This window comes from Saimiri boliviensis, chromosome X (assembly GCF_048565385.1).
Source record: "Saimiri boliviensis isolate mSaiBol1 chromosome X, mSaiBol1.pri, whole genome shotgun sequence".
Taxonomy (NCBI): Eukaryota; Metazoa; Chordata; class Mammalia; order Primates; family Cebidae; genus Saimiri; species Saimiri boliviensis.
In genome coordinates, this window is record NC_133470.1 from 43,833,634 (window position 1) to 43,945,903 (window position 112,270).

A 112,270-nucleotide genomic window follows, 5' to 3' on the forward strand; every position below is an offset into this window, starting at 1 on the left:
CCAGCTAATTTTTGTATTTCTTAGTAGAGATGGGGTTTCACCATGTTAGCCAGGCTGGTCTCGAACTCCTGACCTCAGATGATTAGCCCGCCTTGGCCTACCAAAGTGCTGGGATTACAGGCGTGAGCCACTATGCCTGGCCTATAGTTTGTCATTTTTAACATACTAACCCTGTATATGTTTTGTTAGCTGTATCCTTAAGTATTTTATCTTCTTTGGAGCAATTGTGTACGGTATTGTGTTTCAAATTTTGGTGATAGTATATAGAAATGCTAATGATTTTTTTTTTTGTTCCAATAAAACTTTATTTACAAAAACAGTGGTCCACTGAGCTCAGGAGTTCGAGACCAGCCTGGCCAACATGGTGAAACCTGGTCTCTACTAAAAATAGAAAAATTAGCTGGGCATTGTGGTGGGCACCAGTAATCCCAGCCACTCTGGAGGCTGAGGCAGGAGAATTGCTTGAACCCAGTAGGTGGAGGTTGCAGTGAACCACGATCCCACCATTGCACTCCAGCCTGGGTGACAAGAGCGAAACTTCATCTCAAAACAAAAACAAAAACAGTGGCCCATATTTGGTCATAGGCCATGGCTTGCTGGGCCCTACTCTAAGAGAACATAGAAAAAACTTGGCTGGGCATGGTGACTCACGCCTGTAATCCCAGCCCTTTGGGAGGCCAAGGTGGGTGGATCACCTGAGGTCTGGAGTTTGAGACCAGCCTGGCCAACATGGCAAAACCCCGTCTCTACTAAAAATACAAAAATTAGTCAGGCGTGGTGACACATGCCTGTAATCCCAGCTACTTGGGAGGCTGAGGCAGGAGAATCACTTGAACCCGGGAGGCGGAGGTTGCAGTGAGCCAAGATCAAGCCACTACACTCAAGCCTGGGTGACAAGAGTGAAACTCCTTCTCAAGAAAAAAAAAGATTGGCATGGTGGCTCATGCCTGTAATTCCAGCACTTTGGGAGGCTGAGGTGGGCGGATCACTTGAGGTCAGGAGTTTGAGACCAGTCTGGCCAACATGGCAAAACCCCGTCTCTACCAAAAATACAAATATTAGCCGGGCGTGGTGTTGCATGCCTGTAATCCTAGATACTCTGGAGGCTAAGGCAGGAGAATTGCTTGAACGCAGGAGGCGGAGGTTGCAGTGAGCTGAGATTATGCCACTGCACTCCAGCCTGGGTGAGCAAGATTCCGTCTCAAAAAAGAAAAAAAAAAAAGAAAGAAAGAAAAAAGAAGAAGAAAGGAAAGAAACAGTATGGTTAATTTTAGGCCAGAGTCACATAGGCTGGCACATATCTCCACGACTAAACCATATAAATTCTGAGCCCCCCCGACTCTTTTTTTTTTTTTGAGACCGAGTTGCCCAGGCTGCCTCCCGGGTTCAAGTGATTCTTCAGCCTCAGCCTCCTGAGTAGCTGGGATTACAGGCATGTGCCACCATGCCTGGCTAATTTTGTATTTTTGGTAGAGACGAGGTTTTTCCATGTTGGTCAGGTTGGTCTCAAACTCCTGACCTCAGGTGATCTGCCTGCCTCAGCCTCCCAAAGTGCTGGGATTACAGGTGTGAGCCACCTCGCCCAGCCTGAATCCCTTTTATGTATCTCTTCATCAGATGAAAACAATCTCTTTGATTCTTTTTCCCCTGGATGAAAACTTTAGCTAGCTGGAAGATCACTCATGGCCAGAAATTCAAGTGTGGGGACCATAGGCTGTTGCCCGCCTAAAGGTTCTTTGAAAATCACTGACACGTGGTACGTGGATTAACAGGAGAAAAAACATCCAGATGTATTTAACTTATGTACATGGGAGCCTCCTTAAATATCACTTTGAGGTTACAGAAAGAACGGGGGTTTAGATTCTGGTCACCCAGATTATGGGAGGGGGAGAAGCGGTTTAACTGGCAAAGGTGGCCTTGTTATGCAGATGAAGCCTCCCTCAGACATAATTGGTAGTGAAGACTTTTTTTTTTTTTTTTAAACAATCTCTGTCACACAGGCTGGAGTGCAGTGGCGCGATCTCTGCTCATTGCAACCTCTGCCTTCCGGGTTCAAGAAATTCTCCTGCCTCAGCCTCCCAAGTAGCTGGGATTACAGGTACGTGCCACCATGCTCGCCTAATTTTTGTATTTTTAGTAGAGATGGGGTTTCTTCATGTTGGACTGGCTGTTTTCAAACTCCTGACCTCAGGTGATCCGCCCTTCTTGGCCTTCCAAAGTGCTGGGATTACAGGCGTGAGCCATCTCGCTCTGCCTGATGGTAAAGACTTTTAAAGATGCTGGACTCTCAGGATCCAGGGAAAGGCAGAGAAAAAGAGGGGGCATGGGGCATTCATGAGGATTCTCTACAGATGCACATTCTCTCCACTTTAGACAGCTTTGCAAGGCCACTTCTATCAGGATGGCCAAAAGGTAGCCATTTCAAAATGTGTCAAAGAAATGTATTCTGGGATAAAATATTTTCATTTCCTTCGTAAGCAACCTGTTGGTCTTTGTTATATAAATAGCAAGTTTGTTGGCAAGCCCTTTTGTATACTCGTATGTATCAATTCTTTGTTTTTGAGATGGAGATTCACTCTTGTTGTCCAGGCTGGAGTGCAGTGGCGAGATCTCAGCTCACTGCAACCAATGCCTCCCGGGTTCAAGTGATCCTCCTTGCCTCAGCCTCAAGAGTAGCTGGGATTACAGGTGCCCGCCACGACGCCCAGCTAATTACGTATTTTTAACAGAGATGGAGTTTCGCCATGTTGGCCAGACTGGTCTCTAGCTGCTGACCTCAGGTCATCCGCCCACCTCGGCCTCCCAAAGTGCTGTTGATTACAAGCGTGAGTCACAGCTGCCGGCCCATATGTATCGATTTTGACATTTACCTTTCTTCCTTTTGAAAAGGAAAGGAAAAAGGCACGACCCCAGTTCACTCTGCCAAAAGGAAACAAGCTGAAAGCTTAGTCTTGCAACTAGCTGTCTTTTGTTCCTAAGCCTGTAGCTACAGACAAAAGGTTAATTATCTCTAGGGGTAGCTACCTCTGTGCTCTCTTATCTTAGGTCAAGTGATTTACTGAGTGCATGATGAATACCTAACAGAGTATTCCCCTACCGGCTCCTTTTCTCTTGCAACATATGGATGACCATACCCTTCCTCTTTCCCCTCCAGCTCACTTTCCCCTTTAATATTGAAGCCCTCAGGCCAGGCGCGGTGGCTCAAGCCTGTAATCCCAGCACTTTGGGAGGCCGAGGTGGGTGGATCACGAGGTCAAGAGATGGTCAACAAGGTGAAACCCCGCCTCTACTAAAAAAAAAAAAAAAACGCAAAAAATTAGCTGGGCGTGGTGGCGCGTGCCTGTAATCCCAGCTACTCAGGAGGCTGAGACAGGAGAATTGCCTGAACTCAGGAGGCAGAGGGTGCGGTGAGCCGAGATGGCGCCATTGCACTCCAGCCTGGGCAACAAGAGCGAAACTCCGTCTCAAAAAAAAAAAAAATAAATACTGAAGCCCTCAAAATTATCTTTGGAGAAAGGCACAGATGTATCTCCCGGGCATTATCCTTAACCTTGGCAAGTAAACATTTTTTTTTCTTTTTTTCTTTTTTTTCGAGACTGAGCCTCCCTCTGTTGCCCAGGCCAGAGTGCAGTGGCGCGATCTTGGCTCACTGCAACTTCCACCTCCCGGGTTCAAGTGATTCTCGTGACAGGAGATGGCTAGGGAGTAAGACTTGTGAAATGACATGGCCCTGTGGGTTTTCTTACATATCCAAGACCAGGTGCTGAAGAAACCAGCTACCTGGAACACCAAATGGTGCAGACAGAAAAGACCCAGGAAAGCCTGGCGGATCCAGTGGTGCGTGCTTGCAGTCCAGCTATCCAGGAGGCTGGGTTGGGAGGATTGCTTGAGCCCGGGAGTTCAAATCCTACCAGGGCAACATAGTAAGACCCCCATCTCTAAAGAAACAAACAAACAAAAGACCCAGAGACCCAGGGAAGCCTTTGTCCCTTAGCCAAAGGACCAGGTAAGGCGCAGCCTCGTAAGAAGGTGTAAACCAAAAAGTATCCCAGACAGGTCTATCAATTTTGAAGTTTACTTTGCCAAGTTTGGCTGGGCACGGTAGCTCATGCCTGTAATCTCAGCACTTTTGGAGGCCAAGGCGAGCAGATTACCTGAGGTCAGGAGCTCGAGACCAGCCTGGTCAACATGGTGAAATCCCCTCCGTACTAAAAATACAAAATTAGCGAGGTGAGGGAGTGTGCAAATGTAATCCCAGCGACTCTGAAGGCTGAGGCAGGAGAATCCCATGAACCTGGGAGGCGAATGTTGCAGTCAGCTGAGATTGCGTCACTTCACTCAAGCCTGGGTTGAAGAGCGAGACTCCATCTCAAAAAAAAAAAAAAAAAAAAAAAAAGGAAATTTTAAAGTAGTTAATAATATGTTTAGACTTGTGTCTGCTATTTATTTTTATTATAAATTGGCAAATTACGATTGTATACGTCTATGGGGTACAAAGTGATGTTACGATATAGGTATACAACGTGGAATGATTAAATCAATCTAATTAACATATTCATCACTTCAAATACTTGTCTTTTTTTGTGATGAGAAATTTGAAATTTACTCGATTAGCAATTTTAAAATATACTATATGCTCTCATTAATTATAGTCATCATAGTATGCAATAGCTGTCAAAAAACTTTCACCTGTCTAACTGAAACTTTGTACCCTTTGACTGACATCTCCCCATTCTCCTCACCCTCAGTCGCTGGTAACTACAATTCTATTTTCTTTTTTTTTGAGAGGGAGTCTCGCTGTGTCACCCATGCAGGAGTGCAGTGGCATGATCTTGGCTCACTGCAATCTCTGCCTCATGGGTTCAAGCAATTCTTCTGCCTCAGCCTCCGGAGTAGCTGGGACCATAGGCATGAGACACCACACTCAGCACTCAGCTAATTTTTAAATATATTTTTAGTAGAGACAGGGTTTTGCCCTGTTGGCGAGGCTGGTCTCCAACTCCTAACCTTAGGGGATCCACCCACCTTGGCCTCCCAAAGTGCTAGGATTATAGGCGTGAGCCACTGCCCTCAGCCCTAAGATTCTATTTTCTGTTTCTATGAATTTGATTGTTTTAGATTTCATACATAAGCGTGAAAATGTGATATTTGTCTTTCTGTGTCTGGCTTATTTTACTTAGCATGATATCCTACAAGTTCATTCATGTTAGTGAAAATGACGAATGTCCTTCCTTTTAAAGGCTGAATGTGTTCCATTGTGTCTATTTACCACATGTTCTTTATCCATTCATGCGGTGATGGACACAGGTTGATTCCCTATCTTGGCTATTGTGAATAATGATATCATGAACATAAAGCTGCAGATATCATTTTAACGTATTGATTTCAAACCCTTTGGATGTATACCCAGAAGTGGGATTGCTGGATCATATGGTAGTTCCGTTTTAAATATTTTTTTTTTTTTTTTTGAGACGGAGTTTCGCTCTTGTTGCCCAGGCTAGAGTGCAATGGCGCGATCTCGGCTCACCACAACCTCCGCCTCCCGGGTTCAGGCAATTCTCCTGCCTCAGCCTCCTGAGTAGCTGGGACTACAGGCACGCGCCACCATGCCCAGCTAATTTTTCGTATTTTTAGTAGAGACGAGGTTTCACCATGTTGACCAGGATGGTCTCGATCTCTTGACCTCGTGATCCACCTGCCTCAGCCTCCCAAAGTGCTGGGATTACAGGCATGAGCCACCTCGCCCGGCCCGTTTTAAATTTTTAATGAACCTCCATACAGTTTTCCATGATGGTTGTACTAGTTTACATTCTCCCCAACAGTGTGTAAGGGTTCCCTGTTCTCCATATTCTCCAGCATTTATCTTTCATCTTTTAAAAAATTGTATTTTATTTTTATTTTAGAGTTGGGGATCTGACTATGTTGCCCAGGCTGGCCTAAAACTCTTGGGCTCAAGTGATCCTCCCATCTCAGCCTCCCTACTAGCTGATACAAAAGGCACCCACTGCTGTGTCCAGCTTCATCTTTTTGATAATAACTGTTCCAACAGGTGTGAGGTGATACCTCATTGTGGTTTAAATTTGTGTATTTTATTATTTTTTCTGTTTGTTCCCTCTGATTCTCATTCCTTTGTTTCTCTCCCTTTGCCTTCCTTGGAGTACATGACCCTTGTTTTTAGAATTCCATTTTGAGGCCGGGCGTGGTGGCTCAAGCTTGTAATCCCAGCACTTTGGGAGGCCGAGGCGGGTGGATCACGAGGTCGAGAGATCGAGACCATCCCGGTCAACATGGTGAAACCCCGTCTCTACTAAAAACACGAAAAATTAGCTGGGCATGGTGGCATGTACCTGTAATCCCAGCTACTCAGGAGGCTGAGGCAGGAGAATTGCCTGAACCCAGGAGGCGGAGGTTGCGGTGAGCCGAGATCGTGCCATTGCTCTCCAGCCTGGGTAACAAGAGTGAAACTCCATCTCAAAAAAAAAAAAAAAAAAAAAAAAAGAATTCCATTTTGAGTTATTTACATAATTTTTTAGCATGTCACTGCTATGATTTGAATGTTTTTGTCCCGTCCAAAAATTCTCATCTAAACTTGATCCCCAGTGCAGCAGTGTTGGCTGGTGGGGTGTTCTGGGAGGTGTTTAGGTCATAAGGACTCTGCCCTTCTCACCAGATTAATGCTGTTAGAAAAGAGCTTCATGGGCCAGGCATGGTGGCTTATGCCTGTAATGAGGTCGGGAGTTCGAGACCAGCCTGGCCAACATGGAGAAACTCCATCTCTACTAAAAATACAAAATTAGCCGGTCATGGGAGCTGAGGCAGGAGAATCACTTGAACCTGGGAGGCGGAGGTTGTGGCAAGCCGAGATCATGCCACTGCATTCCAGCCTGGGCAACAAGACTGAAACTCTGTCTCAAAAAACAGGAAAAAAAAAAAAAAAAGAAAGAAAGAAAGAAAAGAAAAAAGAGAAAAAAGAAAGGGGTTTGATGGAGGGAATGCCTCCCTTTTGGCCCTTACCCCTTTTTTACCATGTGAGGACACAAGTGTTATCCTGCTCCAGAGGATGCAGCGTTCAAGGCACCATCTTAGAAGCAGAGAGCAGCCCTTACCAGACGCCAAACCTGCTTTGCCTAGATCTTGGACTTCCCAGCCTCCAGAACTGTGAGAAATGAATTCTTGTTGTTCAAGCCACCCAGTCTGTATTTCGTCATGGCAGCCTGAACCGATTAACACAGAATTGTTTTAGTTTTCCATGGCCTGAGATTGTCTTTATTTCCCTTGTATTCCTGAAAAATACTTTTGCCCAGTGTAGGACTCTCAGTTGACAGTTATTTCAGTACTTGAAAACTGTCATGCCACTTCCTTTTAGTTTTCTTAGTTTCAGATGACAACACCACTGTCATTGTAATCAGTGTCCCCTATGCCTCATGTGTTGTTTCTCTCTAGTTGCTTTCAAGGGTTTTCCTTTGTTTTTAGTGTTCAGAGGTTTAATGATGATGTATGGGCATGGGTTTTGTTTGATTTATTCTACTGGGGTTTGCTCAGCTTTTAAAATCTGTAGCTTCATACCCTTTGCCAAATTTGGGAAACTTGGGCCGGGCGCAGTGTCTCATACCTGTAATTCCAGCACTTGGGGAGGCCGAGACAAGTGGATCACCTGAGGTCCAGAGTTTGAGACCAGCCTGGTCAACATGGTGAAACCACATCTCTACTAAAAAAAAAAAAAAAAAAAAAAAAAAAAAAAAAAAAAAAATTAGCGGGGCATGGTGGAACACGCCTGAGGTCTCAGCTACTCAGGAGGCTGAGGCAGAAGAATGGCTTGAACCCGGGAGGCAGAGGTTACAGTGAGCTGAGATCGCACCACTACATTCCAGCCTGTGTGACAGAGGGAGACTCTGCCTCAGAAAAAAATTTAAAAATGTATATATATATAGCTTTCAGCTATTATTGTTTCAAATATTTTTTCATCTCTACTCTATTTCTTGTCTACTTGTATAAGTGCAGTCCAGTGAATATAAATCTTAGATCTTTGTTACTGCTCTGTAGTCTCTGAGACTCTGTCCATCTTTTTTTCAGTGTATTTTCTCTGTTGTTCAGATCGGACAATTTCTACTGTTCTGTCTGCAAGATCTCTTCTCTGTCATAGTCATCCTGCATATTGAACCTTTTGCATCAGTTTTAATTTTCATTTATAATTTTTAGTTCTGTCATTTCTAGTTTTTTTTTCTATATCATCTATATGATGAAATTTTTTTTTTTTTTTTTTGAAACAGGGTCTCACTCTGTCGCCCAGGCTGGAGTACAGTGGTGCAATCACAGCTCACTGCAGCTTCAACTTCTTGGGCTCAATCAATCCTCCTAGCTCAGCCTCCTAAGTATCTGGGACCACAGGTGCACACCACCATACCCTGCTACTTTTTGTAGACATGGGGCTTCACCATGTTGCCCAGGTTGGTCTCGAACTCCTGGACTCAAATGATCCAACTACCTTGGCCTCCCAAAGTACTGGGATTACAGGTGTGAGCTACCACACCTGGCACAAGAATTTCTGTTTCTTCTTCTGTTTCCAGTTTACTTGTTAATTCCTTAGTGAATCATTTTTATGGTGGCTACTCTAAAATCCTCATCAGATAGTTCCAGCATCTGATTCATCTTGCTGTTGGCTTCTGTTTTTTAATTTTATTTATTTATTTTTTTTACTTAGGTTTTTTTTTTTTTTTTTTTTTTTTTTTTTTTTTTTTTTTTTGAGAGTGAGTCTCTCGTTCTGTCACCCAGGCTAGAGTGCAGTGGCACAATCTCGGCTCACTGCAACCTCCACCTCCTGGGTTCAAGCAATTGTCCTGCCTCAGCCTCCCAAGTAGATGGGATTACAGGTGCCTGCCACTATGCCTGGCTCATTTTCGTATTTTTAGTAGAGACTGGGTTTCACCATGTTGACCAGGCTGGTCTCGAACTCCTGATGTCAAGTGATCTACTGGCCTCAGCCTCCCAAAGTGCTGGGATTACAGGCCTGAGCCAATGCACCCAGCCTGTTTTTTGTTTTTTTTGGAGACAGAGTCTTTACCCTGTCACCCAGACTGGAATGCAGTGGCACAGTCATGGCTCATTGCAGCTTCAACTTACCTGGACTCAGGTGATCCTTCCAGCTCAGCCTCCTGAGTAGCTGGGACTACAGGCACATGCCACCACGCCTGGCTAATTTTTCTTTTTTTTCGTAGAGATGAGGTTTCACCATGTTGTCCAGGCTGGTCTTGAACTCCTGGGCTGAAGTGATCTGCCCACCTCGGCCTCCCAAAGTGCTGGGATTATAGGTATGAGCCACTATTGACTTCTGCTGATGGTTTTCTTTTATTTACATTGCGACTTTTCTGGGTTTTGGTACGACATCTGATTTTTTATTGTATCCTGGACATTCTGTCTATATGCTAGGACATTCAGGATCCTATTTAAATCTTCTATTTTAGTAGGCAGTCCTTCTGCTTAGGTTTAGCTTGTAGGTCTTGACTTTTTGGGGCTGTGGTTCCAATGACAATTTTTTTTTTTTTTTTTTTTTTTTTGAGATGGAGTTTCGCTCTTGTTACCCAGGTTGGAGTGCAATGGCGCGATCTCGGCTCACCGCAACCTCCGCCTCCTGGGTTCAGGCAATTCTCCTGCCTCAGCCTCCTGAGTAGCTGGGATTACAGGCACGCGCCACCGTGCCCAGCTAATTTTTGTATTTTTAGTCGAGACGGGGTTTCACCATGTTGACCAGAATGGTCTTGATCTCGTGACCTAGTGATCCACCCGCCTCGGCCTCCCAAAGTGCTGGGATTACAGGCCTGAGCCACCGCACCTGGCCCTGTGGGGAACATTCCCGTGTGAGACCCCCAAAAGGTGTGAGTCTCACTATATGGTGAGTTTGATCCCAAACACAGTTTCCTACTGGAGGCAGTCGAGCTATCCGGAAAAATAGGAACTTAAGGATGAATGATCAGTTTCTAATATTAACCACAATATCGTTTGGGCCTAAAACTATGCGGTGCTGCTAGACCGAGTGACCCCCTGCCAGTAACCGGTTCCTGCTTTTAACATTTTTATGACTCTCTCTTTAAGAATAAGCCTTAAACCTTTTCTTTACTTGCCTAACTGCCTTGTACCCTAGATAATGGTTTAACTGTCGATATTTGCAAAGCAAATGCCACCATAAGGGATGGCTTTGATTTCTGACTCAGAGACTCCTGAATGGGGAAGTTGAGATAAGTTGAGTCAGGAGTAGACAAAGGAGAATCCAGTTAAAAGATATTCTGATGAGCAAAACCAAAAAACCTTTTCACATCTCAGTTCTAAAACAAGATCAAACCAGAGATACCTGCAGCCAGGAGGAATAATGTCTGGATGTAAACAAGCTTTGTGATCACAGGAAATTCTGTTACTTTTTACAACCACTGATTGTGCATCTGACTTTTCAATTGTATAGGCCATGTAAGGTATACATTTGCATTTCCTCTTGCAACCATTGTGTATCTGATTTCTCTATTGTATAGGCCATGTGAGGCATACATTTGCATTTCCTCTTGCTATGACGTAAACCAGAGCCAAGAAAGTGTATTTATTCCTGGCCTTTGAAAAATAAAATTTGCTGTTTAGGCACAGCCTATCAGCCCTCCAGACGCCTCGCTTTCTCTCCCTGTCTTTTCCAAGCGCACCTCCTCTTCCAGGTATTGGGACCCGCTTGCATGTCAAGAGACCCCCGGCAGACGTGCCTACCCGTCCTGGACGGTCCCCGACATGGCCCAATGACAATTTTAAAAAGTTTCTTGCTGGATGTGGTGACTCACGTCTGTAATCCCAGCACTTTGGGAGACGAAAGCGGGCAGATCACGAGGTCAGGAGTTTGAGACAAGTCTGACCAACATGGTGAAACCCTGTCTCTACTAAAAATACAAAAATGAGCCAGGCATGGTGGTGGGCACCTATAATCCCATCTACTCGGAAGAATCACTTGAACCCAGGAGGCGGACGTTGCAGTGAGTCGAGATCACACCACTGCACTCCAGTCTGGACGACAGAGCGAGACTCCATCTCAAACAAAACAAAACAAAACAAACCACAAAAACAAAAAAACAAAAAAATTTCTTAGAGACAAAATCTTGCTCTGTTGCCCAGGCTGGAGTGCAGTGGTATGATCATAGCTCACTGCAGCATTGACTTCCTGTGTTCAAGGGACCCTCCTGCTTCAGCCTCCTGAGTTGCTGGGACTACCGGCACGTCCCACCATGCCTGGTTAATATTTTAATTTTTAGTAGAGATGAGCTCTTGCTGTGTTGCCCGCGCCGGTCTGAAACTCCTGGGCTCAAGTGATCCTCCCACCTCACACTCCCAAAGTGCTGGGAGTACAGGTGTGAGCCACCACGCCCAGCCTCCAATGACAATGTAGATTTCAGGGACCTTGCAGCGTCCTTCTTGTCTGTTTCATTTGCCTGCTTCCATTAGGGCATTATCTCAGTCTCTGTTGCTGCCAGAGGTAAATGTTGCTTCCCTGGTTCCAACTGGTGCTGCTGGGTAGGGGATGAGACATGTGGAGTTGGGAGGTGGGAGGACCTTTTTCAGCTTCAGGTGTTGGCAGGGCTTCTGCTCTATTTGCCTTGGTGCTGCCGTTAGGAGTAGAAGATCTTCTCCCCTTCTCCTGGGTTTGCATGACGCAAAGTTTTGTTTTGTTTTGAGACAGGGTCTCACTCTATTACCCAAGCTGAGTGCAGGGCACAATCACAGCTCACTGCAGCCTCAACCTCCTGGGCTCAAGCGATCCTCCCACCTCAGCCTCCAAGTAGCTGGAAACACAGGCACACACCACTACGCCTAGCTAAATTTTTATTTTTTGTAGAGATGGGGTCTCACTGTTTTGCCCAGGGTGCAAAGTTTTAAACAGAGTTTGTGTGTGTGTGTGTGTGTGTTTGTGTGTGTGTGTGTGTTTGTGTGTGTGTGTGTGTGTGTGGTTACATGGCTGCAAATGGCCCAGGGCATCTCATCAGACTTTCACTTAGCTGATCTGTCTGTGAATCAGATCCTGTTAGCCTCAGGAATCTCCATGTATCAAGGCAAGTGCCATGTGCAAAATCCCAGGGGCCAGCGTGGCATAGTGGCAACTTCTTTTTGCCACAGACTCCAGTCTACATAATTGTCAGTCTCTGGCATTCAAAAGGCACATCAGACCTGACTGGCTAAAGTGGATGGCACTCTGTATAGGCTGTTGGATTTTTTTATTCAGAGCACTACCATCTCTATTAGGTTTTTTTGTTTCATACAATGATCGTTCTCCCCACCCCTCCCGTATCTTGTGTTATTTTACTGATACCACATGGCTGGGCGGAGGAAGCCAGGTGGTCTCCTGCTTGTGTCCTAGCCCACAGCTGCGGTTTTATTTGTGGCATTTCTCCACTGAGAACATCGAATGTAATCGAGAGAAGGCCGAGCATGATGGCTCACACCTATAATCTCAACACTTTGGGAAGCACGGGTGCAAGAATTGCTTGAATCCAAGAGTTTGACACCAGCCTGAGCAACAGAGCAAGACTATGTTTGTACAACAAATACAAAAATTAACTGGGCGTGATGGCAGGTGCCTGTAATGCCAGCTACTCCGCGGAGGCTGAGAAAGGAGAATTGCTTCAACCCAGGAGTTTGAGGCTGCAGTGAGCTGAGGTCGTGCCACTGCACTCCAGCCTGGGCAACAGAGTGAGACTCTCTCTCAAAATAAATAAATAAATAAAGAGAGTCAAGTGCATGGTTTGACCTTTGACTTGGGGTTTTATACTTTGGCATGCTTCTGGGGTCTTGTGTCCCTTCTCCCTCGATTATTCCCTTGGGGTGGGCTGTCCCTATGCACAGTGGCCTGCCAGCACCTGGGAGGGGTCACATGCACACTGTGTTTACTGGAGTTGTATGCATGCTCACTTGAGGCATTCTTCCCTTACCAGCCAGATGGTCAGATACCAGCTACACTCCGCCTCTTAGTGGGCATGCTTGAGCCCATTCTCCCAACTCCTGAGATCTTATCGGAAAGCTGTTGATCACCAGCTTCAGGTGTTTTCTATTTATTGGGAGCCCACCTTTCCCTGGTGCCAGCCGCAACCAATGATCATTTTAGAAAAACAGTTTAACAACCGCCTGACCGTCACTTGATGGTCACCTGACATTCCTGGGGGTGGGGGATGGGGGCTCTCCTGCCCTGCTTGTTTTTGCCCGACCACCTACTGTAACAGTATCAACCGTGGTGAGGCACCACTGAACCTGAGAGGGTGTCACAGGTTCGATGTGGTCAATCTATTAGGAGCGGGTGGGGGCCAATGCCCAGTGTAATGGGGACTCCGGAACCACAAGACTAATGGACTGATGGTCTGGCATGCAGCGGTAGTTTTCAAGTCAGAAACAGAGTTCTCTACTTTGTAACAAACAGCAGTTTTTCCCCCTCTTGGCTTCCAGAGAGCTGAGTTTTGAATCCACCCCTGCAGATTCAGTATAAGAAACTACTTGGCAAACAGGACTCTGAATTTTGTTGAGGCTGGCCAGCTACCCCTGCTGGTGGAGGCGAGACCACACCTCAGTTGGGGCTGTTGAGACTAAGACTTTTTTTTTTTTTTTTGAGAGGGAGTCTTGCTCTGTCGCCCAGGCTGGAGTGCAGGGGCGCAATCTCTGCTTACTGCAAGCTCCGCCTCCCGGGTTCCAGCGATTCTCCTGCCTCAGCCTCCCGAGTAGCTGTGATCAGAGGTACCTACCATCAAGCCCAGCTAATTATTTTTGTATTTTTAGTAGAAACGGGGTTTTGCCATGTTGGCCAGGCTGGTCTTGAACTCCTGACCTCAAGTGGTCCACCCGTCTCGGCCTCCCAAAGTGCTGGGATTACAGGCATGAGCCACCTTGCCTGGTCAAGACTAACACTTTTGAATCGCCACCCAACAGAATATCAGCTATGTAGTGAAAGCTCCAGACATCAGAGGGTAGAGGCACTTGCACTGAGAACTCACCCACTGGTGACAAATGGTAGTAGAATTTTCCCTATGAGTGCTTTTTACATGTGGCAGTGCCCTGAAAAGAGAACATGTGTGATCAGACCTGGGTGGGCAGTCTGAGGTGTCTCCTCACTGCCCTTAACTTGGCTTGGGGAGCTCCTCTGTCTTCTCTCCGAAAAGACAGTGTGACCTTACTTGGTTTATGTTGGCCAATTTGTCAAGCAGCTGAGCAGTTGTTAAGAACTGCACAGTTAAGTTAGCTTGTCACATTTCTATAGATTAGGCTGGTAAAGAGACAACAAACTCATTTTCATTTATTATTTTTTTCAGACACTGTCTGGTTCTGTCACCCAAGCATGAGTTCAGTAGCACAATCACGGCTCACTGCAGGCTCACGGCTCACTTGACCTCCCAGGCTCAAGCGATCCTCCCACCTCAGCCTTCCGAGTAGCTGGGACTACAGATACGTGCCACCATGTCTGACAATTCTATTTTTTTTAATTTTTATTTATTTATTTATTTATTTTGCAGAGATGGGGTCTTGCTCTGCTGGTTCAGCTGGTCTTGAATTCCTGGGCTGCTGGGAAAAAGTCTTGACGTGTGTGCGATGGATTGTATGTTGTTTACTAAGAAACGATGACAAGGAACACCGAGCCGTCCCAGGCAGAAAACTGCTGGAATAGTAAGCAATATGTACCGGTCATGCGCTAGTGAGACCAGTTCCCAAAACACAGGATACATGACCTTGTCACCATTGCTGACTCACGAAGAGTGCTTTCCAGCTTATTTCTATTTTAACAGTGAACAGTCACTATCTGCCTGTTTAGTTTATCTTTATTATGTGAAAAAACACTGAACACTTGCTATTAAAAATAATCACTTGTTCACAAAGAATAAATACATGCATCAGAGTCTGCTCTGGGCTTTCAGCTGGGAAATACTGTCAGTCCTGATGTCCCTCTCTGATTTCCACTTTTGCACTCTATTTTTGTGTCTGTTTCTTAACTCCTTCAGTGCTGCCTGGGTTGGGGTCTCCATGACCGCGAGCTGGTCTGGGTACTGGACTTAAGCATTCCTCCTGCCTCAGCCTCCCAAAGTGTTAAGGATTACAAGTGTGAGCCACCGCGCCCAGCCACATAAGAATTTATTATGGGCCGGGTGCGGTGGCTCAAGCCTGTAATCCCAGTACTTTGGGAGGCCGAGGCGGGTGGATCACGAGGTCAAGAGATCGAGACCATCCTGGTCAACATGGTGAAACCCCGTCTTTACTAAAAATACAAAAATTAGCTGGGTGTGGTGGCTTGTGCCTGTAATCCCAGCTCGGGAGGCTGAGGCAGGAGAATTGCTTGAACCCAGGAGGCGGAGGTTGCGGTGAGCCGAGATCGCGCCATAGCACTCCAGCCTGGGTAACAAAAAGCGAAACTCCGTCTCAAAAAAAAAAAAAAAAAGAATTTATTATGTACACACAGTGAAAGCAAGGTCAATAGTGTGTCATCCCAGAGGATGACACTGAACCAAAAGACACAAAACATGCATGGTGGCTCGCTTTGTTATGGATGACAGTCCTCTAAACTACAGCTAAGCCGTTTTATAAAATTACAGTGAAGTCAGCTGGTGCGGTGGCTCACGCCTGTAGTCTCGGCACTTTCGGAGGCCGAGGTGAGTGGATTACTTGAGGCCAGGAGTTCGAGACCAGCCTGGCCAACATGGTGAAACCCTGTCTCTACTAAAAATGCAAAAAATTAGCTGAGCATGGTGGTTCGAGCCTGTAGTCCCAGCTGCTTGGGAGGTGGAGACACGAGAATTGCTTGAACCTGGGAGGTGGAGGTTACAGTGAGCTGAGATTGTGCCACTGCACTCCAGTTTGGGCGACAAAGCAATACTCTGTCTTAAAAAAAAAAAAAAAAAAAAGAGAGAGAGAGAGAGAGAGAGATAATTTTTCTCATCTGGGAGGCAGATAAGAAACAGCTTTGTGATAGCTCTTCACAAGACTGCTGTGTTCCAGGAGAGAATGCCAAGGCATGCCACCAGGATTCAGGTGACTGCTCTCAAGCTTTGACTCTTTAGCCTATGTGGACAAATGCTAGGTTGCCAGGGCACCTGGCTACAGCCCTCTAAGTACAATTTTTTTTTTTTTTTTTTTGAGAGAGAGTCTTGCTCTGTTGCCCAGGCTGGAGTGCAATGGTGTGACCTCGGCTCACTGCAATCTCCGCCTCCAGGTTCAAGCAGTTCTCTCCTGCCTCAGCCTCCTGAGTAGTTGGGATTACAGGCACGCGCCACCACATCCAGCTAATTTTTGTATTTTTAGTAGAGACAGGGTTTCACCATGTTGGCCAGGCTGGTTTTGTACTCCTAAGCTCAGGTGATCCACCTGCCTTGGCCTTCCGAAGTGCTGGGATTACAGGTGTGAGCCACTGCTCCTGGCCTTTATCAGTATTATCTAGGGAATGTTAGTCTAGGCATCAAGGGTTAGTGAATAGAGAATTTTAAGTGGTACAATTAGCTGTAAGATTGTCTTATTGAAACCTGCTTAATGTGGTTCAAATAAAAAATATCTTATTAAAAATATTAGAAGAGGCCAGGCGCGGTGGCTCACGCCTGTAATCCTAGCACTTTGGGAGGCTGAGGCGGGTGGATCACCTGAGGTCAGGAGTTCAAGACCAGCCTGACCAATATGGTGAAACCCTGTCTTAAAAATATATATATATTAGAAGAGGAAAATAAATGTTTTATTATTCATGTGCCATTATTATAACTGTGGAATTCCCCTAATAAAAATGTAGGAGCAAATAGGTAAAGCAACAATTAGATGAACAAATCTTTTTTATTTTTTATTTTTATTATTTTATTTTTTTAAAAAAGACGGGGTTTCACCATGTGGTCAGGCTGGTCTTGAACTCCCAACCTCAGGTGATCCGCCCACTGTGGCCTCCAAAGTGCTTGGATTACAGGCGTGAGCCACCACGCCCCGCCGATGGACAAATCTTAAATTCAGATGATTAAAAGAAAAAAAAAGTGAGACTAGGTGCAGTGGTCATGCCTGCAGTTTCAAAGACTTTGGGAGGCTGAGGCGGGAGGATCGTTTGAGTCCAGAAGTTCAAGGCTGCAGTGAGCTATGATCGCGCCACTGCACGCCAGCCTGTGGGACAGAGAGAGACCCTGTCTCAAAAAAAAAAAAAAAAAAAAAAAAAAAAGGAAAGAAAAGTAAACTAAAGGTCCTTTGCATTCTGACATTTATCCTTTGTACAGTTACTGTGTATTCATAGTGACTTTTTGTAAACCCTCAAGGGTAAATAAAACAACTTTCCATTGCCAGAGAATTATATTTAAATCAACATTACTATATAAACGTTTAACTTTTAACACATTTTTGCTTGTTTATTTCTTCTCTATACTTACATGCATGATAAATTCAGACACTTGTCCTCAGGAGTCTGGATTAAAAATATACTTTGTGTTGCTGGTTATACTGTCATAAAATGAAATTTTCTTACAAGGATACATGAAAAAGCACAGAGAGTGCTGCATGCAGTGGCTCACGCCTGTAATCCCAGCACTCTGCGAGGCCAAGTTGGGCAGATCACTTGAGGCCAGGAGGCAGAGATTTCAGTAAGCTGAGATCACACCACTGCACTCCAGCCTGGGTGAAAGGGTGAGACCCCATGTCAAAAAAAAAAAAAGAACAGACAAGGTGGGTGAGGTGGTTCATGCCTGTAATCCTAGCACTCTGGGAGGCCAAGGCGAGTGGATCACTTGAGGTCAGGAGTTCGAGACCAGCCTGGCCAACATGGTGAAACCCCATCTCTACTAAAAATACAAAAATTAGCCAGACATGGTGAAGGGTGCCCATAATCCCAGCTACTTGGAAAGTTGAGGCAGGAGAATTGCTTGAACCCGGGAGGCGGAGGTTGTAGTGAGCCGAGACCGTGCCATTTTGCTCCAGCCTGGGTGACAGAGCAAGACTTTGTTTCCCACCCCACCCCCAGAAAAAACCAAACAGGCAAAATGTATCTACAGTACAAGTGAGGAAAGTGTTTACTTTAAGGAGGTAGGAGGCTAATGCTTCGGAAGGACACAAAGTCAAGTTGCGGGGGTGCTGGTAATGTTCTGTTTCTTGACCCTGGCATTGTCACTGTGGGGAGTGTGTGTTCACTTTGGAGTAATTCGGTCAGTTGGACCCATGGGTTGTGTATATATGTTTTCCTGGTAGGTGAGTTGTGGACACTCCACTCCTCGGTGGATTTTGGCTTCCATGGCTACCGTCCTGTTGCTTTGTACATTTTTCTGATAAAAGCTTCAGTGAGAGCTTTTACAAATCAACCGAAACAATAAACTACAAAGAGGAAAATGGCCTGGAAAAATATGATTTCATACAGATAAGCTTTCCAGACACTCTTGTCTCCTGGCTCCTGTCCAAGCGCGGTGGCCAGCCATCTAGGCAGCCTTCCGCCTTTGTCTGCAGCCCTCCCCTCTTCTCACTCCAGAGGCTCTTTATTGATCTCCTCCCCGCCCGGCCTTCCGTTGCCATGGTAACGCAGCCCCCCCCGCCCCCCCCGCCCCCCCCCCCCCCCCCCCGCCTCGCACCGCGCTGTTCTGCACTTTTCTCTCCGAGGCTCAAAACAAGCATTGCACAAACCGTTCTTTGGAACGTGGCGAGTTCCCCCTAGATACTCTGTGGAAAGAAAAACCGGTTCATGGTCAAAATAATTTTCAGGGGCCAGATGTGCTGGCTCACGCCTGTAATCCCAACACTTTGGAAATCGAGGTGGGAGGATCACTTGAGGCTAGCAGTTGGAAGGCAGCCTGGGCCGCAAAGCGAGATACCCCCCCACCACAATTTCCAAAAACAAGCAAACAACTAAATAATGAATGCCCCTGTTCTTGGAATTTCCTAGTAGTTATTAGCATCTTAAGGCTCAGCACCTGTTGAACCAAAAGTTTCCCTAACTTCTTTGACCCTGGAAAGCTCTCCACAGCTTTCCTTTAACAGCTGCAGGTGCCCTGGGGGGGGCTACCTTTGGCGGCAACCTTTTTGGGAAACGCTGCCCTTAGCCCTTTTATATAACTGTTTGATGGATAGCTCTATCTGGATGTCACAAAGATACATCCAACTCATCTTGTTCAAAATCGATCTGATAGTGTCCCTAAAACCTTCAGTTCCTACTCTAATCAGTCCCTCAACCCTAGGATTTCCTTCCTTCCTTGCTTCCCCTTCTTTCTTTTTCTTTCTTCCTTTTTCTTTCTTTCTTCTTTTTCTTTCTTCTTTCCTCTTTCTTTCTTTTTCTTTCCTTCCTTTTTTTCTTTGAGACAGAGTTTTACTCTTGTTGCACAGGCTGGAGTGCAAGATGACGCCATCTCGGTTCACTGCAACCTCCACCTCCCAGGTTTAAGCGATTCTCCTGCCTCAGCCTCCCGAGTAGCTAGGATTATAGGTGCCTGCCACCATGCCCAGCTAATTTTTGTATTTTTAGTAAAGACAGGATTTCACTATGTTGGCCGGGCTGGTCTTGAACTCCTGACCTCATGATCCATGGGACTCGGGCTCCCAAAGTGCTGGGATTACAGGCATGAGCCACTGCACCTGGCCTATTTTCTTCAAATGTCTCTCAACCCCCTGACCCACCTCATGCTCACTGCTTTTTAAAAATATTAACTTATTTTAATTTTTGTAGAGACAGGGGTCTCACTGTGTTGCCTAGGCTGGTCTCGAACTCCTGACTTCAAGCAACCCTCCTGGCTCAGCCTCCCAAAGTGCTGGGATTACAGCCGAGCACCACCATGCCCGGCTAATTTTTGTGTTTTTAGTAGAGACGGATTTTCACCATATTGCCCAGGCTGGTCTCAAACTCCCAGGCTCAAGTGATCCACCCACCTCGACCTGCCACAGTGCTGGGATTACAGGCATAAGCCACCATGCCCTGCCTGTATTCCAATTTAACAAGTTCTGACTTCACAAAAGAACACCAAGATCTTGGTTCCAGTTCTCAAGAAAAGGTTTCCCTGGGGTCAGGGTGTATGGGCCAGGAGGTGCACATGCAATGGGCCTCGTGGTACAGGGAAACTGGCCAAGAGTGCTCCCTATTTTTGTTTTAGGCCTTGATTACATTTTGCACCTGGACTACTTCAGTAGTATCCTAAATCTCTCTCTAATCCCCCCTTCTCTCCCGCTCCTTAAATGTACAGTTTGCACTGCCACCCGACTGCTGGAAATACACCGTGATTGTTATTCCCACTGGTTAAAACTTCCCATTGGGCCAGGCACGGTGGCTCACATCTGTAATCCCAACACAGGGAGGCTGAGGCAGGCGGATCACTTGAGTTTAGGAGTTGGACACCAGCCTGGCCAACATGGCAAAACCCCACCTCTACAAAAAATACAAAAATTAGCCAGATGTGGTGGTGCGTGCCTGTAATCCCGGCAACTCGGGAAGCTGAGGCAGGAGAATTGTTTGAACCTGGGAGGCGGAGGTTGCAGTGAGCTGAGATCGACGTGTTACACTCCAGCCTGGGCCACAAGAGTGAAACTCTGTCTCAAAAAAATAAAAAATAGGGGTAGGGCCGGGCGCGGTGGCTCAAACCTGTAATCCCAGCGCTTTGGGAGGCCAAGGCGGGTGGATCACGAAGTCAAGAGATCGAGACCATCCCGGTCAACATGGTGAACCCCGTCTCTACTAAAAATACAAAAAATCAGCTGGGCATGGTGGCGCGTGCCTGTAATCCCAGCTACTCAGGAGGCTGAGGCAGGAGAATTGCCTGAACCCAGGAGGCAGAGGTTGCGGTGAGCCGAGATCGCACCATTGCACTCCAGCCTGGGTAACAAGAGCGAAACTCCATCTCAAAAAAAAATAAATAAATAAAAAATAGGGGTAGGGGAAGCTGAGCACTGAGACCAAGGGCTAAAGCTGGGAGACTGAAAAAATGCAGACCACCAGGGCATTACTTATTTCTCCGGCTCTGATCCGATGTTGTATCAGGGGTCTAATCAGGCCTGTGTCTGCCTCCTTGAATAACCCAGAGAATTCATCTCAACAGCCTTCCTACAGCAGCTCCCCACTCCAGGTGGCCCGACAGGAGTTCCAGACCAGTGTTGCCTCCTGGGACATTGACACAGCAGCCAAGTTTATTGGTGCTGGGGCAGCCACAGTTGGTGTGGCTGGTTCAGGGGCTGGCATTGGAACGGTGTTTGGCAGCTTGATCATTGCTATGCCAGGAACCCATCTCTCAAGCAGCAGCTCTTCTCCTACGCCATTCTGGGCTTTGCCCTGTCTGAGGCCATGGGGCTCTTCTGTTTGATGGTTGCCTTCCTTGTCCTCTTCATCATGTGAGGCTCTGTGGGGTCACCTGCCTGTCCCTGCTGCCGCAACTCCATGCCATTCCTGGTGCTGGGGTGTGCTAAGCTTTACCATTAAACGCAATGTTTCTCTAAAAAATTAATTAATTAATAAATAAAAATAAGTCGGGCGCGGTGGCTCAAGCCTGTAATCCCAGCACTTTGGGAGGCTGAGGCGGGTGGATCACGAGGTCCAGAGATCGAGACCATCCTGGTCAACATGGTGAAACCCCGTCTCTACTAAAGATACAAAAAAATTAGCTGGGCATGGTGGTGTGTGCCTGTAACCCCAGCTACTCAGGAGGCTGAGGCAGGAGAATTGCTTGAACCCAGGAGGCGGAGGTTGCGGTGAACCGAGATCGCGCCATTGCACTCCAGCCTGGGTAACAAGAGCGAAACTCCGTCTCAAAAATAAATAAATAAATAAATAAAAATAAATGAAGAACAAGTAAACAATACCCCCCCCCAAAAAAACACCTATGTTTTATACATTAAAAAAATAGGGCCAGGCACGGTGACTCATGCCTGTAATTCCAGCACTTTGGGAGGCCAAAATGGACAGATCACGAGGTCAGGAGTTCGAGACCAGCCTGGCCAACATGGTGAAACCCCATCTCTACTAAAAATACAAAAATTAGCCAGGTGTGGTGACAGGCACCTGTAATCCCAGCAACTTGGGAGGCTGAGGCAGGAGAATAGCTTGAACCTGGGAGGAGGAGGCTGCAGTGAGCTGAGATCCTGCCACTGCTCTGCAGCCTGGGTGACAAGAGCAAGACTCCGTCTCGAAAACAAAAACAACAACAAAAAAACCAAACCACAACAAAACAAAAAAACATAAAGCTGTGGCCGGGCACAGTGGCTCATGTCTGTAATCTTAGCACTTTAGGAGGCCGAGGTGAGAGGATTGCTTGAGCCCAGGACTTAGAGACCAGCCTGGGCAATATAGCAAGACTCTGTCTCTACAAAAAAATACAAAAATTGGCTGGGTGTGGTGGTGTGTGCCTGTAGTCCCAGTTATTCAGGAGGCTGAGGTGGGAGGATCACCTGAGCCCAGGGAGGTGGAGGCTGCAGTAAGCTGTGATCGAGCCACTGCACTCCAGCCTGGGCCATAAGTGAGATGGGAGTCTCACATGTTGGCCAGGCTGGTCTTGAACTCCTGACCTCAGGTGATCCACCTGCGTCGTCCTCCCAAAGTGCTGGGATTACAGGCGTGAGCCATGGCGCCCGGCCGAAAGCTCTTCTCTTTAAAAGTATGGTCTGACGTTGAGATTTTATTAAATTAACCATGTTCTTAAACCTGGCACAATCTCCGTAGGCTCCATGTAGGAAGCTGACAATCTCCTTCGGGCAAGCTCACTGGGGATTTGCGGTTGTAGACGGGGGAGCCCAACCAGCATAGCCCTCCCTACAGCGATGCTAGTCATCCTTCAGCATCCTTCAGCCCAACCTCAAACAAAATGGCGGCGCCCACACTGCAGCCTTCCTCGGGCGCCGCCATGTTGGATTACGTTTAGCTCCCCGCCTCCGCAGCTCTGTTAGCCACGCCCACCTCTAATCCAGTGGGATTCCCGCTACCCCAGATGCACCAGGCGTGAATCCCATCCCCCTCACAGCACCTGGCCAGACCGGGGTACGATCCAGTCTTTAGCACAGGTGTACTCCGCCGAGTATTCTGTCTCTGATCGTGACCTCCAGGCCTCAGCATGACCTGTCGAACGTTCCCAGGGGAGGTCCCAGGCGTGCATTGCTAGTGCCCCCACTGTAACTAAGGGGCTGACTGGTTGCTAGGAGTTTCCCTGTAGCTGAATTCCAGTTTAGGAACTTGAGCTGCTTGATTGCAGGACAAGACCCGAAATCCCAGGCCTAAGCGTAGTGTTCATGTCAGTCCCCGGATGGATCACCAAGCCCAAGCTTGCGACCCTCAACCGATTAGATGTTCGCACCGCAAGGGGAATGCCTCTCCTGAGTCCACTGTTAGCACCCCCACCATCACCCCACTCCCACCAGCGTGGCCCTCGTGACCCTGAGCCTCCGTGTGGCCACCTGGTCCCATTCAGAGGTGGAGATCAGGTAGTGAGACGCACAAGAGTTTATTATGGGCCTCTTGCATTGGCCCCTTGCACGCCGCTCAGTAGCTTTGTCTTGAGGCTTTCTGGGGCTCCAAGCCTCCTTTGTCCCCCAGAGCAAGAGTCGGCTTCTGTGAGAGGAGAGACATGGTACCTGGAGGAAGAGCAGCTGGGGGCCCCCAAAGGAGAAAGGGTAAACAATACAAGACACAATGAGAGTCAGGACACAAACATCCCTGCACTCTCTCCCCCTTAGGACACTGTCCTTCCCTCCTCCTCCCTCCCACGCTGCCTCCCAGGCATCCCTCCCTGCTCCTGGGGACAAGCAGGTCCCTGATGTCATTGGCCCTGCAGGCGCATGTACAAGTGCCAACCTGTTCTGGCTGCAGTTCCCAGGCCAGCCCCGGGAAATGCCAGCTTTAGCTCTTATACAGGAGCACACACCTCTCATGCCCATCCAGGAAAGAATGGGTGAGCCTCTGCCTGAATGGCCAGCATTCACCACCACTGCCACCCAGGACCTTCAGAAACGTATTGAGGCAGGAACTGGCCTCTTGCGAGGTGATGATCATGATCTTAGAGTTCCTGAGGCCTGCTCACTGATATTTGTCATCCATGAGACTGTTAATACCCACTGAAGGCACAGTGGGGGAGGAATTGCGATTGTCATCAGAAGCACGAGGTTACCTCTAGAGTAATGACCCATTCGGAACGCAGTGGCTCTTGCCTGTAATCCCAGCACTTTTGGAAGCTGAGGAGGGCGGATCAGTTGAGGCCAGGAGATCGAGATTAGCCTGGGCAACATGGTAGAATCCCTTCTCTACAAAAACTAGCCAGGCAGCTGGGCACAGTGGCTCATGCCCGTAATCCTAGCACTTTGGGAGGCCGAGGCGGGTGGATCACGAGGTCAGGAATTCAAGACCAGCTTGACCAACATGACGAAACTCTGTCTCTACTAAAAATACAAAAAATTAGTCAGGTGTGGTGGTACGTGTCTGTAATCCCAGCAACTTATGAGGCTGAGGCAGGAGAATCCCTTGAACCCGGGAGGCAGAGGTTGCAGTGAGCTGAGATTGCACCATTGCACTCCAGCCTGGCCAACAGAGCAAGACTCCATCTCAAAACAAAAACAAAAACAAAAACAAAAACAAAACAAAAACCCACCAAAAAAAGCTAGCCGGGTGTGGTGGTGGGTGCCTATAGTCTCAGCTACTCAGGAGGCTGAGGTAGGAGGATCGCTTGAACCCAGGAGGCAGAGGAGGCGGAGGTTGCAGTGAGCCGAGATCGCCCCACTGCTCTCCAGCCTGGGCAACAGGCTAGAGAGTGCCAGCCTCCAGCCTGTTTGCCAAAGGAAATAAACCTCCTAAAGGAAGTGCCTAAAGGAAGTGCCTCCTTAAGGAAGTGTGCCTGTGACATGTGCCTAAGTGGTCAGAACACAGCTTGGTTTTATATATTTTAGGGAGACATGAGACATCAATCAATATATGTAAGAAGTACACTGGTTTCATGCAGAAAGGCAGGAATAACTCTTGAAGACAGGAAGGGGCTTCCAGGTCACAGGCAGGTGAGAGAGAAATGGTTGCGTTCTTTTGGTTCCTGATAAGTCTTTCTAAAGGAGGGAACAATCCCAATACGCATCCATCTCAGTGAGCAGAGGGATGACTTTGAACAGAATGAGGTAGATTTTCTCTGAGTGGTTCCCAGCTTGAAGAGGCCTGAGATATTTTCCTTTCAGAACATAAACCAGGATGCAGAACCCGGTTACCAAGTGGAAGGAGGAAAGAAAACAAAATAACAGTAAAATAGATAGCTGTGAAAAATCATTATAATAGCATAAATATTATGATCCAGCTTGATACAATTGTGTGTGTGTGTGTGTGTGTGTGTAGTGCTAACTGTACAGTGGTAGGATTTCAAGTCATTAATATTTTTTTCTTTCTTTCTTTCTTTTTTATTTATTTATTTATTTATTTTTTTTTGAGACTGAGTTTCGCTCTTGTTACCCAGGCTGGAGTGCAATGGCGCGATCTCGGCTCACCGCAACCTCCGCCTCCTGGGTTCAGGCAATTCTCCTGCCTCAGCCTCCTGAGTAGCTGGGATTACAGGCACGCGCCACCATGCCCAGCTAAGTTTTTGTATTGTTAGTAGAGACGGGGTTTCACCATGTTGACCAGGATGGTCTCGATCTCTTGACCTCGTGATCCACCTGCCTCAGCCTCCCAAAGTGCTGGGATTACAGGCTTGAGCCACCGCTCCCGGCCATTTCTTTCTTTTTTTGAGATGGAGGCCCTCTCGCCACCCAGGCTGGAGTGCAGTGGCACGATCTCGGCTCACCGCAACCTCCGCCTCCCAGGTGCAAGCGATTCTCCTGCCTCAGCCTCCCAACTAGCTGGGACTACAGGTGCGTGCTACCATGCCCAGCTAATTTTTGTATTTGTAGTAGACATGGGGTTTCATCATGTTGGCCGGGCTGGTCTTGATTCTTGACCTCGTGATCCACCCGCCTCAGCCTCCCAAAGTGCTGGGATGACAGCTGTCAGTCACTGCACCTGGCCACAGCTCCTTCTTATAGTGTGTGTACATTTTCACAGCTCACAGGGCAGGTGTGGGTGAAGCTGGCTCCTTCCCCAAGGAGCATTAATGCATTTCTAATAGCAGGATGAAAACCAGTGCCAGGCCATGGAGAGAAGCAACTTCTCAAATGCTGGTGGCTTACAGATGTTGTGGCTTGAATATAATTTTTTTTTAAGAGGCATGATCTGGCTATGTTGCCCAGGCTGAAGTGCAGTGGTGTGACCTTGGCTCACTGCAGCCTCAACCTCCTGGGCTCAGGCAATAATTCTTCCACCTCAGCCTCTCGACTAGCTGGGACTACAGGCACACGTCACCATGCCTGGCTAATTTTTTAATTTTTTTGTAGAGACAGGGTCTCACTATGTTGCCCAGGCTGGTCTTGAACTCCTGGCCTCAAGTGATCCTCCCAGGTAGATCTCTCAAATCATTAGGATTACAGTTCTGAGCCACGACAACCAGTCATAGTCTGAATCCAGAACTTATCATCCTAGTTGTAACCCCAGGAAGCATCAGATTTGCGACATTAGAGTTTCCGTGGCCATCTGGTTTAATGGGCTGATGAAGATACTTCTCAGCAGTTCTTAAATTCCCATTGTCAGGCCTCCAAGTCCAAGCCTGGCCATTTTACCCTTGGTGACCCACATGTACACCTCTGGATGGTCCCCAGGAGCCAGAAAGTCTGAAGTAACCACAGGTAACCAGGTGACCACAGAAAGAAGTGAAACAACTTTGTTCCTGCCTCAACTAATTGCTCTCCTGCTGCAACCTGCAACCTGCAACCTGCAACCTGCAACCTGCAACCTGCAACCTGCAACCATTGTTCCTGCTCAGCCTTGTGGGATTTCCCCTCTGGACATTGGATTTCCAAAGATCCCCACCCCTGTAACTATGTAATTTACCTCACCCTCCCCTCTGCTTGCAACCGATAACCCCCACACTTGTGATCACGCCTGTTTATAATAGATGACCCCTACCCTTGTGACCATGCATCCCATGACGCCCTTCCCCATCCTAAAATAGATTGCCACCTTTAACTGACCACTTGCTCCAACCTATAAACCAACTCCTATCCCACCTCCCTCCACTGACTTTCTTTTCAGACCCAGCCCACCCTCACACTGGTGAATAAACAGCCATGTTGCTCACACAAAGCCTGCCTGGTGGTCTCTTTATGTGAGCGATGTATCCTAACACCCATGATGAGATGTTAGCAATTGAAGCCCTCAAAGAGTTGTTCCCAACAAGCAATAGACAACCCAGTGTCTCACCAAAAAATTTCCCCTAGACTTACTTAAATACAGAAGGTGGCTGGGTATAATGGCTCATGCCTGTAATCCTAGCACTTTGGGAGGTCGAGGTGCGAGGATCCCCTGTTCGAGATCAGACTGGGCAACAAAGCAAGACCCCATCTCTACAATAAATTAAATAACAACAACAACAATAATAATAATTAGCCTGGGCTGCAGTGAGCCGTGAAGTGGGAGAATTACTTGAGGTTGGGATGTTGAGGCTGCAATGGGCCATGATCATGCCACTGCACTCCAGGCTGGGTGACAGCGTGACACCCTGTCTCAAAAAATAAATAATCTGTACATAATCTGTACGTTGTGCCACTGCACTTACTCCAACCTGAGCGACAGAGCAAGACCCTATCGCCAAAAACAAGCAAACAAAAAGAATCACTGAAAGTTTTTTGTTAGAACCTTTATGACCTACTTTTTCGCATACCAAGAAAGGATTCAAGTCTGGCAGGTACCGTGGCTCACGCCTGTAATCCCAGCACTTTGGGAGGCAAAGATGGGAGGACTGTTTGAGCCAAGGGGTTCAAGATCAGCCTGGGCAACAGAGTGAGATCTGTCTCCACAGAAAAGTAAAAAAGTTACTCAGGTGTGGTGGCATTTGCCTGCAGTCCCAGCTACTTAAGAGGCTGAGGCAGGAGGATCGTTTGAGCCCAGGAGCTCTAGAGGCTGCAGTGAGCTATGAGTGACAGCCTGAGTGACAGAGCAAGACTGTGTCTCAAAGGAAAAAACAAAGAAAAAAATACATATTTTACTTACACAAAATAGGTACGGATTTAGTTTTTCTTGAGATGGAGTCTTGCTCTGTCACCCAAGCTGGAGTGCAATGGCACGATCTTGGCTCACTGCAACCTCCACCTCCTGGATTCAAGCAATTCTCCGGCCTCAGCCTCCCGAGTAGCTCAGATTACAGGCGCGTGCCACCACGCCTGGCTAATTTTTTGTATTTTTAGTAGAAATGGGGTTGTTGGCCAGGCTGGTCTCGAACTCCTTACCTTATGATCTGCCCACCTTGGCCTCCTAAATTGCTGTTATTACAGGTGTGAACTATGGCACTGGGCCATATGTACAGATTTTGACAAAATCTGTACAGATTTTATTTTTTTGGAGACAGGGTATTACTTGGTCACCTGGGCTGTTGAGTGGCACAATCATGACTCATTGCAGCCTTGACCTCCCAGCCTCAAGTAATTTCCCCTACCTCAGTCTCCTGAGTGTCTGAAAGTACAGGCATCTATCATCGCACTCTGCTAATTTTTTTTTTTTTTTTTTTTTTTTGGTAGAAACAGAGTTTTGCCATGACACCCCAGTTGGTCTCGAACTCCTGGGCTCAAGCGATCCTCCCATTCTTGGCCTCTGAAAGTGCTGAGATTACAGGTGTGGCTAATATATATATTTTTTACTTTTTTGTAGAGATGGGGTCTTGCTATGTTGGCCAGGATGGTTTTGAACTCAAGTGATCCTCCCACCTCGGCCTCCCAAAGTGCTGAGATTACAGGCATGAGCTACTGTGCCCAGCCTATGTACAGACTTTTTAAAAAATGTATTGTTTATTATTATTTTTTGTTTGTACAGAATTTTTAGGATAAAAATGACAAAATGCCAGTGCAAGAAATCCAAGGACAAAATCAATGTAGAGACAGACCATGTCCAGGACTTAGTGAAGTCAATACAGCAAAGATGCCAGTCCTCCCAAAGCGATCTACAGGTTTAATGCGATTCCTGGCAAAATCTCAGCTAGGTGTTTTTGTAGGCACAGGCAAGCTTACTGTAAAATTAATATGGAAAGGACGGCCGGGCGCAGTGGTTCAAGCCTGTGATCCCAGCACTTTGGGAGGCCGAGGCGGGTGGATCACGAGGTCAAGAGATCGAGACCACCCTGGTCAACATGGTGAAACCCCCTTCTCTACTAAAAATACAAAAAATTAGCTGGGCATGGTGGCGCACGCCTGTAATCCCGGCTACTCAGGAGGCTGAGGCAGGAGAATTGCCTGAACCCAGGAGGCGGAGGTTGTGGTGAGCCGAGATCGCGCCATTGCACTCCAGCCTGGGTAACAAGAGCGAAACTCCGTCTCAAAAAAAAAAAAAAAAAAAAATAATAATAATAATAATAATAATAATTGCCTCAAAAACTTACCTTAACAAGAAAAAAATGATTATGAATGGACTATCCAACTCAAGAAGGTAGAGGGGGCTGAGCACAGTGGCTCACACCTGTACTCCCAGCACTTTGGCAGGCTCAGGTGGGCAGATCACCTGAAGTCAGGAGTTCAAGACCAGCCTGGCCAACTTGGCAAAACCAGGTCTCTATTAAAAATACAAAAAATTAGCAGGGCGTGGTAGTGCATGAATGTAATCCCAGCTACTTGGGCGGCTGAGGCAGGAGAATCGCTTCAAACCTGGGAGGCGGAGGTTGTGGTCAGCCAAGATCGAGCCACTGCACGTCAGCCTGAGCAACAGAGTGAGACTCCGTGTTAAAAAAAAAAACAAAAAAACAGAAGAAATAAATACATGAAAGCAGAGATTAAATTATAAAAGCGAAAAATCAGTAGACCAAATATATAATTTCAAATAATTTTATTTTGGATAATAAATATGGATAAGTCATTAGTGAATGAATTTTCACAACTACAAATCATAAGAAGTACAAGAGAAGGGCCAGGTGCGGTGGCTCATGGCTGTACTTTGGGAGGCTGAAGCAGGTAGATCATCTGAGGTCAGGAGTTCAAGACCAGCCTGGGTAATGTGGTGAAACCCCATCTCTACTAAAAATAGAAAACTTAGCCAGGCATGGTGGCGCTCACTTGTAATCCTAGGTACTTGGGAGGTTGAGGCAGGAGAATTGCTTGAACCTGGGGGGCGGAGGTTGCAGTGAGCCAAGATCGTGCCACTGCACTCCAGCCTGGGTGACAGAGTGAGAATCTGTCTAAAAAAAAAAAAAAAAAAGATTAATAGAGTAGGAATAGCTGAATTTTAATTTTTAATGTTTTTTTTGAGACAGTGTCTAGCTCTGTCTCCCAGGCTGAAGAGCAGTGGCCCAGTGATGGCTCACTCCGCTCTCAATCTCCTGGGTTCAAGCGATCCGTGGAGGTTGAGCCTGGTGAGCAGCTGGGACTTCAGGTGCTTGCCACCATGCCCAGCTAATTATTAAAATTTTTTTCTAGAGGCTGGGTGCTGTGACTCACACCTGTAATCTCAGCCCTTCGGGAGGCAAAGGTGGGTGGATCACTTGAGGCCAGGAGTTCGAGACCAGCCTTGCCAACATGGCAAAAACCCGTCTCCTCTGCTAAAAGTAAAAAAAAAAAAAAAAAAAAAAAAAAAAAAATTAGTTGGATGTGGTGGTGCGCCTGTGCTTCCAGCTACATGGGAGGCTGAAGCAGGAGAATCGCTTGAACCCAGGAGGGGGAGGTTGCAGTGAGCCGAGATAGTGCTACTGCACTCCAGCCTGGGGGACAAAGCGAGACTCTGTTTCAATAAACAAATAAATACATAAGTAGAAAAACTTTTTCAAATTTTTTTGAATTTGAGCAGGAGACTCACTTGGACCTGGGAGGCAGAGGTTGCAGTGAGCTGAGATCACAACACTGCAGGGCAGCCTGTGTGACAGAGAAGATTGTCTCATCTAAATTAAGGGTAAAAAAAGAAAGCCATATCTCAACATATCATTTGTGATATAACAAAGGAAAATAATTAAGGAAAAATAAAGCTTTATCAAAACACGGAACTGATATACACCCACTCACCCCAGTCACCCCTCATTCCTCACCCCGAAGACTCTCTATTAGTGACCCCACAGATAGCCACAACTTGGCTTTCCCTTGCCCATCCCTAAGCGAAGTCACCATTCCCGACACAGGCCAGCATCTAGGTGAGTCGCTGTCACAAAGACCCCTTCTGCCTTGCACCTGGCCCCATCTCTCATTCCTGGCTTATATAATTGCTGTCTTTCACATCCTCCTTAGCAGCTGTGATGTCTCAGTTTGCCCACAGCCAATATGGCGTTGGTGGCTGCGGGGGTCTTGCTCCTTCGGATGCTTGGGGGCTGTCTATCTGCCCACGGTGATGCCTTCCAAGGCGCAGCTTCTCCAGCAAGTGGGGTGCAGGTGCGGGAGCGTCAAGGGAGGCAGTCGGGTGGGGTGGGGTTGGGCGTGGGGTTGGGGAGACAGAGGTTGGAGTGTTGGAACTGTGTCTCACAGTGTGACATTTGGAGAACTCAAAGACATAAAACTGTAAAGATACATAAAGTCAGCCGGGCGCGGTGGCTCAAGCCTGTAATCCCAGCACTTTGGGAGGCTGAGGCGGGTGGATCACGAGGTCAAGAGATCGAGACCATCCTGGTCAACATGGTGAAACCCCGTCTCTACTAAAGATACAAAAAAATTAGCTGGGCGTGGTGGCACGTGCCTGTAATCCCAGCTATTCAGGAGGCTGAGGCAGGAGAATTGCTTGAACCCAGGAGGTGGAGGTTGCGGTGAGCCAAGATCACGCCATTGCACTCCAGCCTGGGTAACAAGAGCGAAACTCCGTCTCAAAAAAAAAAAAGATACATAAAGTCAGTTACGGAGACATAAGAACCATATACACATAAGTGTGATGTATGTTGGATTTTAAGATCATTCTCATGCAAATTGTTGAAACTTGTGATAGTGAAAGTTATTATACTTTTTATTTATTTTTATTTTTATTTATTTATTTTATTTTATTTTTTTTTTTTGAGACGGAGTTTCGCTCTTGTTGCCCAGGCTGGAGTGCAATGGCATGATCTCGGCTCACCGCAACCTCCGCCTCCTGGGTTCAGGCAATTCTCCTGCCTCAGCCTCCTGAGTAGCTGGGATTACAGGCACACGCCACCATGCCCAGCTAATTTTTAGTATTTTTAGTAGAGACGGGGTTTCACCATGTTGACCAGGATGGTCTCGATCTCTTGACCTCGTGATCCACCCACCTCGGCCTCCCAAAGTGCTGGGATTACAGGCTTGAGCCACCGCGCCCGGCCTATACTTTTTATTACCTTTGGTTCATGTGTCCTGGGCTCAAATGATCCTCCCACCTCAGCCACCTGAGTAGCTGGGACCACAGGTATGCACCACCACATCTGGCTAATTTTTAGATTTTTTTTGTAGAGATGAGGTCTGGCTAGGTTATCTGAGCTGGTCTTGAACTCCTGGACACAAGCAATCCTCTTGCCTCAGCCTCCCAAAATGTTGGGATTACAGGTGTGAGCCACCCAGCCCGGCTAAATGTCTGCCTTTTAATTGGCATATTTAGACCATTTACATATAAGGCAGTTATTGCAATGTTAACACTTGCGTTTTTCATTTTATTGTTTGTTTTCTGTTTGTTTTCTTTGGTCCTAGGTCCTTTGTTTTTCTAGTCTTACTGTGGGTTACTTGGATACTTTTTAGAATTCTTTGATTTATGTAACGTTTTTTGAGTCTATCTCCTTCCTTGTACAGTTTTCATAGTGATTGTTCTGGGTATTAAAATACGCATGTCTCTTTTAGTCTCTTATCACAGTCTACTGTGACTTAATGATTTTTTTTTTTTTTTTTTTTTTTTAGGCAGAGTTTCACTCTTGTTTCCCAGGCTGGAGTGCAGTGGCGAGATCTTGGCTCACCACAACCACTGCCTCCCAGGTTCAAGCAATTCTCCTGCCTCAGCCTCCAGAGTAGCTGGGATTACAGGCATGCACCACCACGCCCGGCTAATTTTGTGTTTTTAGTAGAGATGGAGTTTCTCCATGTTGGTCAGGCTGGTCTCGAAGTCCTGATCTCAGGTGATTCGCCTGCCTCGGCCTCCCAAAGTGCTGGAGTTACAGGCATGAGCCACCGTGCCCTTCCTTTTTTTTTTTTTTTTTTTAAATTGTGGTAACCTTCCTGCTATTAACTGCATCTTTTACTTTCTGTTTTCTGCTTTACCATCTGGAGCCTTGCTGACTATGGAGGGGCTGTCCCTTCCAGGCTTCGCCAGTTACTAGAGATAGTAAGCAACTTGTCCCTGAATATTGTTTTTTTTCTCGAGACAGAGTCTTGCTCTGTCTCCCAGGCTGGAGTGCAATGGCACAACCTTGGCTCACTGCAACCTCTGCCTCCTGGGTTCAAGTGATTCTCCTGCCTCAGCCTCCTGAGTAGCTGGGATTACACGTGCGTGCCACCATGCCCAGCTAATTTCAAATGCAAACCAGTCAATCCAGAGTCCATAACCACAACCATCTCTTCTACCGGGCTGTCACATTCCAGGCCACTATCCTCCTGTTCTAACCATGCCAGGACCAGGCGACTAGAGACTATCTCTATGCCCCATACGCTGAAATTATTCAAACAAGCTAATCCTAAACCTTCTTACCCTGCCTTGCCAGAGACCCAGAGAGAGAGAGATGGAGATGCATGCTCTGGTGTCTTTTTGTTTTGTTTTGTTTTGTTTTGTTTTTTGAGACAGGGTCTCACCCTGTCACTCAAGCTGGAGTGCAGTGACACGATCTTGGCTCACTGCAACTTCTCTACCTCCCGGGTTCAAGCGATTCTTCTGCCTCAGCCTCTCTAGTAGCTGAGATTACAGGCGTGCACCACCGCGCCCAGCTAATTTTTTGTATTTTTTAGTAGAGAGGGGGTTTTACCATGTTGGCCAGTCTGGTCTTGAACTCCTGACCTTGGGTGATCTGCCTGCCTTGGCTTTCCAAAGCGCTGGGATTGCAGGCGTGAGCCGCTTCACCTGGCCCAAACTATCTTTTCAATGGCAGTTATCTACTGATCTGTTGGCCTTATGGCACCTGAATAAGAAAAACATATTGTCTTCCTTTGTTTAGGCTGCTCTCTCAAAATATCATAGACTGCGTAATTTGTAAACAGCAGAAATGGGCTGCTTACAATTCTGGAGTCTGGGAAATCCAAGATCAAGGTGGCAGCAGATTCATGTCTGATGAGGACCCATTCCTCATGGATGGTGCCTTCTATGTCTCCTCACATAGCAGAAGGGGACAACAGGCTCCTTCAGGCCTCTTTTATAAGGTCACATCACTAAATCCTACTTATGAGCAAGGAGCCTTTATAATCTATTCACCTCCTATAGGCCCACCTCTTAATACTATTGCTCTGGAGGTTAGGATTTAATGTATGAGTTTTGTATGAATTCAGACTACATATATATAAATGTGTGTGTGTGGTTTGTTTTGCTTTGTTTTGTTTTGTTTTGTTTTGTTTTTTGAGGTGGAGTCTCGTTCTGTCTCCCAGGCTGGAGTGCAGTGGTGTGATCTTGGCTCACTGCAACCTCTGCCTCCTGGGTTCAAGTGATTCTCCTACCTCAGCCTCCCAAGTAGCTGGGATTACAGGCATGCACCACCATGCCTGACTAATTTTTGTATTTTTAGTAGACATGGGGTTTCACCATCTTGGTCAAGGTGGTCTTGAACTCCTGAGCTCAAGTGATCTGCCCACCTTGGCCTCCCAAAGTGCTGGGATAACAGGCATGAGTCACCGCACCCGGCCTCATATTTTAAACCTACAATTACTAACAATTTTTCACTTTATGTGGAGTTTGGAAACCTCGCTTTTGTCTGGGTCCTTTGCCCAATCCACTTTTAAATATCATTGCCTTAGTATCGAATGGTATTACAATTTTTTTTTTTTTTTTCTTGAGACGGAATTTCGCTCGTTACCCAGGCTGGAGTGCAATGGCTCGATCTCGACTCACCGCAACCTCTGCCTCCTGGGTTCAGGCAATTCTTCTGCCTCAGCCTCCTGATTAGCTGGGATTACAGGCACGCGCCACCATGCCCAGCTGATTTTTTGTATTTTTAGTAGAGATGGGGTTTCACCATGTTGACCAGGATGGTCTCAATCTCTTGACCTTGTGATCCACCCGCCTTGGCCTCCCAAAGTGCTGGGATTACAGGTGTGAGCCACCGCGCCCGGCCCACAATTTTGGTTTTAATCATCAAATATGGCATATAAAACTCATGAGGAGCCGGGGGTGGTGGCTCAAGCCTGTAATCCCAGCACTTTGGGAGGCGGAGGCGGGTGGATTACGAGGTCGAGAGATTGAGACCATCCTGATCAACATGGTGAAACCCCATCTCTACTGAAAATACAAAAAATTAGCTGGGCATGGTGGCACGTGCCTGTAATCCCAGCTACTCAGGAGGCTGAGGCAGGAGAATTGCTTGAACCCAGGAGGCGGAGGTTGTGGTGAGCCGAGATCGCGCCATTGCACTCCAGCCTGGGTAACAAGAGTGAAACTCCATCTCAAAAAAAAAAAAAAAAAAAAAAAAAAAAAAAAAAACTCATGAGGAAAAGGAGAGTCTATTTTATGTACTTATATTTCTGCTCTTTTCTCTGAGTGTTTTTCCTTCCTGATGTGCCAAGAATCTTTCTTTCTTTCTTTCTTTCTTTTTTTAGAGATAGGGTCTCACTCTGTTGGCCAGGCTGGAATGCAGTGGAGCCATCATAACTCCCTGCAGCGTTGAACTCCTGGGCCCAGGTGATCCTCCTGCCTCAGCCTCTGGAGTTACTGAGACTACAAGAGTGCACCACCATGCCTAGCTAATTTTGAATTTTTTTGTAGAGATGGGGGTCTTGCTATGTTGCCCAGGCTAGTCTCAAACTCCTATCCTCAAGCAATCCTTCAGCCTCAGCCTCCCAAAGTTCTGGGATTACAGGTGTGAGCCACTGCACCTGGCTGAATCTTTCTTTTCTAATTTTCTTTCTCTTTTTCTTTCTTCTTCTTTTTTTTTTTTTGAGACTGAGTTTCGCTCTTGTTACCCAGGCTGGAGTGCAATGGCACGATCTTGGCTCACCACAACCTCCGCCTCCTGGGTTCAGGCAATTCTCCTGCCTCAGCCTCCTGAGTAGCTCGGATTACAGGCATGTGCCACCATGCTCAGCTACTTTTTTGTATTTTTAGTAGAGACAGGGTTTCACCGTGTTGACCAGGATGGTCTCGATCTCTTGACCCTGTGATCCACCCGCCTCAGCCTCCCAAAGTGCTGGGATTACAGGCTTGAGCCACCGCGCCTGGCCTCTTTCTTTTTTTTAAAAAGAACTTCCTGGCTGGCTGTGGTGACTCACAGCTGTAATTCCAGCACTTTGAGAGGCCGAGGCAGGTGGATCACGAGGTCAGGAGTTCAAGATCAGACTGCCCAGCATGGTGAAACCCTGTCTCTTTAAAAATAAATAAACAAATAAATAAAATTTTAAAAAAGGACTTCCTTAGCCAATTGTTATGGGTAGGCCTGCTACCAACAGATTATTTAGTTTTCCTGTCTGACTTTGTCTTAATTTCCTTTCTTACCTGACAGTTTCACCAGACATACAATTTGTAGTTGATAGCTCTTTTCTTTCCAGCACTTTGAAAAATGTTCTGCTGCTGGGCGCAGTGGCTCATGCCTGTAATCCTAGCACTATGGGAAGCTGAGGTGGGCAGACCACCTGAGGTCAGGAGTTCAAGACCAGCCTGACCAATATGGTGAAACCCCTTCTTAAAAAAAAAAAAAAAAAGAAAAATGTTCTGTTATTTCCTTCTGACCTCCAGTTGAGAAACCTCCTGTCTTTTTTTTTTTTTTTTTTCCTGCTCAGGAAAGGAAGAATGCTGGCATTTTAAATGATGTTCTGCTATGAGTAATGCTTGTTTCTCTGTGGCTGCTTTCATGTTATTTTCATTTTCTTCAGCTTTCAAAAGTTTTATAATACATCTGGACATGGACTTTGAGTTTATCCTCTTCGAGGTTCCCTCTGCTTCTTGGATTTGTAGGTTTGTGTCCTTTGCCAAATTTAGGACATTTCATTCATTTTTTTCTTCAAATACTCTTTTGGCCATATTGCCTTTCTCTTGTCCTGGGACTTCCATGGTATGACTATTGGGTGATATGGTTTGGCTCTGTGTCCCCACTCAAATTTCATGTCTAATTGTAATCCCCACATTTCAGGGGAAGGACCAAGTGGGAGGTGATTGGATCACAGGGGCAGATTTTCCCCATGCTCTTCTCTTGATAATGAGTGAGCTCTCACAAGATCTGATGGTTAAAAAGTGTGGCATTTTGCCGGGCGCGGTGGCTCAAGCCTGTAATCCCAGCACTTTGGGAGGCCGAGGCGGGTGGATCATGAGGTCGAGAGATTGAGACCATCCTGGTCAACATGGTGAAACCCTGTCTCTACTAAAAATACAAAAAATTAGCTGGGCATGGTGGCACGTGTCTGTAATCCCAGCTACTCAGGAGGCTGAGGCAGGAGAATTGCCTGAACCCAGGAGGCAGAGGTTGTGGTGAGCCGAGATCGCGCCATTGCACTCCAGCTTGGGTAACAAGAGCGAAACTCCGTCTCAAAAAAAAAAAAAAAAAAAAAAGTGTGGCATTTGCCCCTTTGAGCACGCTCTCTCTCTCTCCTGCCACCATGTAAGATGTGCTTTGCTTCTCCCTCCTCTTCCACTGTGATTTTAAGTTTCCTGAGGCTTTCCCAGGCACGTGGAACTGTGAGTCAATTAAACCTCTTTTCTTTATAAATTACCTAGCCTCAGGTATTTCCTTATAGCAGTGTGAAAACAAATGAATACATTGGGTTTTTTGTTGTTGTCTCACAGGTTTGCAAAGCTCTGTTCAGTATTTTCTTCAGTTTTCACTCCTTTATTCATATTGGGTGAATTTTACTGATCTGTCTTTGAAAGTTTACTGATTCTATCTTCTGTCAACTCTATTCTACTATTGAGCCCATCCAGTGAGTTTTTTTTTTTTTTTTTTTTTGAGACAGAGTTTCACTCTTGCTGCCCAGGCTGGAGTGCAGTGGTGTGATCTCAGCTCACCACAACCTCTGCCTCCCAGGTTCAAGTGATTCTCCAGCCTCAGCCTCCCAAGTAGCTAGGATTACAGGCATGCTCCCCGACACCTGGCTAGTTTTTGTATTTTTAGTAGAGATAGGATTTTGCCATGTTGCCCAGGCTGGTCTCGAACTCCTGACTTCAGGTTATCTGCCCATCTTGGCCTCCCAAAATGCTTGGATTACAGGCGTGAGCCACCACACCTGACCCCAGTGAGATTAAAAAAAAATTTTTTTTTGTTGTTATTTTGTTGTTCTTGTTAATAGAAATGGGGTCTCACCATTTTTCCTAGGTTAGTCTCTGATACCTGGGATCAAGTGATCCTCCTGCCTCATTCTCCCAATGTGCTGGGATTACAGGCGTGAGCTACTGCACCCCGTTTTTTATTTCTGTTATTGCACTCTTCAGTTCTTTGTTTCCATTTTTTGGTGTTAATAATTTCTATTTCTTTGCAGAATTTTTTCTTTCCTTATTTGTTCCAAGAGAATTTGTAGAATCTGTACTTGATTGCTGAAACACTTTATGATGGCTGCTTTAAAATCCTTGTCAGATAATTTCATCATCTGAATCATTAAAAAAAATTTTTTTTTTAATTTGCTTGTCATCTTTGCACAGGGACCATGCTAATCTTCCTGTATCATTCCAATTTTAGTGTATGTGCTGCCAAAGCAATCACATCTGAGTCATCTTGATGTTGGCACGAGTTGGTTATCTTTTCATATTCGAGTTGTGATTTTCTTGGTTCTTAGTACAATTTCTATTGTATTCTGATAATTTGTTTTTAATTAAAAATTTTAAATGGCCAGCTGGGCGAGGTGGTTCTCACCTGTAATCCCAGCACTTTGAGAGGCCAAGGCAGGTGGATCACCTGAGGTCGGGAGTTCAAGACCAGCCTGACCAACATGGAGAAACCCCATCTCTACTAAAAATACACACACAAAAAAACCAGCCAGGTGTAGTGGCGCATACCTGTAATCCCAGCTACTTGAGAGGCTGAGGCAGGAGAATCACTTGAACCTGGGAGGCAGAGGTTGCAGTGAGCCAAGGTCACATCATTGCACTCCAGCCTGGGTAAAAAGAGCGACACTCTGTCTATTAAAACAAAAACAAAAACAAAAACAAAAAGCCGGGCTGGGCACAGTGGCTCACGACTGTAATCCTAGCACTTTGGGAGGCCAAGGTGGGTGGATCACCTGAGGTCAGGAGTTCAAGACCAGCTTGGCCATCATGGTGACACCCCATGTTAAAAAAAAAAAAAGAAAAAAAAGCCAAAAATTGCATATATACATATTATGTACAACATGATGTTTTGAAATATATATACACTGTGGAATGGCTAAATGGAGCTAATTAACATGTATTACTTCACATTCACATACTTACCATGTTTTTGTGAGAATACTTGAAATCTATTCCCTTAGCAATTTTCTTTATTTTTTTGAGAGAGGGTCTCACTCTGTTGTGCAGTCTGGTGTGCAGTGGTGCAATCTGGGCTCATTGCAGCCTTGACCTTCTGGGCTCAGGTGATCCTCCCACTTCAGCCTCCTGAGTAGCTGGGACTATAGGCACCTGCCATCATGCCTGGCTCATTTTTATTTATTTATTTTTTTGTGGAGACAGGGTTTCTCCATGTTGTTCAGGCTGGTCTTGGAACTCCTGGGCTCAAGTGATCCTTCTGCCTCGGCCTCCCACAGTGGTAGGATTACAGGTGTGAGCCACCACACCTGGCCAGCAATTTTCAAGAATATAATACAACCAGGCACATGGTGGCTCATGACTGTAATCCCAGAACATTGGGAGGCAAAAGCAGAAAGATCACTTGAGCCCAGGCGCTTGAGACCAGGCTTGGCAACATAGCAAGAACTCCTCTCTACAAATAAAGAATTAGCCGGGCGTGGTGGCTCACACTTGTGGCCCCAGCTACTCAGGATGCTGAGGCAGGAGGATCACTTGAGTCCAGGAGGTTGAGGCTGCAGTGAGCTGTGATTGTGCTACTGCACTCCAAAGACACAGGGAGACCTTGTCACTGTTTTTAAAATTATTTACTTATTTATTTTTGAGATGGAGTCTTGCTCTGTTACCAGGGTGGAGTGCAGTGGCACAATCTCAGCGCCCTGCAATTTCTGCCTTCTGGGTTCAAGAGATTCTCTTGCATCAGCCTCCGAAGTAGCTGGGACTACAGGTGCGTACCACCACACCCAGCTAATTTTTGTATTTTTAGTAGAGACAGGGTTTCACCATGTTGGCCAGGCTACTCTCGAACTCCTGACCTTGGGATCTGCCCGCCTCTGCCTCCCAAACTGCTGGGATTACAGGCATGAACGGAGGTGGCTCTATTTTTTTAAAGAATACAGCACATTACTGGTCTCTATTTTTTTAAAGAATACAGTACATTACTGGTCTCTACTTTTTTAAAAGAATACAGTACATTACTCTTGACTATAGTCACCATGTTGTACAATAGACCTCACTTATTCCTGCTATTTAACTGAAATATTCTATCCTTCACCAACGTTTCCCAAACATCTCCCCAACCCGCTTCACCCCCAGCCCCTGGTAACCACCATTCTACTCTCTGCTTCTATGAGTCCAACTTTTGTAGATTCCATACATAAGTGAGACAGTGTAGTATTTGTCCTTCTGTGCCCAGCTTATTTCCTTATCATAATATCCTCCAGGTTCATGACAGAATTTGCTCTGGTTGTGTATCTAGTAGCGAGATTGGTGCATCATATGGTAATTCTATTTTTAATTTTTTTTTTTTTTAGATAGGATCTCACCCTCTCCCTCAGGCTGGGGTGCAGCGGCATGATCAATCATAGCTTACTGCAGCCTCCACTTCCTGAGGTCTAGCGATCCTCTTGCCTCAGTCTCCCAAGTAACTGGGATTACAGGTGTGTGCCACCACACCTGGCTAATTTTTGCATTTTTTGTAGAGACAGAGTTTTGCTATGTTGCCCAGGCTGGTCTTTAACTCGTAGGCTCAATTGATACTTCCTCCTTGGCCTCCCAAAGTCCTGGGATTACAGGTGTGAGCTACTGTGCCTGGCCTATTTTTAATTTTTTGAGGTGCATCCTCAGCTATTATGTTAGGAGACTCTGAGTCCTATTTAGGTCTTTTATTTTAGCAGGGAGTCACTGTATTTAGGTTTAGCATGTAGGTTTTGGCCTAGTTTTTCTGCTGTGTTTCCAATGGTGGTTTAGTCTTCAGAGCCTTTGCGGTGCTATTTTTGTCTGTTTGGTCTATCTGGTACCTCTGAGGCTCCTGCTTGCCTCTGCTGGTGCTGCCTGAGGGAGCAGGGGAGTTTTCTACAGGCCAGGTCTCTACGTGTTTCTTTCTTTTTTTTTTTTTTTTTGAGACAGACTCGCTCTGTCACCTAAGATGAAGGATAGTGGTGCCATCATGGCTCATTGCAGCCTCGACCTCCTGGGCTCAAGTGATCCTCCTGCTTCAGCCTCTTGAGTAGCTGGGATCACAGGCGCATGGCATCACGCCTGGCTAATTTCTTATTTTTGGTAGAAATGAGGTCTCCTCATGTTGCCCAGGCTGGTCTCAAACTCCTGGGCTCAAGCAATGCTTGTCCCTCAGCCTCCCAAAGTGCTAGGATTACAGGAGTGAGCCACCACGCCTGGCCTCTAGGTGTTTCTTGATAGTGGGGCAATGTAATGAGATCCTCCTACCAGTGCCTTCTGGCTGCCCACGTGTCTCTGCAGAGAAGCGGAATCCCAGGCCTGCAAGGCTAGTGGGGCTTCCTGGGCCAGGATGCTTGTTGTAGCTGGGTCCCCTTTGCTGGTTCTGCCTGTCTGCCCCAGTGCCTCTGAGCAGGAGAGGGGTTTTCTGAGTCTGATCACCTGCTGTGGTTATGTCATTTCTGCCAGTTTCACCTGCTAGTCCCAAGACTCCTGTTGGAAGAAAGGCGTCTCGGGTCTTCAAGGCACTTAAGGTAAGAGATTGTCCAGGCCTGGCCTCTTGCTGTGTCTGTGTCTTCTTGATGCAATACAGGTTCTCTCTGTTGGGCTAGGGCGGTTGGCAGGGCGGGGTGGGGGTGGGGGTTCCTCGTGGGGGAGGGGTGTCCCTGGAGATGGACAGCATTTCTCATGACCACTTATTGTTAGTGGGTTCCCAATCCATCCCTCACTGTTGGTGTTGGGTTTGCCTCGTGTTATCAGAGGGACTTCCCTTTCATCCAGGGAGGAACTAGCCTATTCAGGCTGCCTTCCACGGCTTGCATCAGGGTCAGGAAATGCTGGGTTTGACTTGCTTTCTTTCGGTGGGTGGGGGGTCATAAGATGCTGCATAGTCGTGCTCTTTCTCGAGTCTTGGGATCCTAAATGAGTTCACTTTCTTTTTTTGTTTTTAGATGGAGTTGCGCTCTTATTGCTCAGGCTGGAGTGCAATGACACGACCTTGGCTCACTGTGACTTCCACCTCCTGGGTTCCAGTGATTCTCCTGCCTCAGCCTCTCAAGTAGCTGGGATTACAGACATGTGCCACCATGCCTGGCTAATTTTGTATTTTTAGTACAGACAAGGTTTATCCATGTTGGTCAGGCTGGTTTCAAACTCCTGACATCAGGTGATCCATCCACCTCGGCCTCCCAAAGTGCTGAGATCACAGGTGTGAGCCATCGCGCCCTGCCCAGGAGTTCACTTTCTTCTTCCCGCCATTCAGTTTCCCTTTGGTTGTCTCTTGTACTATTTCCAGGGTTGATAGTTGTACTCAGCAGGAAGAAGCAGGGAAAAATAGATCTATGTTATCTTGTCCAGACTGGAAATCTCTATATCTCTATTTTTTAACCACCAATGCCTCTCAGATATGACCTTAAACCCAAGCCTCTGTTAACTATTCCATCAACAATGTTACTCTTTTTTTTTTTTTTTTTTTTTTTTTTTTTTTTTTTTTGAGATGGAGTTTCTCTCTTGTCCCCCAGGCTGTGTCAGGGTCTCTGCTCACTGGAAACTCCGCCTCCTGGGTTCAAGCCATTCTTTTGCCTCAGCCTCCTGAGTAGCTTGGATTACAGGCATACTCCACCACGCCCAGCTAATTTTTGTATTTTTAGTAGAGACAGGGCTTTTCCATGTTGACCAGCTGATCTCGAATTCCTGACCTCAAATGATTTGCCCACCTCAGCCTCCCAAAGTGCTGGGATTACAGACCTGAGCCACCATGCTGGCCTCTTTTTTTTTTTTTTTTTAGAGAGGCGGTCTTGCTATGTTGGCCAGGATAGTCTCAAACTCCTGGCCTCAAGCAATCCTCCTGCCATGGCCTCCAAAAGTGCTGGGATTACAGGTGTTGTGAGCCACCACACCCAGCCTACAATGCTACTGTTGTCTGTCCTTGAGTATGGGATTTTGTCAACAATTCACCCTCAATGCCCAGCTTTTACACATCTTTGACTCTGACCTCTATTAACTCTTATCATTCATGGTCCTCTGGTCTATAATACAAAATCATGTCTCTGTCAGCTTGATATTATTCAGAAAAAAACAAAAGTGCTTTTCCTACTCCTTTTCTTTTTTTTTTTTTGAAACAGGTTCTCTCTGTCACCAGGCTGGGAGTGCAGTGGTGACATCAGGGCTCAGTGCGGCCTCAACATCCTATCTCCCAGCTCCAGTGATCCTCCTACCTCAGCCTCCTGAGTAGCTGAGACTACAGGCACCCAGCTAAATTTTTTTTTTTTTTTTTTTTGAGATCGAGTTTCGCTCTTGTTACCCAGGCTGGAGTGCAATGGCACGATCTCGGCTCACCGCAACCTCCACCTCCTGGGTTCAGGCAATTCTCCTGCCTCAGCCTCCTGAGTAGCTGGGATTACAGGCACGTGCCACCATGCCCAGCTAATTTTTAGTATTTTTAGTAGAGATGGGATTTCACCATGTTGACCAGGATGGTCTCGATCTCTTTTTTTTTTTTTTTTTTTTTTGAGACGGAGTTTCGCTCTTGTTACCCAGGCTGGAGTGCAATGGCACGATCTCGGCTCACCGCAACCTCCGCCTCCTGGGCTCAGGCAATTCTCCTGCCTCAGCCTCCTGAGTAGCTGGGATTACAGGCACGTGCCACCATGCCCAGCCAGTTTTTTGTATTTTTAGTAGAGATGGGGTTTCACCATGTTGACCAGGATGGTTTCGATCTCTCGACCTCGTGATCCACCCGCCTCGGCCTCCCAAAGTGCTGGGATTACAGGCTTGAGCCACCGCGCCCGGCCTAATCCCGTCTATTTTTTAAGAAAACAAAACAAAACAAAACAAAAGGCTGGCCTCAAACTCCTGACTTCAGGTGATCTGCCCGCCTTAGCCTTCCAAAGTGCTGGGATTACAGGCATGAGTCTCCATGCCTGCCCATTAAAAATTTTTTTTTTTTTTTGTAGAAATGATATGTTAGGCTGTTCTTGCACTGCTCTAAAGAAATATCTGAAACCGAGTAAAGAAAAGAGGTTTAGCCGGGCGCGGTGGCTCAAGCCTGTAATCCCAGCACTTTGGGAGGCCAAGGCGGGTGGATCACGAGGTCGAAAGATCGAGACCATCCTGGTCAACATGCTGAAACCCCGTCTCTACTAAAAATACAATAAAACTAGCTGGGCATGGTGGCGCGTGCCTGTAATCCCAGCTACTTAGGAGGCTGAGGCAGGAGAATTGCCTGAGACCAGGAGGCGGAGGTTGCGGTGAGCCGAGATCGCGCCATTGCACTCCAGCCTGGGTAACAAGAGCGAAACTCCGTCTCAAAAAAAAAAAAAAAAAAAGAAAAGAAAAGAGGTTTAATTGGCTCATGGTTCCACAGTCTGTACAGGAAGCATGGTGCTGGCATCTGCTCAGCTTCTGGGGAGGTCTCAGGAAACTTACAATCATGACAGAAGGTGAAGGGGAAGCAGGCATGACTTACATGGCTGGAGCAGGAAGAGAGAGAGGAAGGTGGTACATACTTTTAAGTAACCGGATCTTTTGATAACTCACTCACTCGCTGTTGAGAGAACAGCACCAAGAGGATGATGTTAAACCACTCACAAAGGAACACCCCTATGATCACCCCCACCAGGCCCCACTTCCAACACTGGAGGTTACAATTCAACTTGAGATTTGGGAGGGGACACAGATCTAAACCATATCAGATGGGGTCTCACTATGTTGTCCAGGCTGGTCTCAAACTCCTGGCCTCAAGTGATCCTCCTGTTTCAGCTTCCCAAAGTGCTGGGATTACAGGAGTCAACCACTGTGACTGGTCTGCTTCTCCTACATGCTACACTCAGTCAACATTTCTGATACTAGACGTGTGGAGATTCCCTCACAGCCTCCCCCCTGCTGCCACCCAGCAAATTTCTGCCACATTCTCCAGCAAACACCAGCTGGGTGTCCTCTAATTCAATTCCATTCCAACATTACTTACCTGGAGGTCAGATCCCCTAGAGTTATAGTAGGCAGCTAGTTAGGCATGAGCAGGGCGGGAGAGGGCTTTCCTTCTATACCTGCCACCAGGAATGTCAGGTGACCATCAGGTGATGGTCTCAGTACCATGGGCTCTGTACCACGAGACCTCCCCAACCTCAGATGTCAATGGCAAGCAGAGGTTGTAACCTATGCTTCTGCTTCTGCTTTTCTTTTCTTTTCCTTCCTCCCTCCCTCCCTCCCTTTCTCTCTCTCTCTCTCTCTCTCTCTCTCTCTCTCTCCCTCCCTCCTTCTTCGAGATGGAGTCTCTCTCTGTCTCCCAGATTAGAGTGCAGTGGAGCAATCTCAGCTCACTGCAGCCTCTGCCTCCCAGGTTCAAGTGATTCTCCTGCCTCAGCCTCCTGACTAGCTGGGATTACAGGCATGAGCCCTCTCACCCGGCTAATGTTTGTATTTTTAGTAGAGACGGAGTTTCACCATGTTGGTCAGGCTGGTCTCGAACTCCTGTCCTCAAGTGATCCACCTGCCTCAGCCTCCCAAAGTGCTGGGATAAAAGGCATGAGCCACCGCCCAACATGAATGAAGACTTCTTTACCTAGACATGATTGGTTAAACCATTGGCCATTGGTGATCAAGCCAATCTTCAGCCACTCTCCCCTCCCAGGAGGTTGGGGTTTGGGGCTCAAAGTCCCAACTCTCTATTCAAGCCTTGGACTTTTAGTTGCCCAGCCCCGAACCTGAAGCTATCTAGAGGCCCCCAGCCACCAGTCGTCTCATTAACAAGCAAAAGACACTACTTTTTTTTTTTTTTTTTTTTTTTGAGATGCAGTTTCACTCTTGTTGCCCAGGTTGGAGTGCAGTGGTGTGATCTCGGCTCATTGCAATCTCCGCCTCCCAGGTTCAAGTGATTCTCCTGCCTCAGCCTCCCAAGTAGCTGGGATTCCAGGTGTGAGCCACCGCACCCGGAATGTTAACCTATGTTTTCAACTGTAAATTTTGTGAAACCTAAATACAAATTAAGTATTTCTGATAATTTAGCTTTCAAAATTGAGATGTGATGTCAGTGTAAAATACATATCTGATTTCACAGTCTTATTACCACAAAAAGAATGCTAAATATCTAGATAACTTAAAAAAATAATTACGTTGAAATAAGAATGTTTGGATATGTAGTTCAAAGTATGTTATTAAAGTTAATTTATAATTTTTCTTTTTGTGTCATGTCACTGCAGCCTCTCATGTTACATCTCCTCCCCGTCTTCCACCTGAGCTGGAAATTGAGGCTGCTGTTCTGTGTCGAAGTAATTTAGTCCCTCAGCCATTAAGATGTTTCACTCTTAATGATGTAATTTGAACAGCAAAATTATTTCGCCTAGTGATAGGGATGTTCGCATTTCATTGGCCATGGAGACTAAAGCCTGCCTTCCGCACAGAGCCATTGGCTAGCTGCGCCATCTGTCCAAAGCAACCTAGGGCTGTGCCCCCACCCCCTTCCACTACCTCCAGCTGTGCAATCTACTTGCGCCCTTGTTACCCTACGTCTGTCCTGCACCTTCCTTGCATTGGACAATGGGGAATTCTGCTGATTTACGGATCAGGCAGCCTCATATTGACTGGGAGACCAGAGCCTGTTTCTTATATTCAACCATTAGCTAAGTGCGCCTTCTGTCCACAGCTTTTCAAGCCAGGCTTTGACTGCCTTAGTTCACATGGCAACGGGGTTAGTTACTACCTAGTAACAGTTTACCATTACTGCCATAGGCTGAAGAGGCTAAAGCCCAACTTCTCGTGCAGTCATTGGCTAACTATTTGTAGCAACTCAGCTCCCTTCCACCCTGCACATAGCAACAGGGGCTTCGCCCTAGTAACAGCCTGCTACTTCATCCCATTGGCTACCAGAAACCAGATCCCACCTCCCCGATGCAGCCACTGGTCAGCTGAACCATCTATCTACAACTCCCCCATTTGGTCTAGACAAGAAATCTCAAACTGCTGGTTTCTGTGAACTCTGCTGCCACCACTGCTCATCTGGCTGGATCTTGAACTTGGTCATCTGTTACCTAATCCACCATTAAGAATTCCCTTGTCAAAATCTAAAATCTGGGTCTCTGTTAACATTTTCATCACTTCTGGACCAACACTTCAAACCCCATCTTTTTTTGTTTGTTTGTTTTGAGACAGAGTCTCCTTATATCGCTCAGGCTGGAGTGCAATGGTGAAATCTCGGGTCACTGCAACCTCCACCTCCCGGGTTCAAGCGATTCTCCTGCCTCAGCCTCCCGAGTAGCTGGGATTACAGGCGTGTGCCACCACACCCAGCTAATTTTTGTATTTTTGGTAGAGACGGGGTTTCATCATGTTGGCCAGGCTAGTCTCGAACTCCCGACCTCAGGCGATCTGCGCACCTAGGCCTCCCAAAGTACTGGGATTACAGGCGTAAGCCACCACGCCTGGCTTCCCAGTAGTATTAATTGAGTTTGACCTCAATCTAGTGCTCTGATAACTCTTTCACCATCAGTGCCTTTCTGGTATAGCTTAGCATTCAGCCTTTGACTATTCCTTCAGTGATGCCCTGCCAACCTGGAGCCTGAATCAGGCCTATTCATTTTTTCACCATCAATGCATACTAGGACAGATCTCAAACTTCACCTCTGTGAACTCTTCCAACATTAATGACCTTGATAAAAACCACCAAGGTCACATCCATAGTCCCGAAAAAAATGGGTTTATTAACCTGCTGCAGCAAGGAAGACCACGCCCCATAGGAACTGTGCAGATGTCTTGCCTAGGTAACTTGTTCCAGTTTACCCAGGACTTTCCTGCTTTTAGCACTGAATGCCCTTGTCCCACTAAACCCCATTCCTGGGTAATCAGGGATGGCCGATCACCATAGTGTCAATGAACAAAGGAAGAAATGGGATTACTATAGGATATAGGAATGGAGTTTAGGTAAAGTTTAAATGAAGCAGTGTTTTGACAAGCCCAAAGCAAAGGAGGTTGGTATGGAAAAGGATCAACATCAGGTTCAGACTGTGAAGTAGATCTAGGGTCCTTCATCTTTGGAAACAGAAAAGAAGCTGGGTGTGGTGGCTCACACCTGTAATTCCAGCACTTTGGGAGGCCGAGGCGGGTGGATCACCTGAGGTTAGGAGTTCAAGACCAGCCTGGCCAACATGGTGAAACGCCATCACTACTAAAAATACAAAAATTAGCCAAGTGTGGTGGCACATGCCTGTAGTCCCAGCTACTTGGGAGGCTGAGGCAGGAGAGTCGCATGAACACAGGAGGCAGAGGTTGCAGTGAGCTGAGATCACACCACTGCACTCCAGCCTGGGTGACAGAGCAAGACTCCATCTCAAAAGAAAGACAAAAGAAAGAAAAGAAAGAAAGAAGAAAAGAAAGAAAGAAAGAAAAGAAAGAAAGGAAGAAAAGAAAGAGAAAGAAAGGAAACGAAAAGAAAAGAAAGAAGAAAGAGGGAGGGAGGGACGGAAGGAAGGAAAGAAGGGAGGAAGAGAAAGGCCACGTGCAGTGGCTCAGGACTGTAATCCTAGCACTTGAGGTGGTTGAATCCCTTGAGCCCAAGAATTCAAGACCAGCTCGGGCAACATAGTAAGATCTTGTCTTTACAAAAAATGAACATTTTTTGTAAAGGTAGCTGGGCACGGTGGCGTGTGCCTGTAGTCTGTCAGCTATTTGGGAGGCTGAAGTGGGAGGATCACTTGAGACCAGGAGGTTAAGGCTACAGTGAGCTGTGATCATGCCACTGCACTCTAGCCTGGGTGACAGAGTGAGATCCTATCTCAGAAAAAAAAAAAAAAAAAAAGAAAGAAGAAAAGAGAAAAGAAAAGAAAAAAAACACTAAACACAGATGTGAAGTGTTGGCTCCAGATACCTATTATCTGAAGCTCTGCACCTGGGTCGGAAATCAAGGCTATTGCTCTGTGTCAAAGTAATTTAGATCCTTCAGGGAAGAGTAGGAGGTTTTTTATTTTTATTTCTTTTCTTTTCTTTTTTCTTTTTTTTTTTTGAGACAGAGTCTCGCTCTGTCACCCAAGCTGGAGTGCTGCAGCACGATCTCAGCTCACTGCACTCTCTGCTTCCTGGATTCAAGTGATTCTCCTGCCTCAGCCTCCCGAGCAGCTGGGATTACAGGCATGCACCACCAGGCCTGGCTAATTTTGGTATTTTTAGTAGAGATGAGGTTTCACCATATTGGCTAGGCTGGTCTGGAATTCCTGACCTTGTGATCTGCCTGCCTCAGCCTCCCAAAGTGCTGGGATTACAGGCGTGAGCCACTACCTTCGATCCTGTTTTATTTTTATTGATATTATTTCAAACAGGAAAATTTCTGATAGTCTATGATTTTAGAGAACAAGGTTTCTCTGCAGGGCTAGGACATGAGGTGAGGGAGGCAATTGCCTCAAGTGTAAACTCTAGTGGGTACTAAAAAACTCAGTAATCAAGATCAACAACTTTTTTTTTTTTTTTTTAAGACAGAGTTTCGCTCTTGTTACCCAGGCTGGAGTGCAATGGCGCGATCTCGGCTCACTGCAACCTCGGCTTCCTGGGTTCAGGCAATTCTCCTGCCTCAGCCTCCTGAGTAGCTGGGATTACAGGCACGCGCCACAATGCCCAGCTAATTTTTTGTGTTTTTAGTAGAGACGGGGTTTCACCATGTTGACCAGGATGGTCTCGATCTGTTGACTTCGTGATCCACCCGCCTCAGCCTCCCAAAGTGCTGGGATTACAAGCTTGAGCCACCGCGCCCGACCAAGATCAACAACATTTTATTTATTCATTGATTGAGACAGCAACTCGCTCTTTTCCTCAGGCTGCAGTGTAGTGGTGTGATCACGGCTCACTGCAGTCTGGAACTCCTAAGCTCAAGAGATCCTCCCACCTCCCCACCTCCTGAGTAGCTGGGACTACAGGCGCGCATCGCTGCGCGCAACTAATTTTGTTTACTTTGTTTATTTTTTGCAGATGTGAGGTCTCACTATGTTGCCCAGGACGGATCTCCAGTGATCCGTCCACTTCGGCTTTCCCCAAAGTTCTGGGATTACAGGCGTGAACTATCACTTCCGGCCACGATCAATAACATTTTTTGTTTGTTTGAGAGGGAGTCTCACTCCGCCACCCAGGCTGGAGTGCAGTGATGTGATCTCGGCTCACTGCAACCTCTGCCTCCCGGGTTGAAGCTATTCTCCTGCCTCAGCCTCCTGAGTCGCTGGACTACAGGCGTGCGCCACTATGCCCAGCTAATTTTTATATTTTTAGTAGAGATGGGGGTTTCACCATGTTAGCCAGGCTGGTCTCGAACTCCTGACCTCAGGTAGTCCACCCACTTCGGCCTCCCAGAGCATTGGGATTACAGGTGTAAGCCACGGCGCAAGGCTGTTTTCTTTCTTTTTTAAAGGCAGGGTATCGCTCTGTTGTCACACTGACTCCTTTCCCCTCTTCTCCAGTGGTATCGCCCACGACGGGCACCTGTGCTAACCTGATTTCTCCCCGTCTTCCCAGTGGTATCTCCAAGGGGGGGATTGTACCACCCTGACTTCTTCCCCCTCTTGCCCAGTGATGTCTTCCTTGAACATCAGAACACGCCCTACTCTTCCCTGTGTAGGAGACGCACCTCTGCCACTTTAAACTTTGCCCAAACTTATAGAACCGAGTTCCAAAGATCAGCTTCTCCCAGAATCTTGCCCTCAGAAGGATTCTACCCGTGAACGTCCTCTCGCCCCCGCCCTCTGTGGAACAGTCCACTGTACGGAATGGGTGCTAAGATGGCGGCCCCCATGGAGATACGACATAGCGCAGCCATATTCCTCGCCTGACAACGCCACTGTTGGACCACGTCTCTGCCGATCCGTAACAGCGCTGTGTTCAGTGAGTAGACTACAACCTCTCAGTCCTAATGATCGTGTGCAAAATCAACAGCCCTAGAAGGTGCAGTGTCAGGGGTGAGGACAGGAAACGGAAATCCCACTCAGAGGCCGTTTAAGTCTTCTTGGCGCGCGACGCTAAATGCAGTGCATGAGGTTTTATGGCGTGATAGTCGCTCAGGTGATTTTGAGGTGATGGCTTTGTTGGCTTCGGGGGATGATGCATTGGCAGTTGTGGTGTCAATTGGTGGGGAAATACAGAATCGAATGAATGGGAATCTATGAGTGTCAGGGATGAGGGCCTCTGGAGTAGTCAGGTTTTAGATTCCCTGCTGTGTCTTGATGTCCAGCCTCCATAGTGTGTGCTTTAGGTATTTCCTTGTTCAGGATTCCCAGAGGTTTGCTAATTTTATTAGCCTTTCCAAAAAAACAACTTTTCATCTTGTTGCTCCTCTGATCATAGGTCTCTTCTGATGTACCTTCGTTTTCTATTTCTTAAATTTCTGCTCTTATCTATACTATTTTCTCTTTAACTTCTTAAATTGGATGTTAATTCATTAATGCTCAGCCTTTGTTAAAAAAAAAAAAAATTAAGAGGCCGGGCGCGGTGGCTCAAGCCTGTAATCCCAGCACTTTGGGAGGCCGAGGCGGGTGGATCACGAGGTCAAGAGATGGAAACCATCCTGGTCAACATGGTGAAACCCCGTCTCTACTAAAAATACAAAAAATTAGCTGGGCATGGTGGCGCGTGCCTGTAATCCCAGCTACTCAGGAGGCTGAGGCAGGAGAATTGCTTGAACCCAGGAGGCGGAGGTTGCGGTGAGCCGAGATCGCGCCATTGCACTCCAGCCTGGGTAACAAGGGTGAAACTCCGTCTCAAAAAAAAAAAAAAAAAAAAAAATTAAGAGCATGGGTTTTCCCTTAACGATCTCTTTAGCTGCAATCAAGAATATTTTGCATACACTATCTTTTTAGTTTGTTTTTAATTTTTTTTTTTCTTGAGATGAAATTTTGCTCTGTCACCCAGGCTGGAGTGTAGCGGAGCGATCTCAGCTCACTGCATCCTTCGCCTACTAATTTCAAGCGATTCTTGTTCCTGGGCCTCCCCTGTCACTGGGATTACAAGTGAGCACCACCACACTCAGCTAATTTTTATGTTTTTAGTGGAGACGGGATTTCGCCGTGTTGCCCAGTCTGGTCTCAAACTCCTGGGTTCAAACGATCTACCTGCCTCGGCCTCCCAAAGTGTTGGGATTACAGGTGTGAACCACTGCTCCAGGACGACTATTTCACATTAGTCAACATTTTTTTTTCTTTTTGTAATCATATATATGCCCAACTCCTTAAAATGTTTATTCTGGCCTGGCGCAGTGGCTTACCCCTATAATCTCAGCGCTTTGGGAGGCTGAGGCGGGCAATTGCTTGAGTCCAGGAGTTGGAGACCAGCCTAGGCAACACAGGGAGACCCCCCCCCCCCGCCACCCCATCTGTACAAAAACAAAATAAAATAAAATAAAGGAAAAAAAATTAGCTGGGCATGGTGGAGTGTGCCTGTAGTCCCAGCTACTCTGGAAGCTGAGGTGGGAGGATCGCCTGATTCTGAAAACCATGATATTACACCACTTTACTCCAGTCTGGGTGACAGAGCGAGACCTTGTCTCAAAAACAAACACAAAAAAGGTTATTCTTACAAACTTCATATAGTTTTTGCTATCATTATTTATGCAATTTTGTTTTCACTGGCTCACTATTATTATAGACAGAAACTATTTGCTTTTATAATCTTACCTTGTGTCCGGCCCCTTACATTATGTTATACCCTATTAATTTTAGTAGATTTGGCCGGGCGCGGTGGCTCAAGCCTGTAATCCCAGCACTTTGGGAGGCCGAGGCGGGTGGATCACAAGGTCAAGAGATCGAGACCATCCTGGTCAACATGGTGAAACCCCGTCTCTACTAAAAATACAAAAAAAAAAAAAAAAATTATCTGGGCATGGTGGCGCGTGCCTGTAATCCCAGCTACTCAGGAGGCTGAGGCAGGAGAATTGCCTGAACCCAGGAGGCGGAGGTTGCGGTGAGCCGAGATCGCGCCATTGCACTCCAGCCTGGGTAACAAGAGCGAAACTCCGTCTCAAAAAAAAAAAAAAAAAAAAAAAAAAAAAAAAAAAATTTTAGTGGATTTTTAGCAGAATCTGGTAGATTTTCTTTTCTTTTTCTTTTTTGAGATGGAGTTTCACTTTTGTTGCCCAGGCTGCAGTGCAATAGCGCGATCTTGGCTCACTGCAACCTCTGCCTCCCGGGTTCAAGCGATTCTCCTGCTTCAGCCGCCTGAGTAGCTGGGATCACAGGTATGCACCACCATGCTCGGCTAATGTTGTATTTTTAGTAGACTCCGGGTTTCACTATGTTGGTCAGGTTGGTCTCATACTCCTGACCTTAGATGATCTGCCCACCTCAGCCTCCCAAAGTGCTAGGATTACAGGCATGAGCCACCACGCCCGGCCTCTGGTAGGTTTTCTATGATTTTTTACATTGGCAAGAAAGCTACATTTTTTTTTTCATTTCATGTTCACTCTAATTATTATTAGTTTTCTTTTTTTTTTTTTTGAGACGGAGTTTCGCTCTTGTTACCCAGGCTGGAGCGCAATGGCGCGATCTCGGCTCACGGCAACCTCCGCCTCCTGGGTTCAGGCAATTCTCCTGCCTCAGCCTCCTGAGTAGCTGGGATTACAGGCACGCACCACCATGCCCAGCTGATTTTTTGTATTTTTAGTAGAGACGGGGTTTCACCATGTGACCAGGATGGTCTCGATCTCCTGACCTTGTGATCCACCCGCCTAGTTTTCTTTTTTCTTTCTGCATTTTTTTTTTTTTTTTTTTTTTTGAAGCGAAGTCTGGCTCTGTCATCCAGGCTGAATTGCAGTGGTGGGGTCTTGGCTCACTACAATCTCCTTCTCCCAGGTTCAAGCAATTCTTCTGCCTCAGCCTCCTGAGTAGCTGGGATTACAGGTGTGCACCACCATGCCTGGCTAATTTTTGTATTTTTAGTAGAGACGGGGTTTCACCATGTTGGCCAGGCTGGTCTAAGACTCCTGACCGCAGGTGATCTGCCCGCCTCGACTTCCCAAAGCTGGGATTACAGGTGTGAGCCACTGCACTGGCCTTTTTAAAAAAAATACATATAGGGTGTCGCTCTGTTGCCTAGGCTGGAGTGTAGTGATCTCCTCTCACTGCAACTCTGTGTGTGTGTGTGTGTGTGTGTGTGTGTGTGTGTGTGTTTAGGGTAATGGGTCTTGCCATGTTCTCCAGGTTAGTTTTGAACACCTGGGTCAAGGGATCCTCTTGCCATGGCCTCTCGAAGTGTTGGGATTAAAGGCATGAGCTACTGCAACTGGCCTGATTATTTCTTTGCTTCTACTTCTTCTTCTTTTTTTTTTTTGACAAGGTCTTGCTTTGTCACTCAGGCTGGAGTGCAGTGGCGCCATCAGAGCTCACTGCATCCTCGACTCCCCATGCTCAAGCTGTCCTTCTGCTTCAGCTTCCTTAGTAGCCGGCACTACAGGCGCGGACCACCACACTCAGATTATTTTATTTTTTGTAAAGACAGGGTCTCACTTTGTTGCCAAGGCTGGTTTCCAACTCCTTGACTAAAGCAACCCTCCTACTTTGGCCTCTCAAAGTTCTGAGATTACAGGCATGAGCCACTGTGCCCAGCCCACTCTGATTACTTCATCTTCTCCAATGTGAGCTAGAGCCCACAAAACAATTTTGGGTTATAGCAGAAAGTACTAATTTTACGGCAATAGCTTCGTCATTTTACTTTTTAGCATGGTGTTTCAGGGTTATGTTTCATAATTGATTTTTGTGGCATTTAAGTGTCTTCCCTAATTTTAGTTGGAGCTTTTTTTTTTTTGAGACGGAGTTTCACTGTTGTTACCCAGGCTGGAGTGCAATGGCGCGATCTCGGCTCACCGCAACCTCCGCCTCCTGGGTTCAGGCAATTCTCCTGTCTCAGCCTCCTGAGTAGCTGGGATTACAGGCATGCGCCACCATGCTCAGCTAATTTTTTGTATTTTTAGTAGAGACGGGGTTTCACCATGTTGACCAGGATGGTCTCGATCTCTTGACCTCGTGATCCACCCGCCTCGGCCTCCCAAAGTGCTAGGATTACAGGCTTGAGCCACCGCGCCCGGCCTTTAGTTGGAGCTTTTATTGGTAATGGCTGCTGAATTGCATTGGATACTTTTTTGGTGTAAGTTAATAGCAGAATGTTTCCCCTGTAACTTGTTGATGTAATACATAACATTAGGCTAGGCACTGTGGCTCACAACTGTACTTTGGGAGGCCGAGGTGGGCAGATCACTTGAGGTCAGGAGTTTGAGACCAGCCTGATCAAGATGGTGAAACGTCTCTACTAAAAATACAAAAATTGCTGGGCACGGTGGCTCACACCTGTAATCCTAGCACTTTGGGAGGCTGAAGTGGGCGGATCACCTGAGGTCAGGGGTTCAAGACCAGTCTGGCTGTCATGGTGAAACCCCATCTTAAAAAAAAATTTTTTTTAAATACAAAAATTAGCTGGGTGTGGTGCACATGCCTGTAATTCTAGCCACTCGGGAGGCTGAGGCGGGAGAATCGCTTGAGCCCGGGAGGTGGAGGTTGCAGTGAGCCGAGATCGTGCCATTCTTCTCTAGCCTGGGTGACACAAGCGAAACTCCATCTGAAAAAAAACCTACATAACGTTATTAAGATTGAACCATTTTTCTTTTTTTCTGGAAAGAAGAGGCTAAAAGCTTCCCAGTAGAAGAATTTAAGAGGAATATTTCATCTAGGAGGGGAAAAATAACAAAAGATGGCAGAAGAAAGGACCGGCCTATTTCCTTTCATTTAGATTACCTGTTTTCCAGGTTTCTTGCTTTCACAGTCACTCACCAAGTCCCCTTGGACCTGCCCATCACCTGCCTACCCCATGGGCCTTAAGCACCATTCGCTGCCCCAGATCTATTCCTCCTAAATCCAGATCTGCCTTGAACTTGAACTGATGTGTATCCTGGCTGAGTAAGGAGTGAAGCACCTGGTAGAACCGCTCAAGAAGGGACCCCTAGGCCGGGCGCAGTGGCTCACACTTGTAATCCCAGCACTTTGGGAGTCCAAGGCTGGTGGATCATGAGGTTAAGAGATTGAGACCATCCTAACCAACATGGTGAAACCTAGTCTCTACTAAAAATAGAAAAATTAGCTGGGCATGGTGGTGTGTGCCTGTAATCCCAGCTACCTGGGAGTCTGAGACAGGAGAATTGCTTGAACCCGGAAGGCAGAGGTTGCAGTGAGCCGAGATCGTGCCACTGCACTCCAGCCTGGCAGCAGAATAAGACTTCGTCTCAAAAAATAAGAAAAAAGAAAAAAAGGTCGGGCGCGGTGGCTCAAGCCTGTAATCCCAGCACTTTGGGAGGCCGAGGTGGGTGGATCACGAGGTCGAGAGATCGAGACCATCCTGGTCAACATGGTGAAACCCCGTCTCTACTAAAAATACAAAACATTAGCTGGGCATGGTGGCGCGTGCCTGTAATCCCAGCTACTCAGGAGGTTGAGGCAGGAGAATTGCCTGAACCCAGGAGGCGGAGGTTGCGGTGAGCCGAGATCGCGCCATTGCACTCCAGCCTGGGTAACAAGAGCGAAACTCTGTCTCAAAAAAAAAAAAAAAAAAAAAAAAGAAAAAGAAAAAAGAAAAAAAAGAAGGGACTCCAAGCTCATTAATTTGGCCCCAAATTTGATCATTTCCATAGTCCACCTTGACTAATGCTCAGGGTGGGGATGCTGAACATTGTGGCATGAATGTGGGAAGACACTGATGATATGGATACTGTCCTTTTAGGATTTCTTGGTGTCTCTGTGGAGCCATTGAGTCTTACCCCTTATTGGAGGCTGCAGGACCCTCTGCACACAGACAGCTGCCCAGCAAGGAAGGTGGGCTGAGACCCAGGGTGAACATGCCAGCTAATGGGACATCACCGCAGGGATTCCCTGCCCTGATTCCGGAAGAACCTGGCAGATCCTTTGAGGTAAGGAAGAGGATCCTATTTTTTTTCTATATGTTCTTTTTTTTTTTTTTTAACCTATCTCCAGTAATGGGAATAAGCAATCTATATGTTCTTTATTTTATTTTATTTTAGTTAAATTTATATTTTGAGATAATTGTAGATTCAAATGCAAAATGTAAGCATTTTTTGTCCCCAGTAGTAACATCTTGTAACACCCAGGATATTGACATACAGAGCATTTCCATTCCCACAAGGATCTCCCATGTTGTCATTAAATAGGCACAACCACTTCACTCCCTCCGTCAGTCCCCTCTTAACCCCAGGCACCACTAATCTATTCTCCAGTACTATAATTTTTTTCATTTCAAGAATGTTGTGGCCGGGCAGTGGCTCACGCCTGTCACCTATAATCCCAGCACTTTGGGAGGCTGAGGCGGGTGGATCACTTGAGGCCAGGAGTTTGAGACCAGCCTGGCTAACATGGTGAAACCCTGTCTATACTAAAAATACAAAAATTAGCCAGGTGTTATGGTGTGCCTTTGTACTCCCAGCTACTTGGGAGGTTGAGGCAGGAGAATCACTTGAATCCGGAGATGGAGACAGAGGTTGCAGTAATTCGAGATCACACCACTGTACTCCAGCCTGGGTGACAGAGTGAAACCCTGTCTCAAAAAGAAAAATGTTGGCCGGGTGCAGTGGTTCACGCCTGTAATCCTAGCACTTTGGGAGGCCGAGGTGGGTGGATCACCTGAGGTCCAGAGTTCAAGACCAGCCTGGCCATCATGGTGAAACCCCATCTTTAAAAAAAAAAAAAAAAAAAGAAAGAAAAATGTTGTGTTTGTCCGGCATGGTAGCTCATGGCTATAATCCCAGCTCTTAGGGAGGCAGAGGTGGGAGGATAGTTTGAGCCCAGGAATTTGTGACCTGCCTGGGCAATATAGTGAGACATTGTTTTCCACAAAAATTTAAAAAAAGGGCTGGGCGAGGTGGCTCATGTCCGTAATCCCAGCGCTTTTGGAGGCCAAGGTGGGTGGATCACCTGAGGTCAGGAGTTTGAGACCAGCCTGGCCAACCTTGTGAAACCTCCTCTCTACTAAAAATACAAAAATTAGCTGGGTGTGATGATAGGCACCTGTAATCCCAGCTACTCCGGAGGCTGAGGCAGGAGAATCACTTGAACCTGGGAGGCAGAGGTTGCAGTGAGCTGAGATTGCGCCATTGCACTCCAGCCTGGGTGACAGAGTGAGACTCCGTTTCAAAAAAGAGGAGGAAAAAAGAGATTTGTATTGATCAAATTGTACACTATGTACCTTTTGGGACTGGCTTTCTTCAGCAAAATTCTGTGGAGATACCAATAGCTAATAATATATCAATAGTTGATTCCTGTTTTTTTTTTTTTTTTTTTTTTTATTGAGACGGAGTTTTGCTCTTGTTACCCAGGCTGGAGTGCAATGGCGCAATCTCAGCTCACCGCAACCTCCGCCTCCTGGGCTCAGGCAATTCTCCTGCCTCAGCCTCCTGAGTAGCTGGGATTACAGGCACGCGCCACCATGCCCAGCTAATTTTTTGTATTTTTAGTAGAGACGGGGTTTCACCATGTTGACCAGGATAGTCTCGATCTCTTGACCTCGTGATCCACCCGCCTTGGCCTCCCAATTTTTTTTTTTTTTTTTTTTTTTTGAGATGGAATCTCGCACTGTTGCCTGGGCTGGAGTGCAGTGTGGAGTGCAGTGGTGTGATCTCAGTTCAGTGCAACCTCTGCCTCCTAGGTTCAAGTGATTCTCCTGCCTCAGCCTCCCGAGTAGTTGAGATTACAGGTGCCCACCACCACGCCTGGCTAATTTTTTATATTTTTAATAGAGATGGGGTTTCACTATGTTGGCCAGGCTGGTCTCGAACTCCTGACCTTGTGATCTGCCTACCTCGGCCTACTAAAGTGCTGGGATTACAGGTGTGAGCCACTGCACCCGACCCATTCCTTTTTTTTATTGATAGTTTTCCATGGCATGGATGTACCACACAGTGCAACCATTCACTGGTTGAAAGACATCTGGTTTGGTTCTAGTTGTTGAATATTATGAATAAAGATCCTATGATAGTTTGTGTAAGGTTTTTGTAGGGGTGTGATACTGTGAAATATATAATTGGTCTTTCTTGGCGAACAACTCCTAATATCCTCAGACTCTCTAAAGTACTAAAGTGTTTTTCTGTATGCTAATGAGTTGACTGATGACTGGCAATCCCTAGGCAGCTTCCGAATGGGATTGGTCACCAGAAAGACTAAAGCAGAGGGTTGGGACCCTTCAACCTCCTGGGAGGGGAGAGGGTGCTGACAGTCAAGTTGATCCACAAGGGAAATGATTTAATCAATCATGCCTACATAATGAAGCCCTGCTGAGATCCCAAAAGGATAAAGTTTGGAGAGCTTCTGGGTAGTCGAACACATCGGGGTTCCTGGAGGGTGGTGCACCCAGAAAGGGCATGAAGACTCTAAGCCCCTTCCCACATGCCTTGGCCTATGTATCTCTTTATTTGGCTGTGAATTTGTATTCTTTTTTTTTTTTTTTGGGATGGAGTTTTGCTCTTGTTGCCCAGGCTGGAGTGCAATGGCGCGATCTCAGCTCACCGCAACCTCCGCCTCCTGGGTTCAGGCAATTCTCCTGCCTCAGCCTCCTGAGTAGCTGGGATTACAGGCACAAGCCACCATGCCCAGCTAATTTTTAGTATTTTTAGTAGAGACGGGGTTTCACCATGTTGACCAGGATGGTCTCAATCTCTTGACCTCGTGATCTACCCGCCTCGGCCTCCCAAAGTGCTGGGATTACAGACTTGAGCCACCGCGCCCGGCCTTGAATTTGTATTCTTTAAAATATCCTTTATTGGTGGGAGAGGTGGCTCACGCCTGTAATCCCAGAACTTTGGGAGGCCGAGGCTGGAGAATCGCTTGAGCCCAGGAATTCAAGACCAGCCTGGGCAACAAAGTGAGACCTCATTACTACAAAAAGTAAAACAGGTAGGATGTGGTGGCTCATGCCTGTAATCCCAACACTTTGGGAGGCTGAGGTGGGCGCATCACAAGGTCAGGAGTTCAAGACCAGCCTGACCAACATGGTGAAACCTCGTCTCTACTAAAAATATAAAAATTAGCCAGGTGTGTTGGCATGCACCTGTAACCTCAGCTACTCAGGAGGCAGGAGAATTGCTTGAACCCGGGAGGGGGAGGTTGCAGTGAGCCGAGATCACGCCATTGCACTCCAGCCTGGGTGACAGAGTGAGACTCCGTCTCAAAAAAACAAAACAAAAATTAGCTGGGTGGTGGTGGTGCCTGTAATCCCAACTACTCGGGTGGCTGAGGCAAGAGAATCACTTGAACCATGAAGCAGAGGTTGCAGTGAGCTGAGATCGTGCCACTGCTCTTTAGCCTGGGCAACAGAGTGAGACTCCATCTAAAATAAAATAAAATAAAAATAATACAAGATAGTTGGGTATGGTGGTGCATGCCTGTGGTCCCAAATACATGGAAGGCTGAGACAGGAGGATTGCTTGGGCCTAGGAGGTCAAGGCTGAAGTGAGCCATTATTGCACCACTGCACTGTAGCCTGGGTGACAGAACAAGACTCTGTCTTAAAAAAAAAAAAAAAAGCCGGGCGCAGTGGCTCACGCCTGTAATCCCAGCACTTTGGGAGGCCGAGGTGGGTGGATCACAAGGTCAGGAGATCGAGACCATCCTGGTCAACATGGTGAAACCCCATCTCTACTAAAAATACAAAAAATTAGCTGGGCATGGTGGTGCATGCCTGTAATCCCAGCTACTCAGGAGGCTGAGGCAGGAGGATTGCCTGAACCCAGGAGGCGGAGGTTGCGGTGAGCCGAGATCGCGCCATTGTACTCCAGCCTGGGTAACAAGAGTGAAACTCCGTCTAAAAAAAAAAAAACAAAAAACAAACAAACAAAAAAAAAAACAGGCCGAGTGCGGTGGCTCACGCCTGTAATCCTAGCACTTTGGGAGGCCGAGGTGGGTGGATCACCTGAGGTCAGGAGTTCAAGACCAGCTTGGCCGTCACGGTGAAACCCCATCTTAAAAAACAAAACAAACAAAACAAACCTTTATAATAAACCAGTAAACATAGTTTTGTGTTTCCTGTTGAGGGTGAGTGGTGACTGTCTGGGCTGGTGGCTCACAGGTAAAAGATTTTACCACGGCAGTTGTAGATAAAGAAAGGCATATTTATTAGAGAAAATAGGAAAATACGTTGCAAGAGAGCAATGGGCAGAATCAGCAAAAGAGGAGCTGGCTTTGAGGAAATGAAGGCTTGCTGGAGATTTTAGAGGATGGTTCTTGGGCTGTTTGATAATGCCAAGGTAGCAGGGAACTAGCTTGCATTCTTCTGTCAGGTGAGGTGTTTGATGATGAATTGAAGTGTTTGGTGATAAGCAGGAAGTTTGTGAGTTATGTACGTTATTTGCTCAGGAGGGCTATATGTCCTGGTGTCCTGGGCCATAAGGAAAGACAGACCCATAATTTATCTGCGTGTTCTTTTTGTTTATATGTCCTGGACCAGCTTTTTTCCCCTGATTAGGACTCCACATTTCCCTGAGGTTTTCAGGGTCTTTGTCGCCCAGGCTAGAGTGCAGTGAAGACTTACTGCAGCCTCAGCCTCCTGGGTTCAAGGGATCTTCCCAAGTAGCTGGGACGACAGGTGTGTGCCACTACGCCCGGCTAATTAAAAAAAATTTTTTTTTTGTACAGACGAGGTATCACTTTGTTTCCCAGGCTGGTCTTGAACTCCTGGCCTCAAGCAATCCTCCATCCTTAGCCTCCCAAAGTGCTGGCATTATAGGCATGAGCCACCACTCCTAACCTTTCCTTGAGTTCTAAGAGCTACTCTAGCAAATTAATTAAACCCTAGGAGGGAATTGTGGGAACCCTGACTTGTAGCTGATCAGTAAAAAGTTCTGGAGTCTGAAGTTGGGGTAGTCCTTAGGACTGAGCTCTCAACCTGTGGGACCTGATGCTATGTCCACGCAGATAGTGTCAGAATGGGATTGAATTGGAGGACACCAGCTGTTGTCTGCTGCAGAATTGACCTCCTGTTCGATGTGTGAGGAAAATCCTTCACATATCTGTTGTCATAGCGTGTTGTGAGAGTCTAGTAGGAGAAACTGTGTTTGTAGTCCTGCTCCTACACGACGGGGTAAATGCATGCGGAGACAATTGTGGGATTGTATGCCAAGTGCATATAGAGCAGAATTAAGAGACAATTTTTTTTTTTTTTTTGAGATAGAGTTTCGCTCTATTGCCCAGGCTGGAGTGCAGTGTCGCAATCTTGGCTCACTGCAACCTCTGCCTCCCAGGCCCAAATGATTTTCCTGCCTCAGCCTTCTGACTAGCTGGGATTATAGGCGCCCACCATCATGCCCTGCTAATTTTTTGTGTTTTTAGTAGAGATAGGGTTTCACCATGTTGGCCAGGCTGGTCTCCAACTCCTGACCTCAGATGATCCACCCAGCTTGCCCTCCCAAAGTGCCGGGATTACAGGTGTGAGTCACCATGCCTGACCATCTTTTTTTTGAGGTGGAGTCTCACTCTGTCATTTAGGCTGGAATGCAGTGGCGTGATCTCAGCTCACTGCAACCTCCGCCTCCTGGGTTCAAGCAATTCTCCTGCCTCAGCTTCTCAAGTAGCTGGGATTACAGGTGCCTGCCACCATGCCCGGCTAATTTTTTTGTATTTTTAGTAGAGATAGACTATCACCATGTTGGCCAGGTTTGTCTCAAACTCCTGACTTCAGGTGATTCACCCGCCTTGGCCTCCCAGAGTGCTGGGAGCCCCCTCGCCTGGCCGACAATCGTTTTTAATAGTTTTAGATGTACAGAAAAGTTAAGATAGTACAGATAATTCCATATACTCTCCCCTCCTTAACCCGTCCACAACTGGCCTAGTTTTCCCTATTGCTCACATCTTGCATTAGTGTGGCACATTTGTAAAAAAAAAATTAATGAACTGATAGTGATACATTACTATTAATTATAATTATAGCCTACAGTTTACAGGAAGGCTCACCGTTTTGTGTTATACATGTGGGTTTTGGCAAATAGATAATGACATATATCCACCAGTGCAGCTTCATACAGTTTCATTCTGTTTCACTTGTGCTTCAGCTATTCATCCTACCTTTCCCTCTTCCCGAACCTCTAGCAACCACCTATTTTTCACTGTCTTTATAGTTTTGCGTTTTTTTTTTTTTTTTCAGACAGTGTCTCACTCTGTTGCCCAGGCTGGAGTGCCATGGTGGGGATCACTGCTCACTGCAACCTCCACCTCCCAGGCTCAGGTGATCCTCCCATCTCAGCTTCACAGGTAGTTAGGACTACAGGCACATGCCACCATGTCTGGCTAATTTTTAGTATTTTTTGTAGAGACATGGTTTTACCATGTTGCCCAGTGTTGTCTTGAACTCCTAGGCTCAAGCAATTCTCTTATCTCAGCCTCCCAAAGCACTGGGATTTAGAGGTGTGAGCTATCATGCCAGGCCGAGTTTTGTCTTTTCTAAAATGTCATATAGTTGGAATCATGTAGTATGCAGCCTTTTCAAACTGGCTTCTTTCACTTAGCAATTTGCATTTAAGGTTCCTCCATGGATTTTTTTTTTTTTTTTTTTTTTTTTTTTTTTTTTTTGTGGTTTGATAGTTCCATGGATTGGAGGTACCACAGTTTGCTTATCCCTTCACCTATTGAAGGGCACTTTCATTGTTTCTAGGTTTTAGCAATGATGAAGAAAGCTGCTATGAACATTTATGTACAGATTTTTGTGTGAACATGTTTTCAACTCAATTAGCTAAATAACTAGGAGCATAATTGCTATGTCATATGGTAAGATTATGTTTAACTTTATGAGAAACTACCAAGGCTGGGTGTGGTAGCTCACAGCTGTAATCCCAGCACTTTGGGAGACGGAGGTGGGTGGATCACCTGAGGTCAGGAGTTCCAGACCAGTCTGGCCAACATGGTGAAACCCTGTTTCTACTATAAATACAAAAAGTTAGCTGGGCGTGGCGGCAGGTGCTTGTGATCCCAGCTACTTGAGAGGCTGAGGCAGGAGAATCGCTTGAACTCTGGAGGCTGAGGTTACAGTGAGTCAAGATTGTGCCATTGCACTCCAGCCTGGCAACAAGAGTAAAACTCCATCTCAAAAAGAAAAAAAAAAAAAAGAAAAAGAAAAAGAAAAGAAAGTGCCCAACTGTCTTCCCAAGTTTGTTACCATTTTGCATTACCACCAGCAATGAATGAGTATTATTGTCGTTCCACCTCTTCACCAGTGAAACTGCTGTTGCAAAATTGTAACTGAGACAGAGATCTGATCTAATCAACTCTATCTTGCTTTGAACCTCCAAGCTGTCCTTGTTCATTCCTGGGCGTAGGCTGAACTGATTTAGGGAGGAACTTAGTTTATGGTTTATAGTTCAAAACAAAGGTGGTAACAGGCCTTTCCCAAGGCAAATCTCCTGCTTGCCTGGGGACTAGATTGCCTTTGTAGGACTAACAAATTAGTCACTGGACTAGAAATTATGGTTTAGGAGTCATGCAGCCGGAGGCTACAAGATTCTGACCCTCCCGAAACTAAGATCAGTGCTTGAGATATTTTGCAGACCCTGCACTAAATGGATCAGCTGGCAACACCCAGATCAATATACTGGCTCATCTGATCTTGTGGCCCCCACCCAGGAACTGACTCAGCACAAGAAGACAGCTTCGATTCCTTATGAATTCATCTCTGACCTGACCAATCAGCACTCACGGCTTATACTGGCTCTCCCACCCTTCCCCCTGTAAACTGTTGTTTAAAAACTCTGATCCCCAAATGCTCGAGGAGACTAATTTGAGTAGTAATAAAACTCCGGATCTTTGAACAGCCGGCTCTGTGTGAATTATTATTATTATTATCATTTTTTGAGACGGAGACTTGCTCTGTGCAGTGGCTGGAGTGCAGTGCGAAATCTTGGCTCCCAGAAACCTCTGCCTCAGAGGTTCAAGTGATTCTCCTACCTCAGCCTCACGAGTAACTGGGATTATAGGCGCACACTACCATGCCCGGCTGATTTTTGCATTTTTAATAGAGACAGGGTTTCACCATGCTGGCCAGGCTGGTCTCGAACTCCTGACCTTGCGATCCGCCCGCCTTGGCTTCCCAAAGTGCTGGGATTACAGGCATGAGACACTGTGCCTGGCCTGTGTTTTTAATATCAAATATCGATTGTTCATATCGGGTATATAGGAAAACAATTGACTTTTATTAACTTTGTATCCTGTGACCTTACTATAATCACTTAATAGTGCCAGAAAATCTTTTACTGAAATGGATTGTGAGAGTAACTAATTTATAGGGCTGGTATGTTTGGTTTTGAATGCTGTAGAGTGGAAGAGCGTGTCTGGGTTGAGGCAGGACCCACAGCTCATAGTGACCAATCACAGATGGCTCTACTTGAGCCAGACACACAAAAACACAAGAAGTTATTCACGAGGCAAGACCTAGCATGCCAGACTTGCTCAAAGCCATTGTAAGGTGTGTTTACCCTGTCGGCGGAAAGAGTCACACTGTAAAATATTTGAAGAGAGGCGCGGTGGCTCAAGCCTGTAATCCCAGCACTTTGGGAGGCCGAGGCGGGTGGATCACAAGGTCAAGAGATCGAGACCATCCTGGTCCACATGGTGAAACCCCGTCTCTACTAAAAATACAAAAAATCAGCTGGGCATGGTGCCGCGTGCCTGTAATCCAAGCTACTCAGGAGGCTGAGGCAGGAGAATTGCCCGAACCCAGGAGGCGGAGGTTTCAGTGAGCCGAGATCGCGCCATTGCACTCTAGCCTGGGTAACAAGAGCGAAACTACGTCTCAAAAAAAAAAAAAAAAAAAAAAAAAATTTGAAGAGATTTATTCTGAGCCAAATATGAGTGACCAATGGCAAGTGCCACAGCAGTCAGGCGATACTGAGAACAGATGCCCAGGGTGGTCAGGCCACAGCTTGATATTATACATTGTAGGGAGACAGGAGACATCAATCAGTCTGTGTAAGATGTCCATTGATTCGATTTGGAAAGGCGGGACAACTTGAAGTGGGGGCTTCCAGGTCATAGGTAGATAAGAGACAAAAAGTTGCATTCTCTTGGGTCTTTGATCAGCTTTTCACTGAATGCATAATTTACATGTGAGAAGGGGTAGAATAGTCACTTATGTTTTAGTCTGGCTTAATGGAACAATAGTAGGACTGAGGCAACAATTAGATAGGCATTTGTCTCAGGTGAGCAGAGGGAGGACTTTGAGTTCTGTCTGTCCTTTGTCGTCCTGCACCTGTGAAGATAAGCTACCAGTTAACATTGCCCGAGTGAAATTCAACAGAATATCTTAAGGTAAAGATCTTGAGGCCCACAAGAGGGAGGCCTGTGGCCTTTATCTTTGTAGCTATCTTAAACGGGAATAAAATGTGAAGGAGGTTCGACTAACACCCTTTGGCTTAATGATTTCGGATTTATTTTCCTTTCACAACCCTAGGTATGGGGACTGTCTAACATGCCAAGAGGAGCACCCCGATGAAGCAGCTGATATGCTTCATATGCAGGCCATGTGGGACTGGCTTTATGGCGCCTATGATATTCACCTGCTGAATATGCCCATTACCCAGGCCATATTCAGCTATGGTTAAGGGGTCTTTTTGCATAGGCACCCCGTATAACCTTACAGCTGCAAAATACAGCAATAGTCCCAAAAGCCTCATTGAAATTGCTGCCTCAGCTTCCCTGAAGGGGTCCCACAGATGTTAATGAAAACATTAGTTAACAAGAAAATGGGGAGAAACCAAGGGAAGAGTCAAGTCTAGCAGCAAAGTGGAAATCTCTCAGTGGCTGTTAAGAAATGGGATGGCCAGGTGCGGTGGCTCACACCTGTAATCCCAGCACTCTGGGAGGCTGAGGCGGGCGGATCACCTGAGGTTGGCAGTTCAAGACCAGCCTGACCAACATGGTGAAACCCTGTCTTAGGAAAAAAAAAAAAACAAAAAACAAACACAGAAATGGGATGGCCGAGTACGGTGGTTCACACCTGTAATCCCAGCACTTTGAGAGGCCCAGGTGGGTGGATCACCTGAGGTCAGGAGTTGGAGACCAGCCTGGCCAACATATTGTGAAACCCCGTCTCTACTAAAAAATACAAATTAGGCTGGGCGCAGTGGCTCAAGCCTGTAATCCCAGCACTTTGGGAGGCCGAGGCGGGTGGATCACGAGGTCAAGAGATCGAGACCATCCTGGTCAACATGGTGAAACCCCGTCTCTACTAAAAACACAAAACATTAGCTGGGCATGGTGGCGCGTGCCTGTAATCCCAGCTACTCAGGAGGTTGAGGCAGGAGAATTGCCTGAGCCCAGGAGGCGGAGGTTGCGGTGAGCCGAGATCACGCCATTGCACTCCAGCCTGGATAACAAGAGCGAAACTCTGTCTCAAAAAAAAAAAAAAAAAAAAAATACAAATTAGCTGGGCGTGGTGGTGCATGCCTATAGTCCCAGCTAGCATGCCAAACTTGCTCAAAGCCACTGTAAAGTGCATTTACCCTGTCCATGAAAAGAGTCAAACTCTGTATAATATTTGAAGAGATTTATTCAACAGAGGCTGAGGCAGGAGAATCACTTGGACCCAGGAAGTGGAGGTTGCAGTGAGCCGAGATCGTACCACTGCATTCCAACCTGGGCGACAGAGTGAGACTCTGTCTTACCAAAAAAAAAAAAAAAAAAGGATGAATAAAGAGTGGAAACTGATGATGTTGAAATAGAAGTCTTAAGACAGCACCATCAGGGTGGGCCAAAGGGATCCCACTAGGTACCCAAACATTAAAAGGCCCTCAACAAATTGGCTCCATTTATCCCAGTGTGGGAGGAATTTAAAAAGCTGTAAGGCAAAGATTACAATGAGAACTCCACCATCAACTGCCTTGGGCATTAGCCAGGTAGATTAGTCAAGATAAAAATTGACCAAGGTCAGTTCTGGAGGTGGTTCAGGCCCATAATCCCAGCACTTTGAAGGCTCAGACAGGTGGATCGCTTGAGCCCAGGAATTCAAAACCAGCCTGGGCAACATAATGAAATCCCATCTCTACAAAAAATTAAAAAAAAAAAAAATTAGCTGAGTATGGTGGCACACGCCTGTAACCTGAGTACTTGGGAAGCTGAGGTGGGAGGATCACTTGAACCGGCAGATCAAGCCTGCCGGGAGCCATGATCACGCCACTGCATTCCAGCCTGGGGGACAGAGTGAGACTGTGTCTCAGAAAAAAACAAAACAAAGCAAAACAAAAAACTCACCAAGGGAAAAGATTATTTGAATCCACCCTGAGATGGGGACCCAAAGCTTTTTGCACATAAAATGGGTGGAGAAGATAAGTTTATGGGTAAAATGGGAGGAAAAGAGAATTTCCCAGGAGTCCTTTACATGGAAGCCTCGTACACTGTGGTAGCAAAATCCATTAGTGAAGCTGTAACATGGGCTACAACTAGATTGGCAGAATACAGAAATGTAACAGTTGATAATGGGTAAGCACAGACTGACTAGAAAGTAAATAAAAAAGCATAAAAGAGCCGGGCGCGGTGGCTCAAGCCTGTAATCCCAGCACTTTGGGAGGCCGAGGTGAGTGGATCACGAGGTTGAGAGATCGAGACCATCCTGGTCAACATGGTGAAACCCCATCTCTACTAAAAATACAAAAAACTAGCTGGGCATGGTGGCGCGTGCCTGTAATCCCAGCTACTTAGGAGGCTGAGGCAGGAGAATTGCCTGAGCCCGGGAGGCGGAGGTTGCGGTGAGCCGAGATCGCGCCATTGCACTCCAGCTTGGGCAACAAGAGCGAAACTCCGTCTCAAAAAAAAAAAAAAAAAAAAAAAAAAAGCATAAAAGAAAAAAAAAGAAATGTACAGTTGATAGGACGGAGGTGTACATTTGGGTGAAAATTGGAATGTGTTTAGATAGGCTTTTGGCTGGACGTGGTGGCTCACGCCTGTAATCCCACCATTTTGGGAGGCCAAGGCAGGTGGATCACTTGAGGTCAGGAGTTCGAGACCAGCCTGGCCAGCATGGTAAAACCCAGTAAAAATACAAAAAAAAAAAATTAGCCGATGTGGTAGCGTGCACCTGTAATCTCAACTACTTAGGAGGCTGAGGCAGGAGAATTGCTTGAACCTGGGATGGGGAAGCTGCAGCGAGCTGAGATCATGCCGCTGCACTCCAGTCTGGGTGACAGAGTGAGACTCAGTCTCAAGAATAAATAAATAAAAAGTTAAAAAAGATAAATAAAAAGAAACAGGTTTTACCTGAATGTTTTATGGGAATGGATATGATGACTGACAGGGAACACTTCCTCTAACTAGTATTGTGACACTCAAACCTGTTGTTGAAATCCCAATGGAGGAATGTAAGAGTTGATGGGATTGAGGTGAAAGTTTGGAAAATTTATAGATTCGAACCGGCTTTGTGTGAAATGGTTGCATCTCTTTTACCTCGATGTATTACGGAGATTGAAATTATATCTGACTATGGAATGTTTCCCCTCTCTAGTATTGTAAATCCACCCTTCAAGCAATATTACTTGGACGTGCTAAATGGGAACCAGTAAGATTGCCCAAGCCCACGAAGTATAGAATAGAACCTCAGGTGCTGGCACAGACAGATTCTCTGTACAATAGCCTTTTGTGGAGCAGAGACTGGCGCTTATGACAAAAGCCTAAGAGCGCCTCCCAGTGGTAACCTGGGACTTTGGACCAGAGAATTTCCAGTTGAGCTTGGATTAGACATGAATTGAAAGTGCCCTTATGATTGAAGGACATAAAAGAATTTTGAAACCTAAAATATCCATGATGTCTTGGGCAATGGTGTAATGCTCCAATAGGAAGAGCAGTGCCCAGAGGAGTTCCATAATTACATGGAAATGGTTTGTAGAAGAATATGCTGCCAGGGGAGTGCGGAGTTAGTGGTTTTCACAACCAGATAGACTCTTTTCTGCCAGGACTGATGGAGGAGGAGCTGGTCTTTTCTGTCATCGATTAGACAGTGCCCCAGCTCTCAACTGACCAACAAAGAACTGGTTGGTTTGTGGATGGCCATTCCATGGTGAATGGACTGCATCGTGTTTGGATGTCCCAATAGCATCCATTATAGCAAAAGGATCCAATTTAGGATTATGTTTAACATTACTTGACATCACTTTAGTGTTCTACAGTTGAGAAGGGTCCTTCTTTGCTTTTCATAACTCTTTGAAGATTTACTTAAATAATAGTATTTAATTATTTACAAATATATATTATTTTCATCATATAAATTGGGATAACGATGAAGAAGAATGAAGTTATAGCAGATCTGAATAGCCATACAAATGAGTATATAGAATATATATTAGTTGTCCCTGGACCATGAAAAGTGAAATTCGCTTGAGCTAAATATTCACATGATGGATTTTACGGCATCACTCTAAGAAGTCCACCTAGCATTTTCAGTTAAGCACATCCTTCCTAGGTGAAATGATAGAATAACAAACCCTTGAGTGCTAGCTCTCTTTCAGGTCCTGCCCTAAGCGATTCCACATTTGTGTGTGTGTGTGTGTGTGTGTATGTGTGTGTGTGTGTGTGTGTGTGTGTTTGAGACAGAGTCTTGCTCTTGTCGCCCAGGCTTCCTGAGTAGCTGAGATTACAGGCTCCCGCCATCGTGCCCAGCTAATTTTTGTATTTTTAGTAGAGACGGGATTTCACCATGTTGGTCAGGCTGGTTTTGAACTCCTGCACCCACCTCGATCTCCCAAAGTGCTGGGATTACAGGCATGAGCCACTGCGCCCAGCTGTGATTCCACATATGAATTCACCTACATTTCACAGATGAGGACATTGAGTCTCAGAGGAAGGCAGTAACTTAGCCAGGGTCACAGCACGAGCATGAGTTAGATCCCAAGATTCATACCCAGGCAGTGTGGCTCCCATCGCCGTGTTCTTTTCTTTTCTTTTTTCTTTTTTTTTTAAATTTTCTACTATTTGAGGGCACTAATCTGCCACCACCACCATGTTCTTGCTTGTTCTCTTCTGTGTCCAGGAGATTCCCTCCTACCCTACCTTGTTCTGCCCACTCTCTGGTTACTACTATGTAGCCACAGTCTAAAACAGTTACACAACAATCATCCTAGGTGAGCTATGCATTTTAAAAAATTTAACTTTGTAGGCCAGGCACAGTGGCTCACACCTGTAATCCCAGCTCTTTGGGAGGCCGAGGTGGGCAGATCACCTGAGGTCAGGACTTTGAGACCAGCCTGACCAACATGTAGAACTCCCATCTCTACTAAAAATACAAAATTAGCCGGGCGTGGTGGCACATGCCTGTAATCCCAGTTACTTGAAAGGCTGAGGCAGGAGAGTCACTTGAACCTGGGAGGAGGAGGTTGCGGTGAGCCAAGATTGCACCTTTGCACTCCAGCCTGGGCAACAAGAGCGGAACTCTGTCTCAAAAAACAAACAAACAAACTAACTAAACTTTGTTTTTGAGCTCAGTATTGATTCCCATGCAATTGTAGGAATAATACGGAGAGATCTTATGTGCACCTTATCCAGTTTCCTCCAATGGTGACACCTTCCAGAACAACAGCACAATATCACAACCAGGATGTGGCCATTGGCACAACCCCGGGATGTCTTCTGCTGTCCTTTCACAACCACACCTGCTACCCTTGTGCCTGCCACCTACCCTGCCCCAGGTCCCCAACTCCAACACTAATCTGTTCTCTGTCTCTAGGATGTTGTTATATAAATGAAATTATGCAGTATGTGACCTTTTTTTTTTTTTTTTGAGATGGAGTCTTGCTTCGACGTCCAGGCTGGAGTACAGTGGCATAATCTTGGGTTGCTGCAACCTCTGCCTCCCAGGTTCAAGCGATCTTCTGCCTCAGCCTTCCGAGTAGCGGGGACCAGACATGTGCACCATCACACCCGGCTAATTTTTTTTATTTTTAGTAGAGATGGAGTTTCACCATGTTGGCCAGGCTGGTCTTGAACTCTGGACCTCAAGTGATCCACCCATCTCGGACTCCCAAAGTGCTGGGACTATAGGCATGAGCCACCCCACCTGGCTCCCAATCTGCCCTTTATTTATTCGTTATTTATTTACTTGTTGCCTTTGTTTCCTGTGTATTTTAGGACACTTCTAATATAAATAGATAAATATTAGGATAAAAGGAAGTAAAAAAAGAAGAAAATATCAATACAAGTTTTAGAAAGTAAGCATGGGTGTCAGCAATCCTACGGAACAAGAAAACTATGCAGTCTTTTGTTTTGTTTTGTTTTGAGATGGAGTCTCACTCTGTTGGCCAGGCTGTCGGCCAGACTGTTGCCCAGGCTGGTGCCCAGGCTTGAGTGCAGTGATGTGATCTCCAGCTCACTGAAATCTCTGTCCCCCGGGTTCAAGGGATTTTGTTCCTCAGTCTCCCAAGTAGCTGAGACTACAGGCATGCACCACCATGCCCTGCTAATTTTTGTGTTTTTATTAGAGATGAAGTTTCACCATGTTGGTCAGGGTGGTCTTGAACTCCTGAGCTCAAGTGATCTGCCCGCCCTGGCCTCCCAAAGTCCTGGTATTACAAACGTGAGCCACCATGCCTGGCTCTGAAGTCTTGCTTAATCTGTATATTCTAGGAAGACACAGCAGAGCAGAAGGTGCAATCAAGAATTACAATGCTGCCAGGCGCGGTGGCTCAAGCCTGTAATCCCAGCACTTTGGGAGGCCCAGGTGGGTGGATCATGAGGTCAAGAGATCGAGACCATCCTGGTCAACATGGTGAAACCCCACCTCTACTAAAAATACAAAAAATTAGCTGGGCATGGAGGCGTGTGCCTGTAATCCCAGCTACTCAGGAGGCTGAGGCAGGAGAATTGCCTGAACCCGGGAGGCGGAGGTTGCGGTGAGCTGAGATCGTGCCATTGCACTCCAGCCTGGGTAACAAGAGTGAAACTCTGTCTCATTAAAAAAAAAAAAAAAAAGAAAAAAAAAAGAATTACAATGCTTTGGCTCGGCGTGGTGGCTCACACCTGTAATCCCAGCACTTTGGGAGACCGAGGCGGGCGGATCACCTGAGGTCAGGAGTTCGAGACCAGCCTGGCCAACATGGTAAAACCCCATCTCTACTAAAAATACAAAAATTAGCCAGGTGTGGTGGCATATGCCTGTAATCCCAGCTACTCGGAAGGCTGAGGCAGGAGAATCGCTTGAACCCAGGCGGCAGAGATTGCGGTGAGCTAAGATTGTGCCATTGCACTCCAGCCTGGGTGGCAGAGCAAGACTCTGTCTCAAAACAAAACAAGAATTACAATATTTCTTTTTCTTTTCTTTTCTTTTTTTTCCGAAGTTTTACTCATTGCTCAGGCTGGAGTGCAGTGGCACAATCTCCAGAGTTCCTGATACTTAAAATTTTTAAATTACTTTATTGTTATTATTTTCTTAGAGACAGGGTCTTGCTTCATCACCCAGGGTAGAGTGCAGTAGCACAATCATAGCTCATTGCAGCCTTGAACTGCTGTACTCAAGTGATCCTCCCACCTAAGCCTCCTGAGTAGCAGGGACTACAGGTGCTTGTCACCCCGTCCAGCTAATGTTTTTGATTTTTAGTAGAGATGAGGTCTCACTATGTTGCCCAGGATGGTCCTGAACTCCTTAGCTCAAGCCATCCTCCTGCCTCAGCCTCCCAAAGTGCTGGGATTCCAGCCTGAGCCACAGTGCTTGGATATGTTTTTTGTTTTGTTTTGTTTTGTTTTGTTTTGTTTTGTTTTGAGTCAGGGTCTTCCACCTGAGTCTCCTGAATAGCTGGGACCACAGGCACACACCAACATGCCTGGCTATTTTTTTTATTTTTATTTTTGTAGAGACAGAGTCTCACTATGTTGTCCAGGCTGGTTTCGAACTCCTGGCCTCAAGCACTCCTCCTGCCTCAGCCTCCTCAGTTGGTGGGATTACAGGTATGAGCCACCGCATGCGGCAGTTCCTAATACTTGAATGTTAAGAAATCTTCTGAGATGTGCTCAGAACAGGGGGCCTGAAGAATACTTCCTCTGTTTACAATAACCGAACAGGAATCTGGGGTCATTGTGACAAGGGGCACAAAACTTGTGACCTCTCTATGAACAAATGCCCCACATGCAAAAAAAAAAAAAAAAAAAAAAAAAAAAAAAAACCACACACACAAAAAACCAAACTGTTAAATTTTCTTCATATGGATGATGGAAACCATATTTTCTTTCTCTTTCGCTTTTCTTTTGAGATGGAGTCTCACTCTTTTGCCCAGGCTGGAGTGCAGTGGTGCGATCTCAGCTCACTGCAACCTCCGCCTCACAGGTTCAAGCAGTTCTCCTGCCTCAGCCTCCCGAGTAGCTGGGATTACAGGTGTCTGCCACCACACCCAACGATTTTTTGCATTTTTAGTAGAGACGCAGTTTTACCATGTTGGCCAGGCTGGTCTTGAACTCCTGACCTCAAGCGATGCACCCACCTTGGCCTCCCAAAGTGCTGGGACTACAGGCATGACCCACCACATCTGGCCGGAAACAATATTTTCAATGACAATGTTGTCATAAGTGATATTATAGGTCTCCTGTGGCTGTTTGTCTTTTTGAAAATACTTTTTTCATCAGTTTTTTTTTTCTTTTTTCTTTCTTTTTTTTTTTTTTTTGAGACAGAGTCTCACTCTGTTACCCAGGCTGGAGTACAATGGTGTGATCTTGGTTCACTGAAACCTCCAACTCCTGGGTTCTAGCAATCCTCCTGCTTCATCCTTCCAAGTAGCTAGTATTATAGGCATGTGCCACCATACTTAGCTTTTTTAAAAAATATATATTTATTTTATTTTATTCTTTGAGACAGACTCTTGCTCTATTGCCCAGGCTGGAGTGCAGTAGTGCAATCTTGGCTCACTGCAACCTCTGCCTCCTGGATTCAAGCGATTCTCCTGCATCACCCTCCCTAGTAGCTGGGATTACAGGCACCTACCATCATGCCCGGCTAATTTTTGTAGAGACAGGGTTTCACCATGATGACCAGGCTGGTCTTGAACTGCTGGCCTTAAGTGATCTGTCTGTCTCAGCCTCTGAAAGTGCTGGATTACAGGTGTGAGCCATTAATATTTTTTTCCAAGAGAGAGCCTTGCTCTGCTGGCCAGGCGTGAGTGCAGTGGCCTGACTGCAGCTAACTGCAGCCCCAATCTCCCAGGCTCAAGCATATCTTAGCATCTCAGCCTCTTGACTAGCTGGGACTACAGGCACACACCACCATGCCTGACTGATTTTTTAATTTCTTGTAGATATGAGGTCTCCCTATGCTCCCCATTCTGGTCTCGAGCTCCTGGGCTTAAGTGATCCTCCCTCCTTGGTCTCATTCAGTTTTGTTTTGTTTTTGTTTTTGAGATGGAGTTTCGCTCTTGTTGCTGGAGTGCAATGGTGTGATCTCAACTCACTGCAACCTCCGCCTCCCGGGTTCAAGTGATTCTCCTGTGTCAGCCTGCCAAGTAGCTGGGACTACAGGAGCATGCCACCACACCCGACTAATTTTTGTATTTTTAGTAGAGATGGGGTTTCATCATATTGGTCAGGCTGGTCTTTGAACTCATGACTTCAGGTGATCGGCCTGCCTTGGCCTCCCAAAGTGCTGGGATTACAGGCGTGAGCCACCGAGCCTGGCCAATCTCCTTCAGTTTTTAAGTAATACTTAAAAACTACAAGATGGAAGGCCAGGCACGGTGTCTCAAACCTGTAATCCCAGCACTTGGGAGGCTGAGGCAGGCGGATCACTTGAGGTCAGGAGTTCAAGACCAGCCTGGCCAACTTGGCAAAACCCTGCCTCTACTAAAAATACAAAAATTAGCTGGGTATAGCGGCAGATGCCTGTAGTACCAGATACTTGGGAGGTTGAGGTGGGAGTATTGCTTCAGTCCAGAAGGTTGGGGCTGCAGTGAGCCAAGATCATACCACTGCACTCCAGCTTGGGTAACAGAGCCAGACCCTGTCTCAAAGAAAAATAACAGGAAGCAGTGGTTATTGGAGACTGTACTGTACTTGTCTTGCTACATTGGAGTAGAATTTGTATTCTATGTGTTTTCATCTTTGAAATCTTCAGTCTGTCCTCTTCAATCTTCAGTCTTATCTTCCCTTCCTTTTTGATGTCTTCCTGCTTCTCCAGCACTCTTTTTCTGGCTGGTTCTATTTTTTTCTGAGTTGGTAGATGATGCACAATTTGCGTTTTCTGATGATTTTGTTCTCAAAGAAGTCTGTGTGGGAGGAGCATTACTAAATAAGGAAGTGCTAGTCAATATCCAGATGACTAGGAATGGATAAAATATTGTCCCCAACAGGGACCAAGTGTCCCCACGGGAAGAGCGTACCTTGGATGTAGTCAATCTTCCTGCCTGTGCCTCAAACTGCTGTGCTGCTTCTTAAGGAACTTCCAAAGAGAAACTGATTTGTGAAGGGAGAATCATCAAAAAGACAGAATCGAATGATTGCAGTAGTGCTTCTTTCTCCTGCATAATTTTGTATTTTTAGTAGAGATAGGGTCTCACCACATTGGCCTGGCTGGTCTTGGACTCCTGACCTCAAGTGATCGCACCATTGCACTCCAGCCTGGGCAACAAGAGCAAAACTCTGTCTCAAAAAATAAAAAAATATAAAAAAGATTTCCTCTAGAATTCCATTTCTACCTGTTTTTAGCAGAGCAGCAGCTTTGGCAGCTTCTCTCTCCCTCTCTCTCTTTTCTGGTCTTTGTGAAATGAGCAGCAGTTGTCTGTTTCATATGTCTTTCAGCCGCCCTATATTCTGCCTTTCCTGTTCCTTCACTCTTACATTCTTTTTGTCAATTGTTCTTGTTTCTTTTGATAGCCATCATTTCTCTTTCAGTTTTCCTTCTCAGTTTCCTTCTTGATCTCTTTGTTCTTCCACTTACCTTTTCAAGTATTTTGGTTCGTCTGTTCACTCTGACAGTGAGGTTCTCGGTAGGTCTCTGATTTGACCTTCTGTTAGGGTCCTTTTGAGGCAATGACATGCCCTGATCTGTCTCCTCTTGTTTAATATATATGACTCTGTGCCAGGAGAGGTAGGTGGTATATCACAAAACTCAACATTTCTGCACTGAAAGTTTTCCAAAGTGTTTTTGGGTTCAAATGAGTGATGAAACAGTGACTAAACTTTCTGACTGGCTCCCATTTGCAACTGATGTTTCAATTTTTAGTTAGTGTATCTTTTGGTTTGCTCTCTTATCTGAAATACTTGGGACCAGAAGTGTTTCGGATTTTTCTTTCTTCTTATTTTGGAATGTTTGAGTTGTATTTACTGGTTCGGCATCCCTAATTTGAAAATCTGAATTCCAAATGCTTTAATGAGCATTTCCTTTGGGCATCATGTTGGCATTCAGAAGGTTTTGGATTTTGGAGCATTTCAGATTTTAATTTTTTTTTTTTTTTTTTTTTTTTTTTAAGACGGAGTCTTGCTCTGTTTCACCCAGGCTGGAGTGCAGTGGCACAATCTCGGCTCACTGCAACTTCCGCCTCCAGGGTTCAAGCAGTTCTCCTGCTTCAGCCTCCTGAGTAGCTGGGACTACAGACGTGTGCCACCACGCCCGGCTAATTTTGTATTTTTAGTAGAGACAGGGTTTCACCATGTTGGCCAGGCTGGCCTCAAACTCCTGACCTCAGGTGATCCACCCGCCCCAGTCTCCCAAAGTCCTGGGATTATAGGCGTGAGCCACTGCACCTGGCCAAGATTTTGAATTTTTGGACTGGGGATACTGAACCTGTATTTATTTTAATACACCTGAGCTGCTTCTTTACCCAGTGGGGTGACCCCAACCTTTATTATTGCAGAGTCTGGTGTATTCGTCTGTTCTCACCCTGCTAATAAAGACATACCCAATTTATAAAGGAAAGAGGTCTAATTGACTCACAGTTCCACATGGCTGGGGAGGCCTCACAATCATAGTGGAAGGCAAAAGAGGAGCAAAGTCACCTCTTACATGGTGGCAGGCTAGAGAGCATGAGCAGGGGAGCTCTCCTTCATAAACTCATCCATTCTTGTGAGACTTATTCACTATCATGAGAACAGCACAGGAAAGACCTGCCTCCATGATTCAATTACCTCCCACCGGGTTCCTCTCACAACATGTGGGAATTATGGGAGCAACCATTCAAGATGAGATTTGGGTGGGTCCACAGCCAAACCATATCAGTCGGCTACTGTTAGTCCTGCCTCAATTGGTTTGTTGCAGTTTTCAATTGACTTTAATCACAGGGCATGGTAGTGTGCCTGAAGGGGTCCTCTGTGTTCCAGGCCTACTCTTCTTTATCTTCATTGTTTACTAGCAACCCAGTTTCTTTTTTTTTTTTTCTTTTTTGAGATGGAGTCTTGCTCTTGCCCAGACCGGAGTGCAGTGATGCGATCTTAGTTCACTGCACCCTCTGCCTCCCAGGTTCAAGCAATTCTCCCCTGAGTAGCTGGGATTACAGGTACGCATCACCACCACACCCAGCTAATGTTTGTATTTTTAGTAGAGACGGGGTTTCACCATGTTGGCCAGGCTGGTCTTGAACTCCTGACCTCAAGTGATCTGCCCACCTCGGCCTCCCAAAGTGCTGGGATTACAGGTGTGAGCCACTGCGCCCTGCGGCAAGCCAATTTCATCTTGGTAGTTAGGTTCGGATGCTCCAGCCAACACAGCAACTCCCTTCTTTCCCTGCTGCTTCAGAGGCATGAGAAGCCTCAAGTGGCTGAGTGGAGGTCTTAGCTTCAAGTTCAATGAAATCACTGTTGTGTCTCTTGGTGGAAGCATTCCTCTTCTTGGAACAAAGACCCCTATACCAGCGGAGCATAAGATCATGAGGGTAGGAAATAAAAATTTTGCTAGTTGGTTACTAGGGGTAATAGTGAATAGTGCCATTTGCATTTCTACTCCCTTGATTCCTGGACCTGTGAATCCTGGCTGTGGGAGAAATCACACCATATATTAAATGCAGATTCAGAAAATATTCAGACTCCTGCAGGACATTGCCCCAGCCTGGCAAGCTATTGTTGGCAAGTTATAGTTGGCACTGTAACTGAGTCTTCAAAAAGCCATTCCGCAGTTACATCAAGCCAGCTGCCTGATGATGGTGAGGAACGTGGTAAGACTTGTGAACATGGTGAGACTTGTGAATTCCACGAGCATGGGCCCGTTACCCCACTCCTTTTGCTGTGAAATAAGTTCCTTGGTCAGAAGCAATGCTTTGTGGAATACCATAACGGTGCATTTCCTTTGTTGCACAACCCATGTATTCATTCCTTTACTTTCAGCTATTCTCTTTTTTGAGAGAGAATCTCACTCTGTCTCTCAGGCTAGAGGCTGGAGTGCAGTGGCACAATCTCGACTCACGGCAACCTCCACCTCCTGGGTTCAAGTGTTTCTCCTGCCTCAGCCTCCCGAGGAGCTGGGATTACAGGCTTGTGCCACCATGCCCAGCTAATTTTTTTGTTTGATTGATTTATTTACTTTTAGACGAAGTCTTGCTCTTTTTGCGCAGGCTGGAGTGCAGTGGTGCAATCTCGGCTCACTACAACCTCTGCCTCCTGTGTCCAAGCGATTCTCCTGCCTCAACCTCCCAAGTAGCTAGGATTACAGGTGCCGGCCACCACGCCCAGTTAATTTTTTTATTTTTAGTAGAGACAGGGTTTTACCATGTTGGCCAAGCTGGTCTCCAACTCCTGACCTCAGGCGATCCGCCTGCCTCAGCCTCCAAAGTGCTGTGATTACAGGCATGAACCACTGCGCTAAGCCTGTATTTTTCAGTAGAGGCGGGGTTTCATCATGTTGGCCAGGATGGTCTCGAACTCGTGACCTCAGGTGATCCACCTGCCTTGGAGTCCCAGAGTGCTGGGATTACAAGCGTGAGCCACCACGTCTGGCCTATTATTTCTATTTCTCCCTATTTGTCACTGATTTCTACCCACACACTGTTCTGGTCCAGGTTGCTGGCAGCAATATTGGTCTAGCAAATCTCCCCATTAGTCTTTTCCCATTCGTGTAGCATATGGTTATATTGGTACCGAACTCACAGGATATCTCAACCACTAGACAGTGCATCTGCACTCACTGTCAAGCCCAATTTTGTCAGATGGGGTGAAGGCACAATCTATCTCAATAGGCCCATAGGAATTTTGGCATATATATGTAATTTTAAAGTACAGTTACAGATTCTTGCTAAGGATCATCTCTGCTTCCAGTACCTGCAGTTGTAGCCCTGATCCTGGGGCCATTGCAACAAGCAGGAAGAAAGAAAGTTTAGGTAATATAGGGGAGAATTGTGTAGTAACATTAGCATCCGCCCCCATCACCTTTACACCTCATCTCTTGGAAAAGTGGAGGAATCTCGGAATCTATCTGGCAAGAACATTCCATTGATTCTGTTCACGTTGACTGTGAGCACATGTTTGGGAAGGTGTGTAAGCCAGCTCTTTAGGCCCATTTTTTGAGACAGGGTCTGGATCTGTTTCCCAGGCTGCAGTGTAGTGGTGTGACCTTGGCTCACTGCAGCCTGAAGCAGTCCTCCCACTTCAGCCTCCTGAGTAGCTGGGACTAGAGGTATGTATGCACCATGACGGCTAGTTAATTGTTGTATTTTTTGTAAAGATGTGGTCTCCCTATGTTGCCCATTCTGGCCTCAGATTCTTGAGCTCAAGTGATCCTCCCACCTCAGACTCCCAAAGTGTTAATGTTACAGGCATGAGCCACGTTGCCCACTTTCTGTTCTCTGTTTTTTTTTTTTTTTTTTTTTTTTTTTTTGAGACAGAGTCTCGTTCTATTGCCCAGGCTGGATTGCAGTGGTGCGATTTTGGCTCTCCACAACCTTTGCCTTCCGGGTTCCAGTGCCATCATGCCCAGCTAATTTTTATATTTTGAGTAGAGACAGTGTTTCGCTATGTTGGTCAGGCTGGTCTTGAACTCCTGACTTCAGGTGATCTGCCTGCCTTGGTCTCCCAAATTGCTGGGATTACGGATGTGAGCCACCGTGCTCGGCCTTTCCTTCTCTCTCTTACTCTCTCTCTCTCTCTCTCATTATTAATATTTTAGTGACAGGATCCTGCTATGTTGCCAAGGCTGATCTTAAACTCTTAAGCTCAAGGGATCCTCCCAAATCGGCCTCCCAAAGTACTGAGATTATAGGCGTGAGCTACTGCATCTGGTCTTTGACAGATGTTTCAATTGTCCATTCCAGTTCTCTGTCAGACTACCACTCTGAGGATGATACGCAACATAATATGTCCATTTGGTGTTTTATCTTTTTCCCATTGTTGTATTCTATGTGCTGTAAGGTGTGCTCCTTGGTCTGAAGAAATGTAACATGGCAGTCTAAATGGGTATAGTATCTTCTGTTCTGTTTCTTTTCTTTTTCCCTTCTTTTCTTTCTTTTTCGAGACAGAGTCTTGCTCTGTAACCAAGGTGGAGAGCAGTGGTGCTATTAGGGCTCACTGCAGCCTTGACCTCCTGGGCTCAGGCGATCCTCCTGCCTCAGACACCTGAGTAGCTGGAACTCCAGGCACGTGCCACCATGCCTAGCTAATTCTTTATACTTTTTTGTAGAGATGGACTCTCCCTATGTTCTCCAGGCTGGTCTTGAACTCTTGGCCTCAAGCAGTCCTCCCATCTTGGCCTCCCAAAGTGCTGGGACTAGAGGCATGAGACCCTGTGCTCGGTCATGAGAGCTGTTCATAGGGTACCGTCCATGTGGCAGTAGAATCTGTCAGTTCCTCTGGTGGTTCCAGAGTTGGCCGTAGAGGAAATGCTGGTACGAGGAGTACTGCCTTACAGTCCTCCAGTATGCTATTGTTTGAACGGTTTCCATTACATTATGAAACTCTTCTGGGCATTGCCTTTTTTATTAGAATGTTTCTCTGACATCACCTAAGACATGATGGGTATTTTGGCTTTCAAGATTATTTTATATCTTTCATTCACAAAAAAAATCACCGTACCACCACATCTGGAAATTCTCTGGTCCAAAACCTCAGCCACTGCTGCTGGGTAGCACTCACAGGATTTTGCCACAAATCTCCAGTCTCTATAAATATAAGTTGCAGATATTTTCAAAATCATGTCTGAGTGTGGGTCTTGTATAAGGGCTTAAAAGCATCAAGAGAGCTTCTGCTCTTTGCAATTCGGGCATAGCCTGCTTACATATGGCCTTCCTTTGTATTGTTTAATGGAGGGAAGCTAGCAATATTCTCCCATGTGGAACATGCATCCTGCAAATTACAAGTAACCTGATTAGGTACTGTGTTTCTCTTGTAGTACCGGGGGTAGTGGGCAGTTCATTGTTTTGTTGTTTGGGGAATGTTAGCAGTGGATCCAGCCCAGGTTATTCCTAAGAATTTCACCATTTGAATGGGCCCTTGGATTTTTGTTGCGTTTATCAACCACCTCTGTTGGTGATGTATGGCACTATTGCGTTTAAGTCAGTCCTAGCTTGCTCTTCAGTTTTTTGTTTTTTGAGACAGAGTCTCACTGTGTTGCCCAGATTAGAGTACGGTGGCACAATCACAGCTCACTGCAGCCTCCACATCCCTGCCCCAAGCGATCCTCCCACTTCAGCCTCCCAGGTAGCTAGGATCACAGGTGTGCGCCACCACACCCACTAATTTTTTATCTTTGGAGAGACAGGGTGCCAGGCTGGTCTTGAACTCCTGGGCTCAAGCAATCCTCCCGCTTCTGCCCCTCAAAGTGCTGGGATTACAGGCGAGAGCCACCATGCCTGACTGAGAACTGTAGCTTTATAGTAAGTGTTGAAATTAGGCACTTTAAATCCTCTAGCTTTTTTCTTCCTTTTCAAAATTGCTTTGGCTGTTCTAGGCCCTTTACGTTTCCATATGAATTTTAGAAGCAGCTTGTCAATTTCTTTCTTGATTTCTTTCTTTTTTTTTTTGAGACGGAGTTTCGCTCTTGTTGCCCAGGCTGGAGTGCAATGGTGTGATCTCGCTCACCACAACCCCTGCCTCCCAGGTTCAAGCGATTTTTCTGTCTCAGCTTCCTGAATAGCTGGGATTACAGACATGTGCCACCATGCCTGGCTAATTTTGTATTTTTAGTAGAGACTGGGTTTCTCCATTTTGGTCAGGCTGGTCTCGAACTCCTGACCTCAGGTGATCCGCCTGCCTCAGCCTCCCAAAGTGCTGGGATTACAGGTGTGAGCCACCACGCCCAGCCATCAATTTCTAATTATTAAATTTGTTTTGTTGATTGTGATCAGTGTTGTTCGTAATTTATGTATCTTAAGGAACCTACTGAGGTTGGTTTTTTTGTGACCTAGTATTTGACCAAGTTTTGTGAATATTTTATGTGCATTTGAGAAAAATTATATTCTATAATATAGATCAGGGTGTGGTGTTCTATATATATATATATATATATATATATATATATATATATATATACATCCAAAAGGTCAACCTTACTGATTATGTGGTTTAGGTCTTCTATATTATTACTTATTTTTTGTCCATTTAATCTGTCTCATTCTGTGAATGGTATGTTAAAAGTCTCCCATTAGAGACTATTTCTATTTCTTTTTGCATTCTTGTAGTTTTTGGCTTATATAGGCTGTTGCTGTTACTTCATTGTTTGCATTTGGTAATTTTTTTTTTTTTTTTTTGAGATGGAGTCTCACACTGTTGCCCAGGCTGGAGTGCAGTGGCGTGATCTCGGCTCACTGCAACCTTTGCCTCTCAGGTTCAAGCGATTCTCCTGCCTCAGCCTGGATTACAGGCTCCCACCACCACACCAAGCTAATTTTTTGTATTTTTAGTAGAGATAGGGTTTCACTGTGTTGGCCAGGCTGGTCTCAAACTCCTGACCTCAGGTGATCCACCCACCTCAGCCTCCCAAAGTGCTGGGATTTCAGGCGTGAGCCACCGCACCCAGAGAGCAGGCACATCTTACATGGCCAGAGCAGGAGGAATTGGGGTGCAGGTGCCACATACTTTTAAGCAACCAGATCTCATGAGAACTCACTATGGGGATGACAGCACCAAGGGAGGATGGTGTTAAACCATAGAAACCACTCCTATGATCCAGTCCCCTCCCACCAGGCCCCACCTCCAACATTGGGGATTACATGAGATTTGGGCGGGGACACAGATCCAAACCGTATCAGTAATTTACTCTGCAACCTTCATAGCATATTGGTGTCCCCTCAAACTCTATACTTGGTGCTTCTCTCAAACTGTGCTCTTTCTTAGCTATCCACTTTATTCTAGTGGCTTCAGCTAGTACTGAAATGATCTTACCCCCCAAACTTTGGCCTCTGCTAGCCTTCTCTCCTCAGCTCCAGCTGGACATCTCTGACAGTATGTTCCATAAACACTCCAAAATCTATCTCAATTTTTCTTCCATCAACTCATCAACTCATTGTCTCTCTTGTTTTGATAATGGCTATATATGGCTCCAGCCTCATCCCAGCTGAAAATGAAGTTATCCTGGGAGCAATACTGTCTTCCTTTCTCCCACAGAACAGCACTTCTGTATCGTTTATAACTATAAATATATTTCGTTTGTTTGTTTTGAGCAGGCGTCCCCAAACTTTTTACACAGGGGGCCAGTTCACTGTCCCTCAGACTGTTGGAGGGCTGCCACATACTGTGCTCCTCTCACTGAGCACCAAAAGAGGTGCCCCTTCCTGAAGTGCGGCGGGGGGCCGGATAAATGACCTCAGGGGGTCGCAGTTTGGGGACGCCTGGTTTTGAGACTGGGCCTCTCTGTTGCTCAGGCTGGAGTGCAGTGGAGCAATCTCAGCCCACTGCAACCTCCACCGCCCAGGTTCAAGTGATTCTCTTGCCTCAGCCTCCTGAGTAGCTGGGATTGCAGGTGCCTGCCACCATGTCTGGCGAATTTTCTTTCTTTCTTTCTTTCTTTTTTTTTTTTTTTTTTTGTTATTTTTAGTAGAGATGGAGTTTTACCATGTTGGCCAGGCTGGTCTTGAACTCCGACTTCAAGTGATCCACCTGCCTTGGCCTCCCAAAGTGCTAGGATTAGAGACATGAGCCACCATGCCTGACCAGATTCTCCATTTTTTAACCTAGCCATTTTCGCATGTCCAGGCACATCGTGTTTGTCTTTTTATTAGTTGTACAGAAAAATGCTTACCCAGACACATAGTATTAACTCAGGAGTGTAGTGGTCTTTTCTTCATGCATTAATAAATTACACAGTAATAGAGCTGTTCAGGGTCCTCCCCCACCCCAAAAGTATATCAAGCAAGACATGAAATCAGGTATCTGGTGTAGCTCTTTTCGGTCAACTTTCAGCAGGGCTCCACTGAGAAGATTAGTTCCTGCTCATCTTTTTCATGCATCCCATTCTGATCATTGGAGATTGTTATTACAGGGATCTGTGTCATTCGAGGATGTGGCTGTGGATTTCACCCGACAGGAGTGGCACAGACTGGACCCTGCTCAGAGGACCATGCACAAGGATGTGATGCTGGAGACCTACAGCAACCTGGCATCTGTGGGTGAGGATGATCGTGTGACTCCTGGGAGCGTGTGTTTCCTTTCTTGGTTGCTGTAACATGTGCAGCCTTGCGAGGTTTTAACGATATTGAGAGTCACAGATGAGTGATCAGTTTAGGGCACCAGGAAGAATGTGTGTGTTCTTACTTCCCCAGTGAAAGGTTTAAATGGGCCCCCTTCCTTGTGCAGCTCATGAAGATGCACCTTCCTCCTCCATCAGAGGCCCTAGAGCTCAGACAACCTGGCCCACGTCCTGTGCCATTTCCCATTAACAGGCCTCTGCGTGGCCAAACCAGAGATGATCTTCAAGTTGGAGCGAGGAGAAGAGCTGTGGATATTAGAGGAGGAATCCTCAGGCCATGGTTACTCAGGTAAGTGAGCAAGAACTGGACATATGGAAAATAGGGGAAATAGGAGCCCAGGAATTCAGGTCAAAGGGTATCCTTGTGCAACATTTTCTACGAATATCTTTTTAGAGGTCCCCACTGTTTGAAAATAAGAGGGACAGAAGGTCTACATGCTTCAGATACCAAAATTACACATCTTAATATCACACTCAAACTTCAGTGCTTTCTTCTGTTTTATCTTGATTTTTTGTTTGTTTGTTTGTTTTTTGTTTTGATGGAGTCTTGCTCTGTCCCCCAGGCTGGAGTGCAGTGGTGTGATCTCAGCTCACTGCAACCTCTGCCTCGCAGGTTCAAGTGATTCTCCTGCCTCAGCCTCCCGAGTAGCTGGAACAACAGGCATGTGCCACCATGCCCGGCTAATTTTTGTACTCTTAATAGAGACAGGATTTTACCATGTTGGCCAGGCTGGGCACGAACTCCTGACCTCAGGCAATCCACTTGCCTTGGTCTCCCAAAGTGCTGGGATTACAGGCATGAGCCACCATGCCCAACTTTTATCTTGATTTTTAAAAGTTATTTACCACTCTTATTTATCTCTGCCTCATCTTAACATTTATTCTTTTATTTTTTTTTAAGACAGAGTCTCACTCTGTTGCCCAGGCTGGAGTGCAGTGGTGCAATCATGGCTCATTGCAGCCTCACTGCCTGTTTTTTTTTGTTTTTGTTTTTGTTTTGAGACGGAGTCTTGCTCTGTCACCAGGCTGGAGTGCAGTGGCACGATCTTGGCTCACTGCAGCCTCTGCCTCCTGGGTTCAGGTGATTCTCCTGCCTCAGCCTCCTGAGGAGCTGGGACTACAGATGCATACCACCACGTCCAGCTAATATTTGTAATTTTTAGTAGAGACGAGGTTTCACCATGTTGGCCAGGATGGTCTCAATCTCTTGACCTTGTGATCTGCCTGCCTCTGCCTCACAAAGTGCTGGGATTACAGGTGTGAGCCACCACGCTTGGCCCCTCACTGTTGTAAGCAATCTTTGCACTGCAGCCTCCCTAGTAGCTGGGACTACAGGTGCACACCACCATGCCTGGCTGATTTTTGAATTTATTTTATTTTATTTTTTTGTAGAGACAGAGTATCTCACTATGTTGCCCAGGCTGGTCTTGAACTCCTGGGCTCAAGTGATCCACTTGCCTTGGCCTCCCAAAATGCTAGGATCAGAGGCGTGAGCCACCACACTTGGCAACATTTATTCCTCCTTCCCTCCATTGCCTTGGATGCTTTCTGTTGTCAGGCATTCATTCATATATTCATTTACTCATCTGCGAAACTTTAAATGAGTATCAGTTATATGCTGGGTATGTTCTAGGTATGGGAAACTGGTAGTGAATAAAATAGTATTTCTGTTCTCTTGGAGCTTACAATATAGTAGAGGAAAGTGACCAGAAACAAACAAATACATCTTATGTTTGATGGTGAAAAGAAAATCAGTGCAAGGTAAGAAGGATAGATACTGATACGTGCTTTTAGGAAATAGAGTTTTTTGTTTGTTTTGTGTTTTTTTAGACAGAGTCTCACTCTGTCGCCCAGGCTGGAGTGCGGTGGCACGATTTCGGCTCACTGCAATCTCTACCTCTTGGGTTCAAGCAATTCTCTTGCCTCAGCCTCCTGAGTAGCTGGGATTACAGGCGGGCACCACCATGCTCAGCTAATTCTTGTATTTTTAGTAGAGACAGAGTTTCGCCATGTTGGGCAGGCTGGTCTCAAACTCCTGACCTCAAGTGATCCACCTGCCTTGGCCTCTCAAACTGCTTGGATTACAGGTGTGAACCACCATTCCTGGCTGGAATAGAGTTTAATTTTATACTGTGACGAGAGAAGCCAGTTTGGGGTTTTACATAAAAGAGTGACATGCTGTGATTTGTTTTTAAAGGATCTCTCTCACTGCTGTATGGCAATGATTCTGTTGGGGATAATGCCCTCAGGCATGATAATGACCTTCTTTACCATCAGAAGATTCAAACATTGGACCAAAATGTTGAATATAATAGATGTGGGAAAGGCTTTCATGAGAAAACAGGTCTTGTTAGACATAAAAGAACATCCACAGGAGATAAAAACTTTGAATGTCATGAATGTGGGAAAGCTTACTGCAGGAAATCAAACCTTGTTGAACATCTGAGAATACACACAGGAGAGAGACCCTATGAATGCAGTGAATGTGCAAAAACCTTCAGTGCAAGATCATACCTCATTGCTCATCAGAAAACCCACACAGGGGAGAGGCCTTTTGAATGTAATGAATGTGGGAAATCTTTTGGCAGGAAGTCACAACTCATCCTACATACGAGAACACACACTGGAGAGAGACCCTATGAATGCACTGAATGTGGAAAAACCTTTTCTGAGAAGGCAACCCTCACAATTCATCAAAGAACTCACACAGGGGAGAAACCCTATGAATGTAGTGAATGTGGAAAAACATTTCGCGTAAAGATATCCCTTACCCAACACCACAGAACTCACACAGGGGAAAAACCTTATGAATGTGGGGAGTGTGGGAAAAACTTCCGTGCCAAGAAATCCCTAAATCAGCATCAAAGAATTCACACAGGTGAGAAACCCTATGAGTGTGGTGAATGTGGGAAATTCTTCCGCATGAAGATGACTCTCAATAATCATCAGAGAACTCACACAGGTGAAAAGCCCTATCAGTGTAATGAATGTGGGAAATCTTTTAGGGTGCACTCATCTCTTGGGATCCATCAGAGAATTCACACAGGAGAGAAACCTTACGAATGTAACGAGTGTGGTAATGCTTTCTATGTGAAAGCACGCCTCATTGAACATCAGAGGATGCATTCAGGAGAGAAACCCTATGAATGTAGTGAATGTGGGAAAATCTTCAGTATGAAAAAATCCCTCTGTCAACACCGAAGAACTCACACGGGAGAGAAACCTTATGAATGTAGCGAATGTGGAAATGCCTTCTATGTGAAAATACGCCTCATTGAACATCAGCGAATTCACACAGGAGAGAGACCCTTCGAGTGTCAAGAATGTGGGAAAGCTTTCTGCCGGAAAGCACACCTCACAGAACATCAAAGAACTCACATAGGCTGGTCCTGGCATTGTGCAATGGAAAAAGCCTCTCCCTGAAGACTTCCCTCACCACTGGATCAAGCTCCTTGGGGCATATGATCACCAGGGCACACAGAGTGTGCCTGTGAAAATTTGGCACCTATATTGTATCAAAATATGTCCTGATCCCCTTAGGGGATAGCTCATTGTTTTTATTTGGATTTCCCTAATTAGCGGTGTGTGAACATCTTATCTGTTGATTGGCTATTTGAATTTTTTCTTCTGTGCATTGACTGTTCATGTCCTCTGCTCATTGTTTTCAAATGAGCTGTTCATCTCTTTTTGGTTTAAATGTTGTTGTTTTTTAACATATGAGAATATAAAAATCCTTTTTTTTTAGTCATGTGTGTTGCAAATATCTTCTCCCAGACTGTGATTGGTTCTTTAGTTTTGTCATCTCTTTTCTTCTGCTGAAGTTTTATTTATTTATTTATTTATTTGAGATGGAGCCTCACTCTGTTGCCCAGGCTGGAGTGCAATGGCCTGACCTCAGCTCACTGCAACCTCTGCCTCCTGGGTTCATGTGATTCTCCTGCTTCAGCCTCCCAAGTAGCTGGGATTACAGGCATGCACCACCATGCCCTGCTAATTTTTGTAATTTTAGTAGAGATAGGGTTTCACCATGTTGGCCAGGCTGGTCTTGAACTCCTGGCCTCAAGTGATCCACCCACCTTGGCCTCCAAAAGTGTTGGGATTACATGCATGAGCCACCATGCCCGGCTAAAGTTTTATATATTAATATCATTGGTTTCAAGGTGATAATATTCTCCTATACTTTACTCTAGAGGTTTTCCTTTCAACATTTAGAATTTCAATCTCCTGTGAGATTTTTTGGTATAGTATGAAGTGTGCAATACATACTATATTGTCTTTATATAATGTTACATAAATGGGATCACACTGTATGTAAAGTTCTGCCGCTTGCTTTTCTCATGTAATGTTACCTTTCCAAGATCTGTCCTTGTTGATAAGTGTGGGTCTGGCTAGTTATTAATCTCTCCATTCCCCCAGTAAAAGACATTTGTGTCTTTTTCAGGCTTAGTGTCTAAATCTAGAAATGTAACTGATGGGTCATAGGATTTAGGCAATGTGCCGGTTATTAAGCAATTGTGTCCCAGCTTCAAACCCACCCTTCTTTACAGTGCTTTGTGACTCCACAAACCACATTTTGGCCTTGCTAACTGCTCCCTGTTGGGCCTTGCCAATGAGAGATACTAGATATAAGCTTTGGGGCTGGAGAGGGAAGAAGGGACTTGCTTCTTTTTTTTCTGTTCCTATTGGCTTCCTGGTCATTGGAGTGTCTGCTCAGCATTGCTTCTTCACTCGGGCAACAGCAGTTCATTGTCATAGCAGCACTTTAATATAGTCTGCAGTCTTCCGGCACCCACAGAACCAGCTTTATGGTAGCCCATCCCCTCTGAGACACAAGCATCAGCTGGCTGGCATCACCTCCTTAAAGATGTGAATTCTAGTCCTGTGGGACCCCTCCTCCATTCTTTTAAGTTTTAGTAATTTCAATTTATGGCAGTTTGCAGTGGATCATGCCTGTAATCCCAGCACTTTGGGAGGCCAAGGTGGGTGAATTGCTTGCGCCCAGGAGTCAAGACCAGCCTGGGAAATATGGTGAAACTCCATCTCTGCAAAAGAATTCAAAAATCAGTTGGGCATGGCAGCACACCTGTGGTCCCAGCTACTTGGGAGTCTGAGGCAGGAGGTTGAGGCTGCAGTAAGCTGTGATTGTGCCACTGCACTCCAGCCTGGGCGACAGAGCAAGACCCTGTCTCCAAAAGAAATTTTCAACTTCTTCACTTTGTTATGCCAGCCCAGCTGTTTTCTGCAGTTGCTGTCTCTCTGATAACTTGAATGCCCTCTTTTTGTCTCTTCAGTTACTTAGTTTACAACCTCATACCTAGTTAAAATTGTTTATAAGTTCTTTCTGTTAAAATAGCTAATGTGGTTTTTGTCTCCTAGTTGGGCTCTGATTGATACAAAGGTTTTTTTTTAATTATTATTTTTATTTTTTAAAATTTATTTTATTGTTATTATTTTTTTAAATTTATTTTTTAATTATTTTTAAGACAGGGTCTCACCATGTTGGTCAGGCTGGTCTTAAACTCCCGACCTCAGGTGATCCACCTGCCTTGGCCTCCAAAGTGCTTGGATTACAGGCATGAGCCATCACGCCAGGCCTGATACAGAGGTTTTTTAAACTTTATTAAGTATTGACATTTTCCCTTCCAAACTGTATATACTCTCATGAGCGATTTGAGAACGTTTTCATTTTGCCATTCAGCAGCACTTATTATCAGTCCTTTAAATTATTGCCAATCTGAAAGGTATGAAATGGCTTTGAGCCTTTGCTTCCATGAATGTGGTCTGTCTTTATTTATTTTATTTTATTTTTACTTTTCGAGACGGAGTTTCACTCTTGTTGCCAAGGCTGGAGTGCAATGGCACAATCTCGGCTCACTGTAACCTCTGCCTCCCGGGATCCAGCGATTCTACTGCCTCAGCCTTCCAAGTAGCTGGGACTACAGGGGTGCATGACCACACCCAGCTAATTTTTGTACTTTTAGTAGAGATGGGGTTTCTCCATGTTGGCCAGGCTGGTATCAAACTCCTGACCTCAGGTGATCCACCCACCTTGGCCTCCTAAAGTGCTGGGATTACAGGTGTGAGCCTATTTATTTATTTGTTTATTTATTTATTTATTTGAGACACAGTCTCACTCCATCACTCAGGCCGCAGTGCAATGGTGCAATCTCGTCTCACTGCAACCTCTGCCTCCTGGGTTCAAATGATTCTCATACCTCAGCCTCCCAAGTAGCTGGGACTATAGGTGCACACCACCACGCCCAACTAATTTTTATATTTTTAGTAGAGATGGGGTTTTGCTATGTTGGCTAGGTGGTCTTGAATTCTTGACCTCAAGTGATCCGCCTGCCTTGGCCTCCCAAAGTGTTGCGATTATAGGCGTGAGCCACTGCACCCAGCCTATTTATTTTTTAACTTGTCTGTCCTAACCTTCAATAGTATTTTATGATTTTCTCCAAGAAATTGTCCATGAAAGTTAATTTTTTTTTTTTTTTGAGACGGAGTTTCGCTCTTGTTACCCAGGCTGGAGTGCAATGGCACGATCTTGGCTCACCGCAACCTCCGCCTCCTGGGTTCAAGCAATTCTCCTGCCTCAGCCTCCCAAGTAGCTGGGACTACAGGCATGTGCCACCATGCCCAGCTAATTTTTTTTTTGTATTTTTAGTAGAGACGGGGTTTCACCATGTTGACCAGAATGGTCTCGATCTCTTGACCTCATGATCCACCCGCCTTGGCCTCCCAAAGTGCTGGGATTACAGGCGTGAGCCACTGCACCCGACCAAAAGTTAATTTTTTAGTAGCAGCTTTGCATTTATACAGGTACACACATATATATTGTGTACACACAAAATATAATGATATCATGGGGTTTACATATATACTTATCTATAATATTTGTGGCTCTCTCACACACACACGCACGTCTCCCCACACAACATCTTTGTTTGAGGTGGGCAGTTTTCATTTCATTTCATCCAAATATTTACCACCTTGGTTGTACTTCATTACTTTCTGCATTTCATCTAGGATCATTTTCTTCTTTGCCTGAAAAATACCACACAGAGTTTCCTCTGGTAAGAGTCTGCTAGTGGTGAGCCTCTCAGTTCCCCTTTCAGGAGTTGGGTCTGGGCTGCTTGGGAGGAAAGCGGGAATCCCGACCGCTAGAGCAAATAAAAGACTCTGGTGGGGCGACTTGGTCCTCCTAAGGTTTTAGAAATTGTTTTGCCCCATGAAAATGACATGTTCTGAGGCCCCACTCTGGGTATACTGACTTTCATTAGCTACTGTCACCGTCTGTGGTGCTCCCTCACTTGCCAACACTGCAGTGTAGATTTGACTCCCAAGAGCCTATGCATAGTCTCTGCCAATCATCCAGTAGCCACCATCATAGTAGTTTTTACTCCCATGAGTCAGCAGTCCAGTGTCTACTAGCCCCTCCATTCATTCACGGCAGTTCTTACCACCCCTTTAGGCCAGAGCACAATGTCTGATCACCCACCATTAGCTCACATCATGTCTTATCACCCACCTTCACCCTCAGCTTAGTATCTGATGATCTTCCATTAGTCTGTATCATGTCTTACTTCCCCACTTTAGACTTACCATGGTGACAGCTGACTCCCATTAGCTTACAGCCCCGTGTTTTCTCTTCCTGTTGACCTAATGTAGTGTCTGTTGACTCCATGTTAGTGCTTACATTTTGTTGGCTAATTCCCCACTGGCTACAGCCTCCCAAGTAGCTGGGACTACAGGCACATGCCACTATGCCTGGCTAATTTTTAAATTTCTTTGTGGAGACAGGCTCTTGCTATGTTGCCTAGGCTGGTCTCAAACTCCTGGACTCAAGTGATCCTCCTGTCTCAGCCACCCAAAGTGCTGGGATTACAAGTGTGAACCACTGTGCCAGGCCTGTCTGCTGATTTTTATTAGCTGTTGGGTACAGTGTCTTTGCCCACTTGAGCCCACAGCGTGGTGGGCTCAGCACAGCACAATGGCACCCATCTGTTGGCTGTTCCCCAATCAGCTACCTATATGGTGACTTTGGCCTTCTTGGGCCTCAGCACACTGTCTGTGGAACTTCCATGACTATGTCACTGTCTTTTGATCTCCCCTTACCGGATCACAAGATTTTTAAGCTTGAGGACCCAGTGGTGTCTGCTTTCCCTAAAATAGCCCCTAACTGTGTGTCAGCTGCCCATATATTACAGCCCATCAGTATAGCTGCTGACCATATGTGAATGTCTTCTGATGTACTTGCCACAGCACAGATGCCCCACTTTTGGGCTCATCACCATATTTTTGTCTTTAGCATAGTTCAATCATTGTGTCCGCTGAATCCCCTCATTAACCACTAGTACACTAGTATTGTGTTATTGGCCCATTGAGCCCTCATTGGAGTCTACTGACCCAAGATTAGTCCTTATCACTGTTTGTTGCTCCTGCATTAGCCAACAGTACAGTTTCCTCGGCACCCGTGAGGCCCCAGCAATGTCTTTGCTGACCCTGCTTTAGTTAGCTACTATCACTTTGCTGATCCCCACTTAGTCACAAGAATGGAGACTTGAACCTCCACGAGCTCCCAGTATAGTATCTGCTGGTTCCACATTAGCTCTGGTTTTCTGGTCACCCATTGGCCATGAATATAGTGTCTTTGGCTCTCATAAGACCCAGTTTCATCAGCCATGCATGGAACGTCTTTGAATGCAATGAGGCCCTGTCACAGCACATGCTGCCCTGCATTGGAGCCCATCACTTTGTCCGCTAATCCGATTGTATGAGAGCCTCAACATTGTGTCTGCTGACTACTAAACACCACTGGGGAGGCTGCCTCATGTTTCTCAATCACAGTATCTGCCCACCCTATATTAGTGTCATCACTGTGTCTGCTAGTTTTTTCTTTTTTTTAGACAGTTTCACTCTTGTCGCCCAGGCTGGAGTGCAATGGCACGATCTTGGCTCACTGCAACCTCCATCTCCCAGATTCAAGCAATTCTCTTGCCTCAGCCTCCCCAGTAGCTGGGATTGCAGGTGCCCACCACCACGCCCGGCTATGTGTCTGCTAATCTTGGTCACAAGTACAGTGTCTTCAATCTTCATAAAAAATCAACCTGTTGTTTGCTCGCCCCACATTAGCCCTCAGTCACTCTTTGCTGATTAGCCACCACTTAAGTGGTTTTGTCTCCATCACAGTATCAGCCCCATCCCTGCCACGCTGACATGTCATTGTGTCTTAGTACAGTGTGCTGACCTCATGAGCTCCGGCATAATGTCTGGGGTTCATTAGAGCATACCATTCATGACAACACATCATGGTTTCAGATGATCCCGTATTAGCCACTGGTACAGTGTCTTTGACCTTTATGAGTTCCCACAGCCATGTCTGCTGATGCTATAGTAGCTCCCAACACTGTGTCTGTTGAATCCTCATTGGTCATCAATATAGTGGCTTTGATCTCTGATGACACCATACAGTTTCGGATGTATGAGGTACGAGTATTGTTCCCTGATCTCTGTACGCTGGTTTGTTGGCTGTTCTTACAATCTCAGCAATGCTTCCTTCAACTCTGGCAGTTCCCCAGGCCTGCAGGCTGTTTTCTTATTTTTCTAACTTTACTGAGCATCAGGGATTGTCCCTTGATCTTTTTTGTCTGTGGAGTCTTACCCTCTTTTCCTCTGACTGTCTTCCAAATGCAACGACTGTTTGTGGTCTCCAGATGTTCAACATTCCTGCTGTTCCTCAAGGCCAGACACTTGTCCCCTAAGCCTCTGGCTGTTTCCAAGGTAGTTCTCACTGTTGCATGACATGTGACAATTTCCTCTTCTGTTTGACTATTGTAGAGTCTTTGCCTGTCCCAACTACAAGGACCGTACTCTGGCTGTTTGCTGCTTACTCTGGCTGTTCATGTCACTGCAAGACTGTTTCTCGGTGTCTGTGGCTGTTTTCTAGTGTCCTGGAGTATTCACTCAGCCTTGGGCTATTGTCTGGAATCAGACTGTTCGAGTTGCTTCTAGTAACTCCTCAATGCCTGGAATAGGCTACCTTACCCTCCCTTTTGCTACCTCAATCTTAGGTGTGTTCAGGCTTCCTCTTGCCTCTTTTCTGGTCTCCAACTGTTTCTCCATCCCAGGGACTGTTGTATATCCTGGATGCAGCCGGGGGGCATTAAACAGCAAGCGGGAATGGCAGGCCGCAGGGGGAGCACCTTCCTTCCAGGTAGACCTCTTTAGCTGTGGCTGCTCTGGGAAAACAGTCCCTGCAGAGAGGCTGCCTGCTTCAGAGTCCTGGTGTGGCCTCCTGGCAGGAAATCAATAGCCGTAGAGTCCCTAGATTTGCTTCCATCACCCTGCTAGAAAATCCATTAAAGTGAACACTTCCCAGCATTCAGGGTGTCTGTGTGTGGATCTCTGTTTGGGAGAGACCGTGATGGCTGAGAGGAAGAACATGGAGACCACAGCTGTGTGCAGTGTGCAGCATGGGAACCAGCCTTACTCTCACCCGAGCCTCATTCCTTCTCCCTAGTACATGGACATCACAGTTCCGGCCCAGAATCCTTCAGAGTCCCGTGCTGATGTTGGAGGATGAATATAGGGTGTCCACCTCATGGGTATTTTTCAGCTCAAAACATGAAACCCTTATAACTGAATGTGCAGTATTACTAACAGCTATTTAGTTTCTAGACAGGCAGTGTAGTGTAATGGTTGAGAAAATGAATGCTGGAGCCAGATACGTATTGAAATTCTGGTTTCTTAGATATGGCACAGAAAGCACACATAACGAATTCTTACACTTTACTTAAAAAAAAAAAAACACATAAATAACCCAACTAAAAAATGGGCAAAGGCTGGGTGCAGTTGTTCACGCCTGTAATCCCAGCACTTTGGGAGGCCAGCGTGGGCAGATCACTTGAGGTCAAGAGTTTGAGACCATCCTGGCCAACATGGTGAAACCCCATCTCTACCAAAAATACAAAAATTAGTCAGGTGTGGTGGTATGCACCTGTAATCCCAGCTACTCGGGAGGCTGAGGCAGGAGAATTGATTGAACCTAGGAGATGGAGGTTGCAGTGAGCTGAGATCGTGCCACTACAATCCAGCCTGGGTGACAAAGCAAGACTCCATCATAAATAAATAAATAAATAAATAGGCAAAGGACTCGAATAGACGTTTCTCTATGGGTGATATACAAATGTCCAGTAAGCACATGAAAAACTGATCAATGTCATTAGCCATCAGGGAAGTGGAAATCGAAACCACAATGAGATAACACTACACACCCATAGGATGGCTAGAATCTAAAAGACAGATAATAACAAGTGTTGGAGAGCATGTGGACAAATTGGAATGCTCTACATTGCTGGTAGGATGTCAAATGGTGCAGTTGTTTTGTAAAACAGCTTGACAATGTCTGAAAATGTTAAAAAAAAATGTACCATGTGATCCAACAATTCCATTCTTGAGCATCTACCTGGGAGAAATGACAACATATGTCTACACAAAAATCTGAACACAGATGTTCACAGCAGTGCTATTCCTTACTTGCCAAAAAGTGGAAATAATCCACATGCCCATCAACCAATTAAATGATACACAAAACGTGGTATGTTCATAAAATGAAATAATCAGTAATAAAAATAAATGAGGTGCTGATACATTCTGCCAATGTGGATGAATTTTGAAAACACGTTAAATGAAAGAAGTCAGTCAGGAAAGACCACATATTGTATTAATTCCATTTATCTGAAATGTCCGGAATAGGCAAAACTGGGGAAACAAAGTATGTTAGTGGTTGTCTAGGACTGGGGTGGGGGTAGGTGGAGAGTGACCGCTCACATGTACTGGGTTTCTTTTAGGGGTGATGAAAATGTTCTAAAATTCTATTGTGATGGTTGCACAACTCTGAATGTACTAAAGCTAATTTAATTGTCATGTTAAACGAATGAATTGTGTTGTACGTGTGTGAATTACACCTCAATAAAGTTGTTTAGAAAATGGGAAACTGTAAAAATAAAGATTTGAACTAGGTCAGTATTTTTAAAAGTTGAGTCTTTGTAATATTATTTTTAATAAAAAATTTATGTCCAGGTGCGGTGGCTCATGCCTGTAATCCTAGCACTTTGTGAGGCCTAGGTGGGTGGATCACCTGAGGTCAGGAGTTTAAGACCAGCTTGGCCATCATGGTGAAACCCCATCTTAAAAAAAAAAAAATCATTGATTTATTTACTTTTATTTTTATTTTTTGGAATGGAGTCTTGCTCTGTCACCCACGCTGGAGTGCAGTGGTGTGATCTTGACTCACTCCAACCTCCGCCTCCTGGATTCAAGTGATTCTGTCTCAGCCTCCCTAGTAGCTGGGATTACAGGCGCATGCCACCACTGCTGGCTAATTTTTTTATTTTTATTTTTTAGTAGAGATGGAGTTTCGCCATGTTGGCCAGGCTGGTCTCCAACTTCTGATCTCAGTTGATCCGTTCACCTCGAGGCTGGGTGTGGCGGCTCATGCCTGCAGTCCCAGCACTTTGGGAGGCTGAGGCAAGTAGATCACGAAGTCAAGAGATCAAGACCATCTTACTTCAGGTTTTCTAGTTCCAGAATTTAAAAAAAAAAAAAAAAGAAAAGAAAAGACCATCCTGGCCAACATGGTGAAACCCCGTCTCTACTAAAAATACAAAGATTAGCCGGGCCGTGGTGGTGGGCACCTGTAGTCCCAGCTACTTGGGAGGCTGAGGCAGGAGAATTGCTTGAACCTGGGAGATGGAGGTTGCAGTGAGCCGAGATTGTGCCAATGCACTCTAGCCTGGGCGACAGAGTGACTCCGTCTCCAAAAAAAAAAAAATCTCTACTGGGCCAGGCACAGTCTAATCCCACCATTTTGGGAGGCCGAGGTGGGAGGATTGCTTGAGGTGAGGAGTTGGAAACCAGCCTGGGCAACATAGGGAGATCCCCATCTCTACAAAAATTAAATAAATGTATGTACTATTGCCAACTATTGCCAAGACTGTAACTTGCAAATCCCTAAGCCCTTGGTAAACAGTTTCCTTGAAGAGCCCCCTCTCCTCAGTGTGACGACATATGTCCTCTTTTACAAATACCCAACCGGCAAATACTTACTGTATTAGTTTTCTTTTTCTTTTTCTTTTTTTTTTTTGAGGCAGAGTCTTGCTCTGTCACCCAGACTGGTGTGCAGTAGCACAATCTCTGGTCTCTGCAACCTCTGCCTCCCAGGTTCAAATGATTCTCATGTCTCAGCCTCCAGAGTAGCTGGGATTACAGTCTGGTGCCACCACATCTGGCTAATTTTTGTATTTTTAGCAGAGATGGGATTTTGGCATGTTGGCCAGGTAGTCTCAAACTCCTGGCCTCAAGTGATCCACCCGCCTCAGCCTCCTGAAGTGCTGGAATTATAGGCATGAGCCACCGCACCTGACCAACTGTATTAGTTTTCTATTGATGTATAACAAATTACTACAAACTTAGCAGCTTAAAACAATACCCATTTATTATCTCACTGTTCTGTAGGTCTGAAGTCCAGGCAAGTTTTGTTGGGTTCTCTTCTTAATGGTCTCACAAGGCCAAGGTCAAAGTGTTTGCTACACTTGACTCTAATCTGGAGGTTCTCAGGAAGAACCAACTTTTAACCTTGTTCAGGTCATTGTCAGACTTCAGCTCCTTGCAGTGTGTAGGACTGATGTCCCCATCTCCCTGCTGACTGTCAGCCAGTGGCTGCTTTCTGCTCCTAGAGGCTGAGTTCCTCACCATGTGGGCCTCTTCATCTTCAAAGCCAGCTAGGATGTGCCAAATGCTTCTCATGCTTCCAATCTCTCTGATTTCCTCTTCTGCCACCAGCAGGAGGAAATTCTGCTTTTATGATGGGCTCATGTGCTTAGATCAGGCTCACCTGAATAATCTCTCTATTTTAAGGTCAACTGATGAGTAACCTTAATTACATCTGCCAGATCCCTTTTTTTCTTTTTTTGAGACGGAGTTTCTCTCTTGTTGCTCAGGCTGGAGTGCAATGGCGCAATCTTGGCTTGCCACAACCTCCACCTCCTGGGTTCAAGCTGTTCTCCTGACTCAGCCTCCTGAGTAGGTGGGATTATAGGCATGTGCCACCATGCCCGGCTAACTTTTTTATTTTCAGTAGAGACAGGGTTTCTCCATGTTGGTCAGGATGGTCTCAAACTCCCAACTTCAGGTGATCTGCCTGTCTCGGCCTACCAAAGTGTTGGGATTACAGGTGTGAGCCACCGCACCTGGCCTGATCCCTTTTTTATATAATGTAATATAACCGTAAGTGAGATCTCATTATATTCACGGATTCTACCTGCATTCAAGGAGTTTATACAGGGGTGAGGGATATGGGGGGCACATTCTTAGAATTCTGCCTACTGTGGCAACTTTTGAGCTATCTTCCTTTTCATGAATATCCCACCAACATATCCCCATAGATGACACCCTGACTGGCAAATCTCCCCTTTCATAGATATCTACCCATTGGCAAATCTTTCATTCATGAACTTGTTGGGGAAAAAAAATCACCCCATTCAAAAACACCTATCAAAATATCCCATTCATGACCCCTCTTAACAAATCTTCCCCGGGGGGTGGGGAGGTGGGAAGAGACAGCATGGGGAGAAATGACAGATACAGGTGAGGGGACGGAAGGCAGCAAAGCACACTGCCATGTGTGTACCTATGCAACAATCTTGCATGTTCATCACATGTACCCCAAAACCTAAAATGCAATAAAAAAAAAAAAAAAGAAAAAGAAAGAAAAAAAAAAAAAAAAAAAAAAATCTTCCCATTTAGAAATAAGCACATTGACATATCACACATAGATGACTCCCACTGAAAACTCTTGTTCATAAACGCCCATGGCATATTTCCCTCCCTCCCTCCCTTCCTTCATTCCTCCCTCCCTCCCTTCCCTCCTTCTTCCCTCCCTCCCTTCTTTCTTCCTTCTTCCCTCCCTCTCTCCCTTCCTTCCTTCTTCCCTTCCTTCCTTCCCTCCCTCCCTCCCTTCTTCCCTCCCTCCCTTCCTTCTTCCCTCCCTTCCTTCCTTCCCTCCCTCCCTCCCTTCTTCCCTCCCTCCCTTCCTTCTTCCCTCCCTTCCTTTCTTCTCTCCCTCCCTCCCTTCCTTCTTGTTTCCCTTCCTTCCTTCCCTCCCTCCTTCCCTTCCTTGCTTCTCTCGCTCCCTCCCTCTTCCTTCCTTCTTTCTTCCCTCCTTCCCTTCTTTCCTTCTTCCCTCCCACCCTTCTTTCTTTCTTCCTTCTTCCTTCCTTCCTTCCTTCCTTCCTGTTTTTGAGATGCAGTCTCAGCCTGTCACCCAGGCTGGAGTGCAGCGGCACAGTCACAGCTCACTGCAGCCTTGACCTCCTGAACTCAAGTGATCCTTTTGCCTCAGCCCTTCAAGTAGAAAACAGGACACAATTGAGAATAATCTATCAACCAATGAAGTGACTCAGAGCTGACACACATGTTAGAATTAGCAGACAAAGATGTTAAAAGTTATTGTAGGCCGGGCGCGGTGGCTCAAGCCTGTAATCCCAGCACTTTGGGAGGCCGAGGTGTGTGGATCACGAGGTCAAGAGATCGAGACCATCCTGGTCAACATGGTGAAACCCCGTCTCTACTAAAAATACAAAAAATTAGCTGGGCATGGTGGTGCGTGCCTGTAATCCCAGTTACTCAGGAGGCTGAGGCAGGAGAATTGCCTGAATCCGGGAGGCGGAGGTTGCGATGAGCCGAGATCACGCCATTGCACTCCAGCCTGGGTGGCAAGAGCGAAACTCCGTCTCAAAAAAAAAAAAAAAAAAAAAAGTTATTGTAACTATTGCATATGCTCACAAAGTTAGTAGAGACATGGGAAATGCTTTTTTAAAAGACCCAAATCAACTTTATAAGACTTCTGCTTTTAGGAAAATGAGGTAGATGCACTTTTCCCTATTCCTCCCTCTAAGTACAACTAAAAATCCCGGAGTGATGTTTCTAAAACAAGCAAGAAGATTCTGGGCTGAGCGTGGTAGCTCACGCCTGTAATCCCGGCACTTTGGGAGGCTGAGGCAGGCGGATCATGAGGTCAGGAGATCGAGACCACCCTGGCCAACATGGTGAAACCCTGTCTCTACTAAAAATACAAAAAAATTAGCCAGGCATGGTGGCGGGTGCCTATAATCCCAGCTACTTGGGAGGCTGAGGCAAGGAGAATTGCTTGAACCTGGGAGGCGGAGGCTGCAGTGAGCCGAGATCGCACCACTGCACTCCAGCGCAGACAACAGTGTGAGACTCTGTTTAAAAAAAAAGAGAGAGAGATTCTGGGCTCAGTGTGGTGGCTCATGCCTGTAATCCCAGCACTTTGGAAGGCTGAGACTGGTGGATCACCTGAGGTCAGGAGTTCGAGACCAGCCTAGCCAAAATGCCGAAACCCTGTCTCTACTAAATATACAAAAATTCGCCAGGCGTGGTAGCAGGTGCCTGTAATCCCAGATACTTAGGAGGCTGAGGCAGGGAGAAGCTCTTGAACCCGAGAAGCAGAGGTTGCAGTGAGCTGAGATCACGCCACTATACTCCAGCCTGGGTGACAGAGACAGACTCCATCTCAAAAATAAATAAATAAAATAAAATAAAATAAAAGTGGCACTTCCCCTCACCTGGCTCCTGTTCTGTCTGTGATGCACCAGCTCCTGCTTCGCCTTCTGTCATGATTGTACGTTTCCTGAGGCCTCCCCAGAAGCTGAGCAGATGCAGGCACCATGCTTTCTGTACAGCCTGCAGAACTGCAAGCCAGTTAAACTTCCTTTCTTTTTTTTTCAGACAGGGTCTTGCTTCGTCACCCAAGCTGGAATGCTGTGGTATGAACACAGCTTACTGCAGCCTCAACTTCCTGTGCTCAAGCAATCCTCCTGCCTCAGCCTCCCAAGTAGCCGGGGTTACGGCATGCACCAGCATGACCCAGCTAATTTCCATATTTTTTTTGTAGAGAGAGGATTTTGCCATGTTGTCCGGGTTGGTCTCGAACTCCTGGGCTCAAGCAATCTGCCAGCCTTGGTCTCCCAAAGTGCTTGGATTACAGGTGTGAGCCACTGCCACCCAGCTTAAACTTATTTTCTTTATAAATTACCCAGTTTCAGGTGTTTATTCATAGCGATGTGAGAATGGCCTAACATACACACTCATGGAAGTGGTCGCTTCCTTTTTTTTTTTTTTTTGAGACGGAGTTTCCCTCTTGTTGTCCAGGTTGGAGTGCAATGGCGTGATCTCAGCTCATGCAACCTCTGCCTCCCCGGTTCAAGCAATTCTCCTGCCTCAGCCTCCCGAGTAGCTGGTTATAGGTATGCGCCACCACTTCCAGCTAATTTTGTATTTTTAGTAGAGATGGGGTTTCACCATGTTTGTCAGGCTGATTTCGAACTCCTGACCTCAAGTGATCCACCCATCTTGGCCTCCCAAAGAGCTGGGATTGCAGGTGGAAGCCACCTCTCCTGGCCTTCCTCCTTTTCACTTTTTTAAAAATAATTTTTTTTATCTTTTTTAAAAATAACTGAATGCTTGTAACAATCTTCCTTTTAGAAGGACATCAGTCCTATTGGATTAGGGCCCCACCCTTTTAACCTAGTTTTACCATAATTTCCTCTTTAAAAGCCCTGTCTCCTTCAGTCACATTGCGGGTTAGGGCTTCAACATATGGGTTTAGTAGGACACAATTCAATCTGTATCAACAACTCTTGGCCGGGTGCGATGGCTCTTGCTTGTAATCTGAGCACTTTGGGAGGCTGAGGCAGATGGATTGCTTGAGTCCAAGAGTTCGGGACCAGCCTGGGCAACGTGGCACAACCCTGTCTCTACTTAAAAATACAAAGAATTAGCTGGGTGTGGTGGCATGCACCTGTAGTCCCAGCTACTCTGGAGGCTGAGGTGGGAGGATCATTTGACCCCGGGAGACAGAGGTTGCAGTGAGCTGTGGCTGCACCACTGTAGTCCAACCTGGGTGACAGAGAGACGCTGTCTCAAAAAAACAAAAACCAAAACCCCCCAAAAAAAACTTCAAAAAATGAAATTAGTGCAGAAATAGGAAGATGTATCTAATGGCTTGAATAGGATGAATTAGTTTTTTACTATTACTATATGTCATATAAATGCTTTACTAAAAGTAGATGCCCAGACAAATATGATAATTTTGCTTCGAATGAGCCTTGGCCAAAGGCCAGGGAGCAACTGTGTATTAAAGAATTTAACTTTATGGGAAGCTAGATCTGGACTTTGCCGTCAGATTCCAGTTGGTAATCTCTCTCTCTCCTTTTTTTTTTCCATCTTTTTAACTAAAGATCTCATTACTGACCAGTTGGTAATCTAAGCCCTTGGACTGTTGTGTCTAATAGGAGTCTGTCTGTTTGCCTGAGGGTCTTGAGCCAGCCAGACTGAAGCAGTGTGATTTAGGGTGGGGGATTTAGCCCAGCCAGATAATAGCTGTGTGATTTAGGGTAGGGGCTTGACCTCCTGAGGGCTGGAAATTGAAATAAACCACGTGGACAGTCAACCGTTCCTACGTGACGGAGCCCTGTACACCAAGGCTTGCGTGAGTTTCCCTGGCCTGCTATTATCACACATCAACGCTGGGACAGTATTGCTGTTCTGATGCCAAGGAAGAACAACTGGATGCTCTGCATTTCTGCCTTTCCTGGACTCTGCCCTATGTGTTTCACCCCTTGGCTGATTTTAATCTGTACCCTTTCACCGTAATAAAATAGAACCGTGGGTAGAATGGCTTTCAGTGAGTTCTGTGAGTCCTTCTAGTGAATCTTTTTTTTTTTTTTTTTTTTTTTGAGAGAGTCTTCCCTCTGTAGCCAAGGCTGGAGTGCAATGGCACAATCCCAGCTCACTGAAACTCTGCCTACTGTGTTCAAGCAATTTTCATGCCTCAACCTCCCTAGTAGCTGGGATTACAGGCACCCACCACCACACTGGCTAATTTTTGTATTTTTAGTAGAGACAGGGTTTCACCATGTTGGTCAGGCTGGTCTTGAACTCCTGACTTCAGGTGATCCATCCACCTCGGCCTCCCAAACTGCTGGGATTACAGGCTCTAGTAAATTGTTGAACCTGAGGGTCTTGGAGACCTTTGAATTTGTAATTGGTGTTAGAAGTGGATACAGTCTCGTATGATGATTGTTCCCTTTAACTTTTACACAAGATAAACATACAAACATCCACGTATTGTCCACGGACTAGCAATTAACAATAAGAAATTGAACTTAAAAACCAATACCACACAATAAAGTGGAAATAAAACAATATCAAGTAAAACAGCATAAAAATGTGAAATAGGGAATAATTTGTCAAAATGTGTGAAAGACCTGTACACTGAAAACTACAAAATATTACTGAGAGAAATTAAAGAAATGGAGACAGGGCTGGGCATGGTGGCTGTCACCTGTAAGCCAGTACTTTGGGAGGCTGAGGTGGGAGGATCACTTGAGGCCAGGATTTTGAGACCAGCCTAGGCAATATAGTGAGATGCCCATCTACACACACACACACACACACACACACACACACACACACACAAATTAGCCAGGTATAGTGGCACATGCCTGAAGTCCCAGCTACTCTCGAGGCTGAGGCAGGAGAATTGCTTGAGCGCAGGAGTTGGAGGCTGCAGTGAGCTATGATCATGCCACTGTACTCTAACCTGAATGACAGAGTGAAACCCTATCTCAAAGAAAAGAAAAGAAAAGAAAGAAACGGAGAGGCATACTGATTTATGAGTCAGAAAACAATATTGCCTGGGCGCGGTGGCTCACGCCTGTAACCCCAGCACTTTGGGAGGCCAAGGTGGGTGGATCACCTGGGGTTAGGAGTTTGAGACTGGCCTGGCCAACATGGTGAAACCCCATCTCTACTTAAAATACAAAAAATTGGCCAGGTGTGGTGATGGGTGCCTGTAGTCCTAGCTACTCAGGAGGCTGAGGTAGGAGAATTGCTTGAACCCTGGAGGCAGAGGTTGCAGTGAGCCGAGATCGCACCATTGCACTCTAGCCTGGCCAACAAGAGTGGAACTCCGTCTCAAAAAAAGAAAGAAAGAAAGAAAGAGAGAAAGAAAATTCAATATTGTTAAGATTTCAATTCTGGTCAGGTGCGGTGGCTCATGCCTGTAATCCTAGCACTTTGGGAGGCCGAGGTGGGTGGATCGCTTGAGCCCCAGGAGTTTGAGACCAACCTGGGCAACACAGTGAAGCCCTGTCTACAAAAAATACAAAAGTTAGCTGGGCATGGTGGTTCATGCCTGTAGTCCCAGCTACTCAGGCAGCTGTGGTGGGAAGATCACCTGAGCTTGGGAGGTTGAGGCTGTAGTGAGCTGAGATCAAGTCACTGCACTCCAGCCTGGGTGACAGAGCGTGACCCTGTCTCAAAAAAAAAAAAAAAAAAAAAAAAAAAAAAGATTTCAAATCTCTTTAATTGATCTATGGATTCAAACCAATCCCAATAAAAAATCACAGCAGCCTTTTTTTTTTGGTGGGGGGGCAGATTTCGATAAACTTATTTTACAATCCATATGGAAATGTGAAGGACCTAGACTAGCCAGCACAGCTACGACTTTATTAAATATACCTACTTGTACAACCATCACTACAATCAAGTTCTAAAACAGTATGTTATCCCAATAAGATCCCTTGTGCTTTTTTTTTTTTTTGAGACAAGGTCTCCCTCTCACACCCAGGCTGGAGGGCAGTGGCACAATCATGATTCACTGTAGCCTCCACTTTCTGGGCTCAAGCGATCCTCCCACTTTAGCCTCCCCAGTAGCTGGGACAGCAGTCATGTATGTATCACCATGCCCAGCTAATTTTTATTTATTTATTTATTTAAGACGGGGGCTCACTATGTTGGTCAGGCTGGTCTTGAACTCCCAACCTCAGGTGATCCACCTGCCTTGGCCTCCAAAGTGCTTGGATTACAGGTGTGAGCCACCACGCCCAGCCAATTTTTTTTTTTTTTTTTTTTTTTTTTATACAGACAGGGTCTTGCTTTGTTGCCCAGGCTGGTCTTGAAGTCCTGGCCTCCAGTAATCCTCCCACCTCAGCCTCCCAAAATGCTAAGATTTTAGGCATGAGCCACTATGCCTGGCCCCTTTTGCTAATTTACAATAAATATCTATTAATTACAATTCCCAACTTCAGACATCCACTAATTTACAGATATCCCAGAGTGCTGGGATTACAGATGTGAGCCACCACACCTGGCCACATTTTTGCTTTAATATCTTCTATAGAACTAGGTCCTCTCAATGTTTTAGGAAGTGTTTTTCCTGTTTCTGGAAGGATTCTTGACTTCTGATCTTAGTGTTGATGGTAGTGAGTCTTTTCCATTTGGTTTGATGTTTGTGCATTTTTGGCTGGAGTATTGTTATACCCAAGTGAGTCAAGGAGCGTGTCACACTCTGAGATTGAGTTATGAGTCCTTTTATTGCTGGCAACCGAGAGACGGCTAACGCCCAAAATTCTCTGGGCCCCAAAGAAAGAGCATGGTGGTTTCTTATACCCTAGTTTGAAAAGGGGAGGAGGATTCTAGCTGAAGCAATTTTCTCACAGAAGCAGAGCAAACAGTTAAAAGAAACTAGTACATAAGAAGTAAACAGTACCAGGTGCAGGGGCTTCAGCTGTCACAAAAGACATACAACTTACAGATATGGGGGCTCTGGGTACTTAGCAACATCAGCATTCCCAGGGCTGCTGGTACTGCTTGACTTGGTATCTTTTCGGTAGAGGAATGCGTTCCTGGATGTGCCTGGTGTCATCTTGCCCCAGTTACACACTACAGCTACATACTTAATGGGAGGAAAATAACTATAAATGAAGAAGCTAAGATGGAGTCTGTCTGGCTTCTTCAATTAAGAATGAGTTGGTTAGGCCAACACAGGGTATGTTAGTTAACACAGTATCTCGTATAGATTTCTCCACTGGGGCTTTTTCTTAGTTTCCTCATTATGTTCATCATCTTCCTCATCATAATCATCTTCATCAGTAGCAAATTTGAGTTTTTTTTATGTGGAAACTTGCTACTGCTTCCAGGGACAGATTGCTTTCCAGATAGACTTAGGAATTTCACATCCCCCTCTTCATCTGACTCTGTATCTTCCTTCACAACTGCTAAGTGCTACTAAAATGCATAGGCCCTAAACCACGATTCAATTGTAAGACAATAGCCAGTGTTATTTCCAAGCCCCCAAGAGAAGCTGTTGGCTGTACAGACGTTTTCAAAGTTGCCATTGTTACTTTTTTCCCCTAAGATGGAGTTTTGCTCTTGTTGTCCAGAGAGAAAGCACTGGAGTGCAGCGGTACGATCTTGGCTCACTGCAACCTCTGTCTCCTGGATTCAATCGATTCTCATGCCTCAGCCTTCTGAGTAGCTGGGATTACAGGCACCCGCCACCACGCCCAGCTAATTTTTTGTATTTTTAGTAGAGACAGGGTTTCACCATGTTGGCCAGGCTAGTCTCGAACTCCTAACCTCGGCCTTCGAAAGTGTTGGGATTACAGGCATGAGCCACTGTGCCTGGCCCTTTTTTTTTGAGACAGAGTCTTGCTCTGCCTTCCAGGCTGGAGTGCAGTGGCGCAACCTTGGCTCACTGCAGTGGCGTGACCTTGGCTCACTATACCTCCAACTCCTGGGTTCAAGCAATTCTCCCGCCTCAGCCTCCTGAGTAGCTGGGATTACAGTCGCCCACCATCATGCCTTGCTAATTTTTTGTTAGTTTTGTTTTTGTTTTTTGAGAGGGAGTCTTGCTCTGTCACCCAGGCTCACTGCAACCTCTGCCTCTAGTGATTCTCCTGTCTCAGCCTCCCAAGTAGCTAGAACTAAAGGCACATGCCACCACACCCAGCTAATTTTTGTATCTTTTAGTAGAGATGGGGTTTCACCATATTGGCCAGGTTGGTCTGGTCTCAAACTCCTGACCTCGTGAACTACCCTTCCAAAGTGCTGAGATTACAGGTGTGAGCCACTGAACCTAGCCTTAATTTTTGTATTATTAGTAGAGAGGGGGTTTTGCCATGTCGGCCAGCCTGGTCTTGAACTCCTGACCTCTGGTGATCCATCCGTCTCAGCCTTCCAAAGTTCTGGGATTACAGGCATGAGCCGCTGCGCCTGGCCAACCAGTGTTCCTTTTTTTTTTTTGCTCTGTTACCAGGCTGGAGCACAGTGGCACAATCTTGGCTCACTGCAACCTCTGCCTCCTGGGTTCAAGTGAAGTGATTCTTCCACCTCAGCCTCCCAAGTAGCTGGGACTATAGGCGAGTGCCAAACACCTGGCTAATTTTTGTATTTTTAGTAGAGACGGGGTTTCACCATGTTGGCCAGGATGGTCTCGATCTCTTGACCTTGTGATCCGCCCGCCTTGGCCTCCCGAAGTGCTGGGATTACAGGCGTGAGCCACTGCGCCCAGCCCCAGTGTTACTTTTAATTGGACTGCTTTCATAACTATTGCCTCTGCTTCAGCAACATGCAATTCACCCTTTAAATGCACCAGCCCCTAAACTGTCCTTTGTGAAAGATAACTGGTGCTCATTTTCATCATTATCCACTTTAAAGTGATCAATCTTTGTCTGCCTTTAGTTTGCAACAAAAAAAATATACTTCTGGGAGCTCAGGGGGCTCATATCTATGTCCACTGAATCTTCCATGGGGTGATGGCATGCACTTAGATGGGAGGGAAGATGGATGGAGCTAAATGACTACTGTTCCAGAGAACAGCCACACAGAATCACATTGGTGCAAGCTACTTTGATTCAGTTTTGAATATTGGCTGGGTGCACACACTTGTAATCCCAGCACTTTGGGAGGCCGAAGCAGGTGGGTTGCTGGAGCTCAGGAATTCAGACCAGCCTGGACAACATGGTGAAACCCCGTCTCTACAAAAAATACAAAAATCAGCTGGGCGTGGTGGTGTGCGCCTGTTGTCCCAGTTACTTGGGAGGCTGAGGTGGACTGCTTGAACCCAGGATGTTGAAGCTGCAGTAAGCCTGGTGAAACATGTTTTATGGTGTAGCATAGATCTATTCTGGAGTGTGTTCCATATGTATTTGAAAAGAATGTGTATTCGTGTATTCTGCTGTTGTTGAGTGCAGTGTTCTGTTGATGTCAATTAGGTCACATCAGTTTTATAGTGTTGTTCAAGTCTTCTATATCCTTGATGATTTTATTTCTAGATGTTCTATTAATTCCTCAGAATGAGTTATTGAATTCTCCAACTGCTATTTCTGAATTATCAAAGAGTTTCCGTCAGATTTTTCTCCGTGTGTTTTGAGGCTCCTTTGTTAGAGGTATATATATATATATATTTTTTTTTTCTGATAAAATGACCATTGTATCATTATAAAATGGCCCTTTTGTGTTTAATAACATTTTCCAACTAAATTTCTATTTTGCCAGAAATCACTGTAGCCACTCCAGCTCACTTATGTTACTCTTTGCATGTTAGATATTTTTCCATCATTTTACTTTCAATGTATTTGTAACTTTGAATCTAAAGTGTGGCCTTTATAGGTAGCATATCATTGGATCCTGTCTTTATCCTAATCTGACAGTCTCTGCCTTTTGATTAGGGAATTTAGTCCATTTATTTCTAATATAATTATTGGTATGGTTAGATTTACATCTGCATTTTGAGATTTGTTTTCCTTAGCTTTCATATCTCTTTTGTTCCTTTTCTTTCTTTTTTGGTTAACTAGATATTTTATTTTTTATTTTGACACAGTGTCTTGCTCTGTAGCCCAGTCTAGAGTGCAGTGGCACAATCATGGCTTACTGCAGCCTCCAACTCCTGGGATCAAGCAATCCTTTTGCCTCAGACTCTGGATTAGCTGGGACTACAGACATGCACCACTACACCTGGCTATTTAATAGATAAAGACTTGGTGTCTATTAAATGCAACATGTGGACAGACTCAGAGACAGTTTCTAGTGACTGGTATTTTCTTCCTGCGTATGGACCAGAATTTCCTGTGTGTGTGCAGTTTGTTTGTTTTGCACGTCTCATAATTGTTAAAAAGTTGACACTGTAAATAATATATTTTAGTAACTTTGGATTATGATCCCATCTTCCACAGTTATTGTTGCTGTTGTTTTTTGTTTAGGGACTTGTGGGGATTAATTCGGTAGGGTTTTTCATCCCTCAGTGTGCAGCTACTGATGTCTCTGCTTAGTTTTTAAAGAATTCTTTCCATTTTTATGCCTGGCTTCCTTGGGGTCGTCTGTGGGTCTGCATAGCTTATTTTTAGACAATGATTGCTCAGAAGTTCTGGTTATACACCGCAAACCAGTTTGGCTTTCACTAAGGGGGTAAATGTGTGAGTTTGAGTACACATATTAAGTCCAGGCTGCTTATAAGTCTGCACTGGCATTCATTTCAGCTTGTATAAGCTCTCATATTCATCATGGGATCTGATATTTTGTGGTCATGCACACAACCTTCCACATCCTCATACACATGTGTGAGCTGATCAATTCCCACTATTGCTCTTATTTTCCATATCCCCTTAATTTTTTTGTCTGATCTGTTGCTTACCCAAACAATGTTGCAGCCTTAGGCAGCTGTGAGGTTAGCCTTCCCCAATTACTTGCTACCAACATTGCTGTTGTTTTTGACAATACCCCTAGGCATGGAGCTTTTCTCTGGAGCTCAGAGTCAGGTCAGCTCCCTCCATCTACAGTGAGGCTTCCATTCCTCATGGTTACCATGCCCACAGAGCTGCGGATGGGAGCAGCTCCAAGTCTAAATGCCATAGACCCCACTATTTTTATCAAGGTTTGGTAGTTTTTCCATCAATAAACACTTTTCAAATTGACACATGCTTTTGGTGAATTGCCAGTGTTCTAAAATGCTCATTTTTGACCATTTAAAAAAAGTTTTATAGTTGCTTTTGGGTGAGGGGTTTTGATGAGCTCCTCACCCTACCATTCCAGAAGCTCCACCTCTAGACAAGTGATTTTTTTGTTTTTGTTTTTTAGAGACAGGGTCTCACTCTGTCACCCAGGCTAGAGTGCAGTGGTGTGATCATAGCTCAATGCAGCCTCTAGCTCCTGGGCTCAAGCCATCCTCCCAACCCAGTCTTCTGAGTAACTGGCACCACCACACCTAGCTAACGTAAAACAATTTTTTTTAGAGACAGGGTCTTGCCATGTTGCCCAGGCTGGTCTTGAACTCTTGGCCTCAAGGAACCATACACTATTTTGACAAAAGTCAAAATATTGAGAAAGGGTAGTATT

General features: G+C 45.9%; 1 protein-coding gene, 2 non-coding genes and 1 pseudogene across 7 annotated transcripts; 3 read left to right on the plus strand and 1 right to left on the minus strand.

Annotated features, from left to right (window-relative positions):
* The first annotated feature begins 20,860 nt into the window (after positions 1-20,860).
* LOC120366572 (ATP synthase F(0) complex subunit C1, mitochondrial pseudogene) lies at positions 20,861-21,415 on the plus strand (annotated as a pseudogene).
* Positions 21,416-38,626: 17,211 nt separating this feature from the next.
* LOC120366664 (U6 spliceosomal RNA) lies at positions 38,627-38,732 on the minus strand. Its single transcript, XR_005581249.1, has one exon. It is a non-coding gene; the product is annotated as a U6 spliceosomal RNA (small nuclear RNA).
* Positions 38,733-51,024: 12,292 nt separating this feature from the next.
* On the plus strand, positions 51,025-97,509 carry ZNF157 (zinc finger protein 157). 5 transcript variants are annotated; one of them, XM_074391788.1, is made up of 5 exons: positions 51,025-51,319; positions 57,191-57,377; positions 85,805-85,931; positions 86,205-86,300; positions 88,209-97,509. In XM_074391788.1, exons 2-5 carry the CDS (start codon positions 57,306-57,308, stop codon positions 89,432-89,434), a joined length of 1,521 nt encoding a protein of 506 aa, XP_074247889.1. In that variant the 5' UTR covers positions 51,025-51,319; positions 57,191-57,305; the 3' UTR covers positions 89,435-97,509. The 5 variants fall into 5 exon arrangements, 3 of the variants coding, with proteins under 3 accessions (XP_074247889.1, XP_074247888.1, XP_003939553.1); XM_074391787.1 differs by lacking the exon at positions 51,025-51,319 and adding an exon at positions 51,327-51,507; XM_003939504.4 differs by lacking the exon at positions 51,025-51,319 and adding an exon at positions 51,327-51,496.
* LOC120366705 (small nucleolar RNA SNORA11) lies at positions 74,431-74,558 on the plus strand. The gene has a single exon (XR_005581283.2). It is a non-coding gene; the product is annotated as a small nucleolar RNA SNORA11 (small nucleolar RNA).
* Positions 97,510-112,270: the final 14,761 nt, after the last annotated feature.

Coding starts and splice junctions, on each gene's coding strand:
- ZNF157 (XM_074391787.1), top strand. CDS start 51,458: ATGCAGTGCATGAGGTTTTATGGCGTGATAGTCGCTCAGGTGATTTTG. Junction 57,378..85,804: donor AACCTGGCAGATCCTTTGAG/GTAAGGAAGAGG, acceptor TTGTTATTACAG/GGATCTGTGTCATTCGAGGA. Junction 85,932..86,204: donor CAGCAACCTGGCATCTGTGG/GTGAGGATGATC, acceptor TCCCATTAACAG/GCCTCTGCGTGGCCAAACCA.